The sequence below is a fragment of the Triturus cristatus genome, chromosome 2_1, assembly GCF_964204655.1.
Source record: "Triturus cristatus chromosome 2_1, aTriCri1.1, whole genome shotgun sequence".
NCBI classification, from domain to species: Eukaryota; Metazoa; Chordata; class Amphibia; order Caudata; family Salamandridae; genus Triturus; species Triturus cristatus.
The window spans coordinates 913,743,815-913,887,993 of NC_140581.1; positions in this window are offsets into that span (position 1 = coordinate 913,743,815).

The following is a 144,179-nucleotide window of genomic DNA, read 5'->3' on the forward strand; positions in this document are numbered from 1 at the left end:
CATTTGACCAGGGAAGATGAATCGGTGTGTCTTTTGTCAAAAGGGCTAACAATGGTTTAGCTATGTGTGAAAACCCCAATATCCATTGCCTACAGAAAGAAGCAAGGCCCAAAAATGCACGCACATCCTTCTGTGTGGAAAGTACTGGCGTGTCCAAAATCGCTTGAATACGATCTGGTGTGAGTGCACGCCCCTCCTTAGACAAAAGGTGACCCAAATGGGTCACCTTTGGTCTACAGAATTGCAAATTCTTTCTCGACACTTTGTGATTGTGAGATGCCAAAAAGGAAAGCAAAGATAACGTACACTGCTCACACAGCTCAGGAGTGTCAGCCGCCAACAAGAAGTCATCGACATATTGTATAAGGGCAACACCCTCAGGCAGAACAAAAGAATCCAATTGCCTTTTCAATGCTTGACTGTAAATACTAGGACTTTCTGTATAACCCTGAGGGACTCTACAAAATCTATAAGACCTATTATTCAAAGTAAAACCGAAAAGGTATCGGCTATCGGGATGAATAGGAATCGAAAAGAAGGCATTTTTCAAATCAATAACTGAAAACGTGGTCGCCGTTGGCGGGACCAAAGTGAGTAATGTCGTGATATCAGAAACCACTGGGTACTGAGGTATCACTATCTTATTCACTTCCCTTAGGTCAATGATAAAACGATAAACCCTGGCATCGGTATCTTTCTTCAAAATGGGTAAAATAGGACTATTGCAGACATTGTAGGGAACTCCCTCCACTACTCCCACCTTAATCAAATCCTGCACAATCTGTAGGAGTGCCTCCTCCCCCTCCTGGGAAATACGATACTGAGGGAGGCGCGGTAACACCGCACCCTCCTGGACACTGATGTGGACCGGCGGAATCACCATCTGTCCCACATCAGTATCCGAAGTAGCCCACAAAGAATGAGGGAGGGACGCTAATGCAGCATCCTCCGCTCTGTCATAGGGCGATTATCGTTTAGGATCACACGCACTCCAGTAGGGGAGCAGCGGATCGTGGCTCTGAAGTGCTTGAGCATATCAAGACCCATAATGTTGTCAGGCGTGTTCGGGGCAAGCAAAAACAGACAGGGTGCAGAAAAGTGGTCAACATGGAATGCAAGGGGTCGGGAAAGAGGGCTTCGAGAGAGTGTACCATCAAACCCTACCGATGTAACCATTAAGCCAGATGGGGGAGCCCTCGGAACCAATTGTTTGGACAGCGCACTGCGAGTAGCCCCTGTATCAACTAGGAACCGATCAGTAGAACCCAAAACATTTGCTGAAACATAAGGACCCTTCTGATCAGCCAGCACTTCAACTGATTCTAACCCCCATCCAACGCAATCCTACGCATGCTGTGAGTCATGGTACCCAGAACGGTCGTTCCCAGACATTTGATACTGATGTTGCCGATCAAATACATTAGGTCTATCCCGTTGCTGTACGTTAGGCTCAAAGCGAGCACGATCATTAGAGTTCCCTCTAAAATTCGAAAAACCCCCTCTACCTCTCGGTGGTCCCTGACCACGTCCCTGACGGGATGCATATAACACCGGACAATCTCTAGCCCAATGACCCGACTGTTTACAATACGCACATTGATTTCTATTAACATCCGACCGACCCGAAGGGGGACCATAGAATCCTCCTCTACCTCTTTCTACACCCCGACGAGGCGGACCATACACTTGTGCTAGCATCACCTTAGTTTTCAAATCTTTCGATTTCTTCTCCTCATTCCCCTTCGCTTCTTGTTCCTGACGCTCATAATACTGAGCCATAGTCAGGAGGGATGCCGGAGACGAGGTGGACCAAGAACTTTCAGTCGCTTTCAATCGAGCTGCTATTCCCGGTAATAAATTCGCCACATATTTATCAACAAAAAGATGTCGACCCGTATCATCCGTAAGCGACTGACCACTGAAATCATGGAATGTCTCCTCAAAGCGTGTAAAGAAATCTGAAACTGATTCATCGACCTTTTGTTTACATGAGGCTAACATATTCCAGTCAATCTTTTTAGGGGGGATAATTGTTTTCAATTTAGTCAAGAAAGCAGCAGGAACGTCTAAAATAATCCGCGATGGTTTTTGCGCGGGTTTTCTCTCCCTATCCTCATCCTCAATCTCGGACCACCTAGCCTTAAAAGCGGGAACATCATCCACCTTCCGCACAGATCTCCACATATCCGGTGGTAAAATGAGCCCAAAGAACAAATCTATATCCGCTAAAGTCATAGTACAAGAATTCAAGGCCCCTTCGACCTCTTCATAAAAGGCCTCTGAATTCTTGCGGGGGTCAGGCAATGCATTCTTTAATGCCATAACATCAGCCCTATGCCAGGGAGTATAAACCCAATTATACACAAAATATCCCTTAGCATCGGGGGAAGAGATATCTGAATTAGTTCCCGCTCCTTTAGGAGGAACATACAAAGGTGCCGCCTCTCGCATCGGTTTAGCATGCACTAGTTCACTCTTATCTGAATGGGAGGTAGATGATTGGTCGCCGCCGATATGTGAATCCAATTGCTCCTTTTCCGCTGCCTGTAGGCGCGCTCTCTCTTTAAGTTCAAACGCCGCGTCCCGCAATGCAAACAACCGTCGAACCGCATCGGGTACCTTAGAGGGAGAAAAAACACCGTTACGTAATGCTTTAGCATCTGATACTACAGATTCAGGCTCGAAAACATCTGAATATTTCCGAAAGGCAGCAATCACGTCATGAGAAAAAGTTTCAAGAAAATACAGCTGCTCTTTATCCCGCCAATGTTCCAAAGATTCCAATAATTCAGAAAGAGATAGCCTGTCCTTAAGCGCACGAAGAGAAATTTCCCGAAGCTCACCCATACGCTCAGTTGATAACATAGACCGCGTGTCTACCTTATCCGAAACCGATCCAGAATCCTGAGATCACGGTGCGGACGCGCCAACATAAGGGGGCGGAGAACGATCTAATAAATAAAAATCATCTTCAAGATTAGTAAGGACAGGATAAAGTGGCTGGCGGACAGCATATTGACCCGAGACTTGCAACCTACGTTCTTTCTCTTGTCTCTCCGCCAGTTCTCTTTCCTCCCGACGCTTCGCTTCCTGGGCTCTCACATGATCATTTTTATGTTGCTCTTTATCAATCAACGCTTTCTCACGTTTCTCTCGCTCACGCACTTCCTTCACCCATAACCGTACACATTCAAACATGTCTTGGCGAGCACGCCGTTTACACATACACTGTTCCACATACTCAATCTTACGCATATCAAACGATCCATGCAAAGGCCATCGTAACTCAGGATCCTTTTTGGTGTATTTCCTCCACACTGTGCTGTACATTATAGAGGAAAGACCATGCTTCACATACATGTCCCTATTAGGAGTCCCCTCTGGAGGGCTGGAGCAGATTCCTCGAGATTTAACCGGTTTCCAAAGCAGCAGCACCACTTACGGAGTGCGCTAAAAGCAGGCATGCTCAAAAATAATGCAAAATGTGCAGTATTATCAAAAATGGCACTTAAACTTTGCGCCGTTCAGATTTAAACAACTCCGGAGAAATATCTCCACATTACCTGCCTATATGTGTTGCAACGCATATATTCTCACAATAATCAATACAAAATATGACCGGTCATCACAAATCAAACTCAAATAGCCAACCCAGGCTTCAAAAACTCGGAGCAAGTACCGTACAACGGTTCTTACCAATCAAGAGTGTCCAGATTCCAACTGCCAAGTTCCAAAATTCGCCCAAACGGCTGTCGCGGCAGACCGACAGAAGAGGTCTCAGTCGAGGACCGGCGCCACCCAGAAGGTCAGTTCGGAAGGGAAGGAAGAAAACCTTGGGATGCCAGGGCTAGAACCGCCGCTGGCAGTGATCACATCCCAGGCCGAATTCCTCACCTTCGTCACGACCAGTCCTTCGAGCATCCGAGTCGCCGATGAGCCCCATGTGACGGGCGCCAATTGATGTGTACAGGCCCCAGCTAGGCCCGCAGAATACAAGGGTTCGCTCTCCTATAACAACAGCTAGAAGGAAGTTGGCACGGAAGCTGCAAATACAAAGACAAAGTTTATTAACCCTTAAGGGTGGTCCTACAACCTACACAACACTTCTCCAGTATTGCATAGGGTAGCACAAAGAACTTGCATACACGGTCCCCTTTTATACACAACAGAGGGGCTCATGAGTGGGTGGATACAACATGAAGCAAAGAGTAGTACCTTTTATGGACATTTTCGATACAGAACCAATATGTGGGCGGAGTTAATAATATCCTGGACCCGCGAAAACATGGTCAAGCAAGGACTAACTGATAACAGATGTGGTCAAGTCTGGGCATGCGCCAGACGGACAAAGGAGCTATTTATAGACTGTTACTAGGCAGATTACAAGAGCAACTAACACAAAGATAGGACTCTTCTCGTGCAGAGCACGTGAAGACATGACAATACAAAATGGAGTCCGGATATTAGGCAACATAAGACAGAAAACATGTTTTAACTAGAGAGAATTCATGTCTTTAGTGAATGCTTAATCATATCGCCGTTTTAGTTTTCAACAATTCCCTGCGCCATATGTCCCCTGGTTGATCGCTGAGAGGTGGGCTGTCCAGTAATATTTGCGAATGACTGGGAGGGCAATACCGCCATCGTACCACCCCTGTGTGAGTTTGGTCAATGCGATTCGGGGCGTCCCGGCCCAGAGGTCACGCTGTGCCACCTCAATCGCTACGAAGTAGGTGTTAGGGACCAAATCTGGATAGTTTTGTAGCGCATAGAGAAACCGCGGTAGTGCTAGCTTCTTAAATAGGGCTGCCCGGCCCAATAGAGACAGCGGGAGGTGCTGCCAGGATTTGGCCTCCTGTTGGAGCCGGCTTAACGGCGGTTTGAGGTTTCGATCATATAGTAGGGCCTTGTCAGTGGTAATGTACACTCCCAGGTACTGGAACCCATCCTCTGCCACCATGATAGGGCACGTGTCAGGGAGCCTCGGAGGGTCCCCATGGAGGACGTAGAGATATGATTTGTTCCAATTGACCCGGAAGCCAGAGTTACGACCGAAACTTGCAAGTATGTCGAGGACCGCAATTATCGACCTGCTCGGCCTGCAAAGGTACAGGAGGATGTCGTCAGCGTAAAGGGATATTCTGTCCTCCCACCCTTCCGCCCAGACTATACCCTTCAGGTAAACGTCCTGCCGTATCCAGGCTGCCAGCGGCTCGCGGGAAAGGGCAAAGAGAAGAGGAGAGAGGGGGCACCCCTGTCTAGTCCCTCTCTCCAGTGCGAAAACCTCAGACACCCTATTGTTCACCAGTACCTGTGCGAGGGGTTCTGCATATAAAAGACGCACCCACGCTATGAAGTGGGGTCCAAAGCCCAGTTTGCGCAGGACTGCGAACATATACGGCCACTCTAGGGTGTCGAAGGCCATGGCGGCGTCCAGAGAGACCACCACCGCGTCCTCCTGTAGTCTGTGGCGCTGCCCCAGTACGCCATTTAGCCATCTAATGTTAAGGGCCGTGTTGCGATGGGGCATGAACCCCGATTGGTCAGGGTGGACCAACGAAGGAAGCACCGATTTGAGCCTATTGGCCAGCGTCTTGGCCAGTATTTTGGGCTCCGCATTGAGGAGCGAGATTGGTCGATACGACGCATAGGAGTCTTTGGGTTTCTCCTCTTTCAGTATCGCAACTATGGTCGCTATGCGCTGATCACGAGGCAGCACCCCTATCTCCCTACTGTGTTCGAACATGAGTTTCAAATACTTACTGGTGACGTCAGGTTTCAGCTTGTAAATCTCTATGGGAAGGCCATTGGGTCCTAGAGCCTTACCAGGGTGGAGGTCTCCTATTGCGCGCTGTAGTTCATCCTCAGTAAGCGGGCTATCCATGGCCTCACGTTCGTCATCCAATAGGGAGGGCATTCGAATATCAGTTAGGACGTCCATAGAGTCCTCCTCCGGGCGGTCCGACTCCCGCCTGTAGACCTGTTGGTAATGTCTCGCAAACTGTTCTACTATTCCCCGGGGCTCTGTAACTACGACCCCTGACTCGGTGCGCAGTTCTGGCACCACCTTTCTGGCCTGTTGTTTTTTCTCAAGCCAGGCTATAAGTTTCCCGGCTTTGTCGCCCTGATCTTCCCAGCTTATTGCGAGCCACGGTCTGAGCCTCTTGGGTAACCAGCGCTCTGTACTCCGCCGTCTTTAACTGCAACTTGTGTCTGGCTTCCCTGGCCCCAGTTTCTGACACCTCCCTCTCTAGATCCGCCAGTTCTGCCTCAAGTGCTGTGACCTGCCCGCGGTGCTCCCTGCGTCGAAGCGAGATGACTGAGAGCGCCTCCCCCCTAATCACGGGTTTAAATGCCTCCCACAAACTGACGGGGGAGTCTACGGAGCCAACATTGTCGGTGAAGTACTGTGCGATTGAGTTGGATATCTGCTTTCTGGTGTCCTCGTGTTTTAAATGCCAGGCGTTTACTGGTGCTATGCAGCCCTCTCGGCTGTCCCCAATCGTTATGGGCGTAAGGACCGGTAAGTGGTCTGAAATGCCTCGAGGCAGGAGGACTGCCTCACGTATCGTCATGCCCTGTCGTAGCAAGGTGAGGATGTAATCTAAACATGAAAAGGAATGATGCGACCCAGAGAAAAAGGTAAAGTGGCTGTCTGTAGGATGGAGCAGGCGCCAGACGTCCGTGAGCCCAAAGGCCTCCAGAAAGTCCGCCAACCACCTCTGCCCCTGGGGCAGGTCTCTAGGGGGCTGCCTATCCTGGGTCCCTGAAACCACTGTGTTAAAGTCCCCCCCCCCAGCACCAATTGACCATCGGGAAGGGAAAGGAGTAACGTGCCCAGGTCCGCGAATGCCCGGGTTTGGAGGCCAGGCGGAATGTAGACAGAGAGTAGGTTAAGTGTGCAGCTCTCCCACCGTCCAGATACAGCAGTGAAGCGGCCCTGCGGGTCAGTTTTAGTAAGGTCTATATGGAGGGGCAATGAATGATGCAGGAGGATCCCCACCCCCCTAGAGCCGGAGGTGAAGCCAGAGTGAGCAGCTAAAGTGTAGCCCCATCTATTGAGGGCCTGACATACATTCCCCATCAAATGAGTTTCTTGCATCAGCACTACGTCTGGCTGGTGCCGCTTAATGAATTGTAGGACTATACTGCGTTTAAGTCTGTCCCCTAATCCGTTAACATTCCAGCTGAGGACTTTCAAAATTTGCTCCCATCTCCTAGCCATATCCGCTACTTTGTAGGGTGCTTCGTCCCACCACCCCGGCACTTCGGCTGACTCCATGACAACATAGTTCGTGTAACCGTAAAGGATCTCCAACTCCCCATCCCTCCCTGGTTCCCACCCCACAAGCATACTCAGTGCAGGCTATCAAGGATCTGACACACCATTCACTCCCCCCTCCCCCCCCGCGTCCGTCCCCAACATCCCCGCCCCTTTCTGCAAAAACAAACCCCCCCTCCCTGCCCCCTGCTCCGTGGGTTCCAAACTACCCACCACCCCAATTAGCAGAGCGCCTGTCGCCCAACCCTACCCTGGCGAAAGCCCACCGAGGAAACTCTGCGTGGGAGGTACGTGGGCCAGCCCCCTCCAGGCCGCCCGCCCGTGGTGCCCACTTCGTTCTGCCCCTCAGGTCGGCAGTGCAGCAGCTAAATAGTGAGCCTGGCTCCAAAACCCTGGGAGGACAGTCACGCTGCTCCGCGGAGCAAACAAGTCTTACATTCAAAACCTTTTATACTTTACAGTCCGACGGCTTCTCAGTCGAGCGTTCGTGGCCTTGTCACGCTGTGATGTCTCTGGGTGAGTCCCAGCGGGGAGTATTCGATCTCGAACGCCAGGACCGCTGGGTCTGCTCAGCCCCCTCCGCTCTTCCTGCTGCTGACCCCGGGAAGGGGTGCCCTGTGTTTCGCCACTGTGCGCCGTCCTGCCAAGGGGGAACCGCATTCTCAGCCGTGTCCAGCCACTCCTGCGCCGCCGCAGGCGAAGTGAAGAAGAGTGATTTACCGCCAGTGAGGATCTTCAGTTTGGCGGGAAAGAACATCATGTACCGAATCCCGTGGTCTCGTAGCGCCGCCTTGACCCCCTGGAAGGAGCGCCTCTCCTGTTGAACCTGGAGCGTGAAGTCCGGGAAGAAGCGAATCGTGGCCCCCTCGTACTGTAAATCACCATGTTGTCTGGCAGCCTGGAGGATTGCGTCGCGATCTCAGTAGTTAAGTATTTTAGCATTAATTGTTCGAGGTAGGGCCCCTGGTTTGGGTTTCGGGATCGGGGCTCTCTGAGCCCGCTCGACAGTGAAGAACTTCGATAGTCTCTTGGGTTTCAGGTGGCGGAGAATCAAATCCTCAAGAAAAAGCTCCACACAGTCCCCCTCAAGTCCTTCCGCCACACCTACCACGCGTATATTGCTCCTCCGAGCCCTCCCTTCCTGGTCGTCGAGCCGTAGGGCCATCTGCCGGTGTTGGTGCACAAGCTCGTTGACCCTGCCCTCAAGCCGCTTCTCCGATTCCCGCAGGGCTTTAATGTCCACTTCGTTGGTTTTGGACCGGTCCGTGGTTTTCCCCAAATCGGCACGGAGCAGGTTCACCTCGATAGTGACCTTGTCCATTTTTACCTCCAGGCTGGTACGAGGGTCTGGATTGCCGCCATTATGGACGTCAGGGAGGGTTCCGCCTGACCAGGGACCTCCTTCGTCGCCCCCCCCGGGCGGCGCCGGCGTTTTTGCGACCGTGTAGTTGTCCAGCTTGTTGGTCTGGGTCCCAAGACCCCCTTTAGGCCGCATGCTTGCTCTGGCTCCTTTTGGTGCCGGACGGTCCTCTGCCTGCCCTTGCTTGGAGTGCCCGTGGGTCTGCGCCAGCTCCAGTCTTCTCCGTAAAGGCGGAGCGTAACTGCATACACCACCTGTCCTCCCCAAGGACACTGCTCAGAGCGGGGGCCCCAGGTTGGGGCCCGCCCCACGGCCCACCGGCCTAAGTACGATCGTCCAGGGGCCAGCGACCTCGAGCCACTGCCCAAAGCCGGTTCGCCGGCGTTAGGGCCCCCTCGGGAGCTATGGACGTTAGCCCCCCCCAGGCGGGCACCGCAGGTCACCCTCCTATGACAGCGCCGGCTAGTCTCCTCACCCCACGTAGTCCGCAGCAGAATGGGAAAATGGCCGCGCCCCCCCTCCTTTCAAGGTAGTCGTCCGGCCGCACCCGTGATGGCGGTATTCAGGCCCTCAGGAGCTGCAGGGTCCCGCAGGCAGCGTCGGCCAGCAATTTCAGGGGAGTGGTACCTCTACGCCGCATGAAAGGCGGCGTCCTCAACCGATGGCGCCACTCAGGGCGCGCCGCGCAGCAGGCCAGAAGCCGGGGCCTCGAGTAGTTCAGGAAGCGGCCTCGGGGCTCCAGGCGCGAAGTGCAGGGCTGCCGCCGGGAGCCGCAATCGCCGTACGGGCTGTCCGGGAGGCATAGGAGTCCGCAAAATCGCTCCGAGTGGGCACTTAGCCTGAGGGAGCTGGGGGCTCTTGTGGGTGAGCCTCTCAGCTAGGATTGTGGCCGGATTTCAGGGGGACACCAATGGTCCCGGCGGAGCTCGGGAATCAGGCGGCCATTTCCTACGGTGCCTGGCCACGCCCCCGCAATTCTGACTTCTTGGTATAATGGATGGGTAGGTCTACTAATAACAGAATGAGGCTCAGTTGTAAAATATATTAAAGTGGAACCAAGCTTTCAGAAATAACTGAGGGGAAAATTGTTGCCATGTATTTCCACTGGCGATAAAAGGGTGCTGGTTACACCACCAATAATTTGTTCAAGTATTATTACCAAGACTATCCCGAGGATCAACTTAAGAGCTCATAGAATTTACCCTGAATGTCCAACAAGCTATGTTGAGGAATATATGCCCAGTAACACAATTGCAGACTTTTTAGCTATTGGGTAGATAGCGCAAGTACAGTCTCTTGTAGACCTTTTATGTTCTACCAGTGGGCTTAGAGACAGCCCATTGCTGACCATTAATTGGCTTCATTATCTCTCTCATTTGCTTGCTCTTATTGGTCAGCTACAGTAGGTTTATTTTCTCTTTGTGTGTTTGTGCCTTCCCTGAGCATGGATGCATTGCTTGTGCCATTCCACTACTCATTTTTGTAGGCACTACTTTTTTCTTTGTGTTTAAGCCCTCAAAAAGAATATCTCTTTTTCAGCTGGTTTTGTTGTCTACTTCTCCACCCTCAGCTGTCTGTCTCCTTACCCTTATTTGCCCTCCCTCCTTCCATTGTTGCTTGTGCCCTCCATAACAAAAAACGCATGATGAGGGCACCACTGGCCGTGCCAGAACACTTTTTTAAAGTTCTGTTGTTGCTTGCAACCACCTGCCATCCCTGATTTCATTGTTGCTTCAACCTCAAATGCCCTTCATCTTTCTGTTGCTGCTTGCCTCCAGCTGCCTTCCCTTTTTACGTCTGTGATTCCTCTTGCAATAGCAAATAAAAATGCTATAAGGAGGTGCTTGCCACGTCATATGACTTTTTTGTTCCCCACCTGCCCACCCTTGTTCTGCTCTTGCTTGACCCTCACCCGCCATCCCTCCTTCTGTTGTTGATTGCCCTCACCTACCCCCCTTTCGGGACACTGCTGGACGCATCATAGGACTGTTTTTCCCCACCCACCCATAGCACCTTTTTCAAACTTGCAGCCATGCTTCACAGCAGCCGTGCTGCTGACCACCTTGCTAAAACATTGACAAAGCCAGTACTGCCTATAGGCTTTGCCGATTGCTTGTTTCATTTACCAACTTATTTGGAATGAGAGGAAAAATTAGGAAATGTACATGTAATTGTTCAGATTTAAATAGTGCGCAATTTTCTGTCTACAAACTTAGGGGCAGATTTATGTTAGACTTGCGCCACTTTTACGCCGCTGTTGCGTCACTTTTGTGACGCAGCGGCGGCGTAAACCCTGCGCCCTATTTACATCGTGACGCATCTATGGAGATGCATCACGGTGTAAAGCCCTGCGCCACATTGAACCTGCGTCAGGTTTAATGTATGCAGGGTGGGTTGTTCCATCGGAAAAAGCCTCGGAAAAGTGACGCAGTGAAATCTACAAGATTTCACTGAGTCACTTTTCCGACGCTGCTGCGTCAAAACCCTGCGCCTGCTTGAAGCAGGCGTAAGGCATGACGCAGCATGTTAGGTATGGGCAGCCCCTAAACATTGCTGGAGTTGCGTCGTGCTTGCGACACGACTCCAGCAATGCGCCGCCCTTACGCCATCAGATGCTTCACGCATCTGTTTATCCTTGCGCCGCGATGCGCTGCATTGTAAATGCGGCGCATCTGTGGTTGCGCAAGGGTAAACTTGCGTGACGCATCTTTCCTGGCGCATCCCTGCTGATTTGCAGGGATGCGCCAGGAAACATAAATCTGCCCCTTATAATTTTTTAAATTACTTTTCAGTGAATAGTACCTTTCGAAAATCACAAGAGCAGTATGGCTGATCTGGGTTTTCACATTAATTAACACATTTTGGGTGACATATGGTCAAAACTGTATTTAATGTTGACTTATTTTCAGTGCAGGCCCTTTTTTAGAGCCACTACTAGGAACATGTTTTCACAATGAATTGCAAAGTAATTGCTATCTTGTTATCTTACACTAGTCACACTTCGAAAGACACAATTATACATGGCTAAGTATCAACGATGAGAATTTTTTTCCATTGAGGACTCCTAATAACCTTTTGGGAAAGTATTCCTTCAAATCCCAAATAACCAAATAAATTTTTGGCGGTTTGAAAATACTGCCAAATATTTCCTAAACTTAATGGGCCAGGATAATTTGTGGTTTGGCACCACGAGGAGGGAAACTGCATTAACAACACAGTCAGAACCACGTGTGCCATAAGAGTGCAAGCGTTACCAGACTTGCCTTTACCACGCATATGCCTTTACAACGCAAATTCCTTTACCATGCATGCCTTTACAAGGGTTTTCATTGTGAAGGCCCGTAAAGGCATATGCGTGGTAAAGGGAGTCAGCGCTCTAGACTTGGAGCAAATGGACGGGGTGGGAGGTGTAGGAGACTACCTGCCTGGGGCTTGGTTTGTAGTTTTTACGGCAGGGTTGGGGTATTTCTCAGGGTTGGGGGCCCGGTTCTAGGGCTCAGGGTAGTTTTAAGGGCTAGGGGCTGGTTTTAGGGCTCAGGGTGGGTGGCTGGAGTGTTTTTAGGGCTGGAGTCGTTGTCGTTTTTAGGACTGGGGCAGGTTTCAGGGCTCAGAGCGGGGGGGGGGGGGCTGGGGTTCTTTTAGGGCTGGGATCGGGGTCATTTGAAGTGCTGGGTGCTGGGCTTTAGGGCTCAGGGCAGGGGGCTGAGGTGTAACCTTTACTACTCATTTACATTTACCAATCATACCTTTATAACATAATTCCTTGTAGAGGCATGCGTTGTAAAGGCATGCGTGGTAAAGGTGCAGTTGTGACAAAGCCCGCATTGCTAAGGCATGCAAAGTGATCGCATACGTGGTTTCGTCATACAACACCCCGAGGACTATGCAGACTTAATTATTTTTAAACTCCTTTCATTGGAGGGCAGTCACTGATGGGAAATGTAGTGTTCCCACAGTCATGAGACATACCAGAGTGTCTATTGTACCTATGAAGGGGGATCAGGTGTACCTGACAGCTATTATGCATCCCAACCCTTTTCTTCGTGGACAATAGGCAGACCAGTGTCTATAGAAACACAGCCCCCATAGACATTACAGCCTGCTCGTTAGGTCTTTGAAACGGAGGTCCAGGTGCAACTGACACCTGTCAGTTGTCCCTAAAATCCTCATTCTCTAATAAAATGGACTTACTATTATCTCTGTAGCAGAACTCTTGTTATTGTTTGAAGAAATCTGCCTATGTCTATGGCTATAGCAGAGGAAACTCATGAATGCTGACAGCGGTCCAGACCCTCTCCCAATACAGAATAATATGTCTGTAACAAGAAGTTCACTCTAGGCATATTAGTATCTCTATTCTGCCGCCTCATGTACAAGGAAAACTGCAACAGATGACAGCTATCCAGGTCCTATATCCATAACAGACAGAATAGAAAAACTAGATTGAATACACTGAGAGTCTTCTCACTATGTATAAATGCCTTATGTTATGTCTAAGGCAGGTGGAAGATCATATGGCTATTAGCTGCCCCAGTCATTCGTCTACCATAGACATAATAGACAGACCAATATAAAAAGAGTTGGAGTCTTCCAGTTGTAGGAGGAGATGTCTTATTTTACTCTTTGGTGGTGGGAGTACTAAGACAATGGGACAGTTACATAAAATAAAGCCTCTACTGCCCTGTGAAGCCTACCATCCCTTGAGGACCTAAACCAATGATAAAAGGGTTAGAATAAACTGAAATTCACACATTTGTGGCCGTATTAAGTAGCCTTTATATACCCAAAAGCAATTTCAGGAATTTTCAGGACTAAAAAAAAATGTTTATTGAGTTCTAGTTGGAGTGGCATTACAGACAGCACGACCAATGTTCTTGTCTAAGTCATGCAGAATCAGTCAGTGGAAAATCTCACCTGTTGATACATGCTTATGTAAAATTATGTGTGGCACACCCTCCCATTGTATCACTCTTCACCTTCCCGACTTCATGGACTTCATGTGTGGTGCTTGACTTACTCCAAGGTAGGACTGGAATACATTGTTTTGTCAGTAGTGCAACTGTAGTACATTTAATTGTGCCTTTTGCGAATTGTGTAGGTGTGTGTTTTGTCTTAGCATGTCTCTCCAATTTCCCTTAAACCTCCCATTCAGAAATAAATATTCCCCATTTCCCCCCTGCCCTTCCCACATTTTCTACAAAATCTTGGGGCAGATTTATGAGCCCCTTGCGCCACTTTTCCGTCACTTTTCCCATGTTAAAAGTGACGCAAAAGTGGCGCAAGGGGCTCATAAATATGCCCCCTTATATTTAAGTGTGTCTATATCCCCTCCACTGGGGAAGAGATCTCAGTGCAGAAAAGATAGTGGAGGCGAAGGCAGAGATCTCTGGACAGAGGTTTGTGATTTGCATTTTAAAGAAGGAAAGATAGTTTTACTTTATGCACTCAAAAATCGTTTTTGTGATTAGGCCCCTTGGTGTCTGCGGCCGTGTCCAACCTCCTGTCTATTTTCTGCAGAGCTTTGTAAGGCAGCTGATGGTCATTTGTCCTCAGGGCCTAGTACAGATACTTTGGCTGTGGACAGGTGTTACCTCAATTGTCAACATGCGCTTTCAGAATCATTTGTTTTGGAAGCTGTAAACAAAACATGTATCCACTCAGGCGCCTCATGTTTCTTCTTTCAGAAACGAATCAAGCACTTAGTGGTGCCAGGAAGGATTTCCACTCCCATTTCCCCATGATTTTATTTTTAAATATATAAGTCTGCATGCCAAATCCAGGCATATGTGGGAATGTTTTCAGGTCTTGTAAAAAAAGGCAGCAAGGGTTTCTTGTCACCTGTTTCTGCTTGATAAAACTGTAAGCCCTTTCAGTAACCCGATTAATCCCTGACAGCCAGGATAGGCCGAGCAGGCCACGCGCAGATAATTCCATTGATTGTATCAAACAGAAATCGAAGACGCAGAACACAAATGAAACACACACGTGCCTTTCTTCAGCCAGAGAGACCAGCGATTCTCCGGACACCCCCGCGTTGCCAGGTATCCCGTCTTGGAGATGAATCAAGAGGGGGCTAAACTAATTAACTAACCAGCAGTGATCTATAGCTCGACACCTTTGGCGCCTCCAGATTTATCCCATTTCAAATTCATTGCCATTTCCCTCTAGGGAAATAAAGATTGCTGCCTATTAACAGCGAGGACAGAAAAAGGCACCTTCACTGGAGCCGGCCCGCACGAGCAAATAATACTGCAATCATTCCCTCCAATCAGCTGAAAAGGATTAAATCTTCTGCTTCTAAAGTAATGTTCCAATTGAGCCGTGGGGAAGAATAATTCATGATTAGGAGGAAGGCTGGCCTAGCAAATGTGAACATTATGTCCATTACTTAAACACACTTCCTGGCCTGACTGCTAATGTACTCGGGAGACCTTGCAGCGGCAGTAACTGATAGGAGCAATGAAACAGGCCGACAAGGACAAGACGCATGATCATCCGCGTTCAACAGCACTGCGCCGGCTTCACCGCCCTAAATCACCGCCTTTGGTAAATAGCCCGGATAACTCATTTTAATAGAAGAATTCTTCTCTTCTTTATGTGTATTAAGCAACAGACTCTCATGAGCTGTGGCAGTGTATTGATTCCCGGGAAAGGCCATGTGAATACCAATTCGGTAATTTATGCTGTTTTGTGGCTGTGGGTGTATTTGTTATGCATAGTGTATTCAACATTCAATAGCTCAATTTAATCTTCGCAACCAAATTGCACAGCACACCATGCCAGATAGTGGTTGTTCATATGCTCGACCCATCTGCTTCCTGTTCTATAATTCATTTAGCAGGCCGTGTTTTGCTAGCATCAGGCAATTTATATGTATGGATGCATAGAAGTATATCTAAGCCTGCGTTTAGTATGTACATGCATGCATACATTAATTGAGGGATTTTACAAATGTCATGCAACGCACATAGATTTCAATAACTTGGCTTTTATGACAACATCGCATGACATACCATATGCTACATAGCTGATGGATTCATGAATGACATGCAGTCGTGGAGATAAGAGCGGGAAAGTTGGCAAATAATAGAGCCTAGAAGGTACGAAGAGATAAGGATCTTTAGAAAAAGGTGAGGGAGGTGAGGACATTGTCAGCTTAAGGAGAGTAGTTACAGCAGAAAAGGGCAGATACCAAGAAATAATCACGTATGTGTTCCAGCAGTGGGAATCTGATGAAGGCAGATGGTTGAGACAAGGGCAGAAGGAAAGCGAAGGAGGGAAACAGTGCGTTAGAAGGCAGAAACACAGAAGAGAATGGGAGAAGAGAGCAGGGCAAGACAAAGTAGCAGTAGGAGAACAGGTAAGGGAGAGCATGGGAAAAGAATAGAATGACAGGAGAGAGATGGAAGCTGAGAAAAAGATTTAGGAAAAGGGAACAGAAGGACAACCGAAAGGTATCCCAAGAAAATGGAAAGCAGGAATTTGTTTTTTTTAAACGTAAGTTTTTATCTCATTTTACGCGCCTAACTATAATGTTACTTTAACCTTTGATTTTTTCAGTTAATTTCTGTTCTTTTTAACATATGTTTGGATTTTAATAGCAAACCTAGCCATAACGTCACTCTAACCTTTAAATTATTCAGTGATTTGCTGTGTATCATCATCTCCTGTCTTTCTATTTGATGCTATTAGACTTAGGGGTCTCTAGTTGGCACAGCTATGCACTTGTGACAAATAGGGACCTCCTCCTCCTGTCAGGGTAAGGGGGTACACTCCTAAAATAACCCGTGCTCACCCCCTTGGTAGCTTGGCAGGCTTATCTCAGAGGCAGTGTGTAAAGCATTTGTGAACACATACAGTAATCAAGTGATAACTACAAATGGACACCACACAGGTTTTATATCAAAAATAAGCATTCGTTATACAGATTTACCACAAGACCATTAAACGACAAAAACACACAATACTGTTACTTTAGATGGTAGAATTTTGCTTAGTTCTCTTAAGTTCTGAAATGCGACAGTTTAAGTCAATGTACCTTTTAGATGCGACACGCAGGGCAACGAAAGTGTTGCAACGATGTTGATGAGATAAAGTTTTTGGTGCAAAGAAATAAAGACGTTAAGATCTTCCAGATGCGTTACGCTTCTTCGATGTTGCAAGAAGACTCGACTCGATGCTTCAGCTGCAGCGGCGACACACTTTACGCGATGCGACGACGGCGGTCTTGGCAGCGACACTCTTCTCCGACGTTGCGAGATGCTTCTGCTCGATGCGATGCTGCAGCGGCGACACCCCTTTACGCGATGCGACAACAACATCTGCGACGGCGGCACGCTTCTCCGTGGATGCAAGGCGCTTTTCTTGATGTGGTGCAATGCAACAACTACGATGGCTGCGATGGCGACACGCTTCTTCCTCGATGCGAAACTCTTCTCTTGATGCGGTGCAATGCCTCAGCCACGATGGCTGCGATGGCGACACGCTTCTTTGGTGCTGCGAGACACTTCCTGGATGATGCGAGACGCTTCCGCTCGATGCGAGGCTGCAGCGGTGACACACTTTACAAGATGCGACGACAACAGCTCCGACGGCGGCACACTTCTCCTTCTTGAGTCGTGCTTCCAGCTCCTAGCGACACGCAGTCCCTCAGAAGGCCCAACAACAGCAGCACAGGGGGTGGAGCCAGCACTGTGGGGGGCAGGCACTCTCCTATTCAGGTCCCAGGTGCAACTCCTCCCTCCCATCTAGATGCAGATCTCTCTATTCACCACTGGGCAGACTCACCCTGTCTCCAGGAATTCCCCAGCCCTGTCACTCAAACTCCAGACTCCAGACAGGGAATACACAGCCTAGCAGAGGCAGGTTTGAATGGTTAGACAAGAAAATGCCTACTTTCTAAAAGTGAGAGAAACAGCTGTGATGCACTCAAAGGAATCAAGTTACAAACAGTATACAAAACTCTAAATGGTAAGTTGACTGATACTAATCGTGTGTGCACCAGGTTCAGTGGCTCTGCGGGCCACTTAATACAACAAGTAAAAATGAGTACCCAGATAAGTGTCTGGGAGTACCCAGTGCACTACAAAAAACACTATCCAGTGTGAATCTATCACATTCATGAACATTAAATAACCATACACTTCAAATGAAACACATTTCACTGTTGTGAATCCAATAGATATTCACTGAATCAAACAGAGTCCAATCGAAGTCACATGTTGATTGCACAACGATTCTTCTTTATTGTTGAAGAATATCAGTGTTCAAGGTTGCTGTAGCATAAAACAGCGTTAGCAAATGATAATCAAAACAACCGTCTCAATGTGTGAGTCTCCCAATGCCTTTCGGGCTATTAAAGCAAAGCCCTTTGTCAGGGAATCTGTGAAACATAAACAATAACGGTCTGTACAATTGTCATTACAACATCCGTATATACATTATGGCTCATGAGAGGACAGGAATAACTAAATGACCAAAGTTCGCAATAATGATAGAAAAAAGGAAGTGGAAAGAGGAAAAGAAAAAGAAAAAGAGTGAAGAATCAATGAATGAAAAACTGTAGTCCAAAGCAGTTATCAAAAACACCCGAAGTGTGGGTGAAAGAGCAGCCGTCACCCAAAGCTGTGGCTGATAATACCCGGAAGGTCTGAAACTAGAAGTCGTACCAATGAACGGTCAGAATATCAATATCAGGTGGAATGAATATCAGACGAACGTCTAACGGGTTGTAAAACCTACAAAATAGATAAAAGTAGCAAAAGTGACCAAAAGCATGGTGATTACACAAAGATAACCATCACCGCCTATCGTACTCGAGTCTTACCACGTAATGTAGTACTGAGCGCGACAGTGGCCCAAAGGAGAAGATGTCAAAAGGACTTCTGCAAAATATGAAAACCGCGCCATAGAAGCGAGTGAGCATTGAGCAATGGGCTTAAATGATAAAACTTCGCTGCGAAAATCCGCCAACCGCTTACCCGTGAAGATGAAACGAGTGCCTCAATGAACACAGCGCCGGCTCCCGCATATGGGAGGGGTGTGCCAAACATTATAAGGAGCGTGCGCGTATGGGTAAAAGTCACCAAAGTGAAAAGAGGACTACGTGAGAATGAAAACGACAATGGCAGCCATAATGGAAAGTGCATCATAGAATAAAATGTGTATGAAAGGTAGAGAGTGAAGATAAGTGAAAGGCAACATAAAACAATCCATAAGGTGATCAAGACCATCTATATGAGAACAAAACAATATAATGAAAATACAATATACAGATTCTACAATGCAAAAATAAAATAAAAATTATTTACAATGGTAAAAGTGATACAGAATAAGTACCAGGCAGAGAGATTCTGGATAAACAAAGATGGTGACAATGATAGTATCCGAGAATGCTATAGAAAACATGATAATTCAAATTTATCATTCAACCCCAAAAGGGAAAGTGTTTGCAAAAACCATATCCAATGACACTCACGTTGTGATCGCATTTTCGACATATTTCTTCCCGGGATAACCTCAACGATTTCAAGAACCGATTTCTAACTTTATGCCACATTTGGTGTAATTGTTCCAGTTGTTTTCTTCTGTATAAGAGAGCAAAATCTCCTACAGTAATCAGAATGAGAAATCACAGTTTGGGACCACCACCGTTTCATCCACCCCTTATTATTCGCCCGTGCTTGACAAATCTGAGCAAAGCTGTTGATGGAGAAGCCAAAGTGGATGACGTCTTTTTTTTGTTTTACATGTTTTGAGCAGATTCATCAAACAATGCTAAAGATAGTAAGAAAACAAAAAAAAAGAATTTCCTATGTCAATTCTGACCAATGTATAATGGCGTTGGCGTTATCACCACCAATATGATATATTTATGTGTATTGGGCCAGGTCCACCTCCCAACCCCACCATTGGCAGCCAATTGATGGCTGCCAACAGTCTTCAGCCATTTGCAGTAGGGGATTGGGTACAGGACCTGACCTTCAGCCATGATCTATTGGACAACTCTCTGCCTTTCACTGCCTGGCCAGTTTCCAACAAACTTTGCGTGTCGGTCAGACTGAGTCGGAATGGCTGTCAGAATCCGACTTCGTAATCGGTTGGAAACGCTGCCCATAGAGCTGTATGAGTTGGCTCCAACTGACTCAGATTCCATGAGTGCCGGTCAGAACCGATTCAGAATGACCGAATGGTTTCCCTTCTGCCCGCAAGCATCGTAATCGGTCTTTCGGAATTGTTTCAGAACAAGTCGGCCGGAAGGTTTCCGACATGGTCTAGGAGAATCTGGCTGTCAGTCGGAGCCTTACCGACCAACATTATAATCAGGCACATTGTGTTTACATTTTTTGTGAGTACTGTGGTACTCCTGTACTACTCATATACAAGCTTCGGTCCCATGATGCCACGGTAGCATGCAAGTTTCTCGTGATGAAACTTGCATGATACCACCATACATTGGGGGTGAAGCATGTTCAGCAGCTCCAGGGAAAGTTCCACAGTACCTAACTAGAGGGCCTCTCTGGTTCTTGCAGGAGTGCCACTGTATCTGTAAAACAATTATTTTTTTAATTTTGGCCCCTGGCAGTGCCTCAGGGACCCCCACATCCACCACAAGTGCTAGATGTTCAGGGTGTCCCTACACTGCCCCTTAATTGTTGTTTTTCTAACTAAAGGACATGGGAAACGAGTCCCCAAGACCTGTAATGGTGTTTGCCACAATTGTCTCTGAGTTGCAAACAGCCAATCAGATCATTCAGTACCGTGGGACTGATCCCTTTCAACATGAGAACAAGCTCCTAAGTATATGAGAAGGTTTTATTTGTAAATGTTTTGATACCATGGGATTCCCACTTGACCAACCACGAGATATACCTAATACACATAACTTTTTATCCTTTTCAAGTCAAACCTCCACAATTCTTTAATTGCAATTTTCACAAAAACTGATTTACACCAAATAATGAAAACCACACTTGCTAAATGTAGTTCTGACTTTTTATAAAGTTGGTGTGAATCCGTTCTGCGATTTTTTATGTATCAGAGAGCAAGGATTCAATTTTAAATTAACATAGGAAATCAGTGTTTTGGGACCCCTGCTTTTTCTTGTCCCAACTTGACAGATCGGCGCAAAACTTTCCAGGATGGAGCTGAGGTGAATGAACATTTTTTAGAATGTTTTGTGACGATCTATCAAATGGTGCAAAATGTATTAGTGAAACAAAATTACTCTTCCTTTGGAAACTCTCTTACTATACCTACAAAGTGGCAACCACCACTGAGTAATTTATTTACTAGACCTTTGTAAAATTTCAAGTAAGCCAGAGTAATCAGAGTAATTTTGGTAATTCTTCATTGCTTTTTGATGTGAAATTACTGATAACGCAATTACACCTGCTCATATAATTAAGAGTCATTTGGGGGAAAAATCCTACTGCAAGAGCATACTTAGCGAGCGTGAGTGGCTTCTCGCACTGCTATTCATGTTCTGTTGCATTTAGCACTATTTCTTAGCACAAAATTAATCCTTCTATTCTTTCTGGAAACGAGGGGAAATTTTTGCCTTAAGACTATAGTGCTAAATGCAGAATCACACTTCTCAAGTAATTTTGCATATTCTTGCATATATATGTATATGTGCTTCAAATCCAGTCACCTTATGAAGAACTGGAAGCCAGAACTCACAGTTTTACAGTTAATCAATTTAATTCAAAGTTGCCAATTGCGCATTTCAGTCCATGACAGCCTTGATCACATTAGAAGAGCCACCATCTTAGTTACGGTATTAATGTGCTTTGTGTGCCACATGGCACTATAGACATGGTAAAAATGCTTCAGGTGTTGATCGCCCGTTCCACATTTACAATATAACAAAATTAACAAACTTCTATTAGATGTATACAAGGCTAACTGCGCCCCAATAGCCACCTTTAGTTGTTTAATCTGGGGTATGCCAATATTGACCGTGTTCAGGTGATAGCAAATATGTTTTTGAGAAACCTACAGGCTGTTAGTCTAGGAAGTCCTACTAAAATTATTCACAAAGAACTGGGCATGTCCTTTCTTGCAGATTTTATTTGTGTTCATCCGCTTTTACTGTGGTGTTGTGCATGGCACACGGAGGATTTATATTTTATCAGAATCATACTTCAGGATTGCCTTCTTTTAGATAATGTAGCTCAAATCTCAAGGCTTCAACAAGTAAAACATCTTTTTATGGATTAGGGTGACCAGGTCTATTTACCAACCCAGTGGACATAGTGAAAAGCGATCTTGCGTGAGTCAAGCAGGCTTTCTCCCAAAGGGTGACTGCTGAACAGGAGAATTCTACTTTAATAAAGCAGACCTTGTGCAGGTATGTACTGGTCAAAATCTGTCGATGTAATAGAGACCTATCGCCTTCTGAAAATGCCCAATAGACAATGTCATTCCCTAACACTTTTGAGATTGGACATTTTTCACCAGCTCGTTTCCAAAGAGGGCTTGGTATAAACCATCTAATCTGCCTGGGTGCAACTATGAAAACTTTTGTAAATGAAGTAGGGTCCTTGTAGGTAATTAGTCCAGTAGCCAGTAGTGTAGATAATGTTGTTTATTCAGTTACAAGTAAGATGGTGAAGGCCCCAGCGGGAACAGCATCCTGCTGCTCAGCCCCACTCATTCCAACTGACCCACTCATACAAACCATGCACTCATGAACATTCTATTACATCACACTCACACAGGCTGAACAGCAAGGAACTAGGAGACACAGGATGTAACACATCTCCTTCCTTCAGAAAACAATAAAAACAACAGGAAGGAAAGTGAAAAATACATATTCACACTTGCTGTACACGTAAGCAACCAATCCTACATCATGAGGAAAGATCTTAATACATCACATAAAAATATTCATCCCTTAGATATGAAAATAAAATAAAATCACATAAGATCAAATGGCATGAATCATTACATTCCTAGAATTGTAAAGGAAGTTCATTGCAAACATAGATCACATATACAAATTACATACATATCTCGCGATACAAAGAAACACACACACCCTCCACAATTGTACGCACTGCAGAACACTACAAAAAGAACTATTGATGGACAGTATGCAGAACAATGTCATACATTCACCCCAGTACAGAGATGTGGGCCTAAATCCATCGTTTTTTTGCTCGCCATTCCAGTTTGGACCCAGCCATATGCAAATCAGTCTTGACCCTGTGCCCAATGGGAACAGTCCAGCCCGAACTGCCAGGCCAGGTCCTCCCTGGACTGGAAACAAGCATCCTAGGACCGGTTTCGGGGTTTCACCCCTCTTCAGCCAGTATAGCTTGATTCCAGTGGCATGGAGAGCACAGGACTCATGTCTGAGCATACCCGTCCCACTCGGGGTGACAAATGCAAAAAGAACTATTGATGGACAGAATGCAGAACATTGTCATACATTCACCCCAGTACAGAGATCTGGGCCTAAATCCATTGTTTTTTTGCTCACCATGCCATTCCAGTTTGGACCCAGCCATATGCAAATCAGTCTTGACCCTGTGCCCAATGCAATCAGTCCAGCCCGAACTGCCAGGCCAGGTCCTCCCTGGACTGGAAACAAGCCTCCTAGGACCGGTTTCGGGGTTTCATCCATCTTCAGCAAGTATAGCTTGATTCCACTGGCATGGAGAGCACGAGACTCACATCTGAGCATACCCGTCGCACTCGGGGTGACAAATGCAAAAAGAACTATTGATGGACAGAATGCAGAACAATGTCATACATTCACCCCAGTGCAAAATTAAGGGGACCCCCTCTAAATACTACTTTTCAGGCTAGGGAAAAGAGGGGAAAAGTAACAAGAAATGAGAAAATTCGCTCGTAGCCTATTAATTAATCCCAAAATAGCTTTGTTCTCACCAATTTCAATTCCCAATTTACTCACAATAGTGACAACAAGATATCATTTATATAATTTTATTTTTGTAATTTCTTTGTATAAATTTCATTTCATTTTCCTTAATACATATGTCATATTTTTTCCTTTTTTTCCTTTTTTTTGGAACAAATATCAAACTTAACAAAAACAATTCATATCCAGAAACAACAGTACATACAATCAATACAAATAATTACAGATTCATAATTCCTTTCAGAGTTAGAAAACCGTCCCTATATGAGGTTTAAAAAACTACACAAACATACTCCATTTACTCCAACACATTCATACTTTCTCACTAAATCACACAAAGGACAACTGAACATAGGATTATATTGTATTCTGATGAATAACACTTCTTCGACCAAAAAGATTTTCTATTTAGAGAGCAACCGGCTCAGTATACATGAAGTATACGGTCGACGTGCATTTCGGTGGTTTGAAGATACAAATTAGACCACCTTCATCAGGACCTATACAGTAGCCATTTTCATCCGTATCATAGAAATCAAGGGACCTAAAAAAGTACATACAAAAAGTCATCAGTATTGTGAGTTAATGATTATATCAAAACATAATCTAGTACTTAAAAGGGCCAAACATGAGTATATAATAGATTGTGTCGGTCGAGTTCCCTCCCAATATCTGAGTGATTCTCACAGTCCAAGAGACTGGTATGGGTTTAAAAACCAGTATTGGATCGATTCATACTTTATTCCTTATCATATGAATTGTAACCTAGTATGGGGGCCCCAATCCTTATCTTTAGGGATGGAATGCCTCTACTGTTCCTTGTTGCCCAGTCTTCAAATGAGTCAGAGAAAGAGCGAGGAAAGTCAGAAAAAGACTTTAGACAAAAAGAGCAGAAGAAAAGAGAAAGGGGAAAGTGAAAAACAAAACCACCAGACAAAGGTCAATAGTCCTTTAGATTTTCTCACCCTATTTCTAAAGATGTTTATAGCATTACTCACTCGGTCATTAATAGGGTATTGTATCCAGAGTTTTGTCCGTCTGTGTTTTTAAAATTTGTCAAACGTATAGTGATAGTATACTTCACCGAATTCGATCTCAAGTGTCTTTATCTGTTCGAATGATAAGGTTGACAATTTAGAAAGTGGCGTGTTGTGTTTAATACGCACATGTATAATATAAATGTCTGGAATTCCCCACTATTCTTACCAGAAAAGAACTTTATTTCAGGGTTATACTGCTTTATTCTGATTTCTCTCTGTGGTCCACATGACCAAACAGTCACAGATCACGTTGATCCCACACGAATCAGGGAGAGGTGTACATAGCTCTATGAGAGTTCTTGCGCTCTGCTTAGATATCCTCTATATTCTCTATAAGAAAGAGAAATGATAGAAGAATATATGAGACCCATTTCTATATTTAGTGAACACATGTGAGTCAGCCAATCTGGGAACCAATACATACTCTACTCAACAAAATGTGCAACAAAAAGCGATCGACGCAATCTCCTCGATAATCACCATCTTCCCATATCTCACCATATCAGTGACCATAACAGCAAAGTATCCCTCGGCTAAGCAGATCTACTAGTAAGGATACTGGTGTCTTCCATCACAAAAAATACTAGAGAGAGAAACCCCATGTGGGCTCAATGTTGCCGCATCAATTTTCCTTATTCTTCCCAGTGCCATAGTACCGGTATTCCCATAGTGTCCCATAAAAAGCAAAGATACTGTATAAAAATACTCTCTTTCATTTACCATGTTAGCTAAGGGCAATATTTCCGACCCCATATCGTTAGGCCCTATATTTATTAGGACAATAAAACAATCAGACATATTCATGAGCAATAGTCCCTGCTTCCATCATTAGATGTGCAGAGTTCCATGAAACACCCAGAAGTTACACTAATATAATGGTCTCCCTGTACAAAGATCAAAACAGTTTTCGGTGTATGTTGGCAACCTACGTTTACAATCAAAAAAACGATCGAAAAGGGGCCTAGCCAAATTACAGTGTAAGTTGGCATCCTGTGGTTATAATTAAAAAAACCGACGATTAAGGGGGGGCTAACCACCAGCTACTCTATTACCTGCAGGGGATTAGTAAACGCAAGATATCGTAACATCAAGCCCATACCCATCCTGGTAAACTATGTCTACTATCTCTACCCCCTGAGTTAAGACTCTGGCAACGTACTCACTTCTTTTTGTCCAGGCATAAAGTCCTATCCACACAACAACGTTTCCGTTACCCTCGGTCAATTTCCTGAAGCTATTGATAGTTCGTACGCGACTTTAAATACCCCTGTTTTCAATTTCAAGTGGCGCGAAAGCCCCGCACAGGTTGCCAATGGTGATAGAGGTAGGACTACGTTACTAGTTGTAATCCAAGCCTCGTTCTCACATCTCGTGGCTGGAGAATAGAGGAAGGACTTTCCTTATTTCTAAATGGTCGCCATGTTAGAATGTATATCTAGACCTGACACCAGTGTAACAACGGTACATCCAAAAAAAAACCCTTACACTTCTATATAAACTGGTATAGTATGTCAGAGCATGTTATACTAAACGGTCCATTATACCAGATGGTACCACAAGACGAAGGAGAAAAATAAAAAAAACAGTAAAACAACTCACGTTCCGATTTACAAGGAAGCCCAAGTGATAATAGAGCGCGACCCCACAATCGAATACAGAACATACTTCTCTTCCCAAAATTTGAAAAATATAATCGATTGTAACTCATAGCCAAGAGGTTCCGACCAACTCCATATGTCAACAAAAAAACACAAAGTTTTTATGTATCGCCTATTCCTCTTCATCATTCAGTCTATTCGTGGCCACAAGTATACTACGTAAGTATTTTCCGAAGAAGAATCTCTCACATCAGCGAGTATATCTATGTGATGATATATCTTGTATAGCTACATACCCCCATAGTTGTCACCCAGTAGGGTACTAATCATCCCTGGTTTTCTTCTTTTTCTTCACTCTGTACCGTTGTTACACTGGTGTCAGGTCTAGATATACATTCTAACATGGCGACCATTTAGAAATAAGGAAAGTCCTTCCTCTATTCTCCAGCCACGAGATGTGAGAACGAGGCTTGGATTACAACTAGTAACGTAGTCCTACCTCTATCACCATTGGCAACCTGTGCGGGGCTTTCGCGCCACTTGAAATTGAAAACAGGGGTATTTAAAGCCGCGTACGAACTATCAATAGCTTCAGGAAATTGACCGAGGGTAACGGAAACGTTGTTGTGTGGATAGGACTTTATGCCTGGACAAAAAGAAGTGAGTACGTTGCCAGAGTCTTAACTCAGGGGGTAGAGATAGTAGACATAGTTTACCAGGATGGGTATGGGCTTGATGTTACGATATCTTGCGTTTACTAATCCCCTGCAGGTAACAGAGTAGCTGGTGGTTAGCCCCCCCTTAATCGTCGGTTTTTTGAATTATAACCACAGGATGCCAACTTACACTGTAATTTGGCTAGGCCCCTTTTCGATCGTTTTTTTGATTGTAAACGTAGGTTGCCAACATACACCGAAAACTGTTTTGATCTTTGTACAGGGAGACCATTATATTAGTGTAACTTCTGGGTGTTTCATGGAACTCTGCACATCTAATGATGGAAGCAGGGACTATTGCTCATGAATATGTCTGATTGTTTTATTGTCCTAATAAATATAGGGCCTAACGATATGGGGTCGGAAATATTGCCCTTAGCTAACATGGTAAATGAAAGAGAGTATTTTTATACAGTATCTTTGCTTTTTATGGGACACTATGGGAATACCGGTACTATGGCACTGGGAAGAATAAGGAAAATTGATGCGGCAACATTGAGCCCACATGGGGTTTCTCTCTCTAGTATTTTTTGTGATGGAAGACACCAGTATCCTTACTAGTAGATCTGCTTAGCCGAGGGATACTTTGCTGTTATGGTCACTGATATGGTGAGATATGGGAAGATGGTGATTATCGAGGAGATTGCGTCGATCACTTTTTGTTGCACATTTTGTTGAGTAGAGTATGTATTGGTTCCCAGATTGGCTGACTCACATGTGTTCACTAAATATAGAAATGGGTCTCATATATTCTTCTATCATTTCTCTTTCTTATAGAGAATATAGAGGATATCTAAGCAGAGCGCAAGAACTCTCATAGAGCTATGTACACCTCTCCCTGATTCGTGTGGGATCAACGTGATCTGTGACTGTTTGGTCATGTGGACCACAGAGAGAAATCAGAATAAAGCAGTATAACCCTGAAATAAAGTTCTTTTCTGGAAAGAATAGTGGGGAATTCCAGACATTTATATTATACATGTGCGTATTAAACACAACACGCCACTTTCTAAATTGTCAACCTTATCATTCGAACAGATAAAGACACTTGAGATCGAATTCGGTGAAGTATACTACCACTATACGTTTGACAAATTTTAAAAACACAGACGGACAAAACTCTGGATACAATACCCTATTAATGACCGAGTGAGTAATGCTATAAACATCTTTAGAAATAGGGTGAGAAAATCTAAAGGACTATTGACCTTTGTCTGGAGGTTTTGTTTTTCACTTTCCCCTTTCTCTTTTCTTCTGCTCTTTTTGTCTAAAGTCTTTTTCTGACTTTCCTCGCTCTTTCTCTGACTCATTTGAAGACTGGGCAACAAGGAAAAGTAGAGGCATTCAATCCCTAAAGATAAGGATTGGGGCCCCCATACTAGGTTACAATTCATATGATAAGGAATAAAGTATGAATCGATTCAATACTGGTTTTTAAACCCATACCAGTCTCTTGGACTGTGAGAATCACTCAGATATTGGGAGGGAACTCGACCGACACAATCTATTGTATACTCATGTTTGGCCCTTTTAAGTACTAGATTATGTTTTGATATAATCATTAACTCACAATACTGATGACTTTTTGTATGTACTTTTTTAGGTCCCTTGATTTCTATGATATGGATGAAAATGGCTACTGTATAGGTCCTGATGAAGGTGGTCTAATTTGTATCTTCAAACCACCGAAACGCGCGTCGACCGTATACTTCATGCATACTGAGCCGGTTGCTCTCTAAATAGAAAATCTTTTTGGTCGAAGAAGTGTTATTCATCAGAATACAATATAATCCTATGTTCAGTTGTCCTTTGTGTGATTTAGTGAGAAAGTATGAATGTGTTGGAGTAAATGGAGTATGTTTGTGTAGTTTTTTAAACCTCATATAGGGACGGTTTTCTAACTCTGAAAGGAATTATGAATCTGTAATTATTTGTATTGATTGTATGTACTGTTGTTTCTGGATATGAATTGTTTTTGTTATGTTTGATATTTATTCCAAAAAAAAGGGAAAAAAAGGAAAAAATATGACATATGTATTAAGGAAAATGAAATAAAATTTATACAAAGAAATTACAAAAATAAAATTATATAAATGATATCTTGTTGTCACTATTGTGAGTAAATTGGTAATTGAAATTGGTGAGAACAAAGCTATTTTGGGAGTAATTAATAGGCTACGAGGGAATTTTCTCATTTCTTGATACATTCACCCCAGTACAGAGATCCGGGCCTAAATCCATCGTTTTATGATGGATTTAACCCAGATCTCTTGACTGGGGGTGAATGTTTTGATTTGTTCTGCATTCCGTCCATCAATTGTGTGTCTTTTGCTGCAGAACACTACAGCACACCACGTCAAACTAAGCTAAGGAACACACTTGTTCCAGGCAGGATGCAACCTCCACACCCAACACTGTACGCGCTGCAGAACACTACAGTACACCTCGTCAAATTAAGCAAAAGAACACACTTGTTCCAGGCAGGATGCAACCTCCACACCCCACCAGTGTACGCGCTGCAGAACACTAAAACACACCACGTCAACCAAGCAAATGAACACCCTTGTTCCAGACAGGATACAACCTTCACACTCCACCACAATACGTGCTGAAGAAACACTACAATGCACCACGTCAACTAAGCAAAGAAACACACTTGTTCCAGACAGGATGGAACCTTTACACCCCACCACAGTACACGCTGCAGAACTCTACAATGCACCATGTCAACTAAGCAAGGAATACACTTGTTCCAGGCAGGATGCAACCTTCACACCCCACCACAGTACGCGCTGCAGAAACACTACAACGCACCACGTCAACTAAGCAAAGGAACACGCTTGTTCCAGGCAGGATGCAACCTTTACACCCCACCACAGTACGTGCTTCAGAAACACTACAGCGCACCACGTCAAACTAAGCAAAGGAACACACATGTTCCACACTACAGCACACATCTCGCTGGACAAAGGAACGCACATGTTCCCACTACAGCATACCACACTTGCAGGACAACGGAACCCTCATGTTCCTACTACTGCACACCTAGTGAGAGCAAATCATCGCTCAGGGTAACCCAAACCCAAACACACAAAAAAACATACTCCCACTAACAAGAAAACATCACTCAGGGTAACATACAACCCCAACCCATCCCCACACGATGGAAATTATGAAGAGTATACAGGGTATTATGCAACGTATACAGGGTATATCGCAACCCATTAACCATCACAGTCACAAAATAATACCTAACCCAAACACACCTCAACATATAAAGAAATTTCACTGTGCACCTCAAAATGTAATACTTACCCATACTGCAAAAAAATAAAAACTACGTGCACTCATCCAAAAGTGCAATACTCACAACTGCAAACAACAGCCCAATAAATATGGCAAAACAACAAATATAACATGACCTTAATGACAATATGCATAGGCAGGGGCATGGTATTAGAAAGATGCTTTGTATGGTAAATGCGGGTATCCTCAATAATAGTTAAGTATTCGGTGAGCGACCTCTCACCCAAGCCACTGCCACTGCATTCACTAATTGCCAAAACAGCAGGGTATGAATTTGCCTCTGAACTGGGAAAAAGGTCATGGTATGGATCACCAAAGACGTGAAGAGAAACTCCAGAAAAATAAATATGACAGAGTCGCAGGCAGCAAATACACCATTACTAGTGATGCATAGATGTGCAGACAGACCTAAGACCAATGTGCCCATCTCACTATATACTATGTGCATCAGCGCTTATGTTGATTCTACTCTTACCGATGATCCCTCAGTACGATCCCTCAAAACACTGTCACTTGCCAATGATCAACTCTTCATGCGGACATCACCCCAGAGCAATCCGGCATAATCAGATGCTAGGATACGGCGCTACAGTCATCACGCCACAAATGTCTTGCGCTGCCTCAGTAACCAATGTGCTGTGGTTAGTGGAATGAACTGACGTCACAACCGGATTGCACGCACAGTGCTGCTTCCAAAATGCCCGCCCCCACGTCACAGCAGGATCTTGCAGCTATGATATTGCCGTTGAAGGACCCGAAATGCGTTCTTCAAATTTTAAAGGTAAACACCTGGGGCTTACAGTAGACAAACTTCTAAACACACTGACTCTGCTCAGCTCTGCCCAATTTACTGTTTGCACTGCCACATAGCCCACACTGCCAATTACACACCACTACAATAGAAGCGGTTGAAACTTGACAACAACAGTGATCCAATCAGGGTGTACACTGGTCTCCTTAGTCTTCTTACGCGATCATTTCTTGACGGAATTAGTTCTTGGTGTTGCATTGTCAAGCAGGTTACAGCACTTAAAGCCACTAACGTCTCGAGTTTTTCCCAGCTTGCTGTACTCTTTATATGCAGTAACTGGCTGCAGGCATCTCTGACTTCCAGTCATTAAAGTTAGATGTTCAAAACATCAATTCTGCAGGCAGACTGTCTTCAAGCCACAACATGTAAAATGTTTGTAGGCTGTCTGTCCTATGTCAAACACTTTTCCCGTAGCTGACTGAAGGCTGGTAGGTTTAAAGCCACAATGTCCAATGGCCAACAATGTGTTGGCTATTTGTTAGCTGGCAGACTTTAAACAACAGGTCACACATCAAGTCTTCAATTAGGCAGATGTCAGGCCACCCATGATCCAACGCCCAAAACATCCAATGTATAGGCTGTCTGTTGTAGTAGACACCGATGGGGCATCAAGGGCATTATAAAGCTTATCTTCAGGCTTCTCTTGCAATTTTCTTTTAAGTTTCTTGATTAATTCTTGTCTCTGTATGCGTAGTTCTTTCAAAATCATCGCCACTTTTGTAAATGAAGTAGAGTCCTTGTAGGTAATTAGTCCAGTAGCCAGTAGTGTAGATTATCTAGTTTATTCAGTTACAAGTAAGATGGTAAAGGCCCCACCAGGAGCAGCATCCTGCTGCTCAGCCCCACTCATTCCAACTGACCCACTCATCCAAACCATGCACTACATTCTATTACATCACACTCACACAGGCTGAGCAGCAAGGAACTAGGAGACACAGGATGTAACAACAAAATCTCAATTCGTGACACCATTAATGTATTTCTTGTTTGCCAGAAATGTTCTAATCTCCAACATCAGTACATAAGTACATCAGGCCTCCTCTGATTTCTGAACACCTCAGACAGATTAGACCTGCATATCTCTTCTTACAGCTACTAGCGACACTTACATTGTGCTATTTTGTATCTCGTTTTCTTTCTGGTGTCCTATCTGCAGTCTATTAAATATTGGAATTTTAGGAACTAGCTCTTCTAGGATAATGATGGTAATTTTAGTATTTATCTCATTTTTAATTATTTGCGCTTATGTACTGATGTAAGTATTTTTCGAAATTTTTATTTAATGCATTTTTACTGATGCATTGTTGTTTTGATATATTGCTGAGGCTCAAAGAGATGTACACATTTATGGTTTTATAAAAAATGTAATTAAGTTTAATTAACTGAACTGAGAGCCAAATTAATTCCACTCAATGAAGAACAGGAATCAAAAAAAGAGAAATTTACATGATAATACAATCATTACAAGTTTGATCACCTTACCTGTGAATAAAGTAGATATTGCCAGTTACTGCCCTCAGGTGCGATGAAATAGTAAATTTGCCTCTCTGGTGTATCCTTTAGACCACACTGAGGTGTGAATGTTCTACCAGATTGTACATTTAGCGTTGGTATAATCAATTGTTGATACTGTTGTTGATTAACCCAATAACACACATGCAATATAGCCCCAGTGGGAATACAAATTATCACATACAAGTGAGTTATACACTGTACACCAAGCTTACTTGAAACTGCTTTTCAAAAATATGTATAACAGTGTAAAGCAGTAGCGGCCCGTGGAGGGAGTTCGGTGGGGCAGTGAGGCGGGGCGGGGGAGGAGGAGGGTGGGGAAATGTAAACACCGGAATATGGATGAACGGAGGTAAGTACACACTTAAATAAATAACACAAATTTTGTTGCACGCGATGCATCGCATTTTCGAATAGGAACAAAAAAAATATAAACCAATATTAAATATGATAACAGATGAAGCCTAAGCGGGCATATTCTGTATTCCTGTACCTCACAAACTCATTCTACAGTGGCAGAACTCAGAAAAGGGCAAAAAATTAGAAAGCATGTGACAATTCCTCAGTGTTCGACATCCTGCGTATCTATAATATATGTATACATGTATATATGTATGTATGAATGTATGTATATATATATATTTATATAGATATAGCTATATCTATAGATAGATACGCATATGTATTGTATGTATATATAGATAGATAAATACATATATACATAGTTATGGATTTTCTACATTCGGCACCTAAACTACCTATCATCTGCTGCATATGTTGCAGATTTTTACCCCCAAAAATATTTCCAGCTTAAATTAGTCAAGTCAAAAGTTAGTAAAAAATTGGCAACAAGTTTGTTACTGTATCCAAGTGTTATAAACCGGTACTAATGAAACCATTGCATAGACAGTGTAAACTTGTTAAAATGATGTCAAACATATCGGGTATAGGAATACCATAGGTAATAATTTTGTTTTAAGTGTTGTTTTTAATATTGTTTTGGAAAACCATAGTTTTCTAAAGAATACTTTTTATGGGTAATTTAATTAGTGTCCTTTGTTAAATTTATTGTTAAAGTTTAGTGCTGATGTTTTGTTTGGTAATTTGTGAAATGTATAAAGAAATGTATTATTATTAACATTATTTGTGATCGTTTATTAAATAATGTAAATGTTATGTTATAGGAACAAGACGTTATGTTAATAAGAGAAAAGGGTGGGGAGTTTAATAACATAAGTGAATAATAATACGTTTGTCCATTTTTGTAAAAACATGCAAATTATTTTATATATCTTTCTCCTAATAAAAAACTATTCCTAAACATGATTTTTTAAATATATATTTATGTATTTGTAATCTAAATTTAAAATACTTTTGTATTATTTAATACATTGTTTTAATAATTTTTATTGCTAATGTACATTTATTTATCATAAATGTAATTTGCTTGTTTTTTAATGTTTTACATATTACTTTCTTTGTTAAATCTGTAAAATAAAGTGTATGTTTTTATTTATTACAAATACATCTTTAATTTTACGGAAAGTATATGGTAAATTTAAATTGTTTGTACGTTTTTAATTATTTAAAATATTATTTGTGAAATCAAATAATATAATTACATGTATTGTTTGTTGTGGCAATAAATAATAATTAAATTTTTAATTATGTATTTATTGACATTATTTACACTATTTCTAATTTGTTACTATAAATTTGATAGCACATATTTGAAATGCTATTTTCTTATATATGATTATTTTATTAATTTTCTTTATGTAATAAGGGGTATATTTAATTTATTTAAATATTGTATAGTGTTGAGTTTTTGATCTATTATTAAATAAGTGTTTTAAATGGATAATATATATATGATTTTTATTTTTTCAAATTAATTTGCTTGTATTATGCTTGTTTTAGTAATTTTACATTATACATCTATTTTTCTGAGCAATTCACAATGATGATATATATGTATTATTATTTTTTTAATGTCAAATATATAGTTTATTATTAATACATGTTGTCTAGTCATTTCATTAGTTTATGTGTTGTGTTATATATTAGCTATATTATTTTGTAGTATTTTATTGTAAACATTTGCATTTTTTAACACTATTTTATAAATTTGTATACTTTGATTTATTTTCTTTACTGTTATTTGTATTAAAAAATATTCATTAGGTAAGAAAGTTAATTTTATCCCTTTAGTCTTAAACACCTTCTCTAAATTGTGTCAGTATAGAGTAGGAATAGTAAATGTCACCCAGTTATTGTCCAACACCTCCCCCTTTGTGGTTTTGATTAGAGTGGGAATAGTACCCCTTTATTGTCCAACACTTTCCCTAAATCGCTTAGGGTGGTCATAGGCATAGGCATATTATATGTTACCCATTTAGTGTCCAACACCTTCACCTAAGTAGCTTAGCTTGGAGTGTGAATAGTAAATGTCAACCTTTTAGTGTCCAACACCTTCACAAAAAATGTTTAGTTTACATTGGGAATGGTGAATATCACCACTATAATGTCCAACACCTTCCCCTAAATGACTTAGGGGCTCATTATGATGTCGGTTGGACGAGTATTCGACCAATATAGTGGAATTGGGAGAGAATGAAAAGTATTAAGCGGTCCCACCAGCCTAAATCTGATGCGATCGCTGTGTAGGGCCGCAGCACAAGCCAAAATGGGAATACGGATGTTTGCAAACATCAATGCCCCATATGCCAGGCAACAAGTGGTGCCTGGCACACGGGGCATAGATGTTGGGGGGCGCCACACCCATAGTGGAGGCTCACAGGGGACGGGAACACTCACCCCCAGTCTGATCTGGGTTTAATCCATCATTATTCTTTAGCTCACTCCACCATCCCAGTTCAGACATGGCCATATGCAAATCACCACTACGTTACTGCTGCTCTCATTGTACACTGCTGCTCGTTTTTTAATTGATTAGCATTCGCTTCGTGATTTTTAACTTTTATTGTATTTGAGTGTAACTGTGTTTTTTTTACTACCTCATCCTCCCTCTTTGTCCGCACTGCACGCACTTTAAACGAAAACCCACAAAGACTCACCATTTGGGTGTTCGAAACGCGGTCCTGCTCCCGACCGCCATCTTGTGTGAGTGTGGCTGACGCTCCCAGGACGTTTCTGGGGTCAGCGCTCTAGTGGCGGCTCGAGCCTCCTGCCACACACTATTTAGGGGGCAGTATGCAAGCGCGCAGCGCACGCGCGCAGCGTCGCGCCGGAGGAGCGCCAGAGGAAAGCACGTCTGTGCCCGTCCGGGCCCGGACGGGCCCAGGGCCAGCCAATATGTCCGTTACTCCGTATTTGCAGGGTAGTCGCATCAGGTATGACATGACCGATCTCCTTACATTACGACCACTGAAATCGGATACATGCGGATTCATTGTGAAGGATGGTCAACCTTTTGTAAATTGTAAGGTGTGCAGTCTGGGGTCTGGGTCCCACAAGGCCAGAAAAAACCTAGAATTTGGCCTGTTGAATTGTAGGTCACTTCCTCGCCATTCCACGGAAATTAATTCATTAATCATGGACTATGACCTGGATATTTTATTCTTAACGGAGACATGGATCACGTCCACTTCTAGTCCCGACATGGTCCAAGCCCTCCCGCCCGGATTTGTGATTTACCATCTCGACAGACCCATAGGGCGGGGAGGGGGTTTGGCTATTCTGTATAGGGATACGCTCAGTTGCAAAGCACAGGAAGCAGGGATTAAGGACTGTGAAAGCTGTCATTTCTCCCTTCAGCTGTCCCCCACGGTTGCTATTTCTGGGCTCCTTGTGTACCGCCCCCCGGGGGCAGTGGCCAGTTTCATTGATTCACTAATGGAATCCGTCACCGGTCTTGCCTCCTTAACTACTAACTTTATCGTGCTAGGAGACTTGAACCTTCATTTTGAAGACGTAACGGACCTGTCGGCTAGTGACCTGCAGTCTGACATGAGTGCTATACATATGAAAAGAATCAATTCAGGTGCGACCCATGGAAAGGGTCACCTGCTCGATCCTATTTTTTCCAATATGGAGCAACTATCCGCCCTCCCTCCCCTTGCTCTACCATGGTCGGACCATTGCCTAGTCTTAGCTAGCTGGTCTCCTGTGGGCTGGGATGATTCCATACCTAGGACATTCAGGATAGACAGAGCTTGGTCGAGGCTCCCCATGGATAAATGGACTGCCCACTTGGAGTCAACTTGCCCCCAAGGGGGGTCTGACCCGGAGGAGGTGGACGCCAGCTTGGAGAACTGGTTGAGCAGTTCCTTAGACGCCATTCTTCCCAAGAAAAAGATGCTCATCAGGGAGAAGAGAGCGGGCTCGGCCCCTTGGTACTCTCCTGAGTTAAGGGCATTGAGAAAGAGCTGCAAAAGGTCAGAACGGGCGTGGAGGAAGGACTGGGGGATAACAAGTAGGAACGAGTATCGCCTAGCCATGAGATTGTATAAGAACGCGATAAGGGAGGCTAAGATCAAGTACTTTGACGAAAGAATTTGCAAAGCCACCTGTTCCTCGAGAGAGTCCTTCAAAGTAATGAAGGAGTTGCTCAAAACCCCCGACCCACCGGTGATTCACGATAATGCCCAAGGGAAATGTCTGGAGCTGGCTACCTACTTCAGTTCCAAAATTGAGACCATCCTTCGTTCACTCCCCCAGTTAACCGCAGTGGCAGTGCCAACTACTCAGCATAGGGCAGATACACCGGAGTTGGATTTGTTTGGCCCTGTGACAGCGGAAGATGTACGAAGTGTGCTTGGGAAATTAAAGAGTGGCTCCCCTAAAGACCCTGTCCCGATGCGATTTTTAAAACAGGCTGCACCGACCATTGTGGCCCCAGTGACCGAGCTGATTAATCTGTCTCTGTCACAGGGAGTGGTGCCATCGGGATGGAAAGGAGCGATCGTCAAGGCCCTCCTGAAGAAGCCGAGCCTTGACCCCACGGATCTGGCTAATTTTAGGCCGATTTCGCTGCTCCCGGGTGTAAGCAAGATTGCGGAAAGATTGGTTAACCATCAGCTATCTAATTTCTTGGAGACCAATGGCCGGCTACGGGATTCCCAGACGGGATTCCGCCCTGGACAGGGTACCGACACTGCCCTTCTGGCCGTGGTGGAAGAAGCCAGGTGCATTCTGGATTCAGGAGGGTCAGTGGCAGTGATCCTCCTGGACCTGAGTGCGGCTTTTGATACCGTAAACCACCAGGTATTACTCCAACGGTTGGAAGGGCTGGGTATCACAGGATTGGCTCTGAGATGGCTTGCCTCCTTCTTAGGAGGACGGTCATTTGAAGTGTGGGAAGGAAGTGTGAAGTCGCCCTCCTTTGCCCTCCAGTGTGCGGTCCCTCAGGGCTCGTCGCTGAGCCCTACTTTATTTAATGTATATATGGCCCCCCTGGAGGATGTGGTGTCTCCGTTCGGCCTTAACATCATCAGCTACGCGGATGACACGCAGTTGGTTGTTGGGCTCTCCCAATTAGAGAAGCAACCTGCGGTACTTCATTCCTGTTTGGAGGAAGTGTTTAGGTGGATGACGACTTCATCCCTTAAACTGAATGGCTCAAAGACGGAGCTCATGATCTTAGGCCATACGTCTTTTGCTCTGTCTCCCAGTAGTTGGCCTGACTGCATGGGGGTTCCTCCCAGCCCGAAGAAAGAGATCAAGAGCCTGGAGGTGTGGCTGGAGCAGGATCTGACATTTAGAACACACGCCAAAAAGACCGCTGGTGTATGTTTTGGTATGCTCCGGTCAGCCCGCAAGATTCTGTCACTCCTCCCAGACACCTCCCGTAAATTGCTTATACAGGGGCTCATCATCTCAAGGCTGGATTACAGCAATGCAATCTTTCTGGGCGAGCCGGAATCTACGTTTAAGAAGTTGCAGCAGGTGCAAAATGCTGTGGCCAGACTGCTGACAAACGTTCCCAGAAGGCAGTCCGCCAAACCGGCACTAAAGGCGCTTCACTGGCTTCCGGTGCGTGAAAGAGTAACCTTCAAAGCACTCTGCATGGCACAGAAGAGTCTGCAGGGGAAGGGTCCTGCAATCCTGAGGAACATGATCCAACCCTATAAAGCAGCAAGGGCCCTCCGTTCGGATCATAAATTCCTCCTCCAGTCTCCTAGAGTAAGACGAGCCCGTACTGGAGGGAGAAGGTTCTCGGTGAACACGGCCTCCGCGTGGAACGCGCTTCCACTTGTTTTGCGGGCTGAGATTAGTACTCGGCGTTTCCGCAAACTGCTAAAACCTCATCTCTTCCCAGACTAGCGTGTCACGTGTTAGCCTCGGTTGGTCTTCGAATGGCGCTGGGATGCTCAAGGGTAACCGTGCGCGATATAAAACTCCAAATAATAATAATAATAATAAATCAGTCTGACCCTGTGCCTCATGGGAACAGTACAGCCCGAACTGCCAAGCCATGTCTTCCCTGGACCGGAAACAAGCACCTGGGACCAGTTTCGGGTTCATAACCCTCATCAGCCAGGCTATCTTGAAACCAGTGGCAAAGTGAGCAAGGGACTAACCTCTGGGCATATTCCTGGTGTGTCGAGCCTGCCTTGCCTGACCGCTTCATCATCACGTCAGCGTGCCGGCATTTTCTATTGGCTGCTTCTATGCTACATCGCAGCCATGTTCCGGAGTGCCTGAGCGACTTCAACCTTCTGTTGTCAACTTTCAACTTAACGCGTACAGCTTTATCATACGCTGATACGCACAGCTTATTTCAGCGCTTGCACGTCCCTTTATGTTTGCACATTCCTGGGACCGGTAAGATCGTTTTGCTTCATTACCAGCGCTGACACACACAGCTGACATTTGTTTGTTACCACAGCATCCAAGTGCATTTTTAGTTTATTTCTGCCTTTGTTGTCTACGCTAATGCACACAGCTTCAGACACGCACAGCTGACATTTACCTGTTACCGCAGTATACAAGTGCATCTTTAGTTCTTTTCTGTCTTTGTTGTCTATGTTGATGCACACAGCTTCATCTTTATTCATCATTTTCAGCGCTGATGAGCACAACTTCACTTTAGTGGTGAGCTCCAATTCTGAGGTCAAATACTAATTTGAGTCTGAAAACTTTCCTGTTGTTTTCTTTACTCGTTTACAATGCAAAATGTCACTTCTGCACCATTTTTCTTATCCTCCCCTTGTGATCCTGCAATTCCTTGGTTAAAATGGAAAAAAGTATTTGACAACTATGCAAGGGTTTGTGGCACTTCTCTAAGTTCTGTGGCTTAGGAAGTCTTTGAACATCTCACCGACCTTTCGGACAGTGAGGCGGCTACTTTGAATGAATATGAGATTTGTATGACAAAAATGGATATTCATTATCTACCCAAGGTGAGTATCATTTTGGAGTGCTACCACTTTGGGAAGAGGATGCAGAGACAAGAGGACTCTATTGAGCAGTACATAACCATTTTGAGAAAATTAGCTTCAACTTGTGATTTTGGAGCAACATTGGATGAAAGGTTGAGAGATCAATTAATGCTTGGTTGTTTTATTAATAAAGCAAAGGACAGTTTGTTGCAAAAACATAATCCTTCCCTCCAAAAGGTTATCACCATTTTAAAGTTTCATGAGCATTCTTAGGTATGTGTCGATACCATTTGGAAGGAGTGCGTCAAAGATGGCGCAGTTGAGAAAAATGAGAAGGATGCAGTCAGAGAAGTAAGTGCCTAACCCCTTTCCAAGAGTGCTGCTTGCAAACCAGTTGTCTCATCTAAATATTTTAATAACAACTCCTTTCAGGGTAAATGTTTCAGGTAATCCTGGTCATATGGCCAACTTTAAAGAGTGTCCCGGATGGAAAGTCTCCTGCTCTAATTCTGGTAAGAAAGGTCATTTCTCACAGTTTTGCAGGTCTAAAAAGGAGCAGAAGAAAGTCAGGGAGGTGGACATCTATGATCAGGAATCTGATATTGTTGAGATTTGTCAAGTCTTTAGCACAACCAATGATGGTCCTTTCGAGGAGGTATGTATAAATAATCAATTTGTAAGAATGCAGTTTGATTCTGGTGCCAAAACCACACTTATTCCCAAGTGTGTCTCTGACCAATGTCTTGTCAACAAGGTCAAACTGGTGAAACCGGACATCAAACTCAGAGGTTATGGAGGGGAGATCATTGATCTCTGGGGGTATTTTTGTGGCACCATTGAATTCAAAGGAAGGATTGTTCCTGGAAAAATGTATGTCTCCGTGAAAGGAGACTCTTTAATTAGTTGGTTTCACCAGCATGATCTTCATGTATATTTAGATCCAAATCAAACTCCTTCTGTTTTCTCAAAAGATTTACCTGATGTTAAAACAGTAAATGAAGGTTCTTATATCTGGGTTGCGAGGTTTCCAGAGGTTTTTAACCCCTTCCCTGCTCATGACGGAACCGTTCCGTCATGAGCCACGGTTGTCGTGTGCTCATGACGGAACGGTTCCGTCATGACAATCCTGCCGGCGGCCGCTCCGCCTGCGCGGCGCTGTTTCCCCGCCTGTGCGGGGCGACAACGCAAATGGGCGGAGTCATGACGGAACCGTTCCGTCATGAGCACAGCTCAACTGTGGCTCATGACGGAGCGGCTCCGTCATGAGCACAGGCCCGCCGCGCTGCCCCCCTGCCCCCCCCAGCGCTGCAGCGGAATGTCCGCAGCAGCGAAGGGGTTAAGAAAGAGCTGGGTTGCCTAAAGAACTATGTTCATCATATAAGAATGAAGTCAGGCGCCACACCCAGGGTAGCAAAAGTCAGAGGTGGGCCTCTTTTGGTAAAGGACTGTATGAAAAATGAATTGGACAAACTTGCTAAGAATGGGATAATGCAAGAGGTGCAGGCAACTGAATGGATCTCTCCAGTGGTCACGGTCCGCAAGGCCAATGGCGAGGCAAGACTTTGCATTGACTTGAGGGAGTTGAACAAGGAGGTAATTGTTGACCATTATCCCCTTCCTAATACCACAGAAATGCTATCTTCCTTCAGTGGAGCTCGGCACTTTTCAACCTCAGACCTTTCTTCTGCGTACCATCAGGTCAAACTCCATCAATCTTCTCAAGATCTCACTGCTTTCATGACGCCCTTTGGGTTTTCATGTTTCTCAGGATGCCTTCTGGTCTGATTTCTGTGGCCTCTGTTTTACAGAGAGTCATGGACAAAGTTCTTAAAGGTGTCCCTGGGATTAAGGTATATCAAGATGATATCCTGGTTCATGATATCAATCTTGATGAGCATAATGAAAGGTTATCCTTGGTCTTGGAAAACGTTCTTGGTGCTGGGCTCACACTCAAGTTTGAAAAGTGCAAGTTCAATTTTGGGGAGATTGAGTATCTAGGTTATCTATTCTCAGCTACACGTTTTAAACCCAAGCCCTCTTTGATTCAAGCTATTTCTACGTTGGACTATACTAAGGATGAAGATGAGTTGATGAAATTCCTAGGAATGGCAGAATTCTACAATAATTTCATTCCCAATTTTGTGCAAAAAACTGAGACCTTGTGGGCCTATTGAAGAAGGGGTCTGGTTTTGAGTGGAGTCATGTCTGCAACGTTGTTTGAATGAGGCACCTTCTTTGTCGAGCTTTAATCCGTGCTTGGTTTCGTACCTCATGATGGATGCAAGCTCGAAAGGCTTGGGTGCCGTGTTGTTGCAGAAAGTTTGTGGGTCAGAAAGAACCATTCTTTTTATTTATAGGCCTTTGAGGGGGGTCGAGTGTAGCTACTCTGTTGTAGAGAAAGAGGCCCTTGCTGTTTATTGGGCCATTCGCAAGCTTAGAAACCCTTTGTGGGGCAAACCCTTTGAAGTGATTTCTGACCACAAACCTCTTATGGGCCTTTTTGTACAAAAGGTGTAGATTTTGTTTCCCACAGGATTAAGAAATGGGTGGTTGCAGGAGTTCCAATTTGGTGTGTCTTACTTACCTGGTTCAAAAAACATTTTGGCAGATTGTTTATCTAGGCTTTGTGGTCATGTTGAAACTTCTGTTTCGTCTAAAGAGTGTGAAGTATTTTCTAGTGAAGATTTTGAAGAAGAGCTGAATGTATGTGTTATTACGGATGGCTTCATCTCGGAGGAGGTCTGGTGTGAAAGCCTCAATCAAGATGTTGTGTTTAATTCAGTTATTTCTAAGGTAGGTGATGGTTGGGGTGACAAGAAAGATTGTGCTGAAAAACCTCGAGGGTTTTTGGAACGTGAAGGATGAATTGACCTTGATCAATGGTGTGTTATTGCGTGGTAGTAAGTTGGTTGTTCCTGATAACCTTAAGGATAAGCTTGTAGCCAAATCCCATGTGAGTCATATTGTTGTAAATTGAAACAGAATGTGATTAAGCATTTACTGAAGACATTAATGCTTTCCCTTTAGATCATGTTTTCTCCGTTATGTTGACCGAAGTTTGGACTCCATTTTGTATTATCATGCTGCCACGTGTTCGCCACGAGGCGAGTCCGACCTCTGTGTTAGTTGCTCGTAATCTGCCTAGTAACAGTTTATAAATAGCTCTCTCTTGTCCATCTGGCGCATGCCCAGACTTGACCACATCTGTTATAATTAGCCTTGCTTGACCATGTGTTTTCGCGGGCTCAAGGAGTGTGTTGGCTCCGCCCATGTATTGATTCAGTATCGAGAATGACCATAAATGGTAATGTTCTTCGGCCTCATGTTGTATCCACCCACTTATGAGCCCCTCTGTTGTGTATAAAAGGGGACTGTGTACGAATGTTCTTGGTGCTACTCCATGCAATACTGAAGAGTGTTGTGTGGATTGTAGGACCACCCTTAAGGGTTAATAAATGCTGTATTTGTACTTTGCAGTTTCCGTGCCAACTTCCTTATAGATTCCGTTACAGGAGAGCGAACCCTTGTGCCTTGCGGGCCTAGCTGGGGCCTGTATTCATCAATTGGCGCCCGTCACGTGGGGCTCATCGGCGACTCGGATGCTCGAAGGACTGGTCGCGACGAAGGTGAGGAGTTTGGCCGGGGACGTGATCACTGCCAGCGGCGTCTTAGCCCTGGCATCCCGAGGTTTTTCTTCCTTCCCTTCCGAGCTGACCGTCTGGGTGGCGCCGGTCATCGACTGAGACCTCTTCTGTCGGTCCTGCCGTGAGAGCCGTTTGGGCGATTGTGGAGCTTGGCAGTTGGAACCTGGACTCTTGATTGGTAAGAACCGTTGTACGGTACTTGCTCCGAGTTTTTGAAGCCTGGGTTGGCTATTTGAGTTTGATTGATGATGACTAGTCATATTTTGAAATTGTCTTTGTGAAAATATATGCGTTGCAACACATATAGGCAGGTAATGTGGAGAGATTTCTCCGGAGCTGTGTAAACTTTGAACGGCGCAACGATTAAGTGCCATTTTTCCTTATAATATTGCATATTTTGCATTATTCCTAGCATGCCTGCTTTTAGCGCACTCCGTAAGTGGTGCTGTTGTTTTGGTAACCGGTTGAACCTCGAGGAATCTGCTCCGGCTCCCCCAGAGGGGACTCCTAATAGGGATATGTATGTGAAGCATGGTCTTTCTTCCATAATGTACAGCACGCTATGGAGGAAATACACGAAGAAGGATCCTGAGTTGCGATGGCCTTTGTATGGATCGTTTGATATACGTAAGATTGAGTATGTGGAACAGTGTATGTGTAAGCGACGTGCTCGTCAGGATATGTTTGAGTGTGTGCGATTATGGGTGAAGGAAGTGCGTGAGCGAGAGAAACGTGAGAAAGCGCTGTTTGATAAAGAGCAACGGAAGAATGATCATGTGCGAGCGCAGGAAGCGAAGCGTCGGGAGGACAAAGAGCAAACGGACAGACAAGAGAAAGAGCGTAGGCTACAGGTCTCGGGTCAATATGTTGTTCGTCAGCCACTTTATCCTGTCCTTAATAATCCTGATGATGATTTTTATTTACTAGATCGCTCTCCGCCCCCTTATGTTGGCGCATCCGCTCCGCGGCCGCAAGATTCTGGCCCGGCTTCGGGTAAGGTAGACACACGGTCCATGTTATCGGCCGAGCATATGGCTGAGCTTCGGAAACTTTCCCTCCGTGCACTTAAGGGCAAGATGTCTAAGGAGGAGTTGTTCCATACTTGGGGGTCGTGGCAAGATAGAGAGAGGGTGTATTTTCTGTCTCATTTCGCGGATGAAGTAATTGCTGCTTTCCGAAAATATTCTAGTGTCCTTGAGCCTGACGAAGTGTCTTCGGATGCCGGAGCATTACGTAATGGTGTTTTTTCTCCCCCTAAGGCTCCTGAGGTGGCTCGGCGGCTGTTCGCTTTGCGGGACGAGGTGCTGGCCCTTAGAGAGAAAGCACGCCAACAAACGGAGGAGGAGAAGCAGTCGGATTCGTCTGCAGCAGGGGGCCACCCATCCGCCTCCCAGTCAGATAAGGATGACATAGTGCATGCTAAACCAATGCGAGAGGCGGCGCCTTTGTATGTTCCTCCTAAAGGAGCGGGGACTAGCTCGGACATTAACTCCGCCGATGCAAGGGGATATTTTGTGTATAATTGGGTTTACACTCCATGGCATAGGGCCGATGTTATGGCATTAAAGAATGCGTTGCCTGACCCCCGCAAGAATCCAGCGGCCTTCTATGAAGAAGTCGAGGGGGCCTTGAATTCTTGCATTATGACCTTAGCGGATATAGACCTGTTCTTTGGCCTTATCCTACCGCCGGATACGTGGCGCTCTGTCCGAAAGGTAGATGATGCGGTTGCCTTCAAGGCCCGGTGGTCTGACCTTGAGGATGAGGATAGGGAACGGAAGCCCGCACAGAAACCACCCCAGAATATTTTAGATCTCCCTGCGGCTATTGTGGCTAAGTTGAAGACGATTATCCCCCCTAAAAAGATTGACTGGAATATGTTAGCTGCATGTAAACAGAAAGTTGACGAGTCAGTTGCGGACTTCTTTACGCGCTTTGAGGAGACGTTTCATGATTTTAGTGGTCAGTCGCTTACTGACGACACGGGCCGCCACCTTTTCGCGGACAAATATGTGGCTAATCTGCTACCAGCAGTTGCGGCCCGTTTAAAAGCGAGCGAGAGTTCCTGGTCCTCCGCGACGCCGACGGCCCTTCTGACTATCGCCCAGTATTATGAGCGTCAGGAGCACGAGGCGAAGGGCCAGGAAGAGAAGAAATCGAAAGACCTCAAGACTAAGGTGATGTTAGCACAAGTATATGGCCCGCCCCGACGGGGTAATAATAGAGGAAGGGGCGGATCTTATGGTCCCCCTTCGGGCCGATCTGATTTGAATAGGAACCAGTGTGCGTATTGTAAGCAATTGGGCCATTGGGCCAGGGATTGCCCAGTGTTGCGTGCTTCACGTCAGGGGCATACTCCGGGTGGCCCGAGAGGTAGAGGGGGTTCCTCGAACTTTAGAGGGAATTCTAATGATAATGCCCGTTTCGATACTGCTGGGCAGCACCGAGATAGCTCAAATGTTTTCGATCGCCAGCACCAGTATCATGTATCGGACATCGATCGATCGGGATATCACGATTCTCAGCATGCATAGGAATGCGTTGGATGGGGGTCCGAATCAGTTGAGGTGCCGGTCGATCAGACGGGTCCTTATGTATCGGCTGAGGTTTTAGGTTCTACTGATCAGTTCCTAGTGGATACAGGAGCGACACGTAGTGCATTGTCTAGGTACTTGGTTCCGGGGGCTCCCCCATCCGGCTCAATGGTTACATCGGTAGGGTTTGACGGTACACTCTCCCGAAGCCCTCTTTCACAGCCCCTTACATTTAAGGTTGATTCTTTTTCTGCGCCCTGTCCGTTTCTGCTTGCTCCGTATACACCGGATAACATTATGGGCCTTGATATGTTAAAGTACTTTAGGGCTACAATCCGCTGCTCCCCTGAGGGTGTGAGGGTGATCTTAAATGACAACTACCCCCGGTCTGGGCGGATGTGTACGATATCAGAGGATGCGTTGTTGGCTACCCTCCCCCGAGCTTTATGGGCGACTTCGGACACAGATGTGGGACAAATGGTGATTCCTCCGGTCCACATTAGTGTCCAGGAGGGGGCGGTGTTACCACGCCTCCCGCAGTATCGTATTTCCCAGGAGGGCGAGGAGGCTCTCATACAGATTGTGCAAGACTTGATCGCAGTAGGGGTAGTGGAAGAAGTTCCCTATAATATCTGTAACAGTCCGATTCTCCCTATTCTGAAAAAGGACACGGATGCAAAGGTCTATCGGTTCATGATTGATACCTCAGTACCCGGTGGTTTCCGATATCACGACGTTGCTTACCTTGGTCCCGCCTACGGCGACCATGTTCTCAGTGATTGATTTGAAAAATGCCTTCTTTTCTATTCCCATTCACTCTGATAGCCGATTTCTTTTTGGGTTCACATTAAACAATAGATCTTATCGTTTTTGTAGAATTCCCCAAGGCTATACAGAAAGCCCTAGTATTTACAGTCAGGCTTTGAAGCGACAGTTGGATTCCTTTGTTTTACTCGAGGGGGTCGCCCTCATTCAATATGTCGATGACATCTTGTTGGCGGCTGACACCCTGGAGTTGTGTGAGAAGAGCACGTTATCCCTACTTTCCTTTTTAGCATCCCACAATCATAAAGTATCTAGGAAGAAATTGCAATTCTGTAGACCAAAGGTGACTTATTTAGGTCACCTTTTGTCTAAGGAGGGACGTGCACTCACACCAGATCGTATCCAAGTAATTTTGGACACACCGAGACCATCCACGCAGAAGGATGTGCGTGCATTTTTGGGCCTTGTTTCTTTTTGTAGACAGTGGATATTGGGGTTTTCACACATAGCTAAGCCATTGTTAGCCCTTTTGACAAAGGATACGCCTATCCCAATCCCTTGGTCAGATGAGTGTGATGCTGCTTTTCAGCAACTGCGACAGGCCCTTTGTTCAGCACCAGTGTTAGGGACCCCTGATTATGCAAAACCCTTTTCGTTGTATGTGCATGAGAAAGATGGATGTGCATTGTCAGTTTTAGTGCAGATGCACGGCGATAAGCAGAGCCCTTGTGCATACTTTTCGGCTGTGCTTGATCCTGTCGCCCGAGCATTACCAGGGTGTTTTCGCTCGGTAGCGGCGACAGCTGTGTCAATACGCCAAAGTGAAGGAATTGTGTTGTCCCATAAATTGTTGGTGTTAGTTCCCCATGCTGTGGATGCCCTGCTTAATCAAACAAAGACGCAGCATTTGACCAGTGCCCGTTTAACGGGATATGAGCTGACGCTTTTGGCTCCTCATATTACGTTGAAAAGGTGCGTGACATTAAACCCGGCCACATTGTTGCCATACCCCGAGACCCAGCCTGAGGCGCAGAAAGCGCATGATTGTATTCTTGTGACTGAGGAACAAACAAAGGGTCGTATTGATCACCAGGATACGCCCTTTTCAGATGTAGATGGAGAGTTGTGGGTAGACGGATCATGCCTGAAGCTACCAGATGGTACGACTTCAGCAGCGTATGCAATTACCACATTACACACGATAGTGGAGACAGCACGCATACCACAGAAATCAGCTCAAGCAGCGGAACTGATAGCATTAACACGAGCATGTGAGCTCAGTACAGGATTATGTGTGAATGTTTATACAGATAGCCGCTATGCCTTCGGAGTAGCGCATGACTTCGGCCTACTCTGGAAGGAGAGAGGGTTTTTAACGTCACATGGAGTACAGATAATGCATGGAGAGTTAGTTCATAATCTTTTAACTGCATTGACATACCCAAAGAAAATTGCTATTGTTAAGTGTAGCGCCCATAGGAAAGTGGTTGATAAAGTTGGAGAAGGGAATGCGTTAGCGGATCGAGTAGCACGGGAGACTGCGATGCAGCCCGGTACTACTGCCATGTATGTAGTGAAGTCACAGGTGGAGAGATGGCATGATGCGAAGGAGGAAGTGCGAGAAATACAAAGGACCGCTTCTGACAAAGAGCGGGAACAATGGGCTAGCGAAGGAGAACTGGATGACGAGGGTTGCTGGAGAAATAAGCAGATGGATAGATGGAAATTACCCACGGCCTTTGTACAACCTATGGTTCAGATGGCACATGGGCTAGCACATGTTGGAGCTTCCGCAATTGTAAAATTGCTTACCCAAGTCTGGGAGCATCCAGAGATTGCTAGCACGGCAAAGAGGGTGGTGCAGACCTGTATGATCTGTCTGAAGTATAACCCAGGGAAAGGCACTCGAACTCCAGCAGGAGGATTTGCGACACCCACTGCACCCTTTGAGGTTCTGCAGATGGATTACATCCAGCTTGAGCGCTGTAACAATTTGAAGTATGTTCTAGTAGTGGTTTGCGCTTTCAGTAAATGGGTTGAGGCGTACCCTACGAAAGACAATACTGCAATGACCACGGCGAAGCTACTGCTAAAAGAGTTTTTCCCTCGATACGGCGTCTGTAGACTTCTGTGGAGTGATAATGGCCCTCACTTTGTAGCGGATGTTATAAAGTATGTCTTGAAGGGCCTAGGCATCACTCAGAAGTTTCATGCCGTGTTTCACCCTCAGTCTGCCGGACTAGTCGAGAAGTATAATGGTACACTGAAGCTTAAGATCGCCAAAATCCAAGCTTCAACGTCTTTGACTTGGCCAGACGCCCTGCCACTGGCGTTATTGTCAATTAGGTCAGTGCCACACTCTCGAACCGGCCTTACGCCGTACGAAATAGTATTCGGATGCCCAATGAACATTTGGGGTCCACCAAGGCCTAAGGCTGTGTATGATGTACCTTGTGTAATGATGAGCGATTATCTGGCACAGTTAACGGATAACTTGGTTTCTATTCATCAACAGGTCCGAGAGGCGCTCCCTGATCGGTCTACCGGCGAAGGACATGGTCTCCGGCCCGGAGATCATGTTATGGTGAAAGTCTTCGACAGAACGAACAATTTGGAGCCGAGATGGGTAGGACCTGAGCAAGTCCTCCTTGCAACGAGGACGGCTGTGCGAGTCTCGAACCGAAAGAATTGGATCCATTCCTTGCACTGTCGAAAGGTACCGCCCGGATTGGTGGAGTCTGCCGTGCTGACCGATCAACGAGAAATCCTAGCAGCAGAGACAGGCCGTGCTGCGAAGCCGAATGACACTGAGGAGCTCTTTCCGGACCACACGACTTCTGGAGGAAGGCGATATCATCTTCGACCAAGGAAGTAAGGTTTCCAGTACCGGGACATACTGTCAGAACGGCCCTTGGGTTAGTGAAACGGAGAGCCGATGAGGCAAGGGGGGGGGATCAGCCCTGCATTAGTGTAGCGACACCCGTCTTGGCCCGCTGGTGAAGAAATCAACCACTGCCCAAGGGGAAGAGTTCTGACAGACTTTTTAGTTTCAGGAAGATATCAGGGTATTGTTTCTTTTGACATGGAGAGGAAGAAAATCCTTTGTGCGTTGGGGTTCATGCTAACAGTAGCTGTTGTTGGGATAACCACATGGTTTGTGGAGGAGGTAACTCCTGCTCGGAAAACACTTGTGTTGACAACTCCGGTGCCTGAGGAGCACTACTTTTATACATTACCGTATCAAGAGTTGAAGCATCGACAATCTTACTTGAACAACACTTTCATCCAGATGCTGCATCATACCCACGTTGCTACGAACGCTACGAACTGTTGGATATGTGGGATGATGCCGGCCCATCAGAAGAAAGGAGGTACGCCATTCATACCACTTCCTTTCTCTCATAATGGCTCTTGTAGAGCATGGTACACTTTGCTTTTTGCCACTCGGAAACCGACAGTGGGACGATTGCTTTTCAGACTTAATAGAGAATGCCATCAAGACAAGAATGGGTATCCACAAGCGAATGGGACAATTTGGGAATGGGAAGAGTACTGACCGGACAATGAATCCATTCCCTATATCTTCACGAACACCAGAGACACTGTGGGGAAGGACAAATTCGTGATCCAAGTGGCACAAGCTCAAGCGGACCTGTGTGTCCAGAGTGTGGGTTTTATCCCTGTTGGTGTCAGTGATTGCATAACTGTACTGAATATTGACGGGTTGAACAACAGTACCTTCCTAGCGTCCCATAATACTTACTTTGTATGTGGAAATAAAGGTTATTACCGTTTGCCGGCTGGGTGGTCTGGGGTATGCTATGTATCATTCCTATTACCTCCTGTATTCCTAGCACCCGCGTCATATCATAAGGATTTGAAATTGTTGAATAATGTGACTGTAAATAGGTATAAACGTACTCTATCAATTGATGATGTGGATCAGACCGATACCAGCTTGCAACAGTATATTGATTTTAACTTAGGACTGTTTTTCTTTGTTGGAGCCGCTTTGAATAGTAGGAAGATCCGAAGATTAACAAGAGTGGTAGAAGCTGTGACCAATCAGACTGCCGCTGCTCTTGGGAATCTTACGGAAGAGTTACAATATGGGTATTGCCAAAATCAAAGAAAGAATCAGGGATGCCTACTGGTGGCCAGTTATGGATGTTTACATTGAGAGGGTTGTTAATGAGTGTTCACAATGTGCGGGGAGTGATATGGTGTTGAAATGTAGGACTCAGCCCATGATTATCAGGGACCAGTCCCGTGGTCCATGGGTTGATGTTGCTATTGGTATCTTAGGACCGGTCAAGTTCAGGTCTCAGGATTCTTATGTTTTGGTTTGTGTCAATCTTTTTTCCAGATGGCCTGAGGTGAAGTTTGTCAGTTCTGTGGAATCTCATGTCGTCATGACATTTTTGGAAGAACTTTTTGAACATGAAGGTTTTCCCTTGTCTTTGTTATAGGACAATGACGTTCAGTTTACCTCTCTTGTCTTTGAGAAATTTTAGGAAGAAAGGAACATTAAGAACAAAAAACCTGCGTAATATCATCCCGAATGCAATGGTGTTGTGGAGAGATTTGTCAAAGTTCTGAAAGAGGCCATGCAGTTAGCGGTGTCTTCTGGTGATGATTGGGTGGCTGCTGTTAAAAGAAAAGTTTGTGAATACAGGTTCACACCACATTCTTCGACTGGTGTGGCTCCCTTTAGGTTATTTAAAGGGAGAGCGGCTATAACTGACATGATTCCTTCTTGGGATGTCTCTAGCAGGAAATTGGTTGACAGCAATATTGAAAACACTGGTGCGTGGAAAGAAAGAGAACTTAAGCGAATGGAAAAAAGATAGGAGATGTTTGATGTAAGAAAGGCTGCTAAAAAAAACCCTCTTGGGGTTGGTGATTTGGTCAGAGTGAAATTGCATAGAAAGTGTGGTGGTATTTCTACGCTTGCAAACCTTTAAAAATTATTAAGCTGTTTAAAATGCAGTGAAGACTAGTGATTATAAGATTTGGAACTTTGGTAGAGTGTCCAAGTGTCCCTCTCAAGACTCGGTGCATGCTGATGTTTCTGCACCTTGTCATGTTTCTCAAGCTGTGAGGAGGAGTTCTGAACGCATATGGTCTATCCCTCAATGTTTGCAAGATTGCATTTGCTAATGTGTTTTTTTTTTTGTCAAAATTGTTTTTATTAGCCTGAATAAAAAAGCATAACAAATGGAACAGACCATGACACGAGCCACATAGTGGAGTGGACCAGCAAGCGGTGATAAATACAATAAAATACAATAACAACGTACCGACCCTTAACGAACCCCGAAGAGGCGAGCTTCCCCAGTCGTAACACACGCTATGGGAGGGGTACAGAAGAGCTAAAATGCGGAGGGGAAGCAGGCCCCGGAATTATGCCCCGGAAGCCTCCAGAGGGTGTCAATCAGGTACGAACAGTCCAGCGCCGGTCCAGCACTCTAAAGGCTCAGTCTAAGCATCCAGCTGACACTATGTCGTGAAGCTGCAAATCCAATTTATAAACACCCCCAACTCCCCACACTCCCTCCCTCCCCACCCACCCCACAAATCAAACAAAAGAAGAAAGGGGAAAGAGAAGGAAAAGTAAGAGAGAAAGAGACAGGGGAGGGACTCCGGTAGAGGGTCCAAAGGCCCGGTGCTGGGACAAGGGAGGGGAGATGCCCGTCCAGAGCGGGGACAAGTCCAGGGTTCACCCAGGGACCCAGCAATAGTGAGCTATACACTCAGGGGATGTCACCCATGGCCGCTGCAGCCTACTACAGTTGGAATAGCCGCAGGCCCCTAAGCTGGGGCGGGCAAACCGCCGCCGGTAACCCGCTAGAAAGGAAAGTCACCAGTGGGTCCCACTTGAGCTCAAATGCGGCATAGTCCTCCCTGAAGATATCCGCCATTCTCTCTAGACTCAGGAGTCTCCTGAGGCGGGCGTGCCACATCGAGGCCGTGGGAGCCGCCCGCTTCTTCCAATTGGCGGCGATAGCCACCTTTGCCGCCCCCAAACACAGCCACATCACGGCCTTGTCCGCTCTGGTTTGGTAGCGCAGGGAGGGATCTCGTAGGCCCAACAATGCTGTCGCCATGGAGGTGGGGACCGGGTAGCCCGACATAGATTTCATTTGCACCAAGATCTCTTCCCAGAAGGGACGGATCGTAGGACAGGTCCACCAAATGTGCTGAAAGTCCCCCAGCAACCCACACCCCCTCCAGCAGCGGTCAGAGGTGCCTGGGAAAATACGCCGCAGTTTAGCTGGATAGAGGTACCAATCCACCATTAACTTCGTGTGCGCCTCTCGCAATTCTATGGAGTGGTTGTGCTTAAAGATGTCCGACCACAGCGCCTCCCACTCAAGGTCCTCAATTGGTCGAAGCAGCACCTCCTCCCATTTAGCCTTAAACCGCGGGGACGGGGAGACTACAGTGGCCAAAAGGTGACAATAAAGAAATGAGATTGCCCCCCTCATGGTTGTGGTAGTACGCGCACATTTTTCAAATGGTGTCTGGGGCCTGTGGATCGCTGCCTGAACCTCCTGTGATTGAAGCCAGTGCCTGAGCTGGAGGTATCGATAGTGTTCAGTCTGCGGAAGGTTAAAGTCAGCCCTGCATTCGGAGAAAGTCATCAAACGTGACCCCCTAAAGAGATGTCCGACCATCAAACAACCCCCCTCCTCCCACGCTGCGAATGGCCCTCTGGTGAGTGCCGGCGGGAAGGCCGCCAGCCCATGAATAGGGGTGTGGGGGGAAGGGAAAGTGGTCCACCGTTCATCCGAAGCCAGGGTGTCCCACACCCGGAACGTTGTACTGGTGGGCGTGCTGATGTATGCGTTATCCGGCCTATCTCGTTTCGGGTGCCATGCTAAATCCCAGATAGTCCGACCCGCCACCGACCTATCCATATGTAGCCAATGTTTATCCGATTCTCTTTTCAACCATTCGATCAATACGCGCAGTTGAGCCGCCTTATAGTAGAGGTGGAAGTCGGGGAGGCCCGCCCCGCCCGCAGAGCGGGGCCCCCGCAGCAAGGAAAAAGACAGATGGGCTCTACCCCCCTGCCAGATGTAGCGAGAGCATAGGGAGCGCATAGTCGAGAAAAAAGAGAGAGGGTCATCAATGGGGAGGGATTGAAACAAGTGGAGCAGTTTCGGCAATATCGTCATTTTAAGCGAATGAATTAGTCCCAACCAGGAGATAAACATAGGCTTCCAGCGCGCCAAGTCTGCCTTAATGTGCGTTAGAAGGGGGGGGGGAAGTTGGCCTTATACAAATCCTCTACCGATGGAGTGAGCTGAACACCCAAGTATTGGAGCGATGTAGTCGCCCAATGGAGAGGCGTGCTCTGCTGGAGGCGCGAAAGCTCAGCGCCCTGAAGTGTAAGATTAAGGATGTACGACTTGTCCTGATTAATCTTGAACCCCGCCACCTGTTCATAGAGCCGCAGTTCTGCGAGGAGAGTTGGAAGCGACGCGGAGGGGTGAGTGAGGGAGAGAAGCACGTCATCAGCGAAGAGTGAGATCTTGTGGTCTTCTCCTGCGAACGGAATACCCGTAAGCAGCGGGTTGTGCCGGATGGCCATCGCCAGTGGCTCAATGCTCAGAGCAAACAGGAGGGGGGATAAAGGGCACCCCTGTCGGGTGCCCCTAGAGAGGGCAAACGGAGCCGAACAGGTCCCATTGACCTGAACCCGCGATATAGGGATCCGATAGTTGGCCTGAATCATCGCGATAAAGGGTTCCGCAAAGCCCATCCGACGCATGGTGGAGAAGAGAAAGCCCCAGTCCACCCGGTCGAACGCCTTCTCGGCATCCAGACCAACCAGGACAGCCGGCAACTGTCTCCTAGAGGCTTTTTCTATGAGATGTACAATGCGTCGTGTGTTATCGTGTGTTTGCCTCCCCGGAATGAAACCGGATTGGTCGGGATGTATCAGCGCTGTCATTAGAGGATTGAGCCTAGCGGCCAGAATAGAGGAATACAATTTAGCGTCCAGGTTTAACAACACGATTGGGCGGTAAGAGGAACAGTGATCCTTGGGTTTCCCCGGCTTAGGGAGGACCGTGATAACCGCCTCTGCCATAGATGGGGAGACCACCCCCTGGGTGATGACGGCGTTAAAAAGAGATTGCAGTCGTGGAGCCAGGTCCGGCGCAAAGGTGCAATAGAATAGAGCTGTGAGGCCATCGGGTCCAGGAGCTTTATTTAATTTAAGCGCCATTATGGCCCTGGTGACTTCCTCTAACGAGATGGGGGCGCAGAGGTCCGCGTTGGCATCAGCGGTAACCTGGGGAAGCTGTACCCCCTGCAGATAATCTTCCTGCGCCTGGCCCTCCAAAGAGTCTGACGAGTAGAGCTTGCTATAGAAGGAGCGAAAACAGTCCGCCTTCCCTGCGTCGGAATGAACTACCACACCCGCGGCGTCTCTCATCCCCTCAATATATTCCTTATCCCGTTTAACTCGGAGTTGTCGGGCCAGGTGTCTTCCAACCTTGTTCCCCTGGATATGCGAGGCGTGGCGTAGCCGCAAGAGAGTAAGCTCAGCCCTGTTGGCATATATAGACTTCAGTTTTCCCCGCAGCGCCGTGAGGGGCCGCAAGGTGAGGCGAGAAGGCTTGGCCTTATGGGCCTGCTCCGCCGCCACTAATTCCTCCTCCAGGCGTTCCCGTTCCGCTGCTCTCTGCCGGTTGAGCGTGGAGTTAAGTGCGATGCACTTACCCCTGAGCACCGCCTTAAACGCATCCCATTGTATCTGCTCCGAGGTCTCCTCCGTGCCGTTGAGGGCAAAGTAGTCGTCTATAGCCTCCCGCAGTGAAGCACGCAGCACTATGTCCCTGGTGAGGGAGGCGGGGAAGTACCACTTCCGCTGGCGATCCCGGGGGCCCGTCCAGTGAAGTGTGATCGTGACCATACTATGGTCAGAGACGGAGAGTGGAAGGATCTGAGCATCCAGCAGGGACCCCGACAGAAAGCGATTGATAAAAATATAGTCCAACCGGGAGTACGACTGATGGACATGTGAAAAATGGGTGTAATCCTTCGTGGAAGGATGAAGGGTGCGCCAGGCGTCGCAAAGCCCCGCATCAGAGAAGCGTTGTTTAGAAGCCGTGGAAAAGGTACCCGACTCAGCCCTTTGCGAACGCGAACTATCCAACTCTGTCTGCCATACCAGATTAAAGTCCCCCATCAGAACCACCGAGCCCTCCGCAAACTGTTCCAATCTCGAGCAAAAAGTGGACAGGAACCCCGCCTGACCTGTGTTGGGTGCGTAGAGGGAAACGAAAGTGCAGGTCTGCCCCCTTAATACCCCTTTCACCATCACCCACCTCCATGTCTTGTCTGAGCATACCTCCAACGGCTGGAACCTCACTCCGCTATGGAACAGCAATATTACCCCCTATGCTTAGTGGTGGCTGAAGAACTGTACATGAGTGGGTATGCCCTATGCCGCAGCCTATGGTCTTCCCCTCTACGCAGATGAGTTTCTTGCAGTGCAACTATGTCCAGGTGACGGTCCGATATGTACTTCATCACCCTCTGTCGCTTCTGGGGGGAATTAAGCCCCTGTACGTTCCAGGAGCCTATGGATAAAGCCATCGTGTATTGGAATGGGTGCAACCATCAGCAGCCAAGCCCAGAGCCTGCAGCCCCGCTCCTCCCTCGCCCCCCCCTCGGGATACCACCCCCACCCTCCCTGTCAAGAAAAGAAAATGAAGGAAAGAAGGAAAGGAAGGAAGAAAAAAGAAGAGAAATAACCAAAATACCCCACAACTACACAACATCCAAGTGAGAAAACCTTGGAGGGTCATGGCAACCCGCCCACCCCCACCCCGGCAGCAAATATAGCTCAATGCAAAGAAAAGAAATGAGGAAAACATCCTCAACTGTTGTTCCCAGGCCCCCCGACAGGCCCAAACCTGTAGTCCAGCGCCCCGCGACACTCCTGCTTCTTATTTGACCACCCGCCCTGACGGGGCAGTGAGCAAGCGAGGCCGCAGGAGCACACAACAAGTGTACAGGGTCCCCTTCTGCTGGATAAGGCAATCTCCCGCTGTCGCCGTCCGCTGAGTCATCTTGGAGGAGCACGTCCCACCGTAGCCCATTCCCCGGCCTTCGCCCCGGCTCAGCCAGATGCCGAAACTCCCCCCTCGTCCTGCTCTTCTGCTGATGAGGAAAGTCCCAGCATGGCCCTGCCGGCCGCCAAGTCCGTCACAGTTCGTTGCTTATTCAGGTAATCGAACGAGAGGCCAAAGGGGAAAGTCCAACGATAACTAATGTGCTCCGCTCTCAATTTGGCAGTCAAAGGCCGAAAGGACTGGCGCCTCGCCAACGTCGCCGGGGATAAGTCTTGATACAGCGCACATGTAAATCCCTGGAACGACACCTCCGAGGATTTCCGGGCCGCCGCCAGGACAGCCTCTTTAATTTTGTAGGAGTGAAATTTAGCCAGTATGTCTCTCGGCCTCCGTTTGTCTCCCGGCGCCAAAAAGCCCACCCTAGGTGCCCGGTCAAGCTTGATCTTGAGGGTCTGCGGCTTCACCACCTCAGCGAAGAGGCCCTCCAGGAATGCCTCGAGATCCGGACCCTCCGCCCGCTCCTCCAAGTGGCGCACGCGTATGTTATCGCGTCGGGCGCGGTTCTCCAGATCTTCCGCCTTTAGCTGCGTTTGCATCAGTTGTTCCTGGAGGGCCTGAATCTGTCGCGAGTGATCCGTGGACCTGCTGTCCAAGTCCTTATGGTGTGCCTCCAACTCCACCACTCGTGTGCCCACCGCGTCGACGTCTTGCCTAAGGCCCGATAGCTGGTCGTGCAAGTCGGCGCACAACTGGTCCATCGAGCGTTGGACATCCTGGCCAATCTCCTCCCCCAGCTCCGCTTTGAAGTCACGCAATGAGGCCAGGAGGTCCTCCATAGTTAGCGCCATCGCACCCGGTGGTTCCGCCGGGCCCCAGACGGCCCCTTATCCGCTGGACTGAAGAAGGCGGTGACGGAGGCGTTGCGTCTTGCCTGACCCTTCTTAGCCGGCATATGGCCGCCCCCGAACGGCTCAACCAGTGATTCGCACAAGCAGGGGCCCCCCGGAAAGCGCCCGGGGCCCCCGACCGCTCCGACCGCACACCCCAGCCGCTCCTGGACCTCCTCGCTTAAGGCCTCCGCTGGATCTCCGGGGGTCCACCAGTCGGCGCGAATACGGTGGCCGACCTCCTCCGGCCTCCCCGTCCAGTGCGCGTGTGCCCCCTGTCAGAGTCTCCCTCCTCTCCCCCCCGAGAGGGAGGCGCGCTGTAAACGGGGTGCTGCCAAGGCCCCTCGGTGCGACCACGAGGGTGCGTCCTCCCACCAGTACCTCAGAGTTGTAGGGACCTCACGGCGACTCACCAGCTGCCCCTCTTCCCGCTCCGTCCAGGCGCGTAAGCTCTCATGGGGCCCCCTTGGCAGTCCTCACTCCCACTCCTCACCGTGCCTCCGCCGCTCATGCTCCGCTCCCTCCGCAATGAGGCCGCAACATCCGGGGCTGTGAGGTCGCGGGTCCCTGCCTCTGCATAGTCCGCAGCCTCAGGAAGACGCCCTGCCGGTCGACGTCTGGTCCGCTTCACGCTCCCTCCGGGCCCGAGCCTCCACAAAGGCCCCCAGGGAGATGCCGCCACACTCGCCCCCAATCCAGGCACACCGGTCCGCCAGCTGCGCCCGGCACAGAGCGCCGATCTCTTTGAGGGGGCCGCCATCTTGAACGTCGTGGGCGCCGCCGCAGCCGCGGGTCTCATGCGCTCCGGTCAGCCTTTGATCGGGATTCGCCCAGATCTACCGGTGCCCATCTGCTCGCCTGCGCACTCGAAGAGCGTTTGTCCCGCCCAGGGACCCAGGAACCACGCTGTAGCCGGGGTAAGCCTGGGGTGGTGCGGGAGCCGACTTGGATTAGGTCCGATCGGCCATCTTGCCCAAGCCACGCCTCGCTAATGTGTTTTTTTTTAATGTGTGTTTTCATTTGCTTTGCTTTTCTCCTTCGTTCACTGTTAAAGGGGGAAGGCGATGTGGCAACCTGCTCTTTTCTGTTTCTCCTTCATGCAACCTATGTTCTGTATCCTTTCCTATTGAACCTGCCTGTGTAAAGGTTGCTAAGCTGTGATGTAATTTAGAATGTCTTTCCTAGGTAGAGAATGTTTTCTTTCAGTGTGTTGGCAGTTATTTAGAGCTGTTGTTGGCTTGCTCCTGCTTTTCAACTACTTACTGTCTCCTGCCTGTTCTTTGAGACTGGGAAGCATCACCTACAGAACCTGACATACTGATGGTTCTGTAAACTAAGATACCACAGGAGGTCAGAATGACAATGAAAAAAAAGCAACTTCATTCAAGCAGGTCCACATCTCCAGCTTCACAAGTCATCACAAAGGCGACCTGAGTGTTCCCAACTCCTGCACAACATACTTGATGCAATCTAACTAAATCCTATGCTTTCGGGCAGCATGGTTCACGCTGGCTGCAGTACGGACATGGACAGGCACAAACGGGCTTCCCTTTGGCATACTAGTGGCTCACTATGCGCATCCACACCATGGTACTCCTTAAATAAGTAGTAATGAAGGATGTAATTGTTGACCAAAGCAGCTATTTCTTCATTGATATTGGTAAGTGTTCACTCCACATTTTCCAAGTGGTCCTACGGCAAGTGTAACAATGGATTAACTTGGCAAATGTTGTTGGCAGGCACCTTTTAGTCTAGGGCAGGTCTCTTGCCTATGGCTAACTCACAATCTTCTCTCTGTCTCAATACGACCTTGTATACCTGCAGACAATAAAAAATAAGAAGGAAGGCAGGGAGACTAGGCCATTCTAGTCAAAGCAAGACAAATCATAATCCTCATCACCATCTTCATATAACCACCTGTAACCTTTCTCTTTTGTTAGACAGGACACTACTGAAATGAAGGAAAGGCTACAGAATGCCTGGTGTCCCTCCAGGGCACAGGGGAGCCCTATGAGATCTGAGGGGCAGGAAAAAAATCTATTAAATTAATAAATGCCTGGTGTCAGTACACAGTGGCGATGAGAATGTGTGAAATACATTCAAAAAGTGCATGAATGGCCTAGAGCAGTCTAGACCCGAAGAGTAAAACGACACAGAATAATGACAAATCCGGACAAAATGTACCAAAACACAGAAAAAAAGAGGAAATATATGAAACCCAAGTCATCTGTTATCCGAAAATGTCCATTGCACTTACATACAATAAATAGTTGTGCGTGCCCTTCCTTAAACTAAACAGCAGACATTTTTCAAAGTACTGTACTGACTTTACTTGATTTTCCCAAAAATAATTATTAAAGTTTCAAGGCTGGATAATGCAGCTGAGGTTGCAGACAAACAAACGAGTGTTTCTTTCCCTCCAAAATCCAAATACAACATGACCAAGTGCAAGGCAGGAAGAGAAAGTTGATGCTGTGTGTAAAGTAGATTGACAGTTTCTATGGTACTTCCCAAAGTAAACAAATATAAATTAACAAAGATGCATGTTGTGCTGTGCTGTGCTGTGCCTGTATTATAGAGCTGTTGATTGCATTTGGTTAGATTGTATTGCTCCAGTGCTCCTGTGATAACATTTTACCTGAAAGGCAGTCTCGATTACTTGACAATGCCTAGTGGGATAATCTTCAACATTGCGCGTTTATTTCAGTAACACAAAATCCTGGAGATTACACTAGATTATGCCAGTGTATGGAAAGGTATGCCTGCGCCTAACATTAATGGAAGCTAGGCTGGTTCAGTACAGATAATTACGAGCAAATCATAAAGCATTAAACTTTACTGTTTTGAGGTCAGGCAATCAATGAAGCAATTCCAGTAATGGTGTAACATAATTTAACTCTAATCTAATCAGGGATCTGGCAGCTATAGCTGAACATAGTTGTAGAAGATTTCCCTAGACCTGACTGTTAAAGATACGCTTAGGCCATTGTTATATATTGAAAAATGTACTTCTCCAACAACAATGGAATTTCATTCTGCTTGGGATAATTCAGAGTAAGTGTGCAATCAAATACTTAAAACACCTGAGAAAGACCAGGGCAGGCATTCAAGGTAATTGACCAGATTTAAAATGTTAATTTGTTTTATTGGTCTTTAAACAATAGATTTCGATCAGAAACAGATTCTTTTTTTGTTTTTTTTTGTTTTGTCCTCATTCTGTCAATTCACTTGTTGGCTATACTCCAGTCCTTCTCTGGTAAACCAGGCCAGGTTGGAGCCGTTCCACTCAAGAGAGACAAGCCGTTTCCAGTTCCACCCTTCCCTGGAGTGCCCGTAACACAGAAGGGTACAGGACCAACGGCTAAACATTGGCTTAATCATTGGACCTCAAACTTTTGAGTTCAATCCACCAGCTTAACCCATACTTTCTCTCGACTGCTAAGATCACATAACAGGTCCTGTTTACTTATACATATCACACTTTTCTTGCATTCCAGAGAGTGAGGTGGAACGTCCGACTTCTATGATCTACAAATCTCTCGTCTTCCTAACAGAATTACATAGAAAATAAATCTTGCATCCAACCTGCTAATCGCAATCTCGTTATTTTGCCAAATTCCCCAAAACACCAAGACGGGGCTTACCCTCACTGTAATACCTGTGACTTCGGTAAGAAATTCACACACCTCAGACCAAAACTTCATAATAGCTGGGCATGTTAAAAACATGTGAAGATCGTCTGCTGCAGGGTCTCTACATCTTGGGCGTTCGTAGTGTGTCCCTGAGAGTTTCCCTAATATTGCTGGGGACCAATACACCCTATAAGCAGTGAAGAGGTGATTGCGTTTTAAATAAGCAGGTTTGACAGTTTCCCTGAGCATTGTAAAGGAAACTATCCAGGCTTCCCTCAAATTTATATTCCACATATCTTCTCCCCAGAGCCTCTGGATATCTCTGTGTAAGTCGTCTTCTGCGTTAATCAAGATATTATACCATAGGGCTACCTCCTTCTTGACAGTACCAGTTTTAATTGCTTGATCTAACCAGGTATCATCCTCCTCTTCATTCCAATCTTGACGTCCCCACCATGCAGAGAGATGACAGTATTTAAACCTGGTTAGTTGGCCTCCTGTGATTAAATTCAAAGTTTCCCAATTTACTAACTCAGTGCCCAACTTCAAATCTCCCTAACAAGAAATACCTGCGTTCCTTAATGGGAGACTATGTGAATCATTCAGACACTCAGGGGTCCCTGGAGATTCCCAAATTGGGGCCCTAGATGAATAATAGGAAATTCCTATTTTTTTCAGAATTAGGACCCATACTTTCAAAGTCCCCACTAAAATCTTCAATCTTACTTTTTTGAAGAACTTTGGGTCTCCAAACTTAAACAGGAATTGGTCTTGGCCCTCCCTCAGTTCACCGAGCATTGCCCCAAAGATAATTCCTATGGCAGAACTGTCCATTTTATTTAGGAGCATCCGGCAGTTCTTAAAGAAAAAAGCATGCCCATATGTCATCAGATCTGCTAAAGCCAGCCCACCCCTCTCCAGTCTCCCCCTTAATCTTTTCCAAGATATGCGAGAGCCCTTAGAAGCCCAGATAAATCTACCTAACCTTCCTTGGAGTTTAGCGATCTCCCTTTTATCAAATAATAGTGGTATGGAATTAAACAAAAATGTAATTATGGGTAAAATAACCATCTTAATGAGATTTACCCTACCGTACAGATTTAGAGGGAAATTTGCCCATCTAACCAACAGTTTCCTTACATCTTGGCTAATCTTTTCCCAATTGACTGTAGTAACTTCTGCCAATTTCTGCATAATGATTATGCTGGAATTGTTGCTTGGGTTGGTTTCATTCCATAATTTCGGTCTTATTTGTATTCACCCTGTATCCTGAAATCTTCCCAAATGCTTCCACTTTGGCCATTAATATCGGAATGGACAATTGTGGGTTTAGGGTATAAAGTAGAATATCATCAGCATAAAGGGCTAACTTAATCTCAAAGTCTCCATATCTAAAAGGAACAATAGTGGTATCTTTTCTAATCCATATCGCTAATTTGTTCAATACACATATTAAACAAGAGTGGAGACAGGGGGCATCCCTGTCTGGTTTCACGCAATATATTGAACCAATCAGTTAGCTCGCCGTTTACAAGCACCCTTGCTCTTGGTAGACGATACAAAAGTTGGACAGCCTTTATTATATTAATGGGAAATCCAAATCTCTTTAACACCTTTCATAGGTATGGCCAATGAACCTGATCAAAAGCTTTGGCGGTATCAACTGCCACAAGCGTTACAGGTAGATTGTAGATTTCTGCCAAGTCTACTACTCCAAGCATTAGGAAGGTTAGCTTGTTGAGCTGCCTCCCAGGGATAAAGCCTTTCTGGTCATTGTGTATAATACACTTAATAATCTTTGCAAACCTGGCAGCCAAAATCCCAGCTAACCCCTTATAATCAATGTTCAACAAAGATATGGGCTTATAGGAATCGACCAAAATAAGATCCTTATTAGGTTTCAAAATCAGTACTACTGTTGCCTCGGCCCAACTTAAGGGAGGATCTTCCCCATCTTGTTATATTACATTTAAAAGTTCCTTAAGCATTGGTATCGCTTCATCCAAGAGGCTAAGGTAGATCTCAGTTGGTACGCCGTCTGGCCCTGCGGCCTTCCCTCTGGCCATTTTTCTAAACTGCTGTCGGATCTCCTCCTTCGTTATCACAGCTGATAAAGCCACCTTTTGATCCTCACTTAAATTCGGGAGTTCGATATCCTTAAAAAAGACTTCAATGTTAGCCCTCCCAGGAGAAGTATCTTCTTTGTACAATTGACTCATATGTCTAGAGACTTCCAACCCAATTCCGGTATTAGTATCAACTATATCTCCTGTCGTGTGTTTTCTAAGACTTTTTCTTTGATTGCGGGCTCTATCCACCTTAGCTTTCCATGCCAGCAGTGAGCGGCTTTTCTCACCATACGCAAAATGCTGTAATTTGCTAGCCTTCCATCTATCTGATAGTATCTTATCAAGGACTCCTTGATATTCTGCGTGCAGTAGTTCTAATTGCTTTGTAAGGGAGGCCGCATTACTGGGGCACTCAAGTGAAGCTTTTTGTACCTCTTGCTCTTTATTCTTGATTGTTTCTAAAAACTTTTCTTCCCGGTGTCTCATACTGCATTTTTTACCCACCATAATACCAGTGCCTATGGATCTTAAAGAGGCCTTGAAAGAATCCCATACAATTTGAATTTTTGCAGACCCACTATTAGCCTCAAAAAACATCGCAGCCTCTTCTTTCATTTTAAGTATAACTCCCTCAGCTAACAAGATTGTCCTGTCCAGAGTCCACCTAGTTATACCCCTCTTGTTTTGAGTATTTAGTGATAGGAGAACGGGCCGAATGATCCAAAAGTATGGCAGGTACATGCTTGATCATCTCAACCCCTGATAACAACTCACGATCTAGTAGGAAATAATCAATCCGTTAATGATGGCCATACTTTTTACTGAAGAACGTGAAATCTCTCTTATCTCCCATCTTAAGTCTCCAAATGTCGGCTAAGTTTAACTCACTAATCAAAGTTTTAAGTACTGCCATAGTTTTTGATGGGGTAACATATTTAGCTTTGGAGGTTCTGTCCAAACTCTTATTTAGGACTAAATTAAAATCCCCTCCAAGTATCACTGGGACACTAGATGACAATAGGCATGATTCCAATTTGATTAGTGCATCTGGGTTATCCTCGTTGGGCCCATAGTAGCTAACAACGACTACAGGCGTTCCTTGTATTCTTATCTTGACTAAGGCCCACCTCCCAGAGGAATCTGTCAGATGGCTTTCCAGTGTGATACCAATCTTACTTCTAATAAGAATGGCTACCCCCTAGTGTTACTGCTTTGATCTGAGCAAACAATATCCTGAACCCAGGCCCATTTTTTAAAAGCGTTTATACATTCATGCTTTATTAAGTGGGTCTCTTGCAATAGAATAACACTAGCCTCGGTTTTCTTTAAAAATTCCATTACTCGAGCTAGCTTCCTCCTAAACCTCAAACCATTTATGTTCCAGGACACTACGTGTACTATATTCTTTTTCATCTGTCAGTTATTGGAACCCGATTGCTGCCAATCCCATCAAAGTCAATCTTGTATTGCGCTACCTTTTGTAGGTACAAAGACATTAGCAGATTAGTATTTCCTAATATAGACCACCAACTATGTAGCAGAGTGAGGACAATATTTTTTATTTTTCTCCCACATGCTCCCACATGCTCCCAACCACCCGTGCCCCTCCCCCCCACCCTCCTGGGGAACCCCCACCCTATCCTAGAGGCAAAGCCTTTTGAGCTCTCGCCGTTCAAAAGAGAGAAAATCAATAAAGAAAAGAAAAGAAAGAAAAGGAGGATGTAATAGTACGTATTGTACATACATATTCATATACGTTAGGTGTCTATTCCAAGTCTATTACATGCCTATTACATGTGTTTGTGAAGTACTACTTTACTATGTGGGCTTTCTATATATATCTATATATATCTATGTACACGTTATGTCCCTATTCTGGGCTTCCCATCAGCTTTAAAAGGTAGTCAACCTTCGCGGGGTCTCTAATAGTGTGCATTTTGTTTTGCCACATTATCTTTAGCATGGCAGGAAATTTCATTTGTACTTGGCCCCCCTGGAGCGTAATTCACTCATTTTGGAGCCAAGCTCCCACTGCCTCTGAGCGGTCCTTTTACCCAGATAAGAACGGATTTGGTAAGTAACATCACTAAATTTTAACTGTCGTTCCTTCAACGTCCGCCCCAACACCAACTCCTTAATTGAGAAAGTTAAGAAGTTTACTAGGATTCTTCTTGGGGCCTTTCTCCCTGGGTCTGTATGGGTCTCTATGGAGTCTTTGGAGTTCTTTTTCCCAATCAATATCGCTTCTGTCCGGAACCAAATCCTCCAGTAGCTTACATACAAAACCTTTAATGTCTGTCCCTTCCGCGTTTTTGAAAAACCCCAAAATACGAACATTATTTCGCCTAGCATGTAACTCCAGTCTTTCCAGGTCCTCTTGTAAAGTCTTGTTCTCTTCTCTGAGGCCCGCTATTTCATTAGAGTTTGCTGCAGTGGCCTCCCCCAGCACCTTCACCTCCTCCCACCAGTGCTGCCGTACGCAGAGCAATCCCATCAATCTTTTGTTCGAGGATCCCACACTTTCCTTGTATCTCTTTCTGGTTCTGCTCAGAGGTTTTGAACTTAAGCAAGATGTCCTGTCCCATACTGAGTAGAAATTCCGTCACCTGAGTCACTAGAGGAACCTCCTCCAGAGGGCTATCCCCTGCCATCACACCTTTTTCATTATCCCCGGAAGCCCCCTGAACAGGTTGTACCGTGAGCATAGGAGAGGTTCGCAAGGAGGTACTCAAAACACCAGGGGGGCTGGATATAGATTCCTCTAAACTCACTGCCCCAATCTCTATAAGGGGAGAAAAATGATTCCCTAACCTCAGTGGTTCACTAAGATCTCTCTGTCTCCCCTGTAGGTCTGTCGCATCCAACTCACTCCCTACACCTTCAAGAGACTTCTCTGTCCCTACTGAGCCTGCTGAGCCTGCCACATGTTCCATAATTTTAAAGTAGGACCTGAGAGAAGGGGGCGGTTTAGACGAGGGCCCTGCTTCTTTTACTCTACACTTTTTAATTCTGCTTCCCTTAGGGGGTTTCTTAACCGGTGTTACGGGTTGAAGTGTGCTCACTTGCTTTGCCCTCCCAGTGATGCTCCTTTTTTCCGGGACAGGGCATAAAAGATATCTGCTCCTCCCTGTTGACAAAGGCTGTGCACCCCTCCGAACCTCCCCAGAATTCCCAGAGTCCCCAGAGTCTCCCAAGGTATTCAACGCCTTTGTTATATTCTGTTCCTGATCTTGCCCGGTACGGGTTGCCTGTTACCTCTTACTCTCTTCGTATTATCAGTGGGCCCAACGTTGAGGGGTGAGGCACGTGATGCATGGTCTTTCTCCATCCACCCCTCAATTGCGCTAAAATTAGAGACCTGCTCAAGAGGTACTACTGTATGGAAAATGGATCCCAAGGCTCCCAAAACAACACCTCTTACCGGGGAAATGGCAGTCTTGTCACAGCCCCGTATCTGCCATGCATGTGCCCCAGCTGATTTGCAAGCCTTCCTCTCTGCACCTCTCCACGTACGGTGTAGCCTTGCTGTAATCTGCCGGGGCGCACTTCACTGAAGCAGCCGCCCGACTCCGGCTTCCATGCGAGGCGGAGTAGCGTCCCTCGACTGAAACCGAACAGGCGCCGAAACCCATGCGGGGGAGAGCGGAGCCGTGTAGACAATATTTACGTGCTCTGTGAGATCGGGAACGACACTCAACACTTGCACCACCTGCCATACATTGTAGCGCCAAGCAACAGCATGATTCTCTCTCCTACAGCACAGCGATCCTCCCGACCGGCATTAGCCAGCCGCCATGTTCCCCAACCACGTGATCCCGTCTAGCCCCGATCAGACACAGAATCGGCTTCAGGAAGTATAAGAGCCTAAACACGTGAATGAGATAGTTAGTAATTTCAATGCATTTTGCTTGGAGAAGGTTTTTGACCTTGGAAAGATATTTTGTATAACTTATTTATTACAATGTAGACTAATAGGTCTTACCAGGCCTACCAAAAGCTGGAGATATACAATGAAAATAGCGGGGTGCATCTTCAGGGACCCCATAAGTAAAGCTGCCTAATATGAACTGGTTGACTTGAAAGATGGTGTCTGTCAGAAAGCACTCGACTCCTCTCTGTCACCTAGCTGACGAGATCCAATTCCTGGACCAAGTCAGCCTTTCATCTTTCTGAGGTTAGTAATTGAGAAAGTTATTTGCAGCATTCCAGTTATGCAGTTTACTGCAGTTTGACATCAAGGGGAGAGGGTGGAGAATCAATGTTTCTTTTGCTTTAGGGATTTTCTGCTCCATACGGTGGCATTTCTGTTCCTGAATTATCTGCATAGGATGTGGCACTGCTCATCTGTTCTTGACCCCTCTACTCCACCAGTGGAGTGGATGGCAGATGAGGTCCTGCTCAGCTCTGGAAAAGTGCTGTTTCTTTGCCAATGTAGTGAAGATTCACAGAGATGTCTACATCTTAGTTCTGGCCAGAATCCACTGCCCTCATTCTTTGCTCTTAATTTCTATCATTTCGCTCAGACCTGTCGCTAAGATCCCATTTGTAGAATCCAGCACAGTTATTCATACTTACTCATGTTCAGTTCTACTAAATGTTGTGTAGAAAGCCTTTACCATGAAAATCCAGTTACTTGTTTCTCTTATTTCTCAGCAATGAAAAAAAATGTTTTTACTGTTGTTGCTCAAGCAGGAGAGGCCTCCCTGAAATTCTTCGCCTCATTCAGGTATAAATATATGCGATCTCAGCAGTGAAAATTCAGGTACTGATCCACCACTTCTGAGTTCTCCTAATACTTTGAAGATAGTGAGTAGTGAATCAGGGCTTGCCAACTTCCTGCCTACTACTGCCTCTCTCAGGGTTCTTCAGATCAGAGTGAGACAATGAGTTCCTCCAGCTAGTATCTGCCTGTCACCTGTGGGTTAGTGTAAACTCTTGGCAGACAGGGACATTTATTTGTGCTTAGTAGGACCGCTGTCAGAGTCACTATCAAGACATTGCCTGCTCTTTGCCCTGTCATAGAGGGTGGAGAGAGGCATCCTCGAGGAAGCATAAAGTTAGGTGAAGGAAGATGCCAGGATGCTATGCGTTTAGATGCATATTTGGGTAGCTCTAGAATATCTTTGCCTCTGATTCAGAAGCTGTTGTGAAAAACTCTTTAAAGCCTCTTTATCATGCTTGAAGTATCTCCATTGTCATCCCTGTGTGGTCTTAAGCAACATGAAGATTTCCCGCTATGGGCCAAAGACCGAAAATGAAGAAGATTGCAGATGTGATTAGATCAATCAAATTTAACTTGACATTTTAACGGATAGCTTCATGTAATGGGCAACATTTGACACATCAATGTTTCTTGCAGCTCTGTTGAAACATGTTAGAAGTAAACAATTATTGGTAGCCTATTTCCACATTCATACTGCCAGTCGCAGAACATTAAAGTGACAATAATTGAAAGCTGTTCTTCTTTCAGTATTGAGAAAAAAAACAAGTTCTGATATTTCTGGTCAAATGTCAAAGATGACAGTGAGATTCATGAAATCCTCCATTTGACCATTTCATTTACCACCTACCTCTTCCAGGCAGTCACAACAAAAACCTCGACGTCAGGTGTGCAAAAAAGCAGACTTTTGCCATTCCAATACAATACGTTGAATGCCACAGAATCATTTAGAACCATGAGTAACTAGTGAATCATTCATCTCTGTCGTCACATTATGCACATTACATTCTGGTTTCAGGGCCAGTTTATAGTAGGGGCATCCAATAACATTCTGATTTCAAGCACCGTTTATAGTAGGGGTATCCAATGTCAGATTAGTAAGGGTAAACCCATGGCATATTTATGGCATAACCAAGGACTATACAATTATGTCCATTTTAACCATAATGTACCTTATTTTGATGTTCTGGAAAAAAATGCCACAGTTCTGACCATACTAGATGGAACTTCGTTGGTTAACCCTTATTTTTCGTACACAGCAATATTATTGTTAATCTTTGGCTTAAGCGTCAGTGCAGCAAGTTTTTTACCATTTGTGCATAACCTCTAAGTTGGGATCCACTGCATAAGGCCAAATTTTGCTCCACTGTAAGTTGTCAAACTTTTCTTTGTATCAGATGTTGTTGTTGAAGACCTATTGTTTCCAATACATCAAAATATATACCTACAGAAGGGTTTGAAAACCCCTTGCTCCTGATAAGTTTTCCTGCCTGTCTTATTTGTTTGCTTCTTATCCAATGTGTTACCCTTTAATCCTTGTATGTCCTACCTCTGTAGCATTACTTCTTTACCATGTTATGAATAGATGACTTGTGTTCCCTGGCTGTTGACATTAGGTAACAATTTTTTCTCTGAACACTTTTAACACTCCATAGAGGTTCATGTTTCTCCTTGCTCTCTTCTTCCTTGTTCTTATACTCTTCCACTTGTTTTTATTTGCTTATTAATTTATTTTCTAAATAAATACTTTTATGGCAAGGGCCCACAAGCTACACACTGCCCTTATCTTGCTCCCCACTTGAAACCCGGCTCCTCCTTTTTATTTCACCGGTCCTGGTCCATTTTTTCTATATTTATTTTTTAATTAGAACAATATAAAACCATTTTTTGTAGATCCTGGCTGCTGCAGACTGATGCTTGGCTGCTTGCTTCTTGCTCCCCACCTCGCACTTCAGTTGTTAATCTCTCTGGTGGCTATATCCCCGTTCTTTGCTGGGTAGAGTCGCGGCATTTAAAATGGTTGTACTTCTGAGAATTCTCTGTCTATTTCAGACTCTTCCTCTTCAGCCACCTTTGGGGATGATAAGATTTTTACAAATGGCAATTCAACATTTTGTCTTGGTGACGGATGCCCTTGTATGCTCCTTTATTATTATGCTTCACAACTCCGGTATCTGGTTGAATGGTGTTGGGCAGAGTCCAAGAAGTCCTGGTTATTCATGGATCGGGCAATCACAGGCACCTCATTGTGGAAAATCTCATTCTTGCCCCGCATCCATCGCCCCTCTGGCCTATATCTGTCCCCGATAACCAGAATGATCCCAAGGGTGTAGGATAGCCAAGTGATCCAGCGGAGCCTTTTGCATGTTCTAGGAAACTCAGACTTCTCACCGGGTCTTAACCGACCTCTCTTTCGAGCATGGGGGGAGGTGCTTTGTCGCTCTATAGGACATGTTTTTGACATTGTGGGCTCTATACCCTTCGATAGGCTAAGTCAGGACTACACAATGCCTGAGTCTGAAAGGTTTCATTATTTAAGGATAAGGTATTGGTTTATGCATCCTTTGGTTATTTCCAGAGCTACATGCTATATTGCTGCATGCCCGGGACCCTCTTGCATGTTCTCTGGGGATGCCCGAAGGTAGCTCAGTTCTGGAGCGAGATTCTGAATGATATCAATACCTACCTACACACCCAATTACTTAGATTCCCAGAATACACTATCCTGGGACTTCCTAACTTGCTTACATTTCCACTTAAATCCCGCAGAGACTGACATATGGGCCTACCGCTAGAGGCTGCATATCAGACGATCCTGGATCATTGGTGAACAGACAGGTTGTTGACTCGCCAGGGTTGTCTACATCACATGTGGCTTGTGCTTGGGATGCAGACGCTTAATTTGACACTAACGATAGAGGGTGACACTTATCAAGAAATGTGGTAACCTGTAATTCGCTTCTTTCCCAGGAGTTTACGGAATTGACTTGCCCTAGGCTGCACACGATATGTACTGAGTATCATTTCTGTATTTCTTCATTTGCATTGCTGGCTTAGTAATTGTTTTCTATACTGCAACAATAAAAACTAATTTGAACCTAAAAAAGATGAACAAACCATTTTTGGTGAAGTTCTTGTAGCTGCACACTGAGGCTAGCCTGCTTGCTTATTGCTCCCCGCTTGAACTGTGACTCATCTATCGCTCTCCCACCCTCCCCTTCCTGATCTAGTTATTATTTTTTTTTTTAAATAAACATTTTTGCTGCGGGATCAGCAGCTGCACACCCATCATGGGCTACTTGCTTCTTTTTATACTCATGCACTTAGTTTTTTTCTAGACCTTTTTGAATGATAAATTAAATGTACAGTCCATTCCAAAATGGTTAATGGTACTGTGCCAACCATGTGAATTCACTAGCAACTTTCTTGGAATGTGTTTCCCTTTAGAGAAAGTACCATTCAAATATTGAAAACTCTTTTCAAAATGGCAGCTGAGGTGTGTACATACATCGTGATATTACATCGGATGTGTGCACAATGATGGCCGTCTTTGAATGGTGTTTCATGTGTCTGTTTTCAATTGAAAATGTCATGTGGCTTGATCAGGAAATTGGAATCCTATGTACAGGTAAGCCTTAGCTACTCAACCCCTCTTATAGACAAACTGTGCTGACATGTAGGCCTACGTTGACAGAATTGAATTTCTTTTTTAAAATAATGGGATGATTTATGTTAAATTATTTGTAAAGCACAACGTATACCTGAGGGTGTCTTGGGACTGAAATAGTAAGCAACCGAAGGGGTGGGAACGATCTACTGATTGAAAAGCCAGGTTTTTAGAAGCTTCCTGAATTGAGGCAGGGAAGGAGCTGATCTAAGATTGAGTGGAAGAAGATTCAAGGCTGTCGCAGCTCTAACCAAAAAGCTGTTGCCAAGCCATTTCGATTTTTTAAATCTGATGGTATTTACTCTGAAAGAGCCTGCTGATCTTAGATTTCTTGAGGGAGTGTACTCTGATTAGGCTTTCTTCAGAAAAGACGGTCCTGAGTCATGGAGGTCATTGGCAGATGCATTCAGACTGCCAAAAATGCCTGTTTGCCCATCCACCAGCATGGAGGTCTGTCCATTTGATTTAGAGTATGGCAGATTGACAGACAAAACTCTGTCAGACACATTTTTATTCCTCCATCAACAGAGTTGTATCTAAGATATAGCTCTGTCCCCTGTATTTAGAGTTTGCTTTCCGTCAATGTAATCAAGGATGTGGAACCTCCATGCCTTAAGTGCCAAAAAACAGATATGAATAGCCAGATCCTGGCCAAAACAACAATTACAGCAACTGTAACAATGGGTCCCTGATCCTCCATGGCATGGGTCTCTGCCTGGCACTGCTAGATGAAGAGCAATGGAGTCCCCCAAAAAATCAAAGGTATATATGTATTTTTTTTAAATAAGCACAATGTTTAATATCAATAATAATGAATGGAATAAATTAAAAATAAACATAAGAAATAGCAAAGTACCATTACTCTTGTTTGGCCAAATTTTTCATATAACACACCCATATCAAACACTCTCCTATGTCATTTTTACAACCCCGACTGGGCAAGCTACTTTGTGAAGGTACCTTGTTATAAAAACTATTATTTGTGAGACGCTAAATCTGACATTTGAGATGGATTGATCCAGCAAACCTTTATAAAGGAAGCCCATAAGTTTTTTGTTTTTTTTTAAATCTGTAGATGCTACCCTTGCTAACATGGAGTAAAATTTCCCTTTGAAAATGGTTACACTGGCTTGTTCCTGATTAACAAGTGTAGCTTGCTGATAAGTCCCTAATATCTGGTTGTGAAAATACAGCCTGGGCATGGAATTTAAAAGCTCTCTGTGGATGGCAGCATCTTCTGTGCCATTGTCCAAAATTGGATTATACTTTGTGTTGGGTGACTCCCGACCTCAAGGAACATTGACAAAGCTTGTAAGGGTAAACATGCTGCCCTTACATTATCATGGCCTCAACACACTGATAGGTATGGCACTGAGCAAAGAGGCTTCACTTAAGGCAATGAAGAAACTCTTTATGCAGTTCCCAAACCAAAATACTTTTGAAAAATAGATTACATTTTAATGAAAAAAATGAGACCAAAATGAAAACAATCCAATTATTAGACCCAGCGATATGATTTTTTTAAAGTATATATAAAAGTAGTGCCAAAAAGGACATAGCACCAATATGAATTGGAACTAGGCATGATTTGAGTTCCACCATGATGGAGATACATTAAGGGATTGTCTTTCCCCTGATTATGTTAAACGTATCTGCTGGTTAAAATATGTTAGAGAATGTCTTTGCAGCTTAGGAAGGGCAGATCTATTAGACAAACCGGAAGCGATATGTAGGAGGGATCTAACTTGGTTGAAAGAGCATTTTTTTCAAAAGGCATTTTTGGGATAGAGAGGAAGTAGAGCTGAGACAGCCCAGCATGCGCAGGTATATTGTATTATAACCGTGCCAACTATTAAACCATATCTTTTATGGGTTAAAAATAGGTATGGTTGCTTTTACTCATTAGCTTTTGGCCCAACCACGTGGTGCTCAAAGAGGGCAGTGTCTCATACCCTGTGGCTGCGACGGACAGTCTCCTCAGGATATGATGCACTTTTTACTGTTTTGTAGTTTTTATGAGGCACCCAGAAAGACTTTTTTTATTCCTATTCTTAAAAAAGCTCATTTTAAGAGGGTCAGACCTGCTTTTATGTTTTTTACAACTTCTTTCCAGTGATTCAGTACTGTACAGGCTTAGCTTTTTAAGGGCCGCTATTAGGCTTAGGTCCAGTTGTGATTAATCTTGATACTGGGGCCTACCTTTTTAACTCTGTAATTATGGGCCTATAATGGTCTTATCACGCTGTCTTTTTTGATGTTTGTATGAATGTTATTGCTTTAACTGTAAAAACGAAATAAAGTATGATGATGATGATGTTGGTGAAGTGGATTGGTCTAGTAGAAGGCTGGCAGTAAAAAAATGTGAAAAAATATTTCCAATCTAAAAAGGGTTTTTGCTATTTTAAAATTTTTTAAACAAAATCCTCCCGAAGCAGGACAAGGCAGATATTGTACCAGCCATGATGGAACTAAAGGTCAGGTTTGTCTCTCACTGGAGCTTTTGATGTTTTGGATGAATATTGTTTAAATCCCAAAGCAGATAGGACATTGTCATTTTTTTAAAGAAAATCAATGAAATTGTAGGTCCTTTACCGCATTCGGGCTTAGAAATTATTTTGAACTGTTTTATTTCCAGACCGTGACCCGGAACAATCCACTTGATTTATCTGACCAGAGCTCCATCGTAGTCAGATTTAAATTGTGCCTTAGGTTCCGGTATATTTGTCAATTTGCATTTTTTCATTCTATACATATACAAACTCATATCTCAGGCTCTAATTATTGATTTTTTTCATTTTTTTGCTCATTAATCATTCTTCGGTTTTTAAAATTTATTTTGCATTTGTATTTTTTGTGTTTATAACTTTTTACTTCTTTATTAGAATATAAATACGTTATATTTTGCCCTATGGTAAGCCTTTCTACTCTGTTCCATAGCTACCAGGTGGTTGAGCACATGTAAATTTTGTGACTTTGAAGGTGCACCTTAACTAGATTCGGTTTTTATTTTTGAGTTGGTCAATTGACCAGCCCAAATAATATTCTATATCTTACAATACTCACACTGAAATTTCAACATTACCTTTCTGACATTACAGATATATGACTTCAGAGACTCTTGGGCAGATTAATATTTATGGAGACAATTAGTCCATCACAGTATGATGTATATCCCATCTGCATTACTACTATTGCATAGAGTCTTAATGTACTCTCTCACTAATTTTTCAGATGTCACAACATTCTTTTTGTTAACTACTGCATGAGATGATATCCCTCTTTTAATTTGGGATAAGCATGATGCTTGAGATGGAGTAATCTTTGCCAAAACTCTGCCCCAAACCATCATAATAGATTTACATTTCTGATGTCAGTGCTTCTCAAATTTAAGAACTTTTATTACCAGCATTGAAAGTATTTCAGCTGAATACACATGTCATTGCTTCATGGTTCTCAGTTCTCTCTCCATGTCGGGGTAGGCCACCACCAGAATGCACAGCATCGGGGAGTCAGTGACTGTTGCACCCACTTCTTTTGTTGAGATGACATTCAATGTTTTTACAAGACTGTGACGCTTTGCAGCAGTGGGTGCTGCAGGGCTCTTGGACCCCCCAGCTGCTGTACTTGCTTGCCAATGGCCTGCCAGCAGATCTTCATTTTCTAAGGGGGGCTGATGTTACGAGGCACTCACCTGTGCTCCAGATTGTTTCACCTTGATGACGATGTGAACGATGAGAGGACAGGTCCCCAATCCCTCTAGAAACTAGCAGCGTGATACCAAGATATAACTTAGTATCAGTCTGGTAGTCTCAGGGGGGAAAAGGGGTTGGGATGACAAGAGAAGAGAAACAAGAAGATTCCAGCGGTCTTCTTTTAGGGGGACCAGGGCTTCTGGGGGCTTGAGGTATTCACAGGATACAATAAACAGGAATGTAACTGGATAGTGGCTTGAGTTTTCTACTAGACTCCTAAGTACAAAACACAGAAGATAAACAATGTGTATATCTGTGAGGCAGTATCTTCTTACAGTTATCATAAACTTGTAACCAAAAGTCTCCAATAATTCTTACCTAGAGACTACGTAGGTTTCAACAGAATTTTGGGTTGATCTAACAATCTACTTGTCGATTTATGCAATCTGCAATAAACAATACAATCATTAACATACTGTCAAATAAGTTTAACAATCATGATAGCATTTAGTTATGTTCATCAGCATAGGTACCTGAATCCTTATATGCCCAGCTTAGGATCAGATTCCTTGAGTGCACAGAAGTTCAAGTGCTGCCAAAACAACCTTCTGCCATAAAGGAACAAAATACTGCATACAAAATAATAGTAGTCAAAACCACATCTGTGCTGTTGTGATTCTTAAGGCTAACTTTGCTTTGCGATAACTATTTTCACACTTTTAAAAAGGCACAATCTTCTTTGTTTTATAAATGTCAATAGTTTCTGGGTACTACGGGAAAACTCGCCGTAACACTGGAGATGAAGTGTTTTCCTTCTGTCCAAGAAATATAGTTCTAATAATATGCGCAGTTCAAAGAGCAATGTTCCAAGTTCTAAAAACAATGTTCCAAGTTCTAATGTAAGCAGACTCACCGTGGGATAGTTGTCTTCCAAATAATACCTTAAAGCATGTTTTCTCTGTGCGCTTCTTTTCAGGGAACACGACACGGAAGAAGACGTCGGACCGGAGACTCATTCCGGAACCAGGAAGCCATGAAATTGCTGATGCAAGGCTGTCAAGCAGGAGATGCTGATCGGGAAAGCTGGAGCCAGGTAAGTGTGTTGAAGCAACGAGGCCAAGCACTGAATAGTGAAGGGGAGTGGTTTAAATAGGCTCCTAAGCAGGTGATGGGTGTGGTCCTGGGTGTGGCCCAACTGTCTTTCAGGCCCAGGGTTTGCACAGAATAACTACACATTATTCTATTACTCATGGCATGATAGAGCCACAGTTTAAGAACATGACATAATACATGAACATAATTTACAGTAAACACATATATGAACAGAATGGTATTCCATGAGTTGAAATGGAAGAAATCCATACATTAACAGGATGCCTTCTACAAGACCAGTGTTATATTACCATTTGCTCTGTTTCTGCTGATATGTGTTCAAATCAAGGTGGACAGGGAAGGAGACGTGCATGGGACAATGCATCTGTAACAGTTCCCCCCGCAAAGGCTGCCTAACTGGATGTGGTTTATCAGGATGGAGGGCATGAAACCGTCTGATTAATTGATCAGCATGTACATGAGAAGTGGGTTCCCATGATCGTTCAGAGGCATCATAACCCTTCCAATCAATAAGATAATGTAACTTCCCCTGTATTCTTTTTTAATCAAGGATACACCGAATCTCAAATTCTGGATGATTATTTATGATAATTGGAGGTGGAGGGGTATCTTTCCTTGTTAAGGGATGGTGTTGTTTCACTAGGGACACATGAAAAGTGGGATGAATTGTGAGATCATCTGGTAACTGTAATTGTATGGTGACTGGGTTTATAACCTGCTTCACTGGGAATGGTCCAATAAATCTTGGCTGTAATTTTCTAGGACCTTCTAACTGTATATTTCGCGTGGACAACCAGACTAGGTCTCCTACTTTGTACACAGGCTCGGGTGACCTATGTTTATCTGCTTGGACTTTGGCCTGTATTTTATGCTTAGCAAGACATAATTTAGCTTTCTCCTGCATGGTATGTAGTTGAGCGAGACGCTCTGAGACTGATGGTAGAGTTATCGTGGATGGCAAAGATAAGGTAGGAAGGGACCGTGGATGCTGACCAGTTAAAAAATAAAATGGTGAACACCCTAGTGCAGAATGAATACAATTATTGTACGCAAACTCTGCTAACGGGAGGGCTTCTTCCCAACTTGACATCAGAGTAGATGTTAAACAACGTAAACTTTGCTCCAAGTACTGATTAACTTTTTCAGTCTGTCCATCGGTTTGTGGATGGAAAGTGGAACTTAATGCCACATCAATTCCTAATTGAGCACACAGGGTTTTCCAGAATTTGGAGTTAAACTAGGGTCCTCGATCGGATATAATTTTACTGGATAGACCATGCAACCTTACCACATGATTTAACCTCTTCCATGCCTGTGACGTCTTCCGGCCGTCATGAGTCACGATGGGCGTGTGCGTACGACGGCCGGGAGACGTCATGACCACGCCCAGGAATGAAAAGTCCAGCACTGCGGCAGCGCTGCGGCGGAATTTGCGCCACAGCGAAGAGGATAAGAAAATAGTACTAAATTCCACGGCTGTTTGTAATTTAATGAGTGGAACAAAATGACTCATTTTGGATAGTAAGTTTACAATTACCAGGAGGGTTGTGCATTTATTTACTTTGGGTAGGTCAGTGACAAAATCCACGCTAATAGTGTGCCAGGGTACCGGTGGAATCGGTAAGGGATGTAGCAAACCCGCAGGCGCAATATGTTGGGTTTTATTTCGTGCACAGTTTGGACATGATTTGACAAATTCGCGAACATCATCTTGAATGTTTTCCCACCAAAAGTTTCTTGTCATAACTCCAACGTCTTGTGTGAACCTGGATGCCCTGCTAAACCTGAATCATGGTGCCAGGCAATGATTTGTTGTCTCAATTCTTTTATTGGAATAAAAAACTTATTATTATGAAATAGATAGCCATTTGTTTTGGAATTCCTGGTGTTTTGTAGCCATTTTTGTGTATCAATTGTTTGAGATACTGTCCTAATGTCTTGAAAGAACGAATCAAACTGAGTTAGGGCAACTATCTTTTTTCGGGTATGATGCTAGGTGCCGTGGTGGAATTTCCTTTATTTTCTTTTTAACTAATTCTGGACAGCGTGTCAGATAGCATTTGTTGTTTACCAGGACGATAGGTCATAATAAAATCAAACTCACTAAAGAATAGTAACCATCTCATCTGTCTGGGAGTTAGGGCCTTAACAGATGTAAAAAATTGGAGATTCTTATGATCTGTGAAGATGGTTATCGTATGTTTGGCCCCTAGAAGATGATGTCTCCATTCAGTGAAAACAGCCTTAATAGCTAACAGTTCGCGCTCTGCTATTGTATAGTTTTGTTCTGTCTGTAATAATTTTTGGGAGTAGTATGCTATTGGATGTAGGTGTCCTGTGTTAGGTTTCTTTTGTAACAGAACTCCTCCCAAAGCAGTCTGGGAAGCATCCGCTTCCACAAAGAATAAATGATCAGGATCTGGATGACACAGAATAGGGGCTGAGGTGAATGCTTGTTTTAATTTTTTGAAAGCAGTTTCAGCATTGTCAGTCCAGCAAAATGTTTTTCCTTTTTTCAATAACTGGGTTATAGGTGAGACAATTTCAGAAAATTGCGCAATAAACCGTTTGTAAAAGTTTGCGAAACACAACACTCGTTGAATATCTTTTATTGATTTAGGGGATGGCCAATTAAGAATAGCATCTACCTTTTTTGGATCCATAGTGATCCCTTCAGGGGACAAGAAATAACCCAAAAATTCTACTGTGTTGGTGTGAAATATGCATTTTTCTAATTTAGCATACAGAGAATGTTCATGCAGTCTTTGTAGGATGGCGCGCACATGTTGGATGTGTTCTTCTTCATTCTTAGAGTAAATTAAAATATCATCTATATAGACGATGGCGCAGACATCCAGAAAATCATGTAGCACTTCGTTAATAAAATATTGAAATGCCGCCGGAGCATTACACAATCTGAACGGCATTACTGTGTACTCGAAAAGTCAATTTTTTTTGCGGAAGGCGGTTTTCCACTTGCCGCCTTGTTTGACGCGGATGAGGTGATAGGCCCCCCGCAAGTCCAATTTAGTATAAATGGTGGACCCCTTGACTTGGTTTAACAATACAGGGACCAGGGGCAAAGGATAACAATTTTTTATCGTAGCCTTATTTACTGCGCGGTAATCAATACATGCGCGGAGATCTCCAGATTTTTTTGCCACGAAAAAGAGTGGTGATGAGACAGGTGATGTGGAGTGTCTAATAAAACCTAGTTGCAAAAATTAGTCTAAATATTTTTTAAGGTATTGCGTCTCAGGGTCAGTTAGGGCGTATATCCGACTACAAGGCAAAACTGCCCCTGGCACCAGATCTATTCTGCAATCATACACCCTGTGGGGTGGCAATCGCGTGGCCTGAACTGGGTCGAATACTGCAGAGAAGTCTCTATACTGTTCTGGTAGAGTAGCAATTTGTTCCTGCGTGGAAGCACAATATAATGGATGGATGGGGTCTTGTGTCTCTTTATAACAATGTGTTCTACAGAAAGCAGAATCCAAAGTTACAGTCCTTTGGACCCAATCAATCTTTGGATTGTGCAATTCTAACCAAGGAATTCCTAGAATGACTCCAAATGTAGGGGTGTCAATAAGGTCAAACGTGGTTTGCTCAGTATGACCATTTTCTCCAACAAGTATCAAAGGCAGGGTGTGGAAACAAATCAAACCAGAGGACAAGGCAGAGCCATCAACTGCCCTTACAGGCTCTGGTTCTGCTTTTGGAATGGATTGGATGCCAAATTTTTTGGCCAGGGCTATGTCAAAAAAGTTCCCTGTAGCACCAGAATAAATTAAAACAGACAAACTATACCTTTGTGGGTCAGAAATAATAACAGTAAGTCGTACAGTCATATGGCGAGGGACACGATTAATGGCGTTTGTAGCATATTGATGTCATCACTTCCCAAAGGAGCGATCTCTACATCCTTTGAGACATTTAGTTTTCCGACTCAATGGGATTTGGAAGTGAACTAGCTATCGCTTTTTTCTTTTGGGGTTTTATTGGGCACTCTCGAGCAAAGTGCCCTGCTTTGCCACATAAAGACAAAGATTTCCTTTTCTTCGTCTATCTTTCTCTTCTGCAGTCAATGGGCCTTTAAGACCTCCTATTTGCATGGGTTCTGATTTGTCGTCAACATCTTTTTTCTCAGGCTTGATTGAAATGAGTCTTGTGTCAAATCGGGGTTTGTCATGTTTTCTTCCTCCAAGTCTGTGATCTAGCTTTACCACCAAATCCAAGAATTCAGAGTAGTCATCAGGTAAGTTTACAATATGGGCTAAAGAGTCTTTTAGATCGTCTCTTGAACCTCTATAAAAAAGAGAAATACGTTTCTCTTCGGGCCAATGAGTTTCAGATAAGAGGCGATTAAAGGTGGTCATGTAAGTAATGAGGTCCTTAGAACCCTGTCTCAGATTTAAAAGTTGTTGTCGCTAGCTTGAATGAACGTATGACGTGCACAGAGGCGGGACATGGCATCTTTAAACCAAGTGTAGTTGTGTAAAAGGAGATCATCATTTTCTATTAAGGGTATTGTCCAATTTGCGGCTACACCACCTAGGTAAGAAATAATAAATGCTAATATTTAGTATAAATGGTGGACCCCTTGGCTTGGTTTAACAATACAGGGATCAGGGGCAAAGGATAACAATTTTTTATCGTATCCTTATTTACTGCGCGGTAATCAATACATGCGCGGAGATCTCCAGATTTTTTTGCCACGAAAAAGAGTGGTGATGAGACAGGTGATGTGGAGTGTCTAATAAAACCTAGTTGCAACAATTCATCTAAATATTTTTTAAGAGATTGCGTCTCAGGGTCAGTTACCACCTAGGTAAGAAATAATAAATGCTATTATTTAGTATAAATGGTGGACCCCTTGACTTGGTTTAACAATACAGGGATCGGGGCAAAGGATTTTTTCAGTATCAGACGGGAAAACCTGCGGCTTACATAAGAAATGCAACTGACACTGACTCATGAATGAAGCAAACCGGGAAGTATCACCTAAAAAACGCTCATGGTTATCCAGGGGAACTGGACTTGGTGTAACCACTGTTACCTGGATATTTTGATCAGGACGTTGAGAACTAAAACCTGCTGCTGCTACAGGACTTTCACCAAATCTAGTTAGCGCTATGAATGGGTGAGGGTCGGTCTCTTCGGGTTCTCTCCATTGTGTGAAGCTTGCTCTACTCTTTAATAATTCCTCTCTCAGTGTATGATTTTCCTGTTTTATTTGCTGCATTTCTTCTTGTAATTTTCTAATGATGTCTGCTAACTGCGCTGTTTGATCTGGGACTTCCATACTGAATCGTTATCAAGATGAAACAATTGGTGGGCTTGGCCTTCTGTTATGAGGCACTCACCTGTGCTCCAGATTGTTTCACCTTGATGACGATGTGAACGATGAGAGGACAGGTCCTCAATCCCTCTAGAAACTAGCAGCGTGATACCAATATATAACTTAGGATCAGTCCAGTAGTCTCAGGGGGGAAAAGGGGTCGGGATGACAAGAGAAGAGAAACAAGAAGATTCCAGCGGTCTTCTTTTAGGGGGACCAGGGCTTCTGGGGCCTTGAGGTATTCACAGGATACAATAAACAGGAATGTAACTGGATAGTGGCTTTTGTTTTCTACTAGACTCCTAAGTACAAAACACAGAAGATAAACAATGTGTATATCTGTGAGGCAGTATCTTCTTACAGTTATCATAAACTTGTAACCAAAAGTCTCCAATAATTCTTACCTACAGACTACATAGGTTTCAACAGAATTTTGGGTTGATCTAACAATCTACTTGTCTATTTTTGCAATCTGCAATAAACAATACAATCATTAACATACTGTCAAATAAGTTTAACAATCATGATAGCAATTAGTTATGTTCATCAGCATAGGTACCTGAATCCTTATATGCTCAGCTTAGGATCAGTTGCCTTGAGTGCACAGAAGTTCAAATGCTGCCAAAACAACATTCTGCCATAAAGGAACAAAATACTGCATACAAAATAATAGTAGTCAAAACCACATCTGTGCTGTTGTGATTCTTAAGGCTATCTTTGCTTTGCGATAACTATTTTCACACTTTTAAAAAGGCACAATCTTCTTTGTTTTATAAATGTCAATAGTTTCTGGGTACTACGGGAAAACTTGCCGTAACACTCGAGATGAAGTGTTTTCCTTCTGTCCAAGAAATATAGTTCTAATAATGTGCGCAGTTCAAAGAGCAATGTTCCAAGTTCTAAAACAAATGTTCCAAGTTCTAATGTAAGCAGACTCACCGTGGAATAGTTGTCTTCCAAATAATACCTTAAAGCATGTTTTCTCTGTGCGCTTCTTTTCAGGGAACACGACATGGAAGAAGACATCGGACTGGAGACTCCGCCCAGAACCAGGAAGCCATGAAATTGCTGATGCAAGGCTGTCAAGCAGGAGATGCCGATCGGGAAAGCTGGAGCCAGGTAAGTGTGTTGAAGCAATGAGGCCAAGCGCTGAATAGTGAAGGGGAGGCTTCTACACATGCGGTCATTGTAGCTCGTGCAAATGGGCTGATGATCGTAAGACTGAATTTTTGGGACCAGGGGGAAGAAAATACAAAATAAACTCTAACATTAACTGTCTAACCAAATTTGTAGTATATATAATACAATGCAAATGTGATAAATACTACATTGGTAGCACAATTAGACCCTTGCGGGACCGCATAGGGGAACATACCAGAGCGATCAAACAGGTAGACATGAGATACCCACTAGCAGCGCACATGTCTACTTGCAATGCACAAACAGGCAATCGCACATTCAAATTCTATGGAATAGAACATGTCCCAATTAGTCCAAGAGGAGGAAACAGAGAACTGACACTAAGGCAAAGAGAGGCCCAATGGATTTTAAAAATGCGTAGTGTGGAACATGGTCTTAACATTGACCATGAACTACACTACTTCTTAGGTAGATGAGACCCTTAGTACTTAGATTCTAGTTACCGTATACACAGTCCTATTCATAGTTCCTTTTTTGCCATGACTTATTACACTACATGTCATTGGGCTATTCTACCCACATCACTACTACACACGGATATGAGTAGTACTAATAACTCAAACGATAAATGTCACATGCTATATTTATCTATAGATATGTTACTGTATACATTATGTTAGAATTGTATGTTTTTCCAATTTACATTATGTTAGAATTGTATGTTTTTCCAATTAGCAACGTTCTTATCTAATCACAGTTGTGGAACACATGATGTCAATTTACCCATGGATATTCAATTTATAGATGTCTTTACAATACGCCTTATTTTAACAATGTTTGAATTATCTGTCACATGCTAGAATGTTGATCATCTTGTACTGTTTTTAATAGCTGGAGAGATCTATACAATAGATATTAGCGTTAATACTAGGATACTAAACATAGCTCCAAGATGGCCGAATTATTAGCCACTTCACCTTAGTCCCTTTTCCATTCACTGCATGAGAAGAGGCACGCAATGAAACAAGACATGTGATCACGTTTCACGTTCCGAAACCGGAAATATAATCACCAGGTAAGCCACTCGCATGTGAACACTTCGAAAGGGAAACCAGTGACGGGCATTATTCCGGCTCGTTTTTCAGCCTAATAAGGTAAGCGTAGTATACGCCTCACAGGCGTTTTCAGTTAACTAGTAATTTTGACCCAGCAAGCTGAGAAGACAATGTAGAAACTTCACCCGGTATACAGATCGGGTTTCTGGACATGACACGATTAATGTCAGGCTGTACCAACAGAGCCTTTTAAGCACTAATTGGGGACTTACGTTATTCTCAAATATAATCAGGCACACCTAAGTTTGGGGACAGACAGTTACCAGGGCTTGTTTATACTCAACATCCACGCCCTTCACATGGGGACATACGTAATTTTTCTATTACGTTTAATAACCTTCTTAATAGCAGGACGTTTAAAACTTTAAGATTATTTCCGATAACGGTCTAATTAGCCGATGATGGCTTTTCTTTTCTTTTTGAGCCTGCGCATGATTTTGCGCTCAATAACTACTTAGCCACCATACGTGATAAACGCTTTGACGATTATAAGACCAGCGTGTTTTCGTTTGTCATTATTTATAATATTTGGATTCAAGCTGAGCATTTAGCGTTGAAGTTAACACACCGCACATTGACGTTAGAATCAAGATGCAACATATGATATAGGTTAATTTACTGTTTTAATTTACTTTTTACAGTACTGGAAATATAACTTTATTGAACCTGACCACTGAACAAATACTGAGGAATTTTGACGCCACCACTACTGAAACCATAGGTGGTTTGGAATTATCACCACTTAATAAGTAGGTGTTTCTTCTTTAATGAACACTGCCTATGTTTATTTTCGGTCCTGGATTTTCTGAGTCCTGTTTACGAGTACTAAATAAGGTTATTTGTATCATTTTTTCAGGAATACTTAAACGAACAAAGAATAGGTAGCTATGACCGTACAACACAAGATTTCACCGTCACGTTTTGACTTCACTGACACATGGCACACTAAATATCGTTGCATGACCACACATATAGACGCACTACGTCCGGTTTCTAAACACACTATAGTGAACCTAGCCACATCACACCACGAAACTGTTCACGTTTGCCACTTTAAATTACGACTAGCTTTGATTTTTAGCGTATTTCCCCACTTCAGCACGGTTATCCAGCTCTCTCCATCCTATTAGAATCATATTTAGGTTATGTTTACTAAGATTTCTTTACACAAGAAACGTTAAACTTATCAATGCATAGTGTTTTACAATGGACGACTTGCTCACCCGCTCTTAGCCGGTTCTTGAGTTTCACCACCAAGTTGCTTTGGCATTGCCATTAAGTACATGTTTTCAAGTTATGTACTATATAGGTTCTCAATTTTCTTTTGTAACACAGCCTTGAAAAAGTCGCGGGACTAATTTCCCCTGTTGCGACGAAACACGTGTCGGCTGGATGTTGTGTATCGCACGGAAGACACCTAATGAATAAAGAACCACCCATAAGAGGAGACTAATCTATTTCTTTACCTACTAATTTGTACTGTCATTGTGGAAACACGAAATAACTTGTTGTTTGAAAGAAAAGGGCGTGTGCTAAGGACTGATTGCTAAACTGTTTAGAGCCTTGGCTCTCTTTTCTGGGGAGTTGGGCGGTACTTCCCACCTTTTAGCACCGTCATATTACTTAAGCAAATAAGACAATTTATGCGAAGTTTCCCTGTGGCGCCGTTACCTAAACCTAAAACCCCAGTTACAGTTTTTTTAGTGAAGGGGAGTGGTTTAGATAGGCTCCTAAGCAGGTGCTATGTGTGGTCCTGGGTGTGGCCCAACTGTCTTTCAGGCCCAGGGTTTGTGGCAAACCGGGTGTGGCTGCCAACTGTCTTTCAGGCCCAGGGATTGCTGGGTGTGGTCCTGGGTGTGGCCCAACTGTCTTTCAGGCCAAGGGTTTGCATAGAATAACTACACATTATTCTATTACGTATGGCATGATAGAGCCACAGTTTAAGAACATGACATAATACATGAACATAATTTACAATAAACACATATATGAACAGGATGGTATTCCATGAGTGAAAAGGAAGAAATCCATACATTAACAGGATGCCTTCTACAAGATACCAGTGTTATATTACCATTTACTCTGTTTCTCCTGATATGTTTTCAAATCAAGGTGGACAGGGAAGGAGACGTGCATGGGACAATGCACCTGTAACAGCTGAGCTATAGAGAGGAAGAGAAAACAATATTACTATCAATTATCCACTACAAAAACAGTACCAAAAAGTAATATATTAAATATATATGTATAATTGCTAGCAACTGGAAATGTTGTTGAATGACAATTGGTTTCACGTTTGTTTTTGCAGAAATAAAATTAATCTTGCTGTAAAAACATGATGAGAAAGGATTTGATTTTATGGAAGATGTGATCTATGTTACCTTTCAAGAATATTCAATGTAAAGTATTACATTTAATAAGCAAAAACATATCCATAGGATTTTTTATTGCAAATATTTTGTAACTCTGCATGTGGCCATAACCCAATGCATTATGATGACCTTCATGGCCAAATTTCTGGCCGAATTCACACACATATATTCATTGTGTTTTCAATGTAAATGCGTTGTTATGTGATGGAAGAGCATAACAGCATATAACTAGTGCCTACATATTATATACATGTTTCATTTCTATAAATGGTCTACATCTAATATTGTGATGGAGTACACTTTATTTCTATAAGTGACAGTAGCCAATTTTGTTTTTGCATATGTTTTCAAATGTATACTTGCCAGGGACTACAAGGAACACAAATGAATACGTGTATGTTGTTTGTATAAGTAGAATGTACCATGTGTTTTGTTGGCACTGTAATAGTATAAAGTTATTTACCACAGCCACGGCATCACTTGTACCATGCCATCAAAGATATATCTTATTTGAACAGCATTCACAGAGAAATGTTCAAAACAACATGCAAAACAACACAGGTGCTCTCTTTAAAAGAAAATAAAATCTTTATTATTTATCCCAGATAATACAGCAGACCACAATACAATACAATTCAACAAGCACAGTGTAGCTAAGATCATAAAGTGATAGAAAAACAGTAAAAAGGTATATATAGCAGTATACAAAGTGGTATATAAACATGGTGGTTCTGAGACATAATACCATAAAATGTACTCAGAGGGATAGAAAAATATCTATAAATCAATTTCATAGTACAGTACACAAAATCAGGCAAAAAAAACAAACAAACCACAATAAATTAGTTCATATGTAGGCCTAAGCTATAAAAGAGGCATCAGGAGTACAAGTTATGCCAAAGTCATAATCACAAACTACGAGAAGTCCAGAAATGCTTCAATATGACAAATTTGCTACATGTATAGACCTTATCTGCTTTTACACTTCTAGCTATGAAAAGAAGCTAGACCAAGCCGATCCAAGCTACTCATTAAAAGCCCAATTAAGCATAGGGCCCCAAATCTTTCTACCTCGTTTCTTGAATCGCCAACCCTTTCAGTTGTATAAAGCCCTTTCTTGATTGCAGATATGGAGCATCCAAGCAAGCCAAACAGGATAGAAAGGGGGGGTCCGGATCTTTTCACTTTATAGCAACCAGCAAACGAGCTACTGACACAGAGATGAATATAAAATTTGTGTGAGTCTGTTCTAACTGGGCTTTCCCTTCATACCCTAATAACATCATAGCCAGAGAGATGCTCACTCCACGTCCTAATGCTTTTTGAAGAAAAATTTAGATCCCCCTTTTTAAAGGGTCCAGTTTCCCACAATCATAAAACATATGGACCAAATCCACAGGGCCTTGCCCAAACCTAGGGCAGTGATCATTTTCTCTTTCCCCTCACCCGAATAACTTGTTTTGGGTGAAGTATAAATTGAAAATCGTTTGATCGTGTTTGGCCTTCAGATTGGCCGAAAGAAGGATCTTTTTAGACAGAGCAATTGACATACATAGGTCTGTATCATTATCACCTAACTTCCTGGCCCAGTTAGATTCTATTTTTACTAGATCATCTGGAGTAGCGTCTATAAAAGAGTCTAGAAGAGGAATCTTATCTGTAGAAAGCATTTCTGGCTTGAGCTGTCTAATAATTTTGTTAATTTGGATATACTTAAAAAAGGACCGAGCATCAATACCATAGCGCACCTGTAGCTCAACAAAAGAGCCCATACCATCCATGTAAAGAATATTCCCTATTTTATTTATACCGGCTTGCTCCCATTGTTTACCCATCCCATCATAAAGGGGGGCCGGAAAAACTGGTGAACGCTAAAGGGGTGTGTATTTATGGAGCCTTGGCTTCTTCATCAGTCTGCCGACTTTATGCCATACATTCCAGGCTGCTCTAAGGGACTTGAAACGTGTCTTCTAGTAGTAATTAGCCTCCCGCTATCGTAGAAACACCCCCCGTGCTGTTCGTCCAATAGCCAATTCATAGATAGATGGTGGGGCTACGGGTTCCTGTATTTCTGTGTGACCCTGGTCTCCCTTGTCTGGCATGAACAAAATACCCATCGGTTGTAACATTGTGGCCCAATAATAATAAAGTAAATTTGGGACCACCCAACCCCCTCGCTCCTGGGGAAGGGATAGGAACTTGAGTGACAGTCTGATTTCTGGAAGTGCCATATATAGTTTGAAAACAGTGCATCAGGTTTTTGGATAAAAACAGGTTCAGGCTCAAAAGGAATGCAGCGAAATAGATAGAGTACCTTTGGGAACTTTGTCATTTTTAGGGCGTTACACCTATAAATTATTGAGAGGTGCAGCTTATTGAGTCTTTTTAAATCCCTTTTGATTTTAGCTATCAAAGGGACCAAGTTCATTAGCTAGATTGAGTCCATATTAGCGATTACATCAATCCCAAGATATGTGGCCACTTCAGTCCTATGTGGACCCTGAAGTGTGATGCTCTTAGTGCCAACAAACTTGGGGGGAGATTTTCAAAAAAGTCACTCTACTCAGCACAGCCCTCTGTGATGCTGCACTGCATTGTGAGACAGATATGGCTCTCTCCTCCCCTTTCCCTTGCACAGACGCTAATTTCAACTGCTGTGCGCCATGCACACACCTTAGCTCCGTAGCTCTAGGGTGTGTGCATTAGTGTAGCATAGGTTTTGTACAGGAAGGGTACCCTTCCTGTAAAAAATACTATGCTAGGCACGATGCAAAGCTTTTCCCACTTTGCATAAGTGCTTCACAGAGCAACATGCATGCAAAATCGGAAAAGCACGAAGAATTGAAAGCATTTCTCCTGTTAGTGCCTCTTTTGAAGGGGCGTTAACTTTTGACTCAAAACCATGCTTACAAATCTTTCTAAATATCATGGTTTTCTGTCAAAAGGCATTGGTGGTTGCATTGGAACACCCATGTACCACCCATGTAACGCCCCCTAGACGCAAAGTAATGCCATGTAGTGCTTTGCGCTACTTTGTGCTACTTTGCGCTACTTAGAGGGTGCTTTCCAGTGCCAAACAAGTTTGGCGCTGGAAAGAAAATAGCAACAAAAACATTTCGCGCTGTTTAATTTCACTTTTGTGATGCAAAACAAGCGCAAAAGGCTTGAAAATCTAACCCTTGTTCTTCTCAATGTTTAGGAGATAGCCAGCCTGTCTGCCAAATTCCTTGGCCAAGATTTCTACCTGCGTAATTGCACTTTGTGGAGAAGGGGTTACAATAGCTATGTCATCGGCATACGCTAATACTTTGGTGTCATACCTCCTGACCGATATTGGCTTTATCTTCTGGTCTAACAAAATTATTCTAATAAATGGATCAATGTATAGGGCAAAAAGAATCGGCGAGCAAGGACACCCCTGTCTTGTCCCTCTAGCAACTTCGATCCTTTGGGATTCCCTGCCCATCATTTGTATTCTGGCGTAAGGGTGTGAATACATAGCTCTAATGGCAGTAATAATTCATTGACCAAAAACATTCCGCCTTAAAGTGTCCCAAAGATAATCCCATGCAACTCGATCGAAAGCCTTTTGAGCATCGAGGAGAATCAGGGCCATCTGTTCTCCTCAGATATCAGCTATGTCAAATAGTTTAATGACTCACCGGATATGAACCGTGGTCCCTCTGCCTGGAATAAAGCCATGTTGCCTTTGACTTACCAGTCTAGAAATGATCTTGCCTAATCGAGCCGCAAAAAGTTTAGAGTACAGTTTTGCATCAGAGTTGATAAGGGAGATGAAACGATACGAAGCTGGGTCGTCTGGGGATTTACCTATCTTTAAAAAAACAACTATATCGGTGACTAACCAGGACTGCGGGGACTGCCCCCTATACTGAACAGCCAAAAATAGATCTAATAACAAGGGGGGGAACTCTGTCTGAAGCACTTTATAGACTACCATGGGGATTCTATCCGGGCCACTGGCTTTCCCTGAGCCCATCATCTGGATTGCCTTTATAACTTCCCCAAGTGTAATATCAGCCTCCAGTTCTTGCAATGCTGGGGGAACGGCCTCTGCCCTCCCCCCCATCAATACTTAGCCCTTCTATCTCTGAGGCGTTATCCTGTGTTTCTGCCCAGTAAAGGTCCCCCTTAAAACTCAGTAAACACACTGCGAGCCTCCTTAGAGTCCGTCGCATATGTCCCATCCTTTCTTCTAATCTTGGCAATGTTATTTCTAGTTGACGTCTGTCTCATACGCAAGGCTAAATGTTTAGCAGTAGTCTCTCCATCATAATTATCTCAACCAATTAACCCATGACTAGTTGTTAATGAGACTAGTGCCTTATGCACATGTGGCGTTCTCCCCTGATATTTATTAATAGGAGTTCCAACAACCGCCAAATTAATGTTAAAGTCCCCACATATAATACAAGGATCCGACCAAGAGGCTAGTTCCATCTCGAGTTCTTCAAATACCCTAGGATCATCTTGATTAGAGCCATAGATTGTACAAATCATCAACCCGATAGATAATTTAACAATTGCCCATTTTCCCTATTTATCTTCCAGGACTTTCCTGACTGGAGCCAGATTATTTGACACAAGGTTTGTGACCCCCTCTAATCTTGGAGGTCTGAGTAGATCAGGCCACCAGTGTATATCCTGGAATTAAAATGGATCCTCTCCTATCCCACGGGATGTGGGTTTCTTGTTGACATATTATGTCCAACCCCAAGGATCTTAATGCCTCACCAACCCTACCGTGATTAACCTTGTAATTGAGACCACCAATGTTTATTGAGCAAATAGACATTCTACCCATAATTTTAACAGGTAGACAAACTGATCCGCTATCTGAAAATAGCTACACAAAAGTCATAACATCCGCACTGGCTCTCTGGGTTTTTTCTCCCACTGCTGCACCAACCCACCACCACCTTCCACCACCCCCCATATCCCTGCGCCAACCTGCCTCACCAACCTTCCACCCCCATTGAACACCCCTATACTGAGGAAATACAGACCTGCGTCGGTCTGTGGTGATGGGATGCAGCTCCCCCAACCGGTGGCTGTAGTTAACTATCAATCATAACCTACTAACCCACACCCCTGTAACCGTCTAGTGAAGCTACTAACCTAACCTTGCAATATAAACTACTCATGAGGGCCTAAAGACAAAACAAGCAGATTGCACAACCATACGACCTACGATTATACCCTACCTTCTGCAAGAAAGTCATTGGCTTTAATCTCTGAGGTAAAAAACATCTAGTCCGATCCCCCAGATCACTTTCAAGCAAGCTGGATTCATTAAAAAGGCACCCTTCTCCGGAAATAGCTTAATCATTTGGCGAAGGCGCCAATGCCTCTCAACAGTTATGTGGCAAAAATCCGGCCTTGTGAAGAATGAAAAGTCCTCAGCAGACCGTTTTGTTGCAGCAGAAAATCTCCAAAATACACCAGCACGACATGAGGATTTGCATCAGGTTTTACTGGCTGTTGAAGGGAGAAGGGGACTCACTGTGTTCTTTGGACCTCGTGAAGCCAATTCCATCCTTCTAAGTCTGGGTAGGCCATGCGCAGAAGTTCTATCATGTACAGCCGCACATCAGACCCTTCCCTTCCTTCTGGGATCCTAAGAACCAAAGGTTATTACATCTTTGGCTGTTCTCTTGGTCTTCCAGCTTCCACTGGATTTTGATAAGTTGAGATTCATGAGCTTCCGCCTGTCCACTGGCACCAGCAATATCTGTCTCAATGGCAGATGCTCTAAGCTCTAGGTCTGTCATCCTCTCACTGATGGCATTACATGTCTTGGCTATCTTCCTGACAGACCCCTGCAGCTTACGTGCTGCCGACTGTGAGTGACGACTTTCCTGCCGAGCCTCTTCACAATGTGATATGACACACTGTAAAATAGTACCTAGAGTAGGTGGTACTGCTGAATGAACCTCTTGAAGCCCAGTTGCACCATTTCTGACCTACTGATTTCACTGGGAATAATCCCATTGGAGATCTGTACCTCCCTTCCCAGTACATCCACCAGGTTTCCTTAACACTTCTCACGCAGTAGCTGCTGAATCTACTCAGCTAGTACCTGGCAGGTCCTCGGTCTCACTAGAGTCCATGCTTGACTGTAAACCGTCTACTGACCAGGTACCATCTGACTAGAAAAAAAAGCAATCATTCGCCTCTGGATCATGATCCCAGTCATTACCTACTACTGCTCCTTTAAGATGATGAGCTGATCGGCGACTTTTCTTCTTTTTCTGATTCTGATTCGATCGTAGAAGATCTGCCAGTGCTACCCCCACTTAATGATCTTGAATTTTATTGTGGGCTTTGCTCCCTTCTTTACTCTTCTCTAATGCGATCTTTATATTTTCCATAATACCCCCTGAAGGATTTCATATGGCTGGGCACATCCCTCTGCATTTTCCTTGCTGTGTCCCTTGCTATATCACTTGAAATATCCCACTCACGCTCCTCTGCCAACACCCCTTTGGCTATATCTCCCTTTACCTCCTCTACTGATGTCCGAGCCGCCGGTGCCATCTCCCCGGACACTGAGGCTCAGGCTGACGCAGGAGCTGTAACATCCAAAGCCAGGAGAATCCCCTCACCCTGCTGAAAGTACTCACGATCCTGTAAAACATTCTGGCAGCATTCCTGAGTTGGTTGCAGAGAGGGTGTTGGTCGATCCTGCCCTGATGCTGCTTTGGAGGAGGAACTACGAAGCAGCTCCAGTACCGTGGTGCCGGTCAGGCATTGTTAGGTTGGTGCAGCCCCTCCCCCTACCCTTCCCCTCAACGTGGTTTTCAATCCATGTGAGTTTGTCCTGTCGACAGCCCCTTTGTGGAGCAGCAACAGATGCTGTGATCATATCCGTAGTCGGGGATGATGCGTGCGCTCCGGGCTGAGGGGGAGAAGTCCCTTCCCCGTACCTTCAGCTGGTTTAGGCCCCATGACGGGCACTGTGCCCAAGGTCGGCCGCTGGCATCTCTGGTCCAGGTGGGCACCCGCTTCCAGCAGCCTACAAGAGGCAAGCACAATCTCCGCTTGCCGTAAGATAATCTCTAAGCAAGGTAGGCTCCAGACGATTGCATTCTTGATAATTATGCCGGTATTTGCCGTTATGCCTAGCATGCTTCAACACTTAAATCTAGCAGGTATGGGCGCAATCTTGCCACCTAGTCGGACAGCTTTAAAATGCCGTCTCAAGCGGCTGCCATCTTTTCCTCCCCCTCCAACATGGGTGCTCCCATTGTTATTTTTAAAAAATATATATTTTTATTGAATTTATTAAATAAACAAACATGAGACTCAATATGACAAAATACCTTTAGCAGTTACACACGCTGACCAGGAAAACGCTATCCAAGCACCATTACGACAGTACGGTCATCTTATGATAGCTATATAAACTCAATTAACCTCATTGCTACACCCATATTCTGATTGTACCTCCCAGGGCAGCTTCAGTACAATTTCAGTGTCTAGCTAAAAGACAGAATGCTTCACTCCCAAGTTGTCGGTCATGGGGCTGTCGTTAGCTGTTCAGGTCATGTCTTGCGTAGTGTCGGCAGCCGCCACATCGTCATTCTTCTTAGTGGCGAGCTAAGTTTTGTACAATTCCTAGAAGTTTTTAGGTCTACTCCTTGGAGGTAGGAGTTCATTAAATAGTTCTGTCTGTGTGCTACAGTATATCATGTCATGTGACCACTGTGTTATCGTGGGAACAGGTCCACAAGACTAGCAGATTGCCACCCTGCGTTTGGCTACTAGCAGTCCTATATCCACCAGTCGTCGGACCCCCTTAGGTACCTGTTTAGAATAGCCTAGTAAGGCAAGTGCAGGGTCTGGTATGAGTGTCAGGTCAGTAATCTGTTCCAGCTCCCTGAAAACCGAATCCCAGAAGGCAGAGATCCCAGGGCAAGACCAGGTCAAATGTAGAAAATCAGCAGACTGCGTAGTGCAACGTTCGTGTGTTGGATCCTCCCATAGGCCATATCTATGCAATCTCTCTGGGGTGTTGTATACCCTATTGAGGTATTTAAAATGTATCAATATATGCCTACCATTTAGAGTGATGCGTTTAGTGTTAGCGCAGCAGTAAGTCCACATTTTGTCGTCTATGTCTTTCTCCAAGTCCTGTTGCCAGGCAAGCCGGACCTTGGTGTAGTGGTTTTCTCTGAAGGCCATAGATAATTTATAAATCGTGGAAACTATTCGTAACGGGGATCTGGCCTTTATGGTATAGGTTAATGCTGGTAATTCTGGGGGTTACAGTAAGTCCTCCCCTAATAGATTTAGCAGAGCGTGCCTTGTTCTGTGGAATTGGAATTGGGTGAGGATAGTGGGTGACGGGTCACCGGAGTTAAAATCCCCCCATGGCTTGGCAACGCCATCTTCGAATAACTCGCGAACTGTCTGTATACCCAGTGTGTTGAGTGCACGTGTAACCCCTTTATCCCTGCATGGGTGCAGCCAGAGACACCAATCAAGAGGAGCAGATGGTGAGTAGAGAATCGCACCTGCCTGCTGTTGTAATAGGTGGTGCCATGCATGTGTTGTTGCATTGAGTGAGTCCAGAATGCCCGTCCTGTGGTCAGCAGCTTTAAACATCAATGCCGGCAGTGGAAGTGGAGCCGCGACCACTGTTCCTATGCGGAGATGTGGAATGTCTGGGGAACCATGTATCCAATAGTATGCATGTGCACTCTGCACAGCCCTGTAGTATAACTCAAAGTCCGGCGTGCCCAGACCGTCCATGTGGTATGGTAGGTTTAGAATCTGCTACATAACGCGCGCCTGTTTACCCGTCCATGCGAACCTCACCATCAAGGTAGTGAGTCAGTGGAAAAAGGAGCATGGGAGAACCATGGGGATATTAGAGAATAGAAATGAAAGACGTGGCAACACCACCATTTTCATGATGGAAATTCTGCCAAGCAGGGACAGTGGGAGTCTGATCCAACATTCCACATCATCTTCCAATTTGCTGATAGCCACTCCATAATTTTCCCTGAACACTATCTCGGAATCTGTGTGCACTCTTATACCCAAGTACCACACCGCGTCCGTAGACCACTGCAGAGGGTAGTCAGGTTCGATTCGGGGTGTGTTCGGTGTGAGTGGAAATACCATGGACTTCAGCCAGTTTACGCGTCGGCCTGACAGTGCACCAAAGTGAACCACTTCATGCAGGACCGGGCAAAGGTTGGATTCTGGGTCCTGCACATATAGAAGAGTGTCATCTGCGTATGTGGAGACTATGAGTGACCACTGCGCCTTCCGGCCTGGTCACCCCCACGCTCCTGTGCCTGTGCCTGCTCCCGCAGCCCCAGCCTCCCGAGGGCCGCCGAGCCCACACCAGCCTCCCGCAGCCCCAGCCACCCGAGGGCCGCCAAGCCCGCTCCAGCTTTCCCGCCGCCCCAGCCCGTGGCCCCGCCCCCCCGCCAGCCGATTGGCTCACGCTCCCGCCTCCCCGCAGACCCTCCCGACCGGCTCCCTTCTTAAGGGGAGCCTGACCAGAACCAGGGAGTGACCACTGCGCCTTCCGGCCTGGTCACCCCCACGCTCCTGTGCCTGTGCCTGCTCCCGCAGCCCCAGCCTCCCGAGGGCCGCCGAGCCCACACCAGCCTCCCGCAGCCCCAGCCACCCGAGGGCCGCCAAGCCCGCTCCAGCTTTCCCGCCGCCCCAGCCCGTGGCCCCGCCCCCCCGCCAGCCGATTGGCTCGCGCTCCCGCCTCCCCGCAGACCCTCCCGACCGGCTCCCTTCTTATGACGTCCCCAGAGTGACCGCGCAGCGGACGCGCGCAGCGGGAGCACCGATTGAGCGTCGAAGGTGTGCCAAAGGTAAGCCCCTCTACGCCCATCCGCGCTTGGACCGCGCCCAGCGCCAGGACCCCTGGCCCCCGCAGACCCCAGCCCACCCGCCGGACGTACGACGCCGCCACCCTCAACGCACTCAACGCCGGCCGAAGCCCAGGATGCTACCGAGCCACCCCGAGACGCACCCATGGACCCTTCTGCTGCAACTCCTGCAAGTTCACCTGCATCCGGACCTGCACTACTCCAGCACCAACCAAGACCAAGACGAGCAACAGCAGCAGCCACCTGAAATGCATCCTGCTCAACACCCGCTCTGTCCACAGACACGCCGTAGAGCTCTGGAACCTGCTCGACACCACAGCCCCAGACGTCGCCTTCCTCACGGAAACCTGGATGAACGCCTCCTCAACGCCCGACATTGCCATCGCCATCCCAGACGGCTACAAGATCATCCGAAGGGACCGCATCAACCACACCGGAGGAGGCCTCGCCCTCATCCACAGGAACACCATCCGCATCACGACCAACACCGACGACACCCTCGCACCCGCCAAGCACCTGCACTTCCAGGTCCACATCAACCCCAAGACCATCCTCAGAGGCACCCTCATCTACAGACCCCCGGGACCACGCACACAATTCAGCGAAGACATCGCCGACTTCATCAGCCCGCACGCACTCCCCTCCGATGACTACATCCTCCTCGGGGACCTCAACTTCCACCTGGAGAACAACAACGACCGCAACACCACCACCCTGCTGGACAACCTCGCCAACCTCGGACTCAAGCAGCTGGTCACCACCCCCACCCACTACGTCGGACACACACTCGACCCCGTCTTCTCATCCAGCAAGGACATCGCCTTCAGCCACGCCACCGGACTCCACTGGACGGACCACAGCTGCGTCCACTTCAGCTTCAGAAGGACCACGATCCACCACCACCAGCAACAGGTTGCACGCAGAAGCTGGAACAAGATCACAGCCGACCAGCTCGCGACCGCCCTGAGCAAGAACCCACCCACCAGCGCAACGAACCCCAGCCAAGCGGCCACCAACCTCACGAAGTGGATCAGCGACTGCGCAGATGACCTCGCCCCTCTGAAGACCCCAACTAGCAGACCCGGTAGCAAGAAAGCCCCATGGTTCACCGACGAACTCAAGAGCTCCAAGAAGAACTGCCGAGCCCTCAAGAGAACCTGGCGCAGAGACCCAACACCGGACAACATGACTGCCCTCAAGCTCGCCACCTGAAAACACCACCAACTCATCCACGCCACCAAGAAAACCGCATTCAAGGAACGACTGGACAACAACGCACACAACAGCAAGGAACTCTTCAACATCGTCAAAGAGCTCTCCAACCCCAACGCCGGTAACAACGACATCACCCCTTCACAAGACCTCTGCAACTCCCTCGCCTCCTACTTCCACAACAAGATCGCGGACATACACAACAGCTTCAGCACTCAACCGACGCACGCCACGACCGAACCACCGCCCCCCACCACCACCCTCCGCACCTGGACCCCGATCAGCACCGAAGACGCCGTCCGCACGATGAACTCCATCCACTCCGGATCTCCTACCGACCCCTGCCCTCACCACGTCTTCAACAAGGCCGACGCTGTCATCGCACCCCACCTGCGGGACATCATCAACACCTCCTTCGACACCGCTACCTTCCCGCAGAGCTGGAAGCACGCCGAACTCAGCGCTCTTCTAAAGAAGCCATCAGCCGACCCCACCGACCTCAAGAACTACCGCCCCATCTTGCTGCTCCCGTTTCCTGCAAAAGTCATCGAGAAGACCGTCAACAAGCAGCTGGCCGCCTTCCTCGAGACGAACAGATCCCTCGACCTCTCGCAGTCTGGCTTCCGGGCCAACCACAGCACCGAGACCACCCTGATCGCAGCCACCGATGACATCCGAGCTCTGCTTGACAACGGAGAAACAGCGGCCCTCATCCTCCTAGACCTCTCCGCGGCCTTCGACACTGTCTGCCACCATACACTAGTGCAGCGACTCAGCAACGTCGGAATCCAGGAGAAGGCACTGGAGTGGATCATCTCCTTCCTCGCCGGAAGGACACAGAGAGTCCGCCTCCCCCCGTTCAGATCTGAAGCCACCAAAGTCATCTGCGGCGTTCCTCAAGGCTCCTCGCTTAGTCCAACCCTCTTCAACGTGTACATGAGCCCCCTCGCAGACATCGCACACCAGCACAACCTCAACATCATCTCCTACGCCGACGACACCCAGCTGATTCTCTCCCTCACCAACGACCCCGCCACCGCCAGAGTCAACCTCCACGAAGGGATGAAAGAGGTAGCCGAATGGATGAAGAACAGCCGCCTGAAACTGAACTCGGACAAGACGGAAGTCCTCATCCTGGGATCCTCACCCTCCGCCTGGGACGACTCCTGGTGGCCCCCCCCACCTTAGGCAGCGCACCCAAACCAACAGACCACGCACGCAACCTGGGCTTCATCCTGGACTCCACCCTCTCCATGACCAGACAAGTCAACGCAGTCTCCTCGTCGTGCTTCAACATCCTGCGCATGCTACGAAAGATCTTCCGGTGGATCCCCACCGAGACCAGGAAGACGGTCACCCAGGCCCTCGTCACCAGCCGTCTGGACTACAGCAACTCCCTCTACGCCGGAACCACCGCCAAACTCCAGAAAAGACTTCAGCGGATCCAGAACGCCTCAGCACGACTCATCCTGGACATCCCCCGTCGCAGCCACATCTCCGGACACCTGAGAGACCTGCACTGGCTCCCGGTCACCAAGAGAATCACCTTCCGTCTCCTCACCCACGCACACAAAGCCCTACACAACCAAGGCCCAGGATACCTCAACAGCCGCCTCAACTTCTACGCTCCCAAACGCCAGCTTCGATCGACCGGCCACGCCCTCGCCACCGTCCCCCACATCCGAAGAGCCACCACAGGGGGACGGTCCTTCTCCTTCCTCGCCGCCAGGACGTGGAACTCCCTCCCGACCCACCTCCACCTGACCCAGGACCACCTCGCCTTCAGGAAGCAACTCAAGACCTGGCTGTTCGAGCAGTAGCTGACCCCCCTCCCCTAGCGCCTTGAGACCCTCTGGGTGAGTAGTGCGCTATATAAATACTTTGATTGATTGATTGATTGAGCTGATAGTTCGGGAACCTAATACCCCTATACCCATGGTATTCTCTAAGCGTGCAGGCAAGAGGTTCTGCCACCAGCGCATATAAAATAGGAGACAGGGGGCAGCCCTGATGCGTACCCCTTGATATACTGATGTTGTCCATCACTAGGTTACCTATTCTTATTCTGGCAGTGGGAGAATGATAGAAGACTCCCAGTAGCTGGATGAAGACGGGCCCTAAGCCCATCCTGGTGAGTACTTGTCTCATGAAGGGCCATTCAACGGAATCAAAAGCTTTCTCCATGTCAAGAAAGACTGCCACTGCCAGCGTCTCCAGTCGTGTGTGTTGGAGGGCGCCGAATACTGTGTGCAAGTTGTACGTCAAGTTCCTGCCGGGTACAAAGCCCACCTGTTCTGGAGCAACTAGGGTCGGGACAAGAGCAACCAAACGGTTAGCGAGGATTTTTGCAAATATTTTTATATCTACATTGAGTAGTGAGAGAGGGCGGAAAGAGGCACATTCGTCTGGGGGCTTGCCCGGTTTAAGGATGGTTACAATCACAGCCTCTCTCATTGATGGTGACATAGTGCCAGTGATGCACATATTGTCAAACAGTGCAGTCAGCTGCGGGATTAGGAGGTCTAAGGTAATCCATGATTTCCTCCTCCGTGCTGCCACTGCGGGAGGAGTAGAGGTCAGCGTAGTATCGGCAGAACCTGTCTGCTACGTCCTTCTCTTGAGTCAAGATCTTGCCTTCCGCTGACCTAATTTCGGCTACCAGCGTTTGTTCCCGGCGTTTCTTAAGCAACTGGGCCAGAACTGTCCCCGGGCGCTCACCCTCTCCATATGTCTGTGCTGTGGCGTATTTACCAAGGTGCTTAATTTTGTCATCTGCCGCCGCATGATATTCCTCCAGCAGGTCCGTGAGTTACTGCTTGGTTGTGTCACTCGGTTCCGACAGATGACGCTGTACTAAAATCTTTAGTTTCTTCTCCAGATCCACCAGGCGAGTCCGAATGGCTCTGAGAACGCCAGAGTGTTTGGACATGGTGATCCTGCGGATGTAAACTTTGAACGTCTCCCAGACGATTTGGAAGCTATCGACCGAGCCCACATTTGTATTGGAAAACGTTTCTATTGCCTCAGCTAAGTCTTCTTTAAATACCGCATCGAGTAAGGAGTATGCTGGAAACCTCCACATGAACGGAGGTATGGACCAGCAGGGGGTGTTAATCACCAGTAGGATCAGGGAATAGTCCGAAAATGTGCGAGGAAGTATGCTGTAAGAGTGAACTCTCTCTTTGAGTGTCCTGGCTGCCAACCAATCATCAATTCGGTTGTGTAGATTATGGTATGCTGAGTAGTGTGTAAAGCCTCCTCCATTCGGGTGTCTATGGTGCCACACATCGCATAAATCGAACCTAACCATTGCGCTCTTCACTGCTCTAGCAACCGCCATGATACATCTCTCCGGCCCCCCAGATCTATCTAATCCTGGGTCCCTGACTAAAATAAGATCACCCCCCCAAATCTGCAGTCCCTTGCCACCTTGGCCTATTCTGTCCGACATTGCCGAGAAGAACTCAGGGTTATCGAAGTTAGGGCCATAAATGTTAACTATGAGCAGGTCCATGCCTTTCCCCTTGCACCTTGAAATTACATATCTGCCGTCTCTGTCTGTGTCAACCGGTTCAAGAGTAAGGGCCGACTTAGGGTTGACCCAGGTGAGTGGTTAATCCAGCATCATGGATGTGGCCGTGGAAGCCTCTGCTACGCAGCATGGGGCAGTTGGGCGGGAGATGAGTTTCTTGTAGCAGGGCAACATCTATTTCTTGTCTCGTCAGGTATGTCATGGCTTTGCGTAGCTTCCTATAATCATTAAGCTCTCAGGGGTCTTCCTTGAGTTCTACGCTTTTTAATCTGTATGTGGCACCCCTCGCTACAGTAATCCATTCTTTTTGATTGGAGGTGGAGTCATATGCAGATTATACACAAATTATGGTTACCATCCCTAAGGGGCTGAGCTCATGGTGAGAGAATGTGCACGGCTGCATGTCCGGAGTAGCAAACTGGATGTCGGCTAACTTCCTTAAACTTAATGGGGAGAAAACAGAGGTGATGGTATTCGGATCAGGGGCAGCCAAATGGAACAGTAATTGCTGGCCTCAATCTTTAGGATGCTGTCCTGTCTTGAGCAAAAAGGCCAAGAATCTGGGAGTCTTGATGGATACGGAACTTAGCTTTATGACTCAAGTGAATCGTACCATCTCCACATGTTCCTGGCTTATAAGGATGTTAAAAAGAATCTTCCCTTTCATCCAGCGTTCAGCCAGGATCCAGATAGCTCTGGCTCAGGTAATGACCAGATTAGACAACTGCAATACTCTGTACCTGGCTGCCAGTAAGGGTTTACAACATAAACTCCAGGTACTGCAGAATGCACTGGCAAGACTCATTCTGGATATTCCCAAAAGACAATCAGCCAAAAAAGGACTAGAACACACCTACACTGGCTTCCCATTGAACAACGCATCAGTTTTAAAGCACTGTGTATGGTCCATAAATCACTGCATGCCTCCTATCCTCTGAGACTGAAGGCCATGTTCAAATGGTATTCCCCAGGCTGACTACTTTGTTCCTCTCATCAAATGCAACTTTTGGTACCAAGAACAAAGAAGAAGTGGGGGGATAGGGCCTTCTCAGTGGCAGCGTGTAAGCTCTGGAGTTCACTACCCTTGGCACTCACATCTATTTCTCTCCTGCTCCCGTTCAGAAAAGCCCTTAAGACCTGGCTATTCTCAGGCAAACGTTGAGCCGAAGTCCCTCTATCCTTCTTCTGGACGATGTGTCATCTGCGGTCTATCTCTAGCGCCTTGATGCCCTCGGGTGATTGTTGCACTTTATAAATATCAAAATCAAAATCAAATCAAATAGCGTTCCAAGTAAGTGCCCTGAGAGTGCCTACGATCGTGTCTCTACCGTGCTCATCCGGATGTGTCATGAGGGGAGTCCAGTTTGTTGTTCCAGGTCTGTTTGTGGTGCAAGTATGAAGTGCAGTGTACGTGTGCAATCAAATATGTAACACAAAGGTTGACTGAGACTTATGTTCCCACCCCCTCCCCCCCACGTCAGGACATCCCCAACTGCGACCCGACGAAGTTCAGCCAGAGACCTTCCCTGATCATAACATATGAATTGCAATTGTAAATGACATAACTGTAGTACTGAGTCTCCTACCCCCCCACCCAGAAAACGATCCCCAAATAGTGCTAAACACACGTGGGCGGACGTTGCTCGCCTAGTCGGGCAAGACGCACCAACTAATCTCAATTTCACTTTAACGTTCCACTATGGTGCAGATATCCTGTATCCAGCTATCCTATGGCAAAATCCAGCAACACATGGGAGGTCCATTTTATTGAGACCCATGTGCGATCAAGGGGGCCTGTGGAGCAGATTTTGGGATCCTGAAGTCCCGGTTCTGGTGCCTGGATAGGTCTGGGGGGGGGGGGGCGTTCTCTACTCTCCTAGAAAACTCTGCAAAATAGTTGTGTTGCACTGTGTGCTTCACAACATTGCCCTGCAAAGGAACATCCCCTTCATCCCTGATGATGACTACCAATGGGGTTCAGACAGTGATGAAGATGAAGGACCTAAGTGGTGAATTTATTGAAAACAGCTTTACCTAATAGTACTTAGATTGAAATAACGTGACAATATATAACTGCAACATATCCTCTTTTACAATATTTATTATTAATTCAATCTGTTTTACATGTTATGTTGCAAACAAGTATGGTACATAAATGAAAAAATTTGATGATGTATTGTCATGACGGGCATATTATGTAAGATGGTATATATTGTTGCTCTTTCTGATGACTTTTAAAAATAAATGATTCTTTGATTTTCTCATCAATATTAATCTGTCTGCTTATTCCTCCTTCCTAGGTCATCTCATCTTGTTATATACTGAAGCACTGGCATGGTATTGATGGGTATATTGTAGTCTTGCACACATACTGAAGATAGAGAGATCTGCGTTGCAGGTTGCAGGTTGCCTGAGTATTATTGTGATGCCTTAGAGGATCACATCTGTACTTTCACCCTCCGTCAAGTAGTGATGCCAATGTTAGTGAGTGTAATCTAAGCTAACTCACACAAATTGTGTCCGCCTCAAGCTATATATCTTGTTCTTAATGTGTTCCTCTGATGCATATCTGTATAAAATGGATGCATATTAAGAGTACGTCTGGGCATATTATGTGTGAAGAATGTGAGGGCAGAGTCAAAATGTGGCGGATGACTCCCACTGGTGCCGGTAATGTGTTTGGAGGACAAGTTACTACGATGACATCACAATTACTTTTATTTTCACAATAGGTGCTTTTTGTATACACTTTTGATGTATCCATCTCTTTCTTTTCCATTATGTATCTAAATATTTTGTGATTTGAATACTTCCTAATGTTGTGTCTTATCCACACAGCATCCACTTAAGCAAGAGTTTGTAGACCCAGGTGATGGATGCTTCTCCCTTGCTGATGGCTGGGAAGAAGAAATACTTATGAATATAATGTTGACAAAATAATAAATACTTATAGTGTAACTTTTGATAAATAAAAAAATGCAAGTCATTGATTATATTGTTGGTTGTGTTGAAAGTTTCAAGTGTAGATAATATCATTTTTCAATTGACAACTTCATTACACGTTAGGTATGTGTAACAATGTGTCAAATGTATCATTTATAAGTATTAGAATAATATCCAAAAACACACATCTATTCCTTTTAATTTAATGAACTCAAATACAAATAAAAATAAACATTTTGCATTTTCAGAACATGAGTAAACATGTATAGTGTGTGGAAAATGAAAGATGAGCCTATAATTGTTTACCGTTTGTTTCCAGACAACAATCCATGAGTGGATTGCAAATGCGGAGGCAGAAGGTAGATAGAATGAATAGTCCACTTGCTCACAAATGGAGTTAATTTGTTGTGTCTCTTGATGAGTGTTAGCTTCAACAAGGCCAGATAAATAACCCTCCCTAAGGGCAACTGAAGCAGCCTGAATGTTAACTAGGGTTGTGGCGATAGGTGGCCCTATCGGCAACAGTGTTCCCTTTTCCATGCAACTGGATATGTTTCTGGAACCAAGCTTGTAGACGATATTGATGACCACAGAAATGGGCAGTTAAATTGGATGCTGCTGCAAATAATGATATAAAACCATCCTGCACAAATCCAGAATGTAAGGCACGGACACTCATGTCCCACTTCAGAAAAATGTTTTTGGGGCCCTCCGGTGATCATTCTAGGCCCTTAGAAGTTCTATAATCTAGTCAAGCTGTTCCTCCTGCCAAATATAAGCACCCATCACATTTTTCCCATTGTGTTACCATTTGTAACCCCACCCTGAGCCTCCCTCCACACAGCAGTTCCTGCCCATCCCTGATCTGGCTGAAAAGCTGTTGTAGTGGTTGTGGTTGTCACAGGAGCCAGGACAGAGGAGGCCACAGTTCATGGTGTTGTGCGGGGGCACAGATGTTTCTAGTGGGGACAGAACTGTGTTGCCTATATTATATCTAGAGTTTTGATGGCGTTTTAATGGAAGAGGGTAGATGTAGGGTGCTGGCCACACAAACCAGATGTACCCAGCTGCTCTTTCAGATGTTCTTCTTTGGCAGGAGAGATGATCCCAATGAAGGCTTCTGCTGGTGTTCCTTGAGGCAGAGTGGCTACTAGATTTGAAGATTTGCTTGTGATGTGGATGGTTGACCTATAATAAAAAAATGAAACAAATAATACTTTATCATTTATTAGAAATGTCCAAAAACAACATGCCATCATTATACTTCTTTACAGTTGACAGACATCTCCAACAGAAGCTATATGCACAGCTGATCACATAGAGCTTCTTTACTAATGTTTTGTTATTTATTATTATTAAAATGGTTATTTTGAAAACGTATGAACTGATTTCCAGTTAGGTGGAGAGTTACTCCTTCACAAACATATCCCATCCACAATTTTACTATTGACATAGGATAGAAATTACGGGTGGGTGTAAAAAGTCTAAGGGTGGGCGTAGTTCGCGAAGTAGCACTTCGCGAAGCTACGCAAAGTGAAGTTCGCACTACGCGAGCTACGCGTAGCACTTCGCGAACTGCGAAGTAACATGTTCGCACTGTGCAAGATGTTGTTTTCAATGATTGCACAGTGCGGACAAGCAACCGGCACTGTGCAATCATTGAAAATGGCATCTTGCACAGTGCGAGCTGTAGTTTTCTGCTGCTCGAGTAGATTTTTACTCGAGCTGCAGCTTTCTCAACGCGAACTGGTAGTTTCTCATCGCGAGCGGTCGCGAGCATACGCGACCCCTCGCAATGAGAAACCTGACCTTCTCGCGTTGGGAATCTCGCCGGGAGGTTTATTTTCCATGCTCGCGATCGCGAACAAGGAAAAAGTCTCGCCAGGATGTCATTTTGCTTGCTCGCGGTCGCCAACTTGACGTTGAGGACCGCGAGCAAGCAAAAAATGACCGCAGCACTACGCAACACTACGCTACGCGTGTTCGCACTGTGCTACGTGCAGTTCGCGTAGCGCGAAGTAGCGCGAACTTCGCAAACTACGCGAGCGTAGCGTAGTGCTTCGCCCAGGCCTAAAAAAGTCCACTCCACCGGTGGAGTTCGCGGAGTTTTGCCCACTTCACATTACGCTTGTAACACAGAGTTCCGATAAAACTCTGCGAACCGCCACGTGGCAGCTTTTTGTCTCAAGCACGACTCACCAATGGCAAGTTGGAGAGTGTGAGCAAGAATTGCCATCCCCTAGCATGATTTTCGTGTGCTTGGATGGCGCCCGGTGAGATTTTCTCACCGCGGGCAGCTGCGACCATTTCCTGTGAGAAAGCTGCCTCTCGAATTGAAAATCTACTTGACTGGCAGCAAAGGAGCATACGCTATGGTGCTCCACATGGTGATGTTCATGCTGACTTTGCAGTGCAGAACAAGCTACTGGCACTTAAAATCAGTGCAAGCAGCTCGATGTGCTGATCCCACACACTCGCAGAATTCCGTGGAATCTCATGAAGTTTTCATGTAACTCCATGGAATTCCGCAGAGTTAAACTCTGCAAGTTCCACCCACCTCTAATAAAAATACCTTTTAATTATACAAAAAAGATATCCCTTATGTTTGTACCCACATTGCCATTCAAGTTAATAATATTGTGAGTCTAAATGTGGGCCAAAGCAAGTGCTATGGTTCCTATTTTAACAGTTTGGTGCTGCAATGGTGTGTGTGAACTTTAGAAATCCAGTTTTGCTGAGTCTTTTACCCCAGTAGCTCAGTAGCTATCATATAATACCTTAGAAAAAATCTGTGAAATATAATCCCTTCAAAATATTTATTATAATAACAGTCTTTGTAACCCAACTTAGTCTGTAAATTGATTAGATAGAGGACATTCCTCACCATAAAATGGTATGGTTTGTGAAAATGTTTATTTAAACAATTATAAAGAGGGATGTTAGAATATTGATATTTATTAGTGGCTGGCTGTCCCACTTCAATCAATAATGAAAACCTTTGTCAAGGTGAACACTTAAAAGTGCTAATTTAAAAAGAGTTATATATCCTTGTACGTATGGCACCAAGCAGGCGGTCTAAACTTAAGGCAAGGTTTAAAGTATTTATGGAGTACCAAATGAGTTATAAAGTAAACAAAAGTAATCTAGATAACCAATTTTTGAAAATAGAGTACATTTAAATGAACACAATGGGACGACAATCCCAAGATAGAATATGTAGAACTGGAGCTATGGATTTTCAAAGTTTTACTTAAATATGACATCAAAAGGTGAAAACAACAATCAGACCAGGACCAAGACATCATTTGAGACCAACCTCGATGAATCCCTGGTCAGATACACAAAGTAGATATGTCCCTCTGAAGCTCTGGAACATTTGGGGTTTGTGGACACATATTTTTTAAGTCTCAATGCAGAAAGGAATGTTGTCTTTTTTTGTGAGGTGTAGTGAAGCTTGAGCACAGTGAATCTGAAAATCACTCTGATGATGTGAAACCACTGGTTGGATAATTTTTGCAGCAGGTCCCTCTAAAGCTCTTGTTTATTTTTTCAAAAATGGGTTTAAGTCCAAAGACAGAAAGGGATTTTTTTTAGTCCATTACTGCATTCATGCTTAAATATTTTTATAGAATTTTTTTCTTCCATACTTTGACCTTGACAAATCCACTTGGTGAATCTGACAAAAACTGCATTGTGGTCAGCCTTAATCGTGCGTACGTCCTGGTCTACAGATTCCATAGATTACAATTAGCACTTTTAGCTTTTAGTACTTTATTTATGTATAACATTAAAAATGTATATCTCTGGCTCTACTTGCACGTTTGTGGTTTTAGTGTGATTTTGAATAATACATTTTGGACAATTTTTAAATATTGGAGTGTGGATTTGGTGTCTTTAATTTGTTTACTGATCTGGTACTTCTAAATGCTTTACACATTACGTACATATTAAGCCTGTCCGCTCTGTGCTAACATTTTAATATTGACACCTTTGACTGCACAGGTTAGAGACTTCATAACTCAACACTAAAAAACCTTTCATACAGTGTATTTTGAAGGTATGTATTTAGTACAGTCATCATACTTGAAAGTTGTGTTAAAATGTTGCTATTTTAATTAGTGATCAGGGGTGCCAGAGTGGAGGGAGGATGAATTGGTTAGGCCTAGAGATGTGTTATTTGAACATACCAGCCTCCACTCCACCTGAAATTCATGGAATGCCCGTAGTGTGGAGTATGGACAACATCTTTTCCTCCCAGGGCATGAGGTTGAGGGAACTGGGTGTACCATTACCAGTGGCCAAGGGCATCTCAGTGTGTCCTGAAAGCGAGGTGACATACTCTCCCCCTTAGATCTTTCAAGTGCTTGCAGATGTCTTCCTGTGAGCATCTGGTATTGGACACAGCATACACCGTATCCACTACTCTGTGGCACATTTTTCTTCTCTGACTCATGCTTGTTGCCTGCACAAAGGCTCCAAACAACTGTGGCTCATCCCTCACTATCTTATTCACTATAACTGTGAACTCATTTGCTGAAAACCTAGGAGCTCATTTTCCAGACAATTTGGTAACAAACAAATTGAAAATAACTGAACTGGGTGTGATGTAAGGATGGTAAATGGTGTGTGTGATTAGAGAAGCAGCTTTTGAAGTGTGAGATTGTGGAAGACTTTTATACATTTATATTTCTGTACATCATTAACAATGTGCATAATGGGTTTTCACACTTGATTTCAGATGTCTACATTGATATAGAACTATTGTTTTTTAAATGAATTTCCTATGATGAGTAGGAGTGTGTTTTTCTGATACATGTTAACTAGGCCACAAATTATACATAAAAGCCATCTTGTCTTAGATGGAAGTCCCCCCTGTCACTCATATCCCCCCCCCCACCTTCTCTGCTCTCAAACCCTTTAGCACACAGTCAAGCTGAAATGTACTGATTTATTTGCACTGTTATTGTTATTCTGCTCACAAATAACTTTCAGTTGCAACCTGAACCTCTTACCAAGGTTCTTCTGCTGATTCACTGTGGCTATTCATTCAAATAATGCATAATTGTTCATGTATATATAGTTTTGTTCTAACATCTCTGGGCAACTTTAGGATAGAGGGTGCTGAATAACTATGCATGTGGTGAGATAGTGCTTAGGTGTTACAATACTGTGATGTTTATTTTTCCTGTGCTCTTATTTTCTGACGAAATGCTACATCTGCTCACACCTTGCGCGGCTTGATCAATTCCATGTTAGGGTTGCATCGCACATGCACTCCATTGCGTGGTGCAAAAGAGATGCAAAAAATATGGCCCTAAATATGCCATACTAACGTTGATGAAGTTGTATGTTTCAGAGATAGAATGACAGACACTAAATCATAATGACAGACGACAGTCCTTCAGCACCAACTTTAAATATAGCGGATGGCATTTCGTCAGTCTGCTGAAGGTATCAGTTCTTCTGTGACTGAGGAACAACGTCCCTATTCCAAACTCTAAATAAGATCTTGAGTCTAGTGATGCGGCTCAGTTTGTCACTGGGTGGTGTTTATTTTCATAGCAACTTTTTTGCTTTAAGACATCATAATCAACATGCTCCAGAAAGAATCTATACTGAATATACACAGGGTCGAAATAAAAGGTGGTCTAAAGAACATAATTGTCTTTATTTCAGAAACTAGTTGCATGATACAAGCATCTAACAGTCGACCTAATATTCTGAAAAAAAATCTGAATTAGTGACAATAGATCGCGCTAAAATGTGAACATTCACAAGTTTTCCGGTGACATTGATGCTTTAAATAATATTCAATATTCGTGAGACGTTAGGGAAATAAAACTGAGTATTCATCATGATGATGACTACTGGGGCCTGAAGACTAAATAGTGATCAATACTCGTAGCGGCTTCTGGAGGGAGGTGTGGTATTTTGCCTTTGGTACTCCTCTATCCTTTCTCTGTGTCTTGTCCTCCCTCTGCTGCTCAGCCAGTCTATGTGATGTCATGGAATGTTGCCTCTGTGTACGTTTAAGTGTATTTGTCAGTTGATCCTTGGAGGCTGAGCAGCAGGGCTGCTGCTCCCGGTAGGGTTTTCCATCTTATACCTGATTATTTTGAATTGCAATGCTGCATATCCTGTAATTTCATCTTGTAAATAAAGCTACATCTTGGATACAGCTACAACTGGGTTTGCGCTCCTTCTTAAGATTTCACAGAGTGCTGCGGGGCGGTGGGACGGGGCGGGGGAGGGGCAGGGGGGTAGTAAACTCCGGCATACAGCCGAACGGAGGTAAGTAAATAAATAAATAAAACAAATTACATTGCGCATGCTGCAACGCCAAATGGCAATGCAGCGTGCGCAATGTAATTTGTTTTGTTTATTTATTTATGTACTAACCTCCGGTATGCGGATGTTTACTACCCCCCGCCCTGCCCCTCCCCTGCCCGGCCTCACCGCCCTGCAGCACTCCCTCCAGGACCCGCTACTGAAATAGGGGCATATCAATAAGGGCTTTATCTCTGCTTTTTTGGCTTTAAAAGCCAAAAAAGCAGAGATAAAACTAGCGCCCTATCAACAACAGGGTGCTAACACGCAAATTTGCATGTTAGCACCCTTTTACTCTACGCTTCCCCTTGCATCTCTAATGAGATGCAAAGGGGGCGTTCCTTAGTAAAATAATAAGAGAAATGTCGCTAAGCGACATTTCTCCTATTATCAAGAATGACGCTAACCCTGTTAGAGACAAAAAAAGCAGCGCTAACCGCGGTTAACGCTGCTTTTTTACGTCTGCTAATTTTCAGACTTAGCCATGATATCCTATGGAAGGAGGATATCATGGCTAAGTTTGCCTGTCCCTATCAACAAGGTAACGTGTGATTATCGCTGGGTTTCCAGCGATAATCTCACGTTAGCCTGTTAGCGTGTAGATTTTTATCGCTATTGAGATAAGCGTTGCTAATAGCACGCTATCTCAGCGATAAAAATTCACGCTAGCCGGCGATAATTATCCTCACGCTAAGAGCGCTGAGCGATAATTATCGCCGGTTGTTGTTGATATGCCCCATAGTTCGGTGTCACTCTGTGTTTCCAGCCCCCTTAGCTCCAGGTTATTTTCTGCCACCAGACGGGTCAGCCTGTCATATATCTAGTGTGTCTAATGTATTGTATAGTATTGTACGGCAGCATTTATATCACTTACCAGCAGTATCCAGCAGAGGTATGGGTCTGTGGGGACTGAGTCGGCTCTGTGAACATGGGAAGAATGTTCAAAGGTATGCATGTCTCTGTAAGATTCAGTAACACGGCTGCCCTTCGGCTGGGATTAACTTTGGGTCCATCACAACCTAAACTGTCTGGCCTGCCTGTTAAATTACCTGTATGTAGATAACACGGTTGTCACGAATTCTGTAAACGGAACAGAACCTATAGAATCTGCAACGCCTACTTTACAGTAGCTCATCTTTATAAAATATTACTAACACGTGGCACTTGTAGGATTGTGTGCCTGAATTCCTTGCTGTGGGATTTGTTCCTCTAAGGTGCCACGAATCCCTACTTGTAAATTTTCTTGTGGTGATACTTTAGTAGCATATTGTGAAATCTAGCTCCTTGTTCATTGATGGTGTGAGCGTCAACAGCGGGCACTTTATGTACCGATCCCCCATACATCCACTGATTTGGTACCAAGAATAAACAAACACAAACGTGAAATATGGACTCCGAGCTGGTTTCTAATATCACGTGTGGTTCAAAAATGTTTACGAAAACCAAGATAGCTCAGTAAGTTATTTTACCTTCTGTTCTACGTACCAACTCCTTCCACCTGAAAAGGGTTGAATTTTATAAAGGACTGTAAAAAAGCAAGCCGATGCAAGAAAGCCTATGATTCATCATTTAAGCTATTTGAGCAGAATTTCTTTCATTCTGTTTATTTATCGTTTTGCGGATTTGGAAGTTGAGATGACCTGCCTGTGTGTGACGAGACACACACCCTTCTCTCTCACCCTCTATTTCTGTAACTCTGTCTCGCTTCTTTTGCGGCTCCTTCTCCACATCTGTCCTCCTGGCCGTGCTTTCTCTCATGTGCCCTAGATTCAATAACAACTCGTATGTCTCCTTTTCCACTCCAAAACATGCTCATTGCTCCCGGCTAATTCCGATGAGCATCACTGGGATACTTTTAGGATTCTTCCTCTCTGGTTTATTTTACTTGGGATGCAGCTGGCCAGCACATGTGCTCAGCGTCGGCCACACAAGGATTAGTCCTCAGTGAAGACATTTCTGAAATGATGAAGTATGCTTTTGTTTTTACTTTATCCATCTGTGCGACTGTGAGTAAAACAAGACATCTCAGACATCACATGCTCTTGGATAACCTCCTGGGCTGGCTGCATTATTTAATAGCCCACATCCAGTTTGATTTTTCAACCTCGGTCCCTGTGGGGATATCTCTTTAATGTTGTAACGTTGCCTTGTAGCACTACAGGCTAACAGATCAATGCAACCTTCAAAGCGTCCAATCACCTGTCGATACAGAATTCCAGCAATTACTGGCGTGGGATGACTGCAAAGCTGCTGAAAACCATTCCTTATTGATTGGCTGGTTGCTCCACCCGCAGTATGATGAACTTGTTTAAACAAAATCAATCCAGTAAATTGTTTTATTTTTTATCAGTCGTATGAATGCAATTTAAGTTACAATGGTTTTTCCTTATAGATTTCTTTTGTAAGGATAATGTATGATTTCTATATAGTTTTACAAAAAAAAAATATTAATGGTACATTATTTCAACAAATCTTGATTGCCCTTACTAATAGCCTCAAACGGTTTATGAAGTTATTGTCTTTTCCCATCTCTTGTAGAATTTTTGATTGTATGGTATTTCTTGGAAAAATGTTCTAACTAGATTAGCAGTTTACCCAGATTTAATTCAGCAGTTCATCTGGGTTTTGATCTGGTAGCAGTAGTTTTCAGGTATAACCACTTCCCTGCGTTAATAAACTATTGGCCAGTTTCACAAACATATTGCTGCGAGTAGGCGTGGCTTATTTGTGTATTGTGCAGTACTACCCGCTTGCTTCTGAATTCCAGAAGTAAGCCAGAAGGATCCTGTCTCACTCCTGGAATGTATTATTAAGCCAGAGCACAACAAGAGTAATTTACAACTACTCATACCAAAACCGTTCTGAATTGGGCTAATTGGTGGACGTAACAGAGGCCAGAGTAGTGATGCGCGGGGACTCTTAGAGGATATCACAGCACAGAAGGAAGTAGAAGATGGATCAGAGACCACATAGGTGAAGTGTCCGGGAGTGGGAAGGTTTGAGAAGGAACTTTTTTTACAGGAAGCAGTATAGGAGCGTTGTATGACCAGAGGTGGACAGCAGTGGACAACATAGTGTGATGGAAAATGATTGGAAGCAGCAATGGCAGAATCAAAGCTACAACTAGAAGCCGGGGATGGATGAGGGGGAGTGTGGGGCTAGGCACGGAACATAGGGCAGGGAAGTGAGTTTGGACAAACAGCAAATAGGATTCTTGTGGAAGTCTTTAAAGACGGTGTTCTTTGTGGGTCGCGACTGCCAGGTCTGAGCTATGGCAAACGTGTGGTTATTGAAACAGAACTCTCTGGGGCCCTCTGTGCCCGTCCTTCATTAGACATCAGGATATTGGTGGTTAGTAAACTGTTAAATAATACATTGGCGTCTTCTTTGTTGAGCGAGACTGTATTTATGAATTTGTTAAGCACACGATTCTGTTTCATTGGCATCAGTTAAACAGGCCACACCCCTTTTAGAGGGATCATAGATATGCTTTTTAGGCCATGCCCCTTTTAAAAAAAACACTTGCACCTTTTTTCATGCCACTTAAAACACTGATTGAAGCCACTGAGTTTCAGATCATTTTCAGTTCTTTGAATTGTTCCAATGTTTTTCAGGCTCGTTTCTGTACAACATAGTACAACAGATTAGTTTTGTTTTATGTAGCGGATAAACTCAAAAGCGTGGCTGACACCAAAGAGTCTTGGTCTAAGTATTTCTAAAACTCTTGCTACAAATAACCAGTGCCACTGGAATTATGGCACAGGGAGGACGTAACTATGCAGCAGGGTTGATTAAATTATGTGGCAAGAAAGGGCAAATTATGCAGCTTAATGCGGTACATTTAGTGATAGTATTACTTCATTATCTATTGTTTCTACTCATAGTAAAACCGTCTGATCAATGATTTCACCTCATAAGTATCAGTTCAACAACCAAAGACAGAAATGTGAAACTGAAAGATCACCAGTCAACTGTTGCCAAGGATACCTTCCACTGCATGGGAACACATGTTGCCATGTTTTCAGTAAATTTTTACCTTTTAGAGGAAGAAAGTTTTTTGTTTTTTTTAAATCTGCAGATTAGGTAGAAGATGGTAGATTATGTGACAAATTCATAATTATGCAGAAAACATCGTATCTGCAGAATCGCACACTTCTAGTGGCCCTACATATAGCACAATGGATCAATCATGAACCATCCATCAGCTATTTTCAGGGAAGAGGAGTAATGGGTCCAGTCATGATTTGATACTATGCGTTTTTGACCAAGCAGAGTTAGGTCATTTCATAAGCTCCTTTTCCATCTGCAGATGCTCAATAGGGAATAGATTTCACCAGGGCTGCACATTTAGATGTTCAAATCTCCTGGTGGTAAACATCTGGACTGTGGTATTACCACAGGAGTTGTAAGTGTTGATTCGACCGAAATCACAATTTTCCAACTGCCTCAGGAACTGCACTTTACTCCTAATGGGTACCTCAAGATGAAACTGTATTGGTTATGTGGGATGGCAGTGTCTTCAGGGCCTCTTCCTTTAGTTTGTTAATGTTGACATCCTCCAGATTCTGTTCAAAGCAGCGAGCAATCGGAAATTCAGGACTCGCATAAGTCACTTAGTTTGTATATCAGTGTTGTGACTTCCATCTTTATCATTCTTTCAGAGGTTATTGGGACAATGATGGCCTTTATCCTCAGTTTGCAGCTTGATTACAGAGGTCTATAAAAGCTTTCATGGGAAGCTTTGTATTATGTAGAGTTACTTGTCTCATTTTGAGACTCAGTTCCACCTGTTGTACTCCTTGAACAGCCTACTAATGGCGCCTGTCTCCATTATAATCGCATGTATGCCATTACACTCTTTTTATGAAAAGCAAGTTAGTACACTATCAGTCTTTTCAGTAACAAAACCCCGGAAACCCACACAGTCTTCCAAGCTCCCGCCTCCGCACACCACACCCTCCTCAAAACCGCAAAGAAAATGGCCCTTCAAGTCAGAATCAACACCAGCACACACAACAGCAAAGCACTCTTAGCCATCGTCAAGGAGTTTGCCAAACCCCACAGCGAGACCACAGAGGTCCCACCTTCCAAAGACCTCTGCAACAAACTCGGCACCTACTTCCACCACAAGATCAAGCAGATCTATGACAGCTTTGACACCCAAGACCCACCCATCACTCCCGCCACCACCTCATGAGACGACGATGCCCCTCAGCAGATCCTGCTCAACTGGACCTCACTCATCACAGATGACACCCTTAAGACCATGAAGAGAATTCACTCCTGAGCCTCCTTGGACCCCTGCCCACACCACATCTTCCACAGAGTCACCACCACCATCGCCCTCGAACTACGCCACACCATCAACTGCTCCATTGAGATCGCCACCTTCCCTGAAGACTGGAAACATGCCGAGATCAACCCCCTGCTGAAACAAATGTCATCCAACCCGACAGACCTCAAGAACTTCAGACTCATCTCCCTGCTCCCCTTCCCAGCCAAGGTCATCAAGAAGGCCATCAACGCCCAACTCTCCGACTTTCGAAGCAGCCACAGCACCGAGACTGCCCTCCTCTCCACCACCGACAATGTCTGCTACCTCCTTGTCTGGGGAGAAACTGCAGGCTTCATCTCGATCTCTCGGCCGCCTTCGACACCGTCTCTCACTGCACCCTAATCACGAGACTCCATGATGCCAGCATCTATGACAAAGCCTTGTACTGGATCCATTCCTTCCTCACCTATAGACCACAGCAAGTAGGAATTCCCCTGTTCCTGTCAGAACCCACAGAGGCTCCTCCTTGAGCCCCATGCTTTTCAACATCTTTTCATTTTTCATTTTCCAATCTTTATTTCGACCATTTGGTCATAAAAGATGCACATACAAAAAAATCACATGAATTCTGTCAGATTTGTTAAAACATCAATACATGATTTTAAGATCAACACAGACAATAAAAACAGTTATTAAGAATTGAAGTGATTCTAAAATCTACCCAGCATTTTTTAAAAGACGAATACGCGTATACCAAACATTCGTAAAGAATTTGGAAAGTGCAAAAACGGTTGGGCCAGAAACATCGGATTTTAAAATCCTGTACATAGGTGTATATTCCCTGCCACCCAAATTCTTAATCAAGGGAAGCAGCCAATGCTTTCTGGCTGCCTTGTAGGCTGGGCAGAAAAAGATCACATGCAAATCATTTTCCTCTTTATCAACGCAAAGAGGACAGTATTTGGTGGAAGGGACTTGTAGCCAGGTGCTTGAAAAGGACCGAAAAGGCAATGTACTGTATCTCCACTGGAGAAATAACTTTCTGGTGAGTATGGGATATATGGGATCGAAAGCCTTCTCAAATCTGTAGAGATCCTTAGTTTGCAGGAATATGGAAGAGAGGGACCCCTCTGTCTGGGTAGCTAAGGCCCTTGCCCTTTTGTGTTCGTGATACAGATTCGCCAGGGATCTCTTAGAGATTCCTGGTGCTACATTCGCTGGTTCGGTCCACAATTCAGGGAGCCCCAGATCGGTGCAAATTGACTGGATGTTTTTGACCCAGGGAATACTGAGCGCCTTGGGGTGCTTTAATAGTTCGGCCAATTCCGCCCTATAGTCGGCGAGATCATCGCTGCTCCATAGCCTGCGCCAGAAGGCAATGGGTCTTAGACTTATCTCGTCGGCAAGTGGCCGTAGCCCTAGATCAAGCCTCAGAGGAAGAAGTGGAGTGCTAGGGGGAAGTGCGGTTATTTGTCTTATAAACCTATTTTCCGTGGAAGACAGGTTCCGACATGGAATGTGGCCCCACAATTCAGCCCCGTACAAGATCGCCCCCCTGGCCTGGGCTTTATATATCTGAATTAAGGCCCCCAGTGGGCGGTAGGTCGAACCAATCATCATCCGGGAAATACCCCCGGTAATTTGCACTAATTTGAGGTTAGCCCTGCTCTGATGGGTCCCCCAGATCATATTTTCGTTGAGCGTCACGCCGAGATATTCAAACGTGGCTACTCTTTCCAGCCGCACTGCTCCCAGTTGGGGATTCGGGCGCTGTTTGGGGCTCGGATTCAATACCATATATTTGGTTTTTGTGGCGTTGATTTCCAACCCTCTATCCTGGCAGAAGGCTACAAAGGCATCGAGTATCCTTTGGATGCCCATGGGTGTTTTAGATATTAACAATGTGTCGTCCGCGAACATTATTGCGGGCACACTGTTGCCGTTTAATTTGGGGGCATCTGTGTAGTCGGTGGCGTTAAGATGGGCGATTACCCCGTTGACAAAGAGGCAAAACAGGGTCGGCGCCAGCACACAGCCCTGTCTTACCCCTCTGCCAACGGGGAATCTGTCAGTCAGTTCCCCCGACCTCCCACACCTCACCTGGGCATAATTGTTATGATGCAACCTCTGCAAGGTCAATAAAATATCTGGTGGTATGCCCATCCCTGCCAAGATAATCCAAAGTTTTCCCCTGGGCACGAGGTCGAAGGCGGCCCGTAGGTCCACGAAAATCATGTACAAACTACCGCCCTCGAACCTCACTGTCCTCCAATAGACCAGATTCAATCTAAAAACCTGGTCCACAGTCGATACCCCTTTCCTAAATCCTGCCTGATAGGGACTGAGGGCGCCCACCTCCTCTATCCAGTCCTGGAGCCTATTCAGGAGAACCCTGCCGAACAGCTTCTGCGCTACGTCTATCAGACTAATCGGTCTGTAGTTGGCTGGGAGGAGGGGGGATCCCTTTTTGAAAATCGGGACCACCTCAGCCCCCAGCCAAGTACTAGGGATTTCCATCCCACCGAGGATACCGTTAAAAAGAGCAACGAGGTAAGGCGCCCAGACGGTGGGCTCCTGCTTGAAAAGGTCTCCCGGTAGCCCATCCAGTCCAGGCGCCTTCCCCGAAGCCAGGCCTGAAATAGCAGCAGTGACCTCACTCAGTGTTATTAGATCCGCCTGAGGGCCCAGCCTCTCCGGTTCGATTGGCGCAGGGAGTTCTCCAGACTCAGCGCTATATAGGGACTGGAAGTGGGCCTGCCACACTCCAGGAGCTATGTTAGGCTCCACTGCCGAGTGTAGACTCCCTGATCCCCCATTCACAATTCTCCAGAACAGGCGTTGATCTTGAATTGCTAGGGCCTTTGTAAGTTCTTCCCACAGATTTTCCTCCCATTCTATTTTGGCCTGAGCAAGAAGCTTCTTGTAAGCTTGCCTGCGTTGCTTAAGGCGTTCCCCTCCTGTGCCCTCCTTAATTGCTCCAAGGAGTTCTGTTTTGGCCCGTCTACAGGCTACATTATACCATTGTGTTTTACCTTGGCACCTCTCCCTTGGCTTTCGTATGTTACGAGTAAAGTGGGGTGCCGCAACTTTTATAAGTTCCTCATGGGCAACAAACAGTTTGCTCCTTATATCTATTTTATTTGCCACACTGTCAAGATCCCCAACAGTTTCCAGGATGGGAGTAATCTCTGCATAAAGCAGTGGGAGTTTATCCTTGCTTGTGACCATATGCTCCCACCTAATTCTTCTCCTACTGTTGTCTATGAGGAGCGTGGGGCGATTCCCTTCCTCATGGGTCACTGGGGCCTGAGGTGCTGGATGAGCAAGGTCTAACTCGAGGGCATTGTGGTCACTGTCCAACCTGTCTATTACCCTGAAGTCCTGTATTGTTGACCATCTCGCCAATTGGACCAGGACATAGTCCAAATGAGACTCTCTTCCCCGCCGATTGTAAGTATTTTTGCCTGGTATATCGGATTTAATTCGCCCATTACACGCTCTGAGTCCAAACCTTAACGTAAGGGCAGTGATTTGCAGTGCCAGTGGGGTCCAAGCTTTCGGAGATGGCACATCAACCCATGGTACTGCCCACCTAACTTCTTCTTCTGATAAGAACCCTTCCTGGAGGCCGGGGAGTGGCTCAAAGTGAGAGTTAAAGTCCCCACCCACCACATAATATGAATCAATCGACAGTTCAGATAAGAAGTTCGAGAGTTCATCAAAGGTCGATGATTCTTTTGCCATTCCCATCGGCCTGGAATAGATGTTGACCAGCAGGAGGTTAGCTTTGTTTGGCCATGTTAATAAGACCGCAAGGATGTCATCAGAGTTGAATGGGAGCCGTGTGGCCACACAGCCCAGGTGCGCAGCAACCCACGTCGTAAGGCCCCCTGATGGGCGGCCTTTGCCTTCCCACCTTGCTGGGATGAAAAATGACGAATAGCCTTGATGTCCATAGTCCTCTCTGGCCCAGGTTTCCTGGAACATGCATATGTCACCAGTTTCTATGTACTTTGCCCAAGCCGGGTCTTCCAGTTTGTTAGCTAATCCCGCGATGTTCCAGGAAATTATCTTCAAATGTTCGGAGGTGGCAGATGCCATACCATGAGGGTTGGAGGAGGTGAGTCCATGCCCCACTTCAAATGCGGGACCTATAGTAGGGGCAGCAGAAGATGCATGTGGCACCGGTGGTCTTGGCGCACCATTGCCCACAAGGAAAGGAACCGTAGTTATCCCCTCAGCAACAACTACCCCATCAGTGGCTTGGTGAAAAGATTCGGTTCTGCCATGGTCTGAAACAGCTGGATCATTCAGGGGGCCAGAAATTGAACCGGAGGACACAGCGGAGGAGCCCGAGACCCCTGGCACTGTCTTACAGACGGTAAGTCAGTCGACCCCATCCAAACCGTTCAGGCAGTTAAAGCGATTAAAATCGCAAAAAGGTGTTTCAGGCGGTTGGAAGTACGGGCGTTGTCGAAAGCCTTTGTGTTTACGTCTGTGTTCCACCCTTGTCCAGTCATCGTGTGTTGGGACCTGGTGCCTGGGAATCGGGGGGAAGAAAAAATATACTGGGAGGGTCTGTATGGTGGAATCAAGGGATCGGTTCATTCCTCCACAAATGTGTCGTACCGTTCCCGGATCCTTAAAGGTTACCATAATACAGTCCCCCACTATGGTTTTCCTGGTCTTCCCTAGCCATGGAACCCTTCTCACCATGATGATTTCGTTATTAAAATGGGATGGCAAGGGTCGGTTCCAGTTAAGCCATTTGATTACCTTTTTCTTAAGGGATTGGTAGTCCTCATTTTCCCCTGATCTTAAGTGGGGGGCACCAGCTAAGACCACCATTAATCTATTAGCTTCAGGCGGGAGGTCTGGCCTTCGTGGTCTGGGAGTTGGGCAAATGGGCGTGGGTGGGGGGGCGTTAACCTGATCTTGATGTATTCCAGAGGACTCTATTTGAGAGCTATGGGAGGCTAAATCCACGGGGTGGGTAGGTCTGTTGCTTTGATTATTGTGCCGTGCCTGGAGTTGGATGGCCATAAGGGGTTGCAGAGGGGGGGCAGGCGGTGGGTTTCTGGGGGGGGCTTTATTGGCATTAGTTGCAGCTTCTGCTTTGGAAGGATCCCCAGCAAAGGAATGGGTTCCCACTAGCTTTGTCTGCTTACTTACTAGAGTGTTCAAAGTGGTAAGAGAAGTTTCTAGTAGGGTGAGCCTGATCTCGACTTTTTTTAAGCTGTCGGTAATGGGCTGCAAAAGGGAGCGGAGTAGGAATTCAATGCTCCCTTTGGCAGAGAGTGGGAGGTTTAAGTTTGAAGAAATTACCTCTGGTTCTTTAGTGGTGGCCGTTATACTGGGGTTTGGGGGCGTGGGCGGTGGAATGGTAGGCACTATCTCCGTAGGCTTCCCCGATAGAGCGGTGTTAGTGCGTTTCTTGCCAAAGTCAAGATGTGATATTTTGGATTTCCCCCGCCCCCCCACTGTTTTCCGAGCACGTTTACTGGGTGGGGGCCTATGTAACTCCACCACTACATTTAATTTGGACTTGCTCTTATTAACCAATTGCGTAGGTGGGGTTTGAGTTAATAGGGGTATGGGAGAGCTCGAGAGGGGCTGGCTCTGTGTTTTTTCCAAGCGCTATCCCTGGAGTAGAAGGAATTTCCCTTAGTAAGACGGGGTAGTCCTCGAGTGTCGATTTAATCAGACTGCTGGGTGGAGTGCCTTCCTTTTGATTGATGGGATAAGGAATGATATCGGTCAAGGGCCTGGTTTTCATAGATTCAATGGAGCGCCTGCGCTCCACCCTACGCTTCTCAAGCGAGCTTTCCTTGTCCGCTTCTCCTTTAGTGGGTTTAAAGTAATTATCCAAAGTCCCAGAGCTGGAGGCGCCATCCCTTGAGGGGGTTTCCCGCGGTGGGGGCGAAGGCATTGCCTTAATTGTAACACGAAGGGGGATCAAGAGAGTGGGCCCAGCCCAGCCTCCTTCGGCCACTGACGGCCAAAGACGGTCCCGCCCTTGTCCCGGGCTTCTCCCGGGACGCTCCCGCACGCTCCCACGCAGCGGTGTTCGTGCTCTTACTTATGGCCTAGGATATAATTGGGTAATGGGTAAGGGCGTGGCGATGAGGGAGAGCGGCCCAGGTGTTGCGGGCGGAGCTGCGCTGTGACTCTTGGGAAACTGAGTCCAGCCCCTCCTGCTCGCAGCCCTCACAGCCCTTAGCCCTGGTCTGTCCCAACAACGGCAGCTCCCAAGTTCCAGGCGCCCCTTGGCGAAGCGGGACCCGCGGAGCGGGTTCCGCGAGGCGTGAGGTCAGAGGCAAAGGCAATGGCGATCCAAACGCCGTCAAGCAGGTCCACGTACTGCCCAGGTATGTGCGAGTGTTGTCCCCCAACATCTACATGGCTCACAGGCATCATCAGGAGCCACGTACTCAACATTGTTTCCTACGCTGATGACACCCCGCTGATTCTCTCCCTCACCAATGAACTCACCATCACCAGAAACAACTTTCACAACAAGATGAAGGCTGGCGCCAAATGGATGAGAGACAGCTGCCTCAAGCTCAACTCGGACAAGACCAAAGTCCTCATTCCTGGGGCCCAACACATCCGCTTGGGAAGACTCCTGGTGGCCCACCGAGCTAGGAACCCCACCACACCCACTGACCATGTCACAATCTCAACATCATATTGGACTCTTCACTCACCATGACCCACCAGATCAACGCCATCACTTCATCATGCTTCTACACTCTTTGCTTGCTTCGGAAGACCTTCAGATGGATCCCCACTGAGGCCAGGAAAACGATCACCCATGCACTCATCAGCTGCAGACTCGACTAGAGCAATGCACTCTATGCAGGCGCAATCCAGAAACTCCTCACCAAATTTGAGAATGTGCAGAACGACACAGCCCACGCTTCCCCTACTGCAGCCACATCTCCGAACACCTATGAGAACTCCACTGGCTCCCAGTCAACAAAAGAGTCACCTTTAAGCTCCTCATACAAACATGCAAAGCCCTCCACAATGCTGCATACCTGAACAACCATCTTTTGTGAGCCCCTAGCATTTGCCTACCACAATTTTAGCATCAGGAAACCACTAGGAAAAACTGCACTCTTTATGTGTTTGACATAACAATCAGTAGGTAGCATGATCTAGAACAAAGAGCATGACAGGGATCAAAGAACAATCAATTCATAGAAAATTAGATAGGAACAAAGAAGGAAATGGAGCGAGAACCGGTGTCTAAATCAATGAATGAGTTTGCGACATGAGGAAGATCAGACACTAACCAAAGTATAGAGTATTATTTAGTTCTAGAGCAATAAGCAAGAGAAAAATGGAAGAAGTAGCAGGGAACATATAAACAACAGTTCAGAACTGCCACCCCCACCTTATCTGTTAAGTCTGTCTATTGTGGCTTCCCATTCTATTTCCTAAACCTTTCAATATTTATATTACCCTTTAGCACAAGTGATCATCACTCACAAACTGTAATTCCAAATGTGGACAACTAATGAATTTACATACAGCTAGATAATAACTCAGAACATAGAAAACATATGTGTTGCCTAAAGTGCATTCATAGATAAAAGACAAAACAGTGCATGCTTCTGACCAGCATTAACACTAAGATAATGGTTACAGGCAACCCATCCTCAGAACAATCGCATTCTCTGGCCCTAAGAGATTTGATGCAACTCCATGTACTGTTCAGAAAGTAAAACCGCTTGATATGCTCAAAAAGACATTCCTGTCATCACAAGTAGCATTAACCCCTTCAGTGCCCATGACGAGCTGGACTCGTCATGGGCTGCGGTGGCGCTGTGCCCATGACGAGTCCAGCTCGTCATGAACTCTGCCCGCTAATACAAAGCGCGGCACTGGGCGGGGAAAGGGGCGGGCATGCAAGGGGTTAACCTCTCTTTGCTATACTAAAAATGTTCTTGTTCTCACCTAAATGAAGCTCTGTATCAAATCTACTAGGATACTGATGCTATTTTGTCTGGGGTACTGCAACATAGTCCATTAAGGACCACCAAAGAAAGAGATCCATAAATTAAACTTGGGAAGATTTAGAGCCAAATTTATATGTTGGTTGAAAAGATACTCTATTGCAATGGCGACAGAGTCCCTTCCTGCGAACATAATGGTAAGCCTGCCTGATTTAATAGTTGGCGGACCTTTAGTGTAACAACGGCAGAGACTACTCTGTCTCCATCATGGTTACACCCCTCCGATGGCCCAACGGAGATTGACCTGCATGTCCGCCACCTAATTTAGATTGGTGGACATGCAGGTCAGTTTTCACTGAGTGTTACTTCCTGGAAAACCCTCGCAGTAACGGGCAGTGAAAACTGTAAAATGCCCCCTTGCCATGGGAAATACCCCCGTGGCGAGCGAGGCATTGGTTTGAATTTTCAAAAACAAAATCCCTCTTTGGGGTTTTGTTATTGAAAATAAAAAAAACTGGTCGCTTCATAATTTCCAAGAAACGCCATGACGGTGGTACCTGGAAATGCCAGATATTTCCGCTGGCCCAATGGAAATGTTGAAATATGGCAGGTAGTGTACCCTAGTCATGCCATGATGACAGATAATACTCCATTCACCAATGACTACACAGCCACATCACTGTAAGATGTCTATTGACTGTCAAGGGAAAAATTAACAAAGTTTAAACTATTTTGCACTGGTACACAAACTTAGCCTCTAACTTCAGACTTCAAATACGAATTGTTGATCCATCTGATATCTGAGTAGAGCTGAAATTATATTACAAACTAATAGATCACAGAGGAAAGCATTCATAAGAGAATCAACTTTGCAACCAATTCTGATACAGTTAAAAGTGGCCCTTTATTGAAAGATGAAAAGGAAACAGGCAATCAAAAAACCATTGGAAGAAGTAGTTATTTTGTGAAGGAATTCCTGAAGATGCTCAAGACTCCCTTTAAGAGAAGCTTCCATATCCAAAAGTAGGTGAGGTCTCTCTGCCAATCTTTGATACTATGATAAAATTCCACCCGAACTCCTTATTGATAATATCCAGCACTCCACAGTACCACATCTAATAATGCCTGTCTTGAAAAATTATATAAACTAGACCGGCAAAAAATTAGATGCTCTTATTGCAATGAGAGCAGCAACTTGCTTTAGGAATCTCATCTCTGCAAAAAAATATGTTACACCCAGATTATCCAAGGGAAGCTGGTGGATGGAAATTCTCAATACACAAGCAACCCCAGACCAGGGGTTGGTCACTCGCGGTGGGGTTGGCAGCATTGTCTGTCCGGAGGGCCTATTGGGAGGGCTGCACAAAGTCTATTGAGACTTTTTCAGTGATTTATAGCTTGAGTACTGTGGCACTGTGAGAAAAAGACTAGACCTGGGGGGATTATTAATTCCGCTTGCGGAACTGAAGGAATTTAGTAATTCTACGTTACAATGATAACGCAGAATTACTTATAAGTTCCCCCGCTCCACTGGCAGAACTAATCTGCAGTAGATTTGTTTTTAAAGAGGGTTAGAAGAGAGAGTAGTACCTCTATGTTTAAAAATCACTGCAGATTAAAGCTTAATTTGCAGTAATTTGTAAATAATAGAGGGACTGCTCCCTTTTGTGGTCCTGTTTAGAAACCCTTGCAGTGCATATCTCCTGGTGCCCTTACATACAGAGAGGTATGCAGAGAGGTATGCACTGCAGTGCAAATCAAAATTTTATGAAATTGCTACTATTGTGACTCATGTAGTGATTGCCTATTTCCGATTTGCAAAATGGATTCAAAATTCATACGTATGAACCATTCTCAAACAGCGATTAGTTGCAATTTGGTAATTTTGCTTTTCCTAATTTATATCAAGTAAGAGCAGATGCTAACCATATCCACTACATTTGACCAAACAGAGGTGGAAATATATATAATATGCATAGGCTCAGTACCCATATTATACTGGTCTTCATTGGTGATCAGCTCTAACCATTATTAGGCCCAAACACTCAAAGAAGTGTGATAAATACCCACACATGTGCATGTATTATGTGCACAGCACCTCTGGCAGCTATCAAGGGGTATCCGGAGATGATTTTTGAAACAGCGATTTGTTGGGTAGGTAAACAAATCAAACCTCCTTTAACAGCTAAGATATATTTTATTATAAAAGTAAATCATTTGCTATTTTGCCACTTCGGGTGCCAGTGCACATGCCTTAAGACTGTGGATAATGATACCATAATGACACCATGAATTCATGCACTCACTCCGATTTAAAGGTTTAATGTAGCTCACAAATGCACACATTCAGTTATTGAACATACATTTGGGATTTTAAAAGCAGATTTCAATGTTTGCACAAGAGTGCGGAGTCCTGAAGTCTGGCCACTGACTGCATGCAAAATAGCAGGGACGAGCGAAATTCATGTAATTTGCTTTCTTGAAATTGTACCAAATTTTAATAAAATTACAACTGCAAGTAAGCGCCTGAAAACAAAATGAAACTTCAAAGAAGACTGTTCCTGAAGAGATTAAAGGTACTAGTTCTATATCTGACACTAGAGTAATGCTGAAGGGCGATTTGAGAGGTTTTGCCGTTCTAATGAAACTTTACCTAATTAGGTCTCATATCATAAATGCAATTTGGGTCCTGAATGTGCTTTAAATATACATTTTCCAAAAATGGCTACCAAAATGTGAGATTATGTTAGGCTTTTGAGACTTAAAAATCTAGGGATGTTCCAGAGGGCCTAAGGACCTAATACAGGCCAAGCAGGACCAGATTAACACGGCACAGTGGCAGGGCACTATGGGCAACCAACTTCCTTGGCATTTAAATCTTACTACTTACTATAACTCAGTCGAATCGGTATATGATCACCTTTGAACCTTCAACTTTTGTTCTTGATTAATGAAATCATTCTTAGCAAATGCTTTCAAATTATCTCAATTTATATTGTCTTGCTCTCATTCAAGAATATCACCTCTAGTGGCACAATACAAATGCTCGAAGCCGTCCTTCTTAATCATGGTTCCAGTACTGAAAGAAAACAAAAAAGAACCAGAGGCTTATTCCATCATTCATAGTTGAAGTATTCAGGAGACTGGCCTGCTTTAAGCACTAACGTCCTGATTATGATGTCGGTCGGAAAGGCCGACATGGAACTGCTGTCGGAAAGTCACATCATATTCCTGACAGCGGAAATGCCAACTATTAGGGATTATGAGGCCCTTCTGACTGGATTCCCAGGCTGGTTTAAGCTCCGACCGCCATCATTGTAATACGGCAGTGAGAGTTAAACGATGTTAGTTGGAAAGTGTCCACATATAAATGCTCATTTTGTCATAATAGAAAGGATTTGACTGGACACTTATTTATTGCTGCTTTTCAATGTATTTTGAGTTATGAGCCAGTGTTCACCCCCCTGTATCTGCCTCCTCCCTGAGAAGCCTTGGACACCTCAATCCATGATGCCACTGAGAGTCAAATGCTAAAGGGGTACTTGCCGCAGTTGCTCACGCCACAAGACAACAGGAGTTAAAGGCCTCAACCCCCTGTAGCTCTTGCTTGCCTCATGATCCTCTGTATGGGGTTCTGACAGTGACCTAATGACTTGTGCTACTATTTTACCACAGACATATCAGTAAGGATAAGTGTACATTATAATTCCATTTCAATACTAAATAAGAAACTACTTAAAACTGCCAGTAATGGAATAACATATGCAGTCTTTTTTTTAACAATCTACCAAATGCAGAAGCAAAAGTTGATGAAGTTCATGTCTGACAAGGAAAGGGAAGTGTTTTTAACCAAAGGCAGCAAACAAGGCAAACATTTTCGCAACCTATTTTAAGTCTTATTACGAAAGCATAAAAGTAAGGATATCAGAAATATCCCCTGGATATTCAAATCTAAAGAATTGAGATAATCCCAAAACAATTTCTGCCATCTTCATAAAAAATACACATTTTTCCAGAAAATAGAATAACACATAGATTTATTCTTAAAGTGGACACAAACATTAACCAAAAGTACAAAACATATTTATTTTTTCACTGAAATAGCTTCAGTCTGAAAAAAAGCAAATTGAAGGGAAAATATTGATACTTTTCTATCACCATCAAAATCAACCTTGTGAAAATCGACACCATAAAACTGAAGCAGCATCTCAAAATCATGCTTATTCACATAGTGCAGCCTCACACCGCTAATTTGGAATTTACATGACTGAGGGAGACAGGTCATGGCTGTTTCTGCTCCCTACTTCATTCTAGTGTCGTGCTGGGTGGATTCAACACTCCTTGACTATGCAGCCCCCTTAAATTGGTGCGAGCTTGCTAGGTAAATTCTGTGTCTTGGGGGTAGAGGGTTAGTTAGAACCCTCGTACAATGCTGACACTTGCAGCATGCACACATTCACCAAACACATAATGAGCACGTCCTTAGCTGCTTCATTTGTAAAATGGGTTTGTAGTCACGCTCAACAAAAGCCTGATTGATTTTATCTGTCTTGCCTGATTTATTCTTAAAATGGCTATTACCTGCTTGTTTTAACTACAGGTCTTATTAAAACCCTTGGACACTGCCACCATTATTAGCTGGGATTTGATTTGATTTGGGATTTATACAGTGCATGGCTACCCTAAGGCTTCCCCCTGCTGACGATGAGAGCTGTGGTAAGAGACGGAGCCCAGGTGGTTTACAGGAAATAGCCAGGTCTTCAGTTTTTTTCTAAATACCATTTCATTTTCCAGCACTCTTAGGTCCAGAGGGAGCTCATTTCACAGTTTAGGAACCAGATGTGAAAAGGATCTGCCTCCCCATCTTGATTTTTTATTCCTGGTGGTGCGGAGGAGGTGTGAATGGGAGGAGCGTGGTAGCCTGATGGGGGCATGTGCATAGATCAGATATCTGAGTTTTTCTGGGCCTTTATTATTTACTGCCCTGTGAGCGATTAAAATGGATTTGAACTTTACTCTTGCAGCGATTGGCAGCCAGTGTAGTTGTTTCAGGGATTCTCTTGCTGAAGTGTGTCTATGGAGTTTGAGCAGGAGCAAAGCAGCCGCGTTCTGCACCGTCTGGAGCCTCCTAATCACATACTTAGGTGAGCCAAAGTAGAGAGAGTTCCCATAGTCCAGACGGGAGACAATCAAAGACTGCAGGACGGTTTTCCTTAGCTGCTCCGGGATAAGTTCCAGTATCTTTCTGAGCATTCTCAGAAGTCCGAAGCAGATACAAGACAATTTGTTTGCCTGTTGGTTCATTGAGAGGGAGCTATCCAGCCAGATGCCTCAATTTTTTACCACTGGTTTGGGAACTGGTGGGTCTTCCATACAGGATGGCGGGTTAATCAGTGGCCTGGGAATGGCCTTTTTGCCTAGAATCATGAGTTCTGTCTTTTCGCCGTTCAGTTTTAGGTAACAGTTCGACATCCAGTGGGCCAGTTTATTCAGGCAGGGACCCAACTGAATGTTACCTTGGTTGTGATCTTGGGACAAAGAAACGATCAACTGGGTGTCGTCAGCATACGATATACCTAGGATGTAAACACGATATGGGCAGTTAGAACCCCTGTGCACTGCTGACTCCTGCAGCATGCACACATTCATCTAATACGTAAGGAACATGTCCATGCTTGCTTTATTCCTAAATTGGTACGAGCAGTATATCCATTTACCTGCTTGGTTTGACTATAGCCCTTCTTATTTCCCCAAACACTACTGCACACCAGTTGGGATATAAGAAGTATCAAATCAGTGTGCCTCTATCCAGCAGATCTTTTGCCTATGCTAGATATTTCACCATCGATGCGAGCAGTTGTTCAATTACCGACATATATAGGGTTAACTGGAACCCTGGACAGTGCTGCCCCGGTAACAGCACTTGCTCCCCTCGTCCCTCCTCTTCGCTCCCCTCCAGACTCTTTCCAGATCGGTTGACATTATTTTTCCTTAATTTCTTAATTCAAACAACTTTCACCTCTGGGTGAGTTTCTACTAATACAAAGTGTATTTATCAAGTTAAGATTCTACAGATAACAGATCGGGCTGTTCTGATTTGTTTACCACAGCCCCGAACACCGTTGCTTCAATCAACTTGAAGAACACATTGTGGACCTTCTTGTTGGAGCTCAGCTGTGCTGGCCCAGCTCTTGTTATATTCGCCTTGGCGTCTTCCCATGTGAGTGTATTCGCCTCTAATTTTTCTGACCTTGAAGGTGGGCGCCTTATTCTGGGACATGTTGTGGTGGCTAATGCAGCCCTTTCTCTCTTTTTCTTCTCTCCCAGTTGCCTTGGATTTCCTTCAGGTACCTTCAATCATGTACCTCTTTTATTCCTACATGGTTTTAATCCATTCATGACTAGGAGTACCTCATTCTTTTGTTCCTTGTTAGGCAGCAATCATCTTTCTTGTGTGCCTTTGTGCTGATGATGACCTCATATCCTGAAGGACGAAAAGGGTCAACTTGTATTAGCCTATTTCAAATTGTTAAATATGCCATGGTTTCCTTTTCATTGCCTGTCTTAAAAATAACTGTTCATGCATAATATTGTTTTCAAATACTTCCCAAAGAAAACGCTGATTTATACCCTTCACATGATTCACTTGCTCCATTTTAAACACTTTCTCACAAGCACGTGTTACATTTGCACCTAGTGCACAACTAAATAAGCATGGTTGATGCTGCTTCTCATTCCTTGTGAAGTATAAATCGGTGCTTTTATTGTTAATATAATTACGTGGCTTTGAGCAGTCAGGCTTTATCAAAGAAAATATGGAAAAGAATTAAGGAGTACCAAACCAGTTGAATATGAAAAGAACGCAATACAATAAAAAGACAACACCAATTTATAAAAATAGGTTGCATGTTTATATTTATATTAACACACCAATGACAAATATGCACAGGATTCCAGAGATATGAATATTTAAATAAATAATAAATGACTCCTGTGTGGAACCATGTATTCCACAGGTGGAATTAGAGGGATTAGGTAATTTCACGTTACTCTTCTAACACGGAATTACTTATAAATTTCGCTGCGCTGCCGGCGGAACTAATCTGCAGTAAATTTGTTTCTAAAGAGGGCTGGAAGAGGGAGCAGTCCCTCATTGTTTAAAAATCCTTGCAGAGTAAAGTTTATTCTGCATTGGTTTTTAAACATAGAAGGAATGCTCCTTCTTCCTGCCCAGTGTAAAAATCTTCGCTGTGCATACCCCTCTGTGCCCTTACCTACTCTGCAGAAATAACTGCAGAATATGTTAGGGCGCAGAGGGGTATGCAGTGGTTTTTAAACAGAGAAAGACTGCTTCCTCTTCCAGCCCTGTCTAAAAATCACTGCACAGCATAGCAGTGCATACTCCTCAACGTCCTTACATACTATGCAGTAATTAGTGCACAGTATGTAAGGGCGCTGAGGGATGCACACTGCAGAGTAATATGCTGTGGTTTCTAAAGTTTAGAAACCACTGCACATCACTGCAAAGTAAAGTTTAATATGCAGTGTTTTTAAAAGTAGAGGGACTGCTTCTACTTCCCTCCCTGTTTCAAAATCACTGCAGTGCATACCCCTCTGCACCCTTACAGACTCATCAGTAATCACTACAAAGTATGTAAGGACACCCAGTGGTGTTTGGCTGTGCTATTTTCTTAGAGCAAAATTCATCCTTGCCATTCATTTTTGGATGTGAGGGTGCATTTTGCAGTAAGAAAAAGCACCAAATGCCTACTTCGCCCTGTGGGGGAATTCTGCAGAATCTTGTGGAATTTTCATGTGATTCTGCATAATTTCACGGAATCAAATTCCACCAATTCCACCCACCCTGACAATACATCACTGGTTTTCACTTAGCACAATAAATTCTTGTACTCTACTGCGACTTGCAGTTTAGAGTCAGCCACAACAAATAACTCGAAAATGGCTATAACAACACTCTTGTGGTGACCAACTCTGAAAGGGAGTCAGTAACTAGGACCAATAAGGTCAAGTAAAACAGATACCTTGCAGTCAAAGCAGTCTCCAGTCCAGTTAGATTTCAATGGAGTGGCTCTGATGCAAGGCATACATGATGCTGAAGGATGCTGAGGATGGTGAGGATGCTGAGCAGGTGAGGGGCATCTTCCTAGGGCCTCATCTCAGTCCATGAACAGGGGGGGGGGTGACTTAGCCAGAGGGCCGATGTCCCTCTAAGTGTGGGTGAAGTCAACCTCAAAAACCAGTTGCCACTGTTCTACTGGTCTTCGGTTACAGTGAAACTAGCGGTTCCCTTTAACTGGTGGTAACTTCCTTGCTGGGTGACCATGCAAGCACTCCGGGGACTCTCCATGATCTAGCAGCCTCGGGTGCAACTTTTGAGGGTCAGGGCTCATTCACTCAACCTGCATTTTGGCAATCAGGGTGGACAGTCATTCTTAGCTACCAACTCACCAAGGCCGGCTTCTTCATTTTTAGTGCTCTTTAGTTGTTACAGGAAGTTAGCCAACTCCCTCTTGGAGTTACCTTCTCTATCTGGAGTTCAGGAAAACGTTTCCTCGAGTGGGACACCACAGACACAATCCTTTCTTTGGTAGCCCAAGATGCAACAGGTGCAGTCCAGTCTATGGTGCAGTCTCTCCTTGCCAGTTACTGAGAACTGCAGTGCAGTCCTTCTTTGATTCTTTCTGCAGCACAGACATGATTTGAGGTCTGGGTGCCAGGAGTGTCCATTTTAAGCCCAGCACCTTCCCTTGAGGGATGCAGCAACCTGGTCCCTTCCTGCCTAGTGATGACTTCCTGTAAAGAGTGGCATATTGCCATCCCAAAATGCACCATTCTGCTCACTTCCAATGAGACAGAACCCTTCTCTTGGTGTGTGGAATTCCCTGTACCTTTCCAGAAGTATGACTACCTGTAGGCTACATGCCCACTGAACAAATTATTTGCCTGTCCACAAAAACAAAAGAGCAGCCCCTCTCATATGTGACTACCATTTGCCTTCAAAGGCGGCTTCCACTTTTAAGCTCGCCTTTTGAGCTCACACGCCGTTTGGCCTTCCTGACTTGAGGAGGTCACACCTCCACACCTCTCCACAGAATTGCAGAAGGTTGTCTTGAGGTCAACAAGCATAAATGGTCACTGGAAAACTCTTGGCAACAAAGTGGTAAGTTTATAAAGTTACATTTGTGCAGAAGTTACATTAAATTTCAGTTGACCATCAAGTCAGGTTTTATGCAACCATTCTTTTGATACCTTGAAGCATAATTTTCAAGTATCCCATTCTGAAGTTAGTACTGTTACGTTCTCAGTATGTACCGCTGTACTCGGCAATGGGGCTACTAGCCTTTCCAATGTCAGGACATGTAAAAACAAGTGTCCTACTTGTTATTATACAGCATCCTTCTGTAGAGATCATTGAGCCTGCCTTTAGAGTGACATATATCTTAAAAATGAAGGTTTGTGCTTTGCCATTACTTTAAATGGCAAAGTCAATTTAGCAGTTTAAAACTGCTCTGCCAGCAAGCAGTGGTGACTGAAAGTCATGCTTTGCTTTGTCACACTCATGGTGGCACAATATGTGCTACAGCCCAAGAAATACCCTTTAATGTACAGGCCCTGGGTACCCTTGGGAACATGTACTCAGGACTTATAAATAAGGTAACTTATGCCAACCGTGGGTAAGCCAATTAGAAATATACTATTAGAGAGTCAGAACTCAGGAATTTAGACTTGTGTGGCAGGACGCAGCACACTTACAGAATCGAAAAACCAGGAGCATCAGTCCAAAAGCCTATGGGTGAGCATGCAAGTGAGCTAGTCCTATTATGCACACCACTGCACTGGAGTTAAGCCTCAATAACTTCCAGTGAAATTTAAGGATCTTCTCCCTCAATATGGTGTAAGGTATCATACTGGCACTCGCATGGCATTAGCATGGTGGTCTCAGAGAGAGTTTGCTATATACTTCCTAAAATGCCACAATTTCTTTCTCTACATCTTTCTTAACCATCAACCCATGGCTCATATACTCAAACACTTGTTCCAACATTAAATCACTCTCATTTTCCTCCATCCACCCTTCCCTTGTATCAGTATCTTCATCGGTGTTGGCCAACCATGCCACACTAAGCTCTTCTCAATTATCCCTTTGCAAAACATTAAGTAGTAGCAGAAGTTGACTCAAGTAATAGGCCACTTGAGAAGCAAACTGAAAGTTTTAGTATCAGTCTTGTGGATATACAAGAAATCTTGCAAGTAACTGCTACTATTTCCTTCCTCAGTGCCCCACACAAACTGACAGAAATTCTCAAGTCTCAATACAGCCCCAAAGTTCCTTCTTTATAACGAATATCACTTTTCGCTCCAGGGTTAACGCCCTTGAAGAAAATGATATGGTAACTTTCTTGCCATAGTTATTTGTTTGTGTCAAGAGATCCTAATCCATTGCAACTGGCTTTAGTGGTTATAATGTTTTTTTTGCTGACAGGTTGTCTCCTTTCAATGCACCTGCTGTACATCTGTCCTTCTTAATGTGACACAACGTTTGACAACATTTAATCCAACTGAACTTTGCTTTGTCCATCTATAGCTGTCTGAAGGTATACGTTTTCTCAGAAAGATTTCTAACAAATTACTCGTAAAATTGTAACAAACAAAAGAATAACCTTAATTCATCTTTATTACCGGGCACATGAACTTTCTTGGTTGCTCTAAGCAGTCCTTTGTTTGGTTTTATCCCCTCTTGGCAGATCTCATGACCAAAACAGTCCAAACTCTGCACAACAATCCTGCCCTTTTTTTAACGCCACTGTAAGACCATGGTTATCCGAGACTCAAATTCAATATTAAACATCTGTAAAGTTATTTTCAATCGGTGCCCATTGCAAAAAGTATTTTATGCTATGTACATCCCTGAACAATCAATTATTTATGCAGTGCAGACGTCAGCCTGACCGTATTCGGACATACTGGAAATACCTGGCAGGCGTAATGAATGCTGGCTAGTCTTTGCTTTGGGTGGAGTTGCACCTGGTGATATGCAGAGGAGGGTCTATTACTGAAAACCAACTCATATCTTTGGCCATGGCTACCATTTTTTAACATTGACAACAGAATTCTCTCCACTACAATGTTAATGTTTAAATTCCTGAGGTCCACGCATTGACAAATCGTACTATTTGCCTGTGTCACCACAACCAAAGCTGAAATCCATTCTGCTGCTTCTATTTGTTCTATCATATTTGTCTTAATACACCTTTCTATCTTCAGATTTACCTCATTCCTGACAGTCATAGATAAATTCCCTCATTTTATGTTCTTTTGGTATGGCTCATTTATTAGGACTATTCTGTGAGAATACCCCATTAATTCTCCAAACCTTTCTGTAAAGACTTCTGGAAATTAACCTTAAACCTTGCTTTCTAAATTGCACTCTATGTTACAACCAATATGTGCTCAGGACTATTGGGATCTAGTATAGTTCTCTGATGCATCCACTCCAGTACAGAAGGTCCTTCCTCATCCACATATGATTTCCCCATGAACTTCCTGTTCTTAAACTCAAGTGTGACTGTCGTGTACCCCATCATAGCTATAGATTCACATGTGAATGCTTCTAGACAAACATCTGATTGAGTAAGTTTATATCCCAAGCATGAGACGGTTTCTTTACCCATACCTATTCGTGAACAATAGTAGAAGGTGAACCTCGAGGAGTTCAAGGACAGCATTGGTGCTGAACTTGCTACCTACTTTACCATTAATCAGGACTCAGTGTCCTCCTCTCGCACCCTTTGGGAGGCTGGTAAGGCCACTATTAGGGGGTTCGCCAAGGGCCAGTTGAAACTCACTTGCGTGGAACATGACTCCCAACTCACACGACTGGAGGCACAGGCCGCCCTGATTGAGGCGCTGAACCCTGACGATAGATCTGATGCCCAGGAACGGAGACTGGCATTCCTACGAGATGAGATGAGTCAGGCCTCTCTGGAAGCTGCCAAGCTCCTTTGGCATTCGTCCGTGGCCCGAGTGTACGGCTGGGGAGACAAAAATGGGAAGCTCCTCCACCGCCTCACCACCTACCCTATGGCCAACCGTATCATACCCGAGATGACAGACGCAGATGGAACGCTCCGCCGTGCCCTGGTAGCGGTTTCCCAATGCTTTGCCTCCAACTATGCTACCCTTTACTTGGTGCGTTCACCTGGTCTTTCTCTCCCTGACCTCCTCCAACGGGAGGAGTTCTCTCTTCCATGTCTAAGTGACTCGGACGCGGCCACGTTGGACCTTCCGCTTACCCCTGCGGAGGTGGCAGATGACATTTTGCGCCTGGCGGCTGGTAGGACTCCTGGGCCGGATGGACTCCCCCAGGAGTTTTATTCATCGCGATACCCTGCTTCCACCTCTCGTGGAGATGTACAAGGGAGCGGCAGAGTGTGGCTCATTCCGGCCAGAGACGGATCTCGCTACCATCGTAGTGATCCCTAAGTCCCAGCCCCCCTCGCAGTGCTGCTCGGACTATCGTCCCATTTCGCTCATCAATACGGAACTCAAGATCTTCGCTTCCATATTGGCCAATCGCATACGGCCGCACTTAGCCCAGCTTGTCCACCCTGACCAATGCGGCTTCATGCCTCTCTGAGGGACTACACACTGTCTCCGACGCCTTCACCTTGCCCTTGAGAACCGACACCTGCTTACCCCATACTTGTCCCTTCTGCTTATTGATTTTGAGAAGGCTTTTGACTGGAGCTACTTGGATGCGGTGTTGGAACACATGGGCTTTGGCACTCCTTTCCCGTAACTTGCTGAGACTACTCTATCACCGTCCTCGGCCACAGGTCCTCGTCAACGGTGCTCTATCCCGGCCCTTTCCCATTGGACGGGGTATGAGGCAGGGATGCCCACTCTCCCCGATCCTCTTCTCTCTGGCAATGGAGCCGTTCGCTTGCCTTGTCTGCAGTGACCATTCTTTGACTGGCTGGAAGTGACCCGGCCTACTGGAGGATAAAATCATGCTATACACGGATGATGTGTTGCTGTTCCTGGCGGACCCAGCCCGGTCAGGACCTCGCTGCCTTCGGGCACTGGCTATTTTTGAACGAGCTTCCGGCCTGCGGCTTAACCTGGCCAAGTCCGTCCTTCTCCCCCTTACACTTATCACGCGAGTGCTTTGACTGGCAGTCGTTGATTCCTCTTCAGCGGCTGTCTTTCAAGTACGTGGGGATCTGGGTTTCCCTCCTCCCTGACCTCGCATGGGAACTCAATGTCACTACGCTGGTTAAGCAGGTCAGCTCCGACCTCCTTAAATGGCGCAGGCTGCCTCTAAACCCTCTGGGCAGGATTGCCCTGTACAAAATGATGATCTTGCCCCATTTTTTGTACATGCTCCAGAACACTCACCTCTCCTTTGCCAGATCTTGGTTCCGGGATGTGGACGGCATGGCCACTAAAGTGCTTTGGGGGGGACGGAGGTCCAGGCTGGCCCTGGCCCAATGCCGAATCAAAATCATTTGACGGAGGCCTCAGAATGACAAACCTCTACCTCTAACACTTAGCGACTTGTCTCCTCACGATTCACGACTGGTTTAATGGTGGCTGGTCCGACCCGGCGTATCGCTTCAAGCTTCACATCTTGGGCTTCTCCTCTATCCAGGGGATACTTTATGGGACCGCGGTTCCCCGAGCTCTTCCCGAGGTCACGCGTGGTGTATTCCTAGCTTGGCATGCATCTCTTCGTCATACTCAATGGGCAGGCAGGCTGACCCGCTACACTCCCTTGTGGTGTGGCACTAGGCTTCGTGAAGTCGCTTCCCTGTCGGGTTTCCGGCAGTGGGATCTCATCGGGGTAACCTTGCTGGGTGACGTCTGGAGTGGCACCCACATCCGATCCTTTCAGGACTTACAGGCCAGACACTCCCTCCATCCCTCTCAATTCTTTTGGTACTTGCAACTGCGCCACGCCATTCACTTCCACATTACAGACGGCATGTCCCTGCCCGAATATAGCCCGCCTGAGGCGCAGGTTATGACCGGGAATTTGGGGAAGGGTGGCATCTCTCGGATCTATCGCTCACTCACCAACAATACTCCTAATTCCCTTTCCCTACTCCGCGAAAAGTGGGAGGGCTGGCTCGGGGCTCTGGAGAATGAGGACTGGAGGGACGCCCTGATGGCCCCCAGGACGATTGCGTTATCGGTGAGGCTTCGCCTGGTCCAAGTCTATTTTCTGCACGCCGCCTACCTTACACCCCTGCGTCTCCACCGCGCTGGGCTTCAGCCTGATGCCCACTGCCCCCGCTGCTCCCACCCCCATGCTGATTTCTACCATATGGTTTGGCTGTGTACTGCGATTCAGAGATATTGGGAATTTTTAACACAAGGGGTCCTGGGCTGGGAGGTGCCTCTTGATCCCATACATGTTCTGCTGGGCATCACCGATGGATTGGACGGCTCCAGGGCTGAGAAGCTCTTCCTCAACACAGCATTGGTGGTCGCCAAGAGGGACATTGCTGTGCATTGGCTGGACACTGCTCCTCCCACTCTAGGGCGCTGGCGCCGGGGGGTGGATTGGTGCGCTGCACAGGAGCGGCCTCTATATGTAGCCAGGGGGTGTCCTGAGAAATTTCGCCGCATGTGGGGCAAATGGGTCGGGGTACTCAAAGACTGAGATGGAGTGGTTCACTTCTCAGGTACACGTGGATATGCTCTTATTAATTTCCTTATGCAGCCTTGATGTCACTGCAATGTGTTTTTCTCCCTATTCTGATAATGTACATGTAGCTCTGAATGGTGCGGTTTGTTGTTACATCCAAAACTCAATAACATTGGTTGTCAAAAAAAAGGTGAACCTACATCATTCAGCCACTGTCAATCAATTAATTAATTAAAATGGGTTTATAGAGTGCTGCTTATCACCCACAAGGGTATCCATGCGCTGGTGCTTTTATTTGCTGCTGGGTGGAGTTAGTCAAAAAACCAAGTCTTTAGGTTCTTTCTGAATTCCTGCTGGGAGGTGGATGTTCTGAGGTTTAAAGGGAAGCAGTTCCAAGTCTTTGCAGCCATGTAGGAGACAAAGTGACTGCCACTCTTGTTTTGGCAGATGCAGGGGGCCTGGGTGAGAGAGACGGAGGCAGAGTGCAGGTGTCTAGAGGGCTGGTGAAAATTCAGATGATGATTGATGTAGGCTAGTCCCAGACTGTGCTGGGCCTTGTAGGAGTGGGTGAGCATCTTGATTTGGCACCTTTTGTGGATGGGGAGCCAGTAGAGTTTCCTGAGGCGTGGAGTGATGTGGGCTCATCTGGGGAGATCAAGGATGAGTCTAGCATTTGAGGTCTGTAGTCTCTTTAATAGGTGCAAGGTGGTTCCTATGTAGAGTGTGCTTCTGTAATCCAGGCAGTTGGTGATGAGGGCCTGGGTGATGCTGTGTCTGGTGCTGGCTGGGAGCCATTTGAAGATTCTCTGGAGCATGCGGAAAGTGAGGACGCAGGCTGAGGATACTGCGTTGATCTGGTTTCTGGCGGTGAGTTTGCTGTCTAGTATGATACCGAGGTTCCTGGCATGTCCCGTGGGTGAGGTCCCAGTTGTGCAGGCCACTAGGAGTTGTTCCACGGGAATGTGTCGTTCTCAAAGATAAATACATCAATTTTGTCAGTGTTGTGTTTGAGGCAGTTTGCTTGCCTCCATTGGGCGACGCTGGTCATCCATTGGTGGAAGTTGGCTTTGGTGGGGAAGGGGTCTGTGGGCAGAGAAAGGTCTTTAACTTTGCTCCACCAAGACAGGCTTTTCCTAAATTCCTTAATATTACTTAACACTTTCATGCCAATACTTAGTAAGTAATTGTTTATTACCTTGTCATCATTAACTTTTAGGCTATCCAGATCAGACTCATCACTTGTGTTTCTTTCAGTCACCTACTTTTACTCTACCAGCACACCCACTTTTCATGCATGCCCCAGCAAAGTGTCCCTTTATGCCATGCCCCCAAACCCTTTGGTTAGTTGCAGGAGAACTCTTACTTAAAGCTAGATACTTCACAAATCAGCGCCTTTAACATTTGTGTGTAGAGTTGTTCTCTTTCTGTGTAGATTTAGACTTGGACTCTCTAGGTTTGTCCTCCCTTAGCCCCTAAACTGTATGCGCTTATCCTTCACTACTAGTCATTTTTTACCGCACTCTTTCTACTATATCCCAGAATGCGGGTCCTTCTGTGATAACAGCTTTCGTACACCTGTTGCAAATCTCTGAGTAAAGAAAACTAGTCAATACATTTGTTAATGCATCATCTTCACACACCCATAATCTCTCCTGCACTTCTTCATTAGTGAGTGCATACTTACCTGACCTCCAACTAATTCATCATGTAAGTTCTGAATTTGCAATTGATAGGAATTCTGTCTAGGCTGACAGTGACAGTGATAAATACTCATCCGTAGACTCTGACTTTACTTGTTTCATATTGAAGAACCTGTAAGAGTCTATGGCAACGCGCATGTTGGGGAATAGTATAATCTAAATCTGCAATCTATTTATGATCCATTTCATTCATTCTGTAGTATACTCTGAGTCCTTCAGGACTCAGAGAATGTAAAATATTTTCTTTTCCTTTGAGGTGTTATATCTTCAACGTCTTTAGTGTATATGGGCCTGATTATGATCTTGATGGATGGGATACTGCCTCACAAACATGATGGATATCCTTTCCACCGTATTAATAAGTTCCACAGGATATAATGGAATTGCATTACAGCGGACGAAATATTCATCATAATTTTTTTGACAGAGTATTCCATACGTCAAGATTGAAATCAGGTGCTATGTATTTTATGAAGTACTCCTTCCATTGTTGCCACTTAAGTGGAGGATCTCCTGGACTGGGTAGGAAGGCTTGGGGAGAGGTCAACGTGATGATAGTGTCACTCCTCACAGCCAGACTAGGAAGATGAAGTGATGGTAGATTCTCCAGTAATTTGTTTCCTAAATGGCAGCATTTTGTTAATATATTAAATAATAACAGAAGACATTAATGCCTTTGAGTCACAGCTCTTTTGGAAATTGACTCCAAATAGTTCTGAGGCTTGCTGATGTGTGATACTTAGGAAGGTTTTGAGCCTAGAGGGCCACCTCCTAGGGCCAGGCTGCATGATCTTGTTGTGTTATGTTGTTGAATACAATGTAGCCCTGATGTCACAATGCCAGTGCACATCGTGAAAGATCTCATGGAAGAATTCCAACACATGTTGTAGCTTGCGTTGGTGCACAGACACACTCACTTGTAAGGGTGAGTGAAAAAAACTGTACTTCATTACAGCCAGAAGGTAGTATGTAGGGAACTCTCACTGATCGTAGGTAGATGTCCAGATGTCCTTTTGCCACAATGTGGGTGGATAGATCCACCCTCAGTGTAAAACTTGCCAAGTGTTCCTCATATAGGTTTAAATCACAGTGTGGGTCTGTATTGACTATCAGGGCTGTTGTTCTCATTCTCACAATTGTTGATTAACTTGTGCAAACTGTTATTTCTTTAAGTGATTTATCACAGACCTAGTCATTGCTCCTCTCTCCACACCCAGACCTAACAGCAACTTATTGCAGCTTATTGCTTATTGCCAATTTTTTACATTAAAAAGCAATACTCACAAATTGACATATTAGCATGATAAGAGTGTCTAAGAACATCCTCTATTGCATACTACTGTGCCAAGAAGGAATTGAGACAATATTAAAGATGAAGCCACCCAGAACTGAGAGAGGAGTTAGAATGTTCCTGAGAATGGTGGGCTACTGTAGACAGTTGATTCTCAACTTTTCCCTAGATGCCAAGTCTTTGCTAAGGCTGACTCACAAAGATGTGCCTGATCCACATCCATGGGCCAACAATTGCTTGAAAACATTCATAGAACTAAGACAAAGTTTCTGTCATGCCCCAACACTGGGAATGCCTTATTTCAATAAAATGTTCATGTTGTTTAACAATCAGAGTGTTTACTCATTACATGGAGTCTCACGAAGACCTCTGGCATATTTTTCAACTTCTTATTACCCTGTTGTCGCAGGACTGCCCGGCTGACTTAAAGCGGTTGCAGCAGTTTGTGTTAGTATTGAGAGAAGTGAGAGCATAGTGATGGTACACCCTCTTACAGTGATGGTCTCTCACACTGTGGAAATATTGCTCACACAGTATTTGACAAACAACAGAATTTCAAACTATGAACAAGAAATCTTTGCTGCAGATAATGGGATTCTAAAGAGGTTTCAAACTCTCAATCCAGCTACACTGTTATCACTTCCTGAAGATGGAGATGAGTTTGAAAATGCCTGCCTTGATGTTACGGACTTATGCATTAAGCTAAGACCAGATATTAAAGCTGAACCTCTCAATGAGTCAGACTATCTAATTTTTGTGGACATTCAATTTCGAGAACAATGAGGGGACTTTGAGAGCAGCTTACACTGTTTGCACATTTCAGGAAGTGGTAGGAGCCTCCTGGCTTCGAGGTGTTACCTTGTTATATAGTTTGTTATGTTATATAGTTTATAAAGCGCGTGAATCACCCCCGCAGGGGTCTCTCAGCGCTGGCCAGGCTGTGCAGGTGTGATGAGGTAGCATCATTCCGAGAAAAGGGTGGTCTTAAGAATCTTTCTAAATCCCAGATAGTCGTAACACTGTCTGAGCGGGAGGGGCAGTTGATTCCATACCAAAGGGGCTTGGTAGGAGAAAGATCTGCCTCCCAGTCGTGTTTTCTTAATCCTAGGAATGAGTAACAGCGCTTTAGAACCAGACCTCAGGTCACGGTTGGGGATATACAGTTGGAGCCTTTCAGTCAGATAGGAAGGGCCAGGGCCCCACAATGCTTTGTGGGTCAGGCAGCAGAGTTTAAACTTAACTCGTTTGGCACAAGTGGTGGAATTAATCGCCCTTACAAGAGAATGCAATCTTTAAACTCAATTGAGAGGGACTATATTTACAGATAGTCGGTATGCTATCATCTGGTTCCCCTATAAGAAAAGATGAATATGTGATGAAACTGTTGTAAGCTTTACAATTGCCACAGGAATATGACATAGTTGAATTTGTAATCCACAGTTGGAAATAGATATGATGGTTACATTGCATAGTATTGTGTGGTTGTGGCATGCACAGCTAATGGAGAATATGCAAATTAATCTGATGAGGACACTAACTTTTCAATGCTGTTGTCAGTAGCTGATACGTGGGAAGAATATTGCAGGAGGATGTTACAGAGGCTGAGCAGCAAGGATGGATCAAAGAAGGATGTGTTAAAACTGCAAAAAACATTTGGTTTTCAGGTGATGGAAGATCAGTGTTGCCAGATAGCTTGTTGCTTCTCATGACCCAAAATGTCCATGGTCCTGCACACATTGGGAGGGATGCAGTGGTTATGTTATTCAGACAAAACTGGTTTAATCCCCAATTTAGAGTTCTAGCTGAGGAATTATGCAATAAATGTGTGACATGTCAGCAGATGAAAGTAGCTAGGAAGACCCCTGTAACACTGAGTCCCATAGGAAGATCAGCAGGACCCTCTAACAGGTTGCAGTTGGACCTTATTGAAATGCCTGTTTGTAACGGGCAAAGATATGTCCTGGTTATAGTGCACATTTTCTCTTGAAAGGTGGAAACCTAGCCAGCACAGAGACATTACAGTCTCATTGTAGCCAAACTGCTGTTATGAGAAGTCATTCCACGGTTCAGATTTCCGGTTTATTTGGAGTCAGACAGAGTGACCCATTTTAATAATGAGATCCTTAGAATGCTGTGTGTGGCCCTTCAAGTAGAACAGAGAATGCATTTAGCTATTGTCCGAAGGCCTCGGACATAGTTGAACAGATAAACAGGATGCTGAAATCTTGTTTGGACAAAGTCTGTGCATCTACCTCACTGAAACAACCAGATGATTCAAAGCACTTCTGTAAGGAGAACTGGATTACCTACAGGTGATATCCTCATGGGACATGCTATGCGACTGCGACTGCCTGCAGTGCCTGCAAATGCGCTTGTAAACACCACAGATGATATGACATATGACATTTGAATACATTTGAATACTGCAAAGAATTAGATGTGGTGTTTTCTGTTTCTCACATGATTGGAGCTCTAATAAGAGTCTGAACCAGGAGCAGTGTCATGATCTAAACTCTGGTGACTGAGTTTTGATCAAAAAGCACTTGCAAAAATCCTGCCTGGAGCTGAGATGGAAAGGCCTCTACCATGTGATCTTGATCACCAACACCACTGTGAAATGTGCTGGGTTACCTAATTGGGTACATGATTTGCACACCCAGAGAGTGAAGTGTCCATATGAATAAGTAGTGTTCTTTGAACCAAGTCTGAGACCTCCGATGTCCATATATCCTGATGGACCAAAGGGGGTGAG